At 39.8% G+C, this 144,179-nt stretch overlaps 3 protein-coding genes across 4 annotated transcripts; 1 reads left to right on the top strand and 2 right to left on the bottom strand.

Annotated features, from left to right (window-relative positions):
* Positions 1–10,658: 10,658 nt before the first annotated feature.
* Positions 10,659–15,953, top strand: LOC147339182 (uncharacterized). The gene is made up of 13 exons (XM_086297897.1): positions 10,659–11,073; positions 11,260–11,378; positions 11,460–11,766; positions 11,845–11,924; positions 12,150–12,202; positions 13,678–13,717; positions 13,826–13,893; positions 14,027–14,113; positions 14,194–14,486; positions 14,709–14,908; positions 15,064–15,236; positions 15,406–15,620; positions 15,718–15,953. The coding sequence occupies exons 1-13, from the start codon at positions 10,923–10,925 to the stop codon at positions 15,951–15,953; spliced, it is 2,022 nt and encodes a 673-aa protein (XP_086154023.1). The 5' UTR covers positions 10,659–10,922.
* A 654-nt stretch (positions 15,954–16,607) lies between these two features.
* On the bottom strand, positions 16,608–18,780 carry LOC147339181 (uncharacterized). Its single transcript, XM_086297884.1, has 3 exons — positions 18,236–18,780; positions 16,890–17,108; positions 16,608–16,815 (listed from the first exon to the last, which is right to left on the bottom strand). Exons 1-3 carry the CDS (start codon positions 18,727–18,729, stop codon positions 16,608–16,610), a joined length of 921 nt encoding a protein of 306 aa, XP_086154010.1. The 5' UTR covers positions 18,730–18,780.
* A 54,348-nt stretch (positions 18,781–73,128) lies between these two features.
* On the bottom strand, positions 73,129–140,516 carry pcdh17 (protocadherin 17). 2 transcript variants are annotated; one of them, XM_086290345.1, is made up of 5 exons: positions 139,750–140,516; positions 136,398–138,983; positions 111,018–111,076; positions 110,415–110,587; positions 73,129–78,116 (listed from the first exon to the last, which is right to left on the bottom strand). In XM_086290345.1, exons 2-5 carry the CDS (start codon positions 138,681–138,683, stop codon positions 77,419–77,421), a joined length of 3,216 nt encoding a protein of 1,071 aa, XP_086146471.1. In that variant the 5' UTR covers positions 138,684–138,983; positions 139,750–140,516; the 3' UTR covers positions 73,129–77,418. The 2 variants fall into 2 exon arrangements, with proteins under 2 accessions (XP_086146471.1, XP_086146461.1); XM_086290335.1 differs by having other exon boundaries at positions 73,130–78,116; positions 136,188–138,983.
* Between the last annotated feature and the right edge of the window lie 3,663 nt (positions 140,517–144,179).

Below are 144,179 nucleotides of genomic sequence, written 5' to 3'. Positions count from 1 at the left end.
ATTAAGGTGAGGCAATTATTTCACCAAAAACAAGCAAACAAAAGAGAAAAATACTCTCAGCAACCAGCTGGAGCAAATCTAAGGCTACGTTTGTGCATTACGCTTCAAGAATTCAAGAAGAAGAAAAATACAGAAGGAAAAGCATTTAAATCAGACACAATATTAAAGCCAGGTTAAATGAACAATAAGGACCAAAGTGTTACAATTCAATGATCTATTAGGAACCCTCAGGTCATGATTCCCAGATTTCAATTTGATTGAGAATTTGACAAGTGTTACACATGCAGGTCGAGGCCCATGTTCAGGGATGTCTTAGTGGCTTACAAGGCACCTGAAGAATATTGTATGTGGGTTTAACATTGTGGCTGATAACTTTATCAAATAATTCCATCATCACCCAGAGGTAAACCAGGGCAAGATGCCTCCCAGACAACGCGCACTTGTGTGAACAAATGTGACCCATTAATTTCCCTAAGAGCTTGTATTGGAACACAAACGTTTTCTGACCCAGTTCAAATAATATCACTCAAACAAATGTCACTGAAGGGCTAAAATGCCAGAAGACTGCATCAGTCCACCAAAGTTAAAAAAAAAAAAAGATTTATAATTTTTGTGTTCGACATACTAAGAAATCCATTTTTTTTTATTTTGCTTTCATGGTGACGTGTTAATGAATAGAGAATATATAGTTTGCATATTAGAAAAATCGAATCTTTCCTGTAGTCTCGCTGTTGTGTGCAGATTTAAAAACAATTATTTGAACACGCTCGTGTTTTTGTTAATAGCTAACGAATAATGAAAAGTGTATCTTCCTCTTGTGAGAGTGAAGATACAAGAGTCTGAATGCGTGTGGAAAAAAGCTCATGAACAAATGTAGAACTCAACAGCTGAAGCCAGCGCACCAACAAGCTAATACAAGATTCTGGAAGAAAGAAAAGAAAGAAAGAAAAAATATCCAAATTGCACTTTTGGTTCTGATAAAACTAGATTGACAGTCACATTGGCAATTAATTTGCAACATAAATTTGAGTTGCAGTATTTTGCATTTTTACCCCCCAAGTTAGTGTAGGATCTTTAAAGCACCTTGAGGCAACTGTTGTTGTGATTTGGTGCTATGTAAATAAAACTGAATGGAAATAAAGAATCCCATCAGTCTTGAGAAATATCTACATGTCTTTGGCTTTTAAAACTAATGCTGGTAAAGTAGTATAAAGCCATTCATTAACCATCTCAAGGCAGGCGTTGCCGATTTGCAACAGTTAAAAACTAACAACCTGATTACCCCACATACATATTTTATGAGTTTGTTTTTTTTTTAACTCAGAAGTACCACTGCAGGACTTGGTTGTGCATTAACAACGAAAAGTTTAATTTGAGCCTGAGAGGGTTAATGCTGGAAGTGGCAATGACTAGGGACTGTAGTGATTAATAGGGCAGGCTTGTAATGAAAAACATAGTCTGGAAAATAAATAGCATGCAGCTACAGGTAAGTTATTCCATGCTCACAGATTAAGATGAAATAAACAAAACACAACAGAATGACTTTGACCTCAGTCACACAGGCCTAAGGAACAGCTCGTGACCCCCTCTGGAAAACACTTGTGAAAAGTGTGGTACAGACCATAAATGCAAAACATATCAACTATGTGAAATGTTTGAACCTAGATAATTTATCATTTTAAGAAAAATATTAGCTTACTCTGAATTTGATGGTAGCAACTTTGCTCAAAAAATGTTGGGACTGGGGTCAACAAAAGGCTGGAAAAGTAAGTAGTATCAAAAAGAAACAACTGTTGGAAGACTTTGTAACAAATTAATTTAACTGGCAACAGGTCAATGGGTGGGTGTAAAAAGAGCATCTGAGAGTTTCTCAGAGGTGAAGACTGGCAGAGGTTCACTGATCTGCAAAAACTGCATCTATAAATTGTTGAACAATGTCAGAATAAACGTAAAAGTGCGAATGCTATAATTAATCATAATCTAGAGTTCATAATACCTTCAACAGATTCAGAGAATCTGGAGAAATCTCTGTGCACAAGGTTGAACATCGGTATTGGATGCCAAGATTTTACTGCAAACTGGTGTGTTTCTGCCATGGAAATCACTACATGGGCTCAGGAACACTTCCACAAATACTTTTCTTTGAACACAATTTCCCATCTCATTCAAAAATACAGGTTAACGCTTTATCAGGCAAAGAAGAGGGCAGCTTCTCTGGGGCACATTTCACTAGAAATGGCCCGAGGAAAAGTGGAAAACTATTTTGTGATCTGACAAATTGAAATTTGAAATTCTTTTTGGAAAATGCAGCATCCTTCAAACTAAAGAGAAGACAGAAAATCTGGTGTGTCAGTACTTACTTCAAAAGCCTGTAACTCTGATGGTATGGGGGTACATTGGTTCCTATTGGCAGTGTGTACATGAGGAAGAGCACCATGAATCTTGAAAGGTATTGATGGTGACTTTCCACTGTTTTAGAAAAACACGTGCTCCCATCCAAATGACTTCTCTCCGAAGGTCTTGTGAACACCTTGCATGTTTTAGCACAACAATGCTAAACCCTCTACTGCAGCGGTCCCCAACCCCTGGGCCTCGGACCGGTACCGGTCCGTGAGTCGTTTGGTACCGTTGAGTTGGTAGAGTTGAGGCTCAGGTGTGAAATGTATGGTTTTCAGGGTTTTTATCGGTTTTCAGCATTCTTTTGTTATTGTTTTTATCGTTAACACGGTTTTCCTGGGTCTTTTCACGTGTTTTATGAATAAATAAATTCTAATACTAGTTTTATTTTGTTGTATTTATCCGCGACACCTTAAAGGTCGGTCCGTGAAAATATTGTCTGGAATAAACTGGTCCGTGGCGCAAAAAAGGTTGGGGACCACTGCTCTACTGCATGGCTTTGTAGTAGAGGACTCTGGGTGCTGAACTGACCAACTGAAAACATTTAGAGGATTATTAAATTGAAAATACAAGAAGACTCAGAACTGCTAAACAGGACTGTTGAGCAGACTGAAGACCAGTCCAGCAAATGCTCTTTTGTTCCCAGAAATATATGGACTGTTGTTAAAAGAAGTAGGGAAGAAGTGGTAAACATGATGCTATTCCAACGTTTTTCTTTTTTTTATGTGTTGTTACCATCAATTTCTAAAGTTTTAACTTTAGAATACACTTTTAATTCTTATCATTGTAAATTTTCTGTGTCCAAACACATGTTTTACTATGGTGTAATGTGAATAAAAAATGGATTTCTGAGATCCATCTTTTGACGGAAGTTGGTCCCCCAAACGTGTTACATTTTTGTTTTAGTGTTCTAGATGAATTTGAACACACTTTTCTCATTGAGCAGATGGTCATGTTAATTACTGAAAAGTGAGGTGAAACTGAAGTAACAATAAGCAAAGGACGATTCTGAGGGAGTATTTCAAATGCAAGCTATCAGATTTATTTCTGTATATATATGCAAGTATGTACATTTTTATTTTATATTTAATTGTATTTACATGTATTATTTAATTGTGACTTTTTTGTAATTTGAGGTTAAAAAACGTTAAAATAAAAACAAAACAAAAAAATGTAGCTCTCCATTAATAGCAACATAGTGGTATTGCTCAGCAGCAGCATATTTTATACTTTTATGGTCTAGTTAAAACAGCCACATACTGTGTGCGAATAAATTCTGCTGGCTGTGGGTTTTTAAACCAAAACATTTCCAAAGGTCTTGACATTGTTTAGACACCGTTGGAACCACATGCTGTCTACCAATCAAAGGCACAAAGACAGATGGGAGGTGGAAGGAAACCCCAGGGGAAAGGCCTTATGTCTCAGTTTCACTGCAACAATGGGGCACGTGCTCTCACTATTGTTGGAATTGTTCACTCACACAGTGTGCATCAGCTGACCGGAGAACTATATCACATCCTGTCTCAGAGCTATTGATCTTGAGTTACAGGGCCTCACGGTATTTTAACGGATGAAGAGATTTTCTTGGCAATACTCTGCTGTGAGTGGGACCCCAGCAACCCTGGCATCTGGCGGCTGCATCATTCAAACAGGACCAAAAATCTGATTCCTGCATTTCAACCAATCACATCATGACGTTTCATAGTGTTTAGCTGTTTTGACCAATGAAATATCCCTGTATGAATTTACATTTTCTATATGATATACAACCACTTTCTATCACTCTCCCAAGATGATAAAGGACATTTAAAAATAAAGATATTGTGGAAAATTATTTAAAATGCTCTTATATTGGAGAAGAATGAGTACTATGCAGAAATCGCGTATATATACCATCTGATTATACAGTATTTACAAGTGATTTTAAGCACAAAAATAAATACTGCGTAATGACTTAAACAGAAGTCAGACACTTATAACAATGTGCCAAAATAAAGGAGGATGTGTTTTTCAGATCACTGTATGATCACATTATATACTGATAAACACAAAAACATATAAAGATGTATGTGCATTAGATTAGTAGATATCTTGTAGCATTCACGAGCGTACGTTCAAAATCTCTTCTAACAAAAAATCCAGAACTCTGTGAGTATGCCGGCAAAGACTGCTTGTCTTTATTTAGTCAAAAATAATAATAATAATGTATTTTTGATACATTACTTGCTCTTTTTATTGTGTCAAAGCCGTTCAAGGCCATAATTTTTGAGTTACACAACTGAATTTGTATGGACAGTTTTGAAAGGCAGGCAGCTGGGTTAAAGAGCAATAAAAGAAGCTTGGGTATTGAGAAAGCTAATGAAGTATATCTTTCTGAATGGGAGGGGCTGGACTGCTGGCGTGTGCTTCACACAAACACAGGCACCGGCCAGAGGGTAGTGTCAATAGACTTCTTGGGGGATGGGCACTTTCTACCGTTAAATTTTCAACGGCATTTATTTCCTTAAGGGTTGTCACGTGGCCCATTTCAAGGAGGAGGTTGGGCTGTCTGGAATAAGTCAAAGTAAAACTGCAGCTGGTTTTCATGGCTTTATACTTTATACACACTTTGTTGACTGAATATATGCATGTGATAGTGAGTATATATGTGTAGATGTGTTTATGTATAAGCAGTACAACAATAACCAAGTTTGTTAGCACCTAAAAAACCTGTTCGACAAGTCCTTTGCTTTCAGTAGCTGAAAACACAACATTCTAATTAATATTTGAGAAAATAATTAACAGTTACTTGGCAACACAACCACCAGGCCCACAAAAATAACAGCAATTTTATTTCAAAAAATGCTAAATCCTTATTGGTGTTCAGCAGTGACATCAGCTTTTCTAGCTGAGGACCACCTACATCAAATGAATGACACAGCACAAAGGTCTGCCAGCAACACTCTCTGAAATGGGGCCTGTTGAACATCACACAATAGATTGCTGTTTGTATGCTTCCCAGGGATCCTGAGAAGCATGAACAGTATGGAAGTTTACTTCTCCTTGTCTATGAGTCACATATAATGTACTTAGAAGTGCATTTCATGTCTGCACTGGTAACTCAGGTACCGGGTTACACGTGTCTGTTTTCCTTCAGCATGAGTATCCAAAAAGGCATATATTTCTCAGTAGCCATGTGATGAATTGGCTCCGTGAGTTTTCTTGAGAATAAAAATAAAATAAAGTTCTTATTATATTTGAGGAAGTACTCTAATTGAGTGGTATTCACGGAGAGAACTCTCTTCTCTGTGAGGAAATCAGATCATTCAGCTTCGTTAATGCAACAACGAGTGCCTGCCACTGTCTGCCGACTGTGGTGAGAGTCAACATCACAATGTAAAACTGAAAGTTAGCTGGAGAAGATAGACTGATCTGCTAATAGTGTAATATTTTGAAGCCAAAATAAACAGTGATTTTAGCAGTTTTAGATATTATAAATGAAAAATGTTCAGTATAACCGTCTTTAGCCATAACTTGGCACGTCACTCTTTGGTTAGGCATAGTGCATGATTTGGGTCAAAATACACCCTTTAATAATGTTAACCACATGTTAGACAAACTTCTCTTCCAATTCATTTGCTATTAAGTAGACAAGTGATTGATAGCACAAGCACAGAATATTTGGCTATTTCAGACCTTTAGAAACTTCAGTTAAAACATACTGAACTACCACTAGACCTAAAACCGCATCTTAAAAATGAAGCTAATGGGATACTTGTTCAAGAGGAGAGGGGGTTTTGCGTTACTCCCACACCCCTTTAGTGAAAATGGGCTATGGGAATATCACAGAGGTAAAATAAGCCCTCTATAGTAGTTAATAAAATGACTTCAGTGTCTTATTTCACCTGCAAGGGAGCTGGATTTTGACTTGATTTGGCTTTGCTTCAACATTTACTTTTGCTCTTTTTCAGTCTGGCTTTGACAAAAGTATGATAGGGTACACTTGCAATTGGTTGAAGGTAGCCTGTGATAGACAGATGGCTCATCCAAACACCTGCCAAATATGTTTTGAAAATGCCCACCCCATTCCAGTTTTCAAGGTTAAATTCTCAGATGGTTTTGTGTAATAAACCATCTGTCATGTCAGGTTAAGCTTCATCATAAATTTAATCCAACAGAACTAGCAGTAGTTGTGCTTGTGAAGGTGTTGTAGGATTGTGTCCTTGTCACTGCAATCATGACTTAGTGGTTGCTCTGGGTGCTTTCATTGAACTCAGGGAATTGGATGAACATCTGTGTGGGGTGAGGGGTCTTTCTGGCTGGGGAGAATACAGCATTTAGCACCACAGTGCATATCTGACAATTTACATCCCTGTGTAAAGCAGGTGGAGTACAGAAGAACTGTTTTGTTTTTTTCAAAGTTGGTAAAAATGAGCAGATAACCTTAAAATGTCTGGATGTCTTAAATTATGGAAACAACCCCCACTGTTCTATTTACTCGATTCATACTTCATTACTCTTACTTATTCATACTTTATTCATTTCAGTTCAGTTTAATGTCATTTATAGAATGACAAACCAAACCAAGAGTCACCTCAAGACACTTTATATTGTAAAGTAAAGAACATGCAATAATACATAGAAATCCTACCAACCAAACAGCCCCCTACAATGAAGCACTTAGCGACAGTGAGAAAGAAAGACTCAACAGGAAGAAACCATCTGCTGCAGTATCTGTATATAATGTATAGAAATGATAGCTGTGCTGGACACTGAGTTATACAGTCAATGCTCCTTCTTGAAACATTTTTAACTATTGGTAAAGTAGAATAAAATTTAAATCAGAATATGAAGTCATCTTGGCTTTTTTAGACTTTTGTCAAAAACAGGTGGCATGAACAACAACATAAAGCTGACAAACAGAAGGAGACAGCACACTTAAAGAATCCGACATACAAATAGATCCCATGAACAATTCATTTATTTTCATTGTATTTCAATTCTGGGTGAACTACACGATGAGGTAGGCACAGCCATATTGCTGTCCTGCTCTCAGGTGATAAGAGATTGTAACTTTAGCTCACACGAGGCCAGAAAAAAACTGCAGCTGCACAGCTCTCTGTAGAGGTTTTCAAGCATATTTCACTTATAACCACACCCAAATCAGTTATGTGTGGGCGATAAAAAGCTGACTAAAAACACCTGCATGCACTATCAGCCATTATGTCGCTATGCTTGCGTACTAAATGGGTTGCATCTGAAGCTCTTTCAATACCTGTTATTATACAAATTTCTCTGGAAAATTCAGATGGCCAAGTAAACCAGGAGCAGCCCAGTAGATTTCAATGCCATTAGCCGCCCTGCTCAATAATCAGCTTCATTTGCTAAGAAAACAAACTGGGGCCAGATGGCGAGGCTGATGAGTGTTCATCGATCTGGGGTCCCTCTTGCATACTTGCTTAATTTTGGAAATAGAGGGGATGGACCTCTGAAGGTTGAGAAGGGAAACACTGGGGCAGATGTGACTTCCCTCCTCAATGCTGAGTACAACACTCAAAATGTGAATAGTATATGAGCTTTGGAGCAGCCCTTGAAGTATAAAGCAGCCCCACTAGTGAACCTATGTTCACTTTAGTTATTTTTATACCTGCTGCCAGTGAGATGGTAAAGCCTGGGTGAAAATGAACTGCTGTGGTATGAATATTTTAAGAATAACCTTCAATTTAGTGCACTTTGATCTATTAAAACATGCAAATAATGTTTTATTAGTCTCAAAGATGTATTTGATAAGTCACATCTGCTAATTAAAGTAGTGTTTGATGAGCTTTATTGGGAAGAGGAGATTGATCCTTCATCTAATGCTATTATTCAACTAACATTTAACCTAGAGTCAGTGGAAATGTTACCTCTGGGACTTTTATGTTTGACTGGACCTAATCATTTTCATAAAATAAAAATTTTTTTGCAAACCATGAAAGCAAATATTTAAGTTCAACGCAAGTTTAACTTAAAGAACAGTGTGTTTCATAATGTAGTCATTACGTTGGCACTCTAATACCACAGAAAAGGTTTTAATATTTAATTTTTTTTCCTTTTATGTTTCATTAGATAAGATTTTGGAATTAAAAGTGAGCAGCAATTTCATCTGGATTTGACCTGAGTGACCCTGCTACTTAGGCTGAGATATTAGTCTCACTTCCTGAGAGAGAGGCAGCTTATTAAAAACAACCATTCATTACCATAAGACATAGCAAAGCAGTTGGCTTCCTAATCTTTGGAAGCTCCAGATGAATATCTTTCCATGACCTAAAAGCTATTATGTGCAGTGCAGCAGAATGCAGCATTTCCCTGACAGAAAAAAAAAAAGAAGAAGCTGGCAGTTGCGGCTGATTTTTAGCTGATGTTTGGGCCAAATAACTATTGTCTCTGTGAAATCTTGTTTAGTCACGCTGTGACTGTCCTGTACTTGCAGGAAAATAGCTGTTGCATATTGTTGGCTGTGAGGGGGGAAAAAGGCAAAGCAGAGAAAAGGCAAACAGATGGTGTCAGGATCAGAGCTGCACGCATTAAGTCAACGTTAACCCAAACAACAGAACAGAAATGATTTGGAGGTAATATTAACCTTCAAGAACGAAAACTGATTTTAAAAAAATCTGATTATGACCAGATGAACTGGTCCAAGGGAAAACTTAAATCCATGCCAGGATTTCACAAATATGGAAAAGCAATGAGAGACACTCGCTCAATAACAATTGATCTACTTACAGAGTGATGGCGATTGCCACCTAGAAAAGCTGGCATACATGGCTTCAACTCCACTGTTCACAAAGGACCATGAAACAGACTGAGCTGATTATGCTGCTGATTAGTTAGCAGGAAGAGAGACAAGCATCTTCATTTCGAAGATGCCTTCTTAATGAACAACTGACTTAGTGTCTGACCTAGCAATTTGGTCAAAGTTTAATTATGAATGACACCTAAGTACCTCCCAAATTAAGGGAAAAAAACCACACTGCACTCTTAGAAAAAGACGGTGTAGAAGGTATTGTTGAAAGACATCGGCCCATTTTTGCCAAACGTGAGCATGTTGACTCCTTGCTTTTAACATTTTTGAACACAGGCAAACAGATGGTGTCATGATCAGAGCTGCACGCCTTAAGCCAGTTAGTTAGCCCACCAAAATATGAATAAACAAAGCCCTTTCTCATAGACAAGGCATGTTTGATGGAAATGTATAATAGTTGAATAAACATAGGCTTTGCGCAATGAATAGAATAACTGTCTGCAAACACAAAAATGTCTGCAAAATAACAGCTTTGGTGCCACAGCCCCTGTCCTGCAGCTGTAACCTCTCGATCTTTGTGAGTTAAAGTATCACAGACACCAAAAGAGGCCAAAAAAACCAAAACAGCAACAAAAATCACCCTTGGTAAAGTGTTTACATATCTTGAGTGTCTTAAATAATTTCGAGAAAATTGGACAAGTTGGTCTTTTTATTTGTTTAATTGTTTGTTTTACATTGTTCTGATAGAAAATGTTTTGCTTAGATTAATAATTTGGAGGAAATAGATGGTTGTGGCTCCCTAAAAAAATCATCTCCCTAAAACAGATCAGTATCTTGACTGACATGAATCTGCAGTGAAACATGAGGTAGATGAGGTAGTTATGCTTTTTTTTCTTTGAATATGGCATTGAGGAAGCTAAGCTAAACTGAACAGATTTGGTGAGTCTGCATATTATTATATTTTCAGGCACCCTACCAGCTATACTTATCTCAACACTGACATTACAAATTTGCAGTAGATTTAGATAACTATCAAATCTGTTAAATCCTTTTTTGTTTTTAATCCCAGAATACAGCCCACCCATGAGTGACTTTTTAAAATGTAAAACACTTAAATTTTCTTTGTTTTTCTTTCAAAGGAGCTACAGAGAACTGAAAATGGGGTTATCTTATCAAGGCTTCCTTGTAAATGATCTCGAAAAATATAACCTCATGAAATTGTTTTCTGGTAATTCTTTTTAGAATAAAAGATGAAAGCACACACTATAAAGAGATTGTGTATTGTGTTCCTTGAAATCTTCAACAATGTCAACCTGAAGATAACTGGAGCATAGTAAGAGCTAGTGTAAACATGCCTCTATTTGTAGTTCCAGCTTAATCTGTGAGCTTCAAGAAACTGATAGATACGGTGGCTGGGAAGTGCAAATCGCAACAAATTAAAAAACCCCACAACAAAATACAAAAAGCCCACAACAAATTACAAAACCCCCACAACAAATTACAAAAACCCCACAACAAAATACAAAAAGCCCACAACAAATTACAAAAACCCACAACAAATTAAAATAAACCCGCAACAAATTAAAAATCCTTGACGGAAAGGGATTGTCTGAAATACCGGAAGTGACACAACGATTAGGCTTACTCCATATTTGTAGCTCAGAAAAGTGATTCGGGATGTAAACAAACGTCGAGAAACGCACTCCTCACAGCGCTTCCTCATTACCCTGACCGTGCTCGCTGCATTAAAAATAGATGGAAAATGTTTTGTCCGTTTTGTGGCGTTAGCTTCTGCCTCTTCACCCCTTTTTGTGCTTCCTGTGGACGGTCTCTGGAGCTTTTGCGGGACGCAGACCAGGCCGAAGGATCAGACTCCCCGGGGACATCAAAACATACAAAAAATTCTGAACAAAGTAATTTTGATATATTACTCACTTTTTTTCTCTTCAGTCTATACTATTTCAGTTAAATAGCACGTTTATTTACCATTTTGGCTTTTGTTTCTTTTTATGTTTCCTTATACTGTATTCTCGTCTACGTTTAGTAATGGAGAGTGCTTATAACCCCGTTTTGATGTTAAACGTTTTTCATTCAACCAGAACAAACATGTCCGTCATACAAGCAGTTCATGGAGTACAAAAAATCAAAATCCAAAGAGCGTCAAGCCTTCAACTGTGGAGCAAAATTAAAACTCAAGCAACAGAGTAAACCTGTCAAGGTAAGCCATCACAGGTAAATTTATAAACGAGGATTTGGCAATTATTCTTAAAGTGATCTTGCTTTTATTATTTGTTTCTAGATCAATATAGGAATAATGGCGAAACAACAAACGGACTTAAAACCGCTAAGAGGGAAAACACTGCCCTTATTTATTAGCCCCGAAATTACAGCCCCTGACCTCCTGAAGCAGGCTGTAGAAAAAATGATAACATTCAACAAGGACTTGGTGGAGGGACCATATGTCCTTTTGTATCCCGACTGCACAGAGGTGATAAATGTGCCTGGGACAGAAAGGCCATTCCGACTGGCAGACTACAAAGATGAAATAGGAAAGAACTACAACAGGATTTCTCTTTTCATTTGCCCAGAGAGCCACTTCAAACAAGGTTTGTTAATTTTATATTTTGATGTATTTACATATACAACAACTAATAATGTGTTTATTTTCTCAGCTCTGATTGCAGAGGATGGTACCTCAGACTCAGACCCTGAGATTGTGATTACATCAAGAAGCACAGCTGAGTTCAACCAGGCAGACACATTGGTGTGTACCTTTTTCCCCCTCCACCATGCCAGAGGCCTGTGAGTGGCCCAGGCTGAGTGCTCTATTTTTTTCTCTATAATGATCATAATTCTGTAACATCCATGGGTGGATTATTTTCATTGTGTGATTGTATGTTCTTTAAAAAAATTATTATTATTATTTTGATGAACTAAATGCAATACGAAGTTGTTGAAAGCTTTGAAAAGTGCATATTTTTCATCTTAGGTTTTCAAACCACAAGACCAGAGTACCCCTAATGGTAAACATGCAGAGAAGGAGTAAGTTATTTCAGAGCTTGTTCTGCTATATATTAGAGTTGGGCAATACAATATGTCACAATATTTCTTTGTTTTATTTCAGGGAATATTGATATACATCACAATATAAACAGCTAGATTTGTACATATTAAATGTGCCGTTGCTCATAAGTAAGATGTGAAATCCTCAGAAGCTTGTTTTGATTTAAATATTTATTTCCTGTCATACGTTCAGACAGACAGATGTATTACCATATTACATTCCTTTCAGATAACTAAAAAAAGGTACATGTTAAAAACTAGATAAAAAGTCAGGGATAAAGATTTCCAGTTTCAAAAGACAACAAACACCATATCACTCAATTGCTTGGTCAATTACATTTAAAAACCAAAAAGAATGATTCTAAAAATAAATCTTAGTTTACAGTAAGTTTTACAGGAGAACAGACATAAAATTGACAGTTTTTGTCAATATCATATGAATAAGCTAAGAAATTGTCACGGCTGGCGGGGTGAGCCGTGTGGTGTGGGGGAAAAGGAGGACCCAAAATGCGGCAGTGACTGATGATTCGAGTGTTTATTTACAAGTGGTGGAGTGGCAAAAACAGGCAGTGAGGCATGACAAAACAACTGCAGAAACCTAAACTGGGAGAACTAAATGACAAACCTGAGACCATGCAAAAGGGGTGCGGGGCAGAGAGACAGGAACGGAACACCATAGAACGCAGACGAGCCGACAACGAACACAGACCGACACCCACTATATACACACACACATACACAAGGTAATCGGGTAATCGCACACAGGAGGGAAGAACAGCTGATCTGAATACACATGATGACTGGAGGACACAAGCTGAACACAATAACAGACACAGACCATCAGAATAGAACAGGAAATCCAGAACACGAGCCTTCAAAGTAAAGCAGGAAACACACAGACTGATTTACAACACAACACGGGGACATGAACAGAGCACCAAGGACAGACACAGGTAGGGCTGAATATACACCAAACTTCAGGTTCAACCCTAAACTAATACAAAATCAGAATAAACACAAAACGCTGGGTCAACGACCCAGGACCATGACAGAAATAAAAGCAAATTCTCCTAATCTCTCCTTGTATATTTATTTTAATGGTTTGTTTAGATGTAAATGGTGCCCAAACATCTCCACGGGTGGTGTTGCTACTTCACTGTGCTGCAGCAATTGGTTGCTGCGCAACTTGATAAGGATTGACTATTCTTATGTCAATGAAAAAAAAGAGGGATTAGAGGAATAAGCAGCATGTAAAATGGATGGATAGCTCTATTGCAATAGTCTCATATTTCCATTGAGAAAAAAGTATAGTGCAATACATATTGTTATTTTATTGCCCCGCCCTAATACAAATATTTATTGGTTTCATAGCATTTTTATAATGTTGGTATCATAAAAAATATAAAACTGTATGAGCTTCTTATCTGGACATTTTAATTCCAATTCTGTTTCAGACATGCTCCAGGACCTTCATCTACCATACAGCCATGTCAGGTATTTGGGCAATTTATGTCAGCATGAGGTTTTTTGCTATTGTTGAAATAATACAATGCTATGTATGTTTATGTACAGTATGCAATCTTTGTTGTTCTTGTTTTTCAGATTGTAATATCTGATACAGAGGATCTTGATCACCAAAACGAAACAAATCCAGTCATGAGTCCCTATAGGTAAATAAAATTGTGTCTTATACGTAATTTTAAACCTGTAACTACAGTACACGTTTGGGTTTGTGAAATGGGTAAAGATAGTTATAGGGTCAACACAAGTTTTTCTAATGTTGGAATTATAATTTCTCAACAGTAAATATGCAGACCTGTGTGCCCCCTGCATTGAGGACGAGGATGAAGAGCTGGTTGAAGTTGCTTCACCGATGGATTCCAAAACACTGTAAAATATCAAATAATACTTCAAATAACAACGCTAAATTGTATAGTCTTGCATTCTGTCTTTCATTTTTGTGATTACAGGGAAGACGTTAACATTACTCTACCTGACATCATTGCAAACTTATCCAGTGCTATTCATCATGGAAGTGTCAGCAGATTCAACATCTCAAGAGCAAATGTCTGGGATGGAGCAGTCAGAGGTTTCAGGCGGTTGTCATACTCTGAAACCAATGACATGTTGGTTAAATTTACTGATGATTCTGGCATTCTAGAAGAAGGACTTGATGCAGGTGGCCCAAAACGAGAGTTTTTGAGTCTGCTAATGAAACACATGAAAGATCGTCCCATTTTTGATGGACCAGAAGGACATCGATTGCAATGCAAAGGGTATGCAATGATCAGATCTTTGATAAACTTAATTTAAAAACATTTTTGGGACTTGTAAATCAATTTGTTTTTAATTATTATCAGAAGCAACTCATTTTTTTTGGATTATTTCAACACAGCATTAGTATGTCTATCTGGTCGATTGATCTGACATCGATCGGCTCTGATCGATTGATAGAGAGAGGTGTGTGTGTGTGAGAGAGTTTATCATTTACTGTATTCATTCACAGCTGTAAGAGAGGATGACTACTACCTAGCAGGAAAGATGATAGCTGTGTCAGTTGTGCATGGTGGTCCAGGGCCCCATTTCCTGTCAGAAGAGCTGGTACATTATCTTGCAGGCCAGACTTCAGTAAAAGCAACAGTTGCCTCAGTCACAGATGACCACATAGGGAAAGCTTTACTAGAGGTGAGGACAGCGCAGGATTTGAATGCAGGATAGAACTATAGTTTCTTCATCTGTATGAAATTAAAATCTTCTTTCTTTGTGTAGGGAAAAAAACAGGAATGAAAATCAGACACGTAAGCTTACATTGTGTATGTCCATTTTTATGGGTTTTTCAGATCGACAGTGCTGGTTCAGTGGATGTCCTGCGTGACTGTGTCATAAAACACAGTACTATGCTACAGGTGGCTGGTTGTCTAAGGCATGTTTCCACAGTTGAGGAAAAGAAAGACATTGTGTCTGACTATCTCCGGTGGTATATAATTGCTCGAAACTCATCTGTAATTGACAGGTAAGACTATTATAGAAGAGACTATGCACAACACCGTCATAACAATAATTCTATAATTTCCAACTGAAATGTTTTACATTCTCCAAGGTTTCCAAAGTTCAAAGTGTGTCCATAGTTTATGCATGTATTATGAACTGGTAAATGACACAAAGTTCTCCTCATTCTTTAGATTTAAAGAGGGTCTTTCAGCACTTAATTTCCTGAGTGCGCTCCAGCAACACCCTACTTTGCTTTCCCCGGTCCTGTGTCACATGGAAAAGAAACTCACAGCTCTTGAACTTGAGAGACTTTTCAAACCTGACTTCAGCCCATCTGGAAGTAACAGGAGACATCTGGAAAGTCAAACTGTGGGCTACTGGTCAGACTATCTGCTGGACTGTGAAGGTTTATACCAGTATTTCTTTTAGTACTCATTACAAGACAATGTGTTGAATTCACATATACATATATAATTTTTTTATTTTTTTTTAATTCTTTGCAGAATCACAAACTGCTGTGTCGGTGGGCGATGTTCTGATGTTTGCAACTGGGCTAACATCACTGCCACCTTCTGGATTAGATCCACTACCAAGCCTACAGTTCCTGGATGACTCTTTATTCCCGATGGCAAATACATGCTTAAACTTATTGAAACTACCCATGACAACCTCATATTCTGTGTTTAAATCCAACATGGATTTTGGAATTCAAAACTCCCCAGGATTTGGATGTTTCTAGGATGTCTGGCCTTGTATTTCAAACCTGCTGTTGATTTGTTTCTCTAGTTTTTAAGTCAAGATTTTTTTTAAATATGTTATGAATAGGAGAAGGTGGGACATACTAGTGGTACAGCACAAATCCATTTTGGTTTACCAGGTGTAATTTTATTAGATAACCCAGTCACTTACAGCTGCTTCTTCTTGGCATTACATTGTAAATTCTGTAGGTTTTTTTGATACAGGACTTATCCAGAAATCAGTTATGTATTTGAGCGTGTTTTTTTTTATTCTAAAATGTAGGTACATATGTTCAAAGGAGATTGAAAATACAATGGCTTGACTTGATTTGTTCAAAGGTTTGACAGTGCCGCTAAAAGTAAAGGCATTTAAAAGTGCACCGTGTTCTACTCTTAAAAGTTGTAATAAACCCACAATACAGTGCAAGATTTGATTTTATTATTTATCGAAATGTTCAGGACTGTATCTCAACTTCCATCAGCTAAACAAGCATCACAATTTGCAAGACATTGCAGTAAGAATGTGCTTTTACAAACACTAACTTAAACTTTTGGCATCTTCAGCCAACTCATGTAGCCTAGTCCAAAAATACAGCATATGCTATAGGTTTTGGTAAAAAACCAAAAAAAAAAGGTTGGTTTTTTTGGGGTTTTTTTTAGAAATTTGCAATTTCTAATAACTTCATGTAGAGTTCAGTGGCAGACTCCCAGCAGACTGGCTTTTGAAAATGATTTTGCTCCATTACAAAATCCAGATACTCCTGTATGTTTGAGTCCCCACATACAACTACTGACAACCTAGACTCAGGAAAAGTGTCCAGTTCAGATTGTTGAATCAGGAATCCACAGTCCCTGGAGCCGTATCTGTGGTCAATGGAAGACAATTGCATTAATATAGGTTTACACAAAGTAATTATTTGATCATTATTATCCATTACCTGTGGGGTAGGTAGTACAGTTCATTTGGCACGCCTCCTGGACATGAAGCTGTTCTTGAAGGACGAATCCGATGAGTGTTCCACAACTTCACACATTCATCAAGATCCTTCTGAACAATGTCAGTGAAGCAAAATCTCAAAAGGCACTGATGCTCATGACTTCCATTGAAGTATCCAGCGTCTCGAAGATCCGCAAACAGCTCCAACCAAAACTGAGCCCTACAGAAATTGTTAAAAAAAAATTGTTTAGAAATAGTTTAGTTAGTTTACATGGCATCGTTTCACAACATGTCATCGCATGGCACTTTACAGTTCATTTTAACTGAATCATATATAGACTCCAGTCAGTTTAAATGTTTTCTATTGAAAGGGATTGCATACAGGCAAAAATCGAAAACATTTGAGTAATGTGCAAAAGTTCATTTATTTTAGTAATTCAAATTAAATGTGAAATTACCAATATTGACTCATTACATACAAAGTGAGGCATTTCAAGTATTTGTTATAATGTTAATAATTAAGACGTAGAACTTATGAAAAACATGTTCTATTTGTTTGGGTCCTTTTTGCATAAATTACTGCCTCCATGCAGCGTGGTATGGATGCTATCAATCTGTGGATGTGTTGAGGTGTTATGGAAGACCAGGATGCTTCAGTAGCAGCCTTGCGGTCTTAGCCACTACACTATGTGACACCCCTTTCATCCACACTTACATTGGACAAAACTTTCTATTAATGTGCTTTGATAGTCTCTGGGAACAGCCAACGTCTTTTAAGGTGTTCTTTATGGAGGGTGTCAATTATGTGTTTTTTTCCCCACAGCTGTCAGGACAGCAGTCATGTCCATCCTGTGAGTCGTCCTAAATTAGAAAGACCATTTAGAGGATCAGGAACCCTTTGCAGATGATTTGAATTAATTAGCTCATAGTAGAGTGGCACTTTAAGTCTAAAATATTTAACCTTTTCACAATATTCTGGTTTTGAAGTTGGGTTTTCTTAAGTTCAAAATCATAATCATCATAATTACTAAATGGGCTAAAAATGTCTAGTTTGGCAAATAATGAGTATTTAATATCGGTTTTACTTTTTAAGTTGAATTACTGAAATAATAATAATAATAATAATAATAATAATAATAATGGATTGCATTTATATAGCACTTTTCGAGGCCCTCAAAGCACTTTACAATTCCAGTATTCATTCACTCTCACATTCATACACTGGTGGAGGCAGCTACAGTTGTAGCCACAGCTGCCCTGGGGCAGACTGACTATAAATCAACTTTTGCACAACATTCAAATTTGTTACACCTTTAAATATCAGGCAAACTTAAATGTTATATTTACCTTCCTTTTCGATATATGGACCACCAGGACTCAATTCGCTGGTTATTCGTTGATGAACCAAACATGTGACTGGACTCTCCGCTGAAGTGGTCATCATGATGGTGACGTAGTGCGCACTGAACTGCAGCCATAATGCCGTTTTCTGTCCCACAGTCAGTTCTCAGTCTCATCGGTACAACACCAAGGCTCCCAACACATGACAAGTAATAGTAAGCTATGACCACTGGATTATTATTGGTTGGTCCACATTCTAGCCACAAAACCTTGCGTGAAAATCCATCAATGCACCCTGAAATGGCCAAACCGAATGGTTTGAGCTTGTCATAACCATCAGCATGCCACATGTAGTTGGGTCCCAGCGAATGATAGGTTCTCCTAATGAATCTTCTGCGTGTTCTCATCTGGCATCCATGAGGATTAAGCTCCCGGAGTATTTTCATCACATCATCCCTCTTCACTTTAAGATGATGCTTTTGTTTAAGTACCTGCCACATTGTTCGATACCCAAACAATCGCCCAGGTCCTTGAAGCTCCGCTCTGATTGCGTTAATGATTGTTGTTCTGGAGTGAAAATGTTTTCTTCGGTAAAGTCCAGCATTATTGAGTTTACTTTTAAGACTCCTTAAACTCATCTTTACACCATGCAAAGTTAACATCATGTCCATGATAACACTATATGAGTGACCTTCGTTGAAATATTTAATGCAGCACTGTAGCTTGTCTGATCCTTCGGCCTGGTCTGTGTCCCGCAAAAGCTCCAGAGACCGTCCACAGGAAGCACAAAAAGGGGTGAAGAGGCAGAAGCTAACGCCACAAAACGGACAAAACATTTTCCATCTATTTTTAGTGCAGCGAGCACGGTCAGGGTAATGAGGAAGCGCTGTGAGACGTTTGTTTACATCCCGAATCACTTTTCTGAGCTACAAATATGGAGTAAGCCTAATCGTTGTGTCACTTCCGGTATTTCAGACAATCCCTTTCCGTCAAGGATTTTTAATTTGTTGCGGGTTTATTTTAATTTGTTGTGGGTTTTTGTAATTTGTTGTGGGCTTTTTGTATTTTGTTGTGGGCTTTTTGTATTTTGTTGTGGGCTTTTTGTAATTTGTTGTGGGCTTTTTGTATTTTGTTGTGGGCTTTTTGTAATTTGTTGTGGGCTTTTTGTATTTTGTTGTGGGGTTTTTGTATTTTGTTGTGGGCTTTTTGTAATTTGTTGTGGGCTTTTTGTATTTTGTTGTGGGGTTTTTGTAATTTGTTGTGGGCTTTTTGTATTTTGTTGTGGGCTTTTTGTAATTTGTTGTGGGCTTTTTGTATTTTGTTGTGGGGTTTTTGTATTTTGTTGTGGGCTTTTTGTAATTTGTTGTGGGCTTTTTGTATTTTGTTGTGGGCTTTTTGTATTTTGTTGTGGGGTTTTTGTATTTTGTTGTGGGGTTTTTGTAATTTGTTGTGGGGTTTTTGTATTTTGTTGTGGGCTTTTTGTATTTTGTTGTGGGGTTTTTGTAATTTGTTGTGGGCTTTTTGTATTTTGTTGTGGGGTTTTTGTAATTTGTTGTGGGCTTTTTGTAATTTGTTGTGGGGTTTTTGTAATTTGTTGTGGGCTTTTTGTAATTTGTTGTGGGGTTTTTGTAATTTGTTGCGGTTTTTTAATTTGTTGCGATTTGCACTTCCCAGCCACCGTAGATAGATATGCAGAAGACTGCATAAACAAGGGTTCCATGTATGGTCTTACAACTGAAACAAAGCAGGAGCAATACCTCCCATTTTTAAGGTGTATTTATATGTTTTCACTGTCTTGTTTTGCAGGACACTGTATGTAAGTTGGGCACAATGTGAGTTCTGAACTGCTTTTAATCCATTTCTTTTAGGTGTGCTGGTGTGGCTTGCTGCTGAATCAGAGGTGGGCAATAGAAAGGCTAAGGCTTCAACAGAGAACACAGGGTTTTTCCTGTTCTTCTTCTCCCAGCATTAATGGCTAGAGCATTCCTATTACCTGCTCCGAGCCCTGAAGATGAGATTCCTGTGGTGCAGGCCGGGAGCTGCTCTGCTGCACTGCATTGTGATGAGTTCTCCACTGATGTTTTCCTGCTTTTGCTCCTCTCAACTCTGCCAGTTCTACTTTTCTCTCCTGCCTGTCTTCAAGCGTGGTGTAGTTTCTCAATACGTCTGCTACTTTGTGCCCCTTTATTCTAGCCTATTGCTGAATTCATGTGCATGTTATTTGCACTCATTTCATTACTATTTTGCAGTAAATAAATATATCAAGATTCAAAGATGTCACTGACTATTCTAGTGAAGTCATAATACTATTGTATGCACTTTACCTTGGTTTTTGCAACTTTTTCATGTTGAGGATAACATCTCATTTTAAGTAGGGTATGATTTTACGCTTTTTAGAGCACGCGCTTTTTATTTTTAAAACTGTATCTATCTACTCAGCAATCTTAATTCTACAGTTTAAACAGGTTTTTTTTTATATTGACACATTTGATAGTGGATTCAGAATACCAAAACATTTGTTATATTTATTTCAACTATCATTAACTTCACCAAACTGTGATCCACAGATTTTTAAATAAAGATTTTTTCAGTTATTACTGTGCATATATGTATATACTCCAAAAGCTGATGCAAAACATTCTCATCACAGCTTTCATGGTTCTGCATTTAATTCAGCTTGTTAACAATCTCAACTGCTGCATTGACGTCCATCACAGCTAATGAAGTAAGGCTTTTCATTTCAGCAGGATCTATTTTGGGGTTGTTTTGTTTTCAGACTCGAAAGTTAGACTATGAACTTATACTTGTAGAATTCTTACATCCTGTCTCTAGCTTCAAACAGATAAACTGTAACGTCAAAGATAGATAAAATGAGATCGTTTCTCAAATAAAATGAGGTGTTTTGTAATCACTGACTATGCTGCATATCAGGAGAAAGTTATAATCAGTGTCATTGTGAAGCTAAAAATAGTAAAAACCAACAAAAAACAGCATTATATTAGTCACATGTGCTCAGAATGATATTTTTTAATCATCTCTGCCCAATACTGTCATTTTTTTTTTCTCTTTTCTAAGTTCTGTACTCGTTCCCATTCTGCTCTTTCTACTAATTCTTCTCTATGTTGTCACTCCACGTCCTGCTCTCAGACACCATCATTCTCTCATCTGTTCACACTCTCTTGGGAACCCTGTTTGTCTCCTTATTCCCTCTACATACTCCTCTCCAATTCTCCCCTCCTACTTTCTCTTTCTTCCTCAGGAGTCTCTTGTCACTTCCCAAGTTCCCAGCGGTACATCTTGGAACAAACAATCCAGAGATGGAAATGAAATATGGACAGAGTTAAAAAGAATATAGACACTGGAGGATCAAGAATATTGCACTGACAATGAAATGTTTCAGTAACATGTACTGGGATGTAACACCATCTAATTAAAATACAGTGAAGTACCCATTGAACAATGTGAATATGTACACTTGTGTGGCTTTGGATGTGTGTGTTTCACAGGTGGACTTGATAAAGTGAAGACGAAGTCCATATCCATATTCCCCAGACAGCCCCTTAGCATTTCTCCAGGCTCCCGCCCCTCCTAGTTTCACACCCATTTTTTTTTCAGGGCAGTTCAGACGTGGGGCCCCTCTTTTGCTCTGGGTTTGACAGAAACCAGTATCTTCCCCATCTGAGCCTGCATGAAGTCTGGGTCTCTCATCACAGAGCTGGTTGCCTGACAGCTCATCCATTCAGCCCAACCCCAGAAGGCTTTGCCCCAGTGCTCACTGCTTTAACTAGGTCTCCATAACAAACCTCTTTGCAGTGTTGACTGTGGAAAGCTGAAGCTGAAACTGGCCAACCTGTATGGTGGTTGGGAGGGGGATGGAATCGAAGGGGTGAACAAGGAAGGACTCTGGGAGTAAGACATGGAAAATGAAGTAAGAGAGATGCTAAAGTCAATAAGTAACCTAATAGAGCAGGGTGGGCATACCAGACATTCCTCTTTGCAGTCCCTTGTGGGTAGCGCAAGGAGCAATTTTTCAAGTTAAAAGAAGGATCTGGGTTAGATGTGAGGCCCATGAGAGTCAATGTGGCATTTGCACTATGCATTGGGTACCAGCTGAAAAAAAGACAAGAAATACTGTAGAGGAAATAATAATTTGTCAGTGTTACTGACAGTACAAGGGGGAAAAAGCAAACAAACAAAAAGGAGCCATCCTCAATAAAAGAAAATAGTTTTCAAAGTTTTGTTGGAGACTTTGAGAGAAGTGACGATTTAAAAACACCTTCATTGAGAAGAATATTGGCGGAAGCCTCTGTTTTAATCACTTAGACCTAGATACAGAGGAGCTAAACTAAAATAGCTCTGTGTTCCGCCCCGCTTATTCCCTCACGTCTGAGTGGGTGCACGATTGCTGAATAACCTCCTCCACACTCCGATGGTGGCCAGCTTCTACTACAGATGGAGGGAAATTGGATGGATAGAAAAAGAAATAGAAATAGGACAACCTTGGCCTGAAGCAAATAAAACAGAAGTGAGAATCAATTTTATCATCCAATTATCATTTTGGCCTGACCCCCGTGCACTCAATATTAGTAGTTTTAGTAATAGATTTAAAAGTACTTTCTCTAAATCCCAATTAGAGCTAGTACACACACATACAGTAGACATGGGGATCTTATTAAATATCTGTTGTGTGTGCTTGGTATATACGTAGACTTTTGTATAGTGAAAGTTGGACACCCCCGTATCCTTATATTCATGTTAGTTAACACTAAATTAACCCTAATATCATTTTAAACTGAACAGAAGGAACATATTTTATTTCCTCAAAATGAAGCCCACCATGGAATCGGCATGATTAATCATGCTGCGAAATTGCTCCTTGGCTGCTGCCTCTACATGCAGATCTTCACAGAGCTATCTGTATAATTTGCTAGTTTAACATCACTGAGCATCACCATCTGAATCTCTTAGTTTTATTCATTTTGATCTGGAGAACTGACGAGTGAGAGGGCATTCATCAAACTTTCCAAGGGTGACAAAAAAAAAGAAAACTGAAGAAATTATTTGTGCAGATGTTTCACTAATGAAAGTTGTCTGAAATTATTTAAAATTTTGTGTTTTACATGAAATCAGTGAACTGCCTAGCTCTCATTGTTACTGTGTATGGGTGCATACATGAAAAACTCAAAAACTATGATGGATCCTCTAGAACTTATCCTCTGAGCTACTCACAGTGGTACTATAAAGCATCACAAATATCTTCTCTTTGTAGTTAAAGCTTGGCTAGCTGACCTTGAGAAAAAAATGAAGTATTATGCACCACAGATGAAATGCTGCCTGCATTTCCCATTACAGTCAATAAGAGCTGGGTTATCTATCAGTTCGTATCTAAAATGTCAAACTTCAGTTGTGTTCATTGATGGGATTGTGTGAGAAAAGGGTGTTGTGGCTACATTTTAATGCATATTATGGGCTTATTGACATATAGCTGCAGGATTCTGAGACGTTTTCTTCAGTTTCCAGCAGCAAACTGTAAACTGGTTTCTATAAATGGCACACTAGTGAAATCTCCACAAAGCTCTAAAATTCTTTTACTTTTCACCTCTACACAAACACATGGCATCGAAGGGCCCAAGTTCTGTGAATTCTGAGGCTGTAGCTGCGCATATGTCAAAGCAGTAGGCTTTTAAAGCTGACTAGGTATGAAGAAATCTGACTGCACTCCCACGGGATCCCCTTCATTTTTATAATGTATAAAAATCTCAGTATGAAAATCTGCCCCTATAAATTTCAGCGCTAAAATTCACACATCTCCTAAACGAGCTCAACATTTTAGAAACTATGCTCCTTACTGCAAGCTCAAAGTGAATGATGTCAGTGTGACATGTAGATAAATACAGATTTTCTAAAGAATAATTAACAAGCTGACAAACCAGACAATTCCCACCACAAAGGGGAAACAGATTCAGATGCTGAAAGTGCAGAAAACATGCATATACAATATGTAATAGCATTTCTGTCCCATGCAAAAGGCTGTGCAGTCACCAGGCATGGTTGCTCAATAGCAGAGGTCATTGACCCTTAGCCCACATTAACTATTTGTGCACCTTAAAGGCCTCTTTATGTTCCCTGTATTTGCGCCTGTCACTCCTGGACTCTGCAGCTGCTTCCAACAATAACCTCTGCCAGCATGCCACAGACCTGAGCTGTTCTTGGAATAACAGAAAATGTATTCAAAGAGCTGAACAAATAGAATGAACACTTAGAACACACTTTGTGCCCTTCAGCTGTGATAAAGGCATGATTCTAGTCCCACACAGAGACAGATTGATTTTGCATGTTGAATTCTGTAAGTCTCATACATTGTTCGAATTGGAAAATTGAACCTTGATTCAATAAATAGTGGGACCTTTTGTGCATTACAGGATGAACACAATCCTGCCAAGACATAATCCTTCTAACCTCAGACTTTGGGGACGTGCAAGCAAAGCAAAATCACAGTGCAGTTACAACGACAGTGAAACATCACAACACACATTTCCATTTGAGGCCCTGAAAACTAATTAATCTCATATGGGACCGAACAATAATGTAGTGGTTACTGTTGCCTGACAGCTAAAAGTTTTCTCTTGTTGGCTTGAGCCTTCCTGTGCACAGTCTGCATGTTCTCCACGTGTGGTTTTCCTTCAGGTTCTCTGATTTCGTCCCACAGTCCAAAGACATGTTTGTTTGAATAAAGTCTTTTAAGCAAAGCACTTGAGCAAAACCACATCCATTTGAGGGCACTTAACGTGTGTAAGGTGGGTTCTTTTTGACACTTGATATTTTCAGTCACGCAAGCTGCAAAGATTCAGTCATCACCTGGTAAAACTCTACAGCTCTGATAATGTGTCTGTTTATTCAAAGCAGTACTTTATGCCAGATGCTCACAGTGAGAACATTAACACAAAAATCTTTAGACTGTTACAGTGTTTGCCATTGTTATTACTTCATGTTAGTATGTAGAAATGTGAATGAAAAAGTTTTACCTAATTATTGGGGTATGTGAAAAGGCAGGGCACGAGAACATTTCCATCACTTTCATGCAAATTCATTCACTGTTTGAATTATTTGAACTGATTTGCATTATTAGAGCTACTCACATGCCAAAAAATACTATAGATTATCGTCAAGTATTAAAAGAAAAAAAAAAGTTTTTTGGCCTTAATGGCATGGGATGGGTTACATCTGCTGGGTAGGTTGGATATATAATTCTACCACTGAACTTGATGTAATTGCCGTAAGTGTGCCAGAGGGACAATGTGCAAAGATGCAGTCCAATATGAGGTGGCTGAGGTTAGTAATAAAACTTAAAGTTATTGTAACAGTTTCCGTGGAGACTGATAGTAATCCATATGGGAACCTTGCAGAGACTGAAGCTTTTAACCTGAAGGCCAGAAAAGTTTAATTTCGCTAGATAAATGGCACCAGAAAGGAAGCTAAAAGTGATGACTGAACTCTTACTCTTCTGCTTGTCTCTTCTGCATGGCACGTCTGATTTTGTCTTTTTGTGCACAGAAACGTTTCATTTACATTTTGCTATGAATACAGCATTTTAAAAATTTCTTTAAATCTTTGCAAATTATTTTTTAAAATGGAAACAAATAGAGGATATTAATTTTAATTCCTGTGGTCAAACAATATTGTAAATGTGGTCAGCAAGTCCATTTCTCTGGAGCAATCACTGATTAAGTGGGCATTCTGTGTTCTTGAGCGTCTTTTTTTAGCTATTCAATTAAATTCAATTCAATTTTATTTATATAGCGCCAAATCACAACATAAGTCGCCTCAAGGCGCTTCATAGATACAGAGAAAAACCCAACAATCATATGACCCCCTATGAGCAAGCACTTTGGCGACAGTGGGAAGGAAAAACTCCCTTTTAACAGGAAGAAACCTCCGGCAGAACCAGGCTCAGGGAGGGGCGGCCATCTGCTGCGACCGGTTGGGGTGAGAGAAGGAAGACAGGATAAAAGACATGCTGTGGAAGAGAGACAGAGGTTAATAACAGATATGATTCAATGCAGAGAGGTCTGTTAATACATAGTGAGTGAGAAAGGTGACTGGAAAGGAAAAACTCAATGCATCATGGGAATCCCCCGGCAGCCTACGTCTATTACAGCATAACTAAGGGAGGATTCAGGATCACCTGGTCCAGCCCCAACTATATGCTTTAGCAAAAAGGAAAGTTTTAAGCCTAATCTTGAAAGTAGAGATAGTGTCTGTCTCCCGAATCCAAACTGGAAGCTGGTTCCACAGAAGAGGGGCCTGAAAACTGAAGGCTCTGCCTCCAATTCTACTTTTAAATACTCTAGGAACAACAAGTAGGCCTGCAGAGCGAGAGCGAAGTGCTCTAATAGGGTGATATGGTACTACAAGGTCATTAAGATAAGATGGGGCCTGAAAGTGATTGTATGGTGGAGTGTGCTAACACTACCATGAAGCACGGACTGTTTCATAAAGGTGAAATGCAGGTTCAGACATGTCTCTCTACATTTATATAAATGTTCAAATGTACTAGTGGCTTTAAGTTTCCAAATCACAATTAATTTTTTGCTTTACTATAACATTTTTGTCATGCAGGTTATACACACAGGAGCTCATTAAAAATAAGAAAGCAATACAAGGACAAAAGGCCTGAAACTTCCAATAGAGAAGTCCTTGTTTCCACAGTGTCATTTTTAACATCACCATTTCTGCCACATGAGAACGTGCACGCCATTTGATACAAGACCTTTTCATAAGATACACAATAATATGATTGTTCTTGGAGTCTCCTCTTGCTTTAGTCCTCAGCTGATAATGATTGTGAAAGATTGACAGTATGACTTTTTAAATGTAAAATTCTAAATACATTTCCTTTAAAGTATTTGGTGTCACAATTCACATAAAGATAAACAGTTTCTAGCAGTCTGACTGAGTGGGGGGAGTCCAGTGACAGCCAAAGACCTATAAGAAGGTGTCCATGTGACTTACATTTCATTGTTTTTCTTCTACTGGTAGGGTAAAGTAGGCAGCAAAAGTGTTACAACACTGCTTCCAGTTCACACTCTGATTAAGAGGTTTTTAGTTCCCACATTTAGAAAAGCTAAAGAAAAAACAGGTTTTTATCCACTTGTTGTGCTGATGAAATGATGACTGTGTTTCCACACCCGAGCATCTCCTGCACTCCTGCACTTGCTTTGTGTTTTATTTAATAGAAACAAGCCATTAAATTAAAAAAAGAAAAGATATGTGGTCATTGATGGCCTCTCTAGCTTAGCACTGTTCATGTGCAGCACGTCTTAAAGCTAAATGTTTAATAACTCAGTGTCCCAGACACCAAATATTTAAACACTTCAGAAAATAATTACTCTCAGGCGGACTAAGATTTCAGTTTGAACAATAAACTCAGAATCCAAACTTTTTCATAGTGAATAATCGTATTCATAGTGAGTAATTTATTAGTTGACGTTTGGTCCATTTTCACTGTTTTCTTTCTGCCACATGATCTCTGTCCTCTGGGGACCCTCAACATGAACTTTAATTGAAAACAATTTAACCCTCATCTTACCTGTGCTAATATATACATATTATCCTAGTCATAGCTCTTTAGTTACTTAGTTGTCTATCTCCATTTCCATCCAAATGTATGATATTTTTTTTTGTTTGTTTTTAGAAATCTTTCAGTCAGAACTTGGTATATTATCTTTATTTGGTTGAAATCCTGAATGATTAAGTCCTGTAAGCTATTTTGATGACAACTCTTAAGAAGGTTTATTGTGTAAAACTCAACTTTGTTGCTTAATTCTTGCTCAGCAAGTTGAAATTTTGTTTTTTTACATTTTTTCAAGCCATTTTATTTAGTGCATGTCATACTGTACACACACTTGTATCTCCCAGAGAAGGTATCTTTGGCCAGTTCATAGATTTCTTCTAAACCTCTGCATGAAGGAAAAAAACACAAGAATTTAAAATAAATGTGTAAAATATGTGTATTTACAAGGATCTATCTAAAAAAGGAACAAGAATGCAATAATTGATGTTACCAGATATTTTCAAGGAGAAGCGATGAGCAGATGAATGCTCGAGCTTAGAAAGAAACATGAGCAAAGTGCCATAAACTCATGAGGCAATAAAAAAAAGAAAGTTATAGATTTGAATCTCATGTTGCAAATGAATAAAATAAAGAGCCATTGAAGTTAATCACATTTTTCTGAGACTGAATTCAGAGTAATTTAAAGCAATTTCAATATATATATTTTTATTATTATTTTCAGATGATTATTTTCAGTGTACCAGTGACATTACTTTTACCACAAGGCAGATGAAGTTAAACTGGTTTGCCTACTGCTGAAATCACAAGCTGGCTTGGGAGATAAACACATCCTTCTGTGCTGAAGATGACCGACAATGACACGAACGTCTTCTCCTAATTCAGCTCTGGAGGCCTTCATTCATAGTTGCCTTTCAGACACTCTGACAGTCTGGCCAGAGTAGATGGAGCAGGTTCAGCCAGGGCACAGCCACTTGATTTTGACTTGTCAAGGAAAAAGTGGTTGGCAGGAAGAAGCTGTTAGTCCTTGATTCCTTGATTGTGATTTAATCTCTGTGTTTTTACATTCCTTATCTATATGGGGCAATAGAATCTGTGGCATGGTTTTTGGCTTTAACTTATTAAAAAATAAAGAAAAACATCCACATGGAGAGCGCACATCAAAATTAATTTCTGCAAAACAAATACTGAAAAATCTTTGAAAGATAAGAAAAAATGAAATTAAAGAGACCAACATGGGGACAAGTGAAAAAAGCAAGGCAAAAACGCGAGAGCATTAAAGGTAAGAGGTCAAGAGCTACGAGGGCGAAGAAGCTACACACTAAAAAAGGAAGAGTCTAAGAGGGCTGAGGAAGCCATGAGGTGCACACTACAAAGTGAGATTAAAGAGTTAGAGAGCTACGTTGAGCTTAAAGCCAGAGTTTCAGTGTCACGACAGTGGCTTTTTTTCTACGTCACTATGGGAACAGGTTATGCTCGAGTTTTGGTTTAGAATCAGCTACAAGTGCAAATTCTTTTATTTACTGCATGGGTTCAGTGGTTCTCTGCTTGGCAAATATGATTTATATGTGCAACTTATGCTGGGCCTCACTAAAACAACCAAATGAACCCCAGCTGTAAAGTTACAGCATCACAAACTGTGCATTACCTTTTCACTGGAATTCGTATGCATTCAGTTGGTAATGCAAAAAAAATGAATAAATATTTTCGTAGTTCAATCTAATCTGCTGTTACATCTGTTTTACATTCCTGGAATTGCAGATACTATCACGCAGATTAGAAGATTGAAACCGTTTATCACCAAGAATAAATAAAATTAATTTCAAACTAATGTAATTTCCACATCCTCTTTATTAGGCTATGCGGAATTGTCAGACTCTGAAAGTGCCGCCATTACATTGGAAAAAAATATCAACATAAATTGAAAATATAAAATAAATATATTCAGTGCTTAACAGTCCTTTTAGTTATTTACAGTCCCAGATTCAGTTCTTTCCTCCAGGTCCTGGTGTGCCACAGAAATAGGGGAGGCATGATTAGATGATAGCTGCTGGCCTCGCCGGTCAAGATCCCTTGAACCTACTGCACCACCCTGACCTACAGCCAAGCCACAGATCACACCTCTCTATTATTCTTTTATACTTTATTATTCTTATTTTAGCAATGCTGCATTTTACTGTTACAGTTTTTATGTTCTTTATAGGTCTTCCTAGATCATCTGACTAGAGTAGGTGGAACTCATATGGATCATTTTGTGTGGGGAAAAAGAATCATATAACACGTGACCTAAAATAGTGAGAAAACCTTTTTGTCATTCTTCATTTTCCTGTATCTGTATCTAAATAATTAATGATTAAATTTAATGATTAAAATAGTTTAATGATTAAGCTTCTTTCTATCTTAATATCTTCACAAATCTGTGCTGGTTTAATAGGAAACTACAGGTAAGTAAGTATAAGTTATTTTGATCAGGCCAGTTTCCAGAGGTCAGTTTTATGGTCAGCGCTTTAGGTTATTCTTAGGCATTATGATAAAAATGTTGTGGCTTCTGTCATATTTTGACATGCATAGAAATCATCTTTCCAGCTTGAAACAATGACAATCTTACTCCATTAGATTTACCAATTTATTTAAAAATCAGCAAGAATACCAAATTATCTGATCACGTAAGGGAAAAACATTCACGTGTAGGTTGGGGTAAGACATGTGATGACGTTTGTCTGCCTACATGTTAACCTTGCCACAGTTGTGCATTTCTAGATGTGATTTTTGATATGTACAGCTTTCATCACAAACACCATGAAAATACCATGAAATGTGGCAGAGAGATGAAAAACATGCAAAATATGACATTAGCTTTTGTGCCCCTCAAGTTTGCCATTGGTGTCAAGCAGAGCAAGTGCAGCATGCATGCAGTAGTTATAACTAACACAGATCATATAGAATTCAGTAGGTGCAGTATTTGCAATGCCCAAATGGTTTCGACAAGTATGTGGTAACTGATATAACTGTGAAACTCAATAGCTCTGCCATCAAACCCATTTTGATTAAGCCCAAGATACTGATGTCTGGCAGAAGCCTCTGCTATCCGGTCTGATGTCTTGATGACAGAAACTTCAGTTCCCTGTTTGGGACAATTACTCCCACACAAGCTCTGGAGACTTGAGACAAGGCTTCATGACTGAAAGAGAAAGTACCATATAAACTGTGACAAATATGACATGCCTGCTGACTGGTATACGACAGAGAAACAAAAGCTCAGTCCTCTGACTATCCTAAGATGTATTTTGTCATCACACCTGGGCTTGCTCAATGCTTTTCAATTTTTAAAAAGAGACTAACAAATGGGAAACATGTTTTGACAAGTATTTCTTTTAGTAAAGTTTTGAAAGGAAGGAACCGTATATCTTGAAGAACTGTTCTACAAAGGCATGACCTTAGTCTCACAACAGCTGAAATTTCACCTTCAACACAAACCTTGAAAAAAATATGTTATAATGCTCATTTTCTGTGCTTCTCTACAACAGATGTCTTTTAAAAGTAGTATTTTGTGCACGCAGTTTTTGGTGCAGACAGAGGAAATTAAAACATTGCCTTAGAGCATGAAGATGAGTAAGTCCTGTTTGAAGTTTATTTTTCAAGGAGGGAAGCATTTGTGTATTATACGGTGAGCTGAATAAATATTTAGAAAGCAATAGATTTAAAGTCCATAGCCAGAGTCTTTATCAAAAATAGAGAAAGCAATACCAGTGTGCTATTGTGTCTTCACAACTTCAAGGCTAGACAAATATGTTAGAGGTGATTATTACAAAGAATTTTAGAAAACCAAAAGGAATATTAACCTAAAGACAAAGTAAGCACTGGGTTACAGACAGCTGGCTGACACCTCTTCACATTGTGGATTTAGACTGAGTAATTTGAATTTCCCTAACAGTACAGCTCTGCTCACTGGGCCCCAGCAGGGAGAAGGTTGACTAGAGGGTCATTACAGACTGTTTTTCATTAATTGTTTTTGTCACGGTCTGACTGGGGCAGACCGTATGTGTTGCAGAGGAGGACTCAAACGCAGACCAAAATGTGGTGTGGATTAACAAAACAAGCCGTTTATTGAGGTTAGCAACGAGGGTACAAAATAATAGGGCATCGGTGAAAACTAAACAATAACCTAAACTGGGTGAACTAATAACAAAACATGAAAAACCTTAACCATAGTGAACTGACATGGGTACCTGGAGATGAGACATGGATGAGCAGACGACCTGACAATGGCATGAAGAAAACAAAAGGCTTAAATACAGACATGAGGTGATCAGGGGAAGTGGCGACACATGGGGGAAAACAGCTGACAGACATAAACCTAATGACAGGACCAGGAGAGGAAAGCTAAATACAATAAACAAAGAACACATGACATTGTCAGAATAAAACAGGAAATACTAAAACATGACAACACAACTTAACAGACCTAATATGTGATGAATAAATACAAAACCCCAAAACATAGAAAACCCAGGAACAATAACTGCCTAAACTAAAGGCAGATAGGAAATAACACAAACTAAATCACATAACAAAATGAGACAAATACAAACATGAACTCAGAGCGCTGGGTCAGAGACCCAGCCTGTGACAGTTTTGCCTTTGAGATTTGTCCTGCATTTAAATCGCTTTCATAATTGAATATTAAATATTGAAGGTTCAGCTCGACTTTTACCATGACTTCTCGATGTTACTGTTTGCACTCTTATCTTGTTTTTACTTCTTTTCCATCATAAAGCAGAGGTTCCAACTTACGTCATTTTGCAGTAATGTGCCAGTGCCAACCTGTATATAACCTGATATTTCTCAGTGAAAATGCACAGCATCATTATGGATTAGGTATTTCCGCCGCTTGTGGAAAAGAACTGCCTGTCATCACTTGAAGTCGGTGAGTATCGCTCATTTTCTATGTCTCTGGTCACCACATTGTTGCTAATTGCTTCCTGTGTGAATGGAGCTTTAGGACACCAGAAGCAGAAGGCTGGCAGAAACAGAAGAAATAAAGCTTTTTGTGAAGTTGTGAATACATTATCAGCACATTGTCAGTTGAAGAAGCTCAGTATCACATCATCTCTGTTTGTTCGTGTTAAAAGTGGGGAAAAATGTAACAGGCAAGAAAAATAGTTCATAGCTGTTTCTTGTGGGAAAAAAAGATGAATGGAACACTACATTAAAACACACATCTCCAAAATTCTATTGAGGTCCTCGTTTAAGCGAACACTCTTACCATCTATGATTTGTATATAATTAAGAACTCTGAGTTCTTTGCATTTGACAAACTTTTATATTTCAGATCATCCAACAAATTTTAATATTAGACAAAGATAATCCAAAAATAAAGTCAATTTATTTGATCATTTATTAAGGGGAAAAAAATCTATCCAAATCTACCTGGCCAGATGTGAAAAACGAATTGGCCCCATAGTTAAGAATTGTGATGAACCACATTTTTGGGAAAACTGAATTAAATGTCTTTAGCCACAGCCAGGCCTGATTACTGCCAGAGCTGTTAAATCAAGAAATCAGTTAGACAGAACATGTCTGACAAAGTAAAGTGGGCTAAAAGATCTCAAAAAGTAACACATCCTGCCACAATTTGAAGAAACAGCCGAGAAACAAAGTCAGAAATGTTTGGTTCTGCTTACATCTGGCATAAGATTCATAAAAAGAGCATCATACCAACAGACAAATGTGATGGTGGTAGTGTGACATCGGGGGCTGTGTCGCTGCTTCAGGAACTGTATGAATTGATGGAAATTTGTATGAGGGCGTAACACTTTTTCACATAGGACCAGGTAGGTTTAACCATTCAAAAGCTATATTTTGTATTTATCTTTTTCTAACATTAAACTTTGTTTGATGATCTGAAAGTGTGAAAGTGTCACAAATATGCAAAAAGTAGAAACGGTTTCCTAAAAAATTAAGAAAGCATCATATACGTTTTTATTAGCACCATAATTTCTCTAGGCAAGGATTTTATACTCAGTAACAAAGGGCTGTCTCTCTTTTCCTCTTTTATACACTTACCGTAATACCAAAGTCTGAGTATTATATCACTTTCGTCTTGGTCAATTCTAGGCAATGACGGTAGATCAATAAGACATGCTGTTCTCCTCTCATGGTGTTTGGAGATGATGTCAGAGTGGAGTGATGAATGACAGAATAACAGGCTCAGCAGTCGAGAAAAATGAGCTGGACAGGGAACAGGGGGTCAACCAGGTTAATGATGTTGGCCGTGATTATTTGCAGGTGCGAATGATCTGAGATTAATCATTTAGGGGCAAAGCTTGAATGACAGGACATGAGAAATGGCAGTGATCAAACTGGAAACGCTCATGAGCTCTGCACCACCTTCACGAACATGAAACAACAACACGAGGCAAGGGTAAATATTGCTGCACTCCACTTTGCACAGTGTTTTCCAGGATGCTCATTGATTTTCATGCACTTAGGTCTGTCATTATCACTGTGAAATAAAACTGACAATATGTCCTGAAATTTATCAGAAATAATGTCGAGTATTTTGTAGATCCTCATCAATGTTAGGTGTATTCAATCCAATTAAATTGATTTTATTTATATATGGCAACAATTCACAACAACAATTGATTCCAACTGCTAAAACTGTAAGTTAAAGACACCACAATATTAGAATGAAACCCCAATCATCAATCACATGGCCCTCTATGAGAAAGTACTAGGTGACAGTAGGAGGGAAAAACTCCCTTTTAAGCGAAAGAACACAACATTGGCTCTTTTCAAGCATCTGCGCAGAGACCATGCTAGCAGATAGCTGCCAAAGAACCCAGCCGCAAAGCTTGAAACTAGACTTTAACAGGTAACGAAGATGTCATTCTTGTAGCCTGTGCATGTTCCTACAGTAAGATCACTGCAGTGTTGTCTCTTTGGACCGGTTTTCAGTTTTGTTTTGTGTCGTCATTTTTGTTGTTACATGTAAAGACTAAAAGAAAGATCATATAAAATAGCGATTGCATCTGGAACTATTGGAGATTATGTATCGGAATTTCAGGAACGCCACGCCTCCAAACAAGCTCCTTCCGGTTGTCATCTACACTCAACAAAAATATAAACGCAACACCTTTGTTACTGCTCCCATTCCCCATGGGATGGACGTAGAGACCTAAAATTCATTCCAGATACACAATATAACCATCCCTCCCAAACAGTGGTCACAAATCAGTCCAAATGTGTGGTAGTGGGCACATCTGCTATATTGAGATAATCCATCCCACCTCACAGGTGTGCCACATCAGGATGCTGATCTGACATCATGAGTAGTGCACAGGTGTACCTCAGACTGCCCACAACAAAAGGCCACCCTGGAATGTGCAGTTTTTTGCGCTATTGGGGGTCTGGGGACCCAGAACCGGTCAGTATCTGGTGTGACCACCATTTGCCTCATGCAGTGCAACACATCGTCGCATGGAGTCTATCAGATTGTCAATTGTGGCCTGTGGAATGTTGGTCCACTCCACTTCAATGGCTGTGCGAGGTTGTTGGATATTCGTGGGAACTGGTACACGCTGTCGTATACGCCGGTCAAGCACATCCCGAACATGCTCAATGGGTGACATGTCCGGTGAGTATGCTGGCCATGCAAGAACTGGGACATTCTCAGCTGCCATCTGCCCTGAACAATGTGAACCATGATTCATCCGTGAAGCGCACACCTCTCCAACGTGCCAGACGCCATCGAATGTGAGCATTTGCCCACACAAGTCTGTTACGGCGACGAGCTGGAGTCAGGTGAAGACCCCGATGAGGACGACGGGCATGCAGTTGAGCGTCCCTGAGACGGTTTCTGACAGTTTGTGCAGAAATTGTTTGGTTGTGCAAACCAATTGTTCCAGCAGCTGTCTGGGTGGCTGGTCTCAGACGATCTTGGAGGTGAACCTGCTGGATGTGGAGGTCCTGGGCTGGTGTGGTTACACGAGGTCTGCGGTTGTGAGGCCAGTTGGATGTGCTGCCATATTCTCTGAAACGCCTGTGGAGACGGCTTATGGTTGAGAAATGAACATTCAATGCACGGGCGACAGATCTGGTTGACATTCCTGCTGTCAGCATGCCAATTGCACGCTCCCTCATTGCTTGTGGCATCTGTGGCATTTTGCTGTGAGACAAAACTGCACATTCCAGGGTGGCCTTTTGTTGTGGGCAGTCTGAGGTACACCTGTGCACTACTCATGATGTCAGATCAGCATCCTGATGTGGCACACCTGTGAGGTGGGATGGATTATCTCAATATAGCAGATGTGCCCACTACCACACATTTGGACTGATTTGTGACCACTGTTTGGGAGGGATGGTTATATTGTGTATCTGGAATGAATTTTAGGTCTCTACGTCCATCCCATGGGGAATGGGAGCAGTAACAAAGGTGTTGCGTTTATATTTTTGTTGAGTGTATATAGGTTCTGCAAGCTGTTCATTCTCGTTTACGTGCCCCACCCTCCCACCTTGTTCTCGATTCTTTAACTTCTTTACTCCTATTTAGTACATGGGGATCTGCCAGGCCTGGGAGCCGTCGCCAGGCCCCTTCGAGGCCTTCCCCAAACCGCAGCTCAGTTCATTCACCTTTACCTACTAAAATGCTGTCAAACCTAAAATGAGGACGTGGGCCCAGCTAGTGAAACAGCTTATTTCAGATCATGTGGCTGAGTAATGCAAAAGCAGTGTAACAAATGACTTTATTTGAGAAATAATTAAGCACAGTATAAGATGTACAGTATTACTTTTAACAAAAGGGACGAGTAATGTGCAATACATTACTTTTTCAGTAATCAACCCAAAAGTGTTTGGTGTCTAAGAGTAGATAGACAGATAGACACGCAATGAAATGTGTAGTCTATTCTAAATAGAGTGGTCTACTCCAGCACGATAAGGTGGCGATTCAAGTGACAATCAATACTTATGCTTTCCTTTGTTTTAATGGTCAGGGCATTCTGTCAGTGATGCGATACTTTGAATGGGGGATACTCTCCCCAGAGACACAATAGAAAAATGTCTGATTAGTTGCACAGAAAGCAACAAAAACAAATCTGTGTAACACTGTGATGTCACAGATAATCAAATCAGTGACGGTTTATATTTAAATCTTAGTTCATTGATTTTTTTTTTTCATCTAGTGAATCCAGAGCTTTCACAGAATACCTTGAAGATGGTTTGCCAGAGATGTACACACGCACATACTGGGTATATTTACACACTGTCCTCTCAGGGGCATGTCAAGCATGTTGTGCTCAGTTGCCTGACCGGACCAAAGCACATTACCCAAGGCTCTGACAAGAAGACATACATACATGTTTTTAAGACACACTTGAGAGCTCCAGAAAGCAGCTGATATAGATTTATTTGCTCTGCTTAAAATGCGTCTGCACGTACGTCTACCCCAGCTGTCTGTGTGGCGCAATCAGAGGCTTAGTTCTGGGAATACCGTTGGAAAAGGAGAAAGTGTGGGTAGAGTTCCAGAAGGAAAGACTCTGATATTGCAAGCTGTACATTAATATACATATATCTATATGTGTGAGTGTGCATACACTGTCTATGACAGAAATCAAGTTGGGGCTTAAACACTCAGAATGAGGATGCATTTGAAAAGTAGTGGCTCTTGGGCTTAAATCTGTCCTCAGAAGTCAAGTCAGCTCTGTGTTGTCTGCAGCAAGGAAAGCAAAAAAGATAAATTGCCCACTCAGGTCCAGTTTGTGTTCACATTGCTTAATTACAAATGGACCAAGGACAGTACATTTAGTCATAAGAATTGATAATGCATGCTACTGGGTTTCAGTATAGAAATACAAACAACCATCTGCATATAAACAGCAATAATAGAAGGAAAGTTGCAAATCAACTGTTTACTTAGCCTGACACATGCATACACACCCACTAATATGTAGAAGAAGACATTATTTTAAATTTTCTGTAACACAAAAACCTTAAAAACATAAAATGCTGCTATTAAAAAAAATATTGCAAAATGTGATTACATCAAATATGAGATGTATAGGAACAACAAGTCTTGCAGATTCTGTTTTAACAATTTAATTCTTGTTTCTTAATGATTTTTCACCAGGGACATTTTCATAAGGCAATCATTTAATCACGATCAGAACATTTTTCTACCAGTGGCCTTTCACTGGACTAAAAGCACACAGCAGGAATCTAACTTAAATCAATTAAGTGACCTCCCACAGAGTGGTTTATGTCTTATACATCTGACATACAGTATAATGGATTGATAAAAGCGAGATTATAAAGTTGAACCAATAAGATGTTTTTTTTCAGACTCACTAGCTGTTGGTACGTGACTTCTGACTGAGGAGCGTGTTGATGAATGGCAAAGTGAGTCAGGCCGCATTCAGTGTAACTGTACAGGCGTGCAGCAACAGTAACTGTACATGTTGGTATTTTGGAAGTGCTGGAGATGATGATAAGTGAATATAACAGTGATACATGAATTTCCATCACGGATGATATTACACCTCATGTTTTATTCCCAACAATGACACTGAATTGAATGACTTGTTCAAATCTACTGATAATTCAATTTAAAAGCAGACCTGCACACAAGGATAACAAGATTTCATGTGAGATTCATGTATGCTGACAAAATTTGCTCTCAGAGCTCATGGATTTCAGAAAAACAGTGGCTTGTGGTTGCATGCATAAGTATGTTGAGACTACCTCTAACAAAGTCCAGACAAAGTCAGTATAAATGAAATAGTTTGGAATTAATAAAATGAATAATACTAAAGCATAAGAATGAATTCTTTGATTATATTTGACCTGCGTGTAATTGTGTGTATAATTGCTATTATTGCTATTATTATCAGTAATTGCCATTCAACGTGTTGTACCAAAGTTAGCTTAAGCTCATTTTTATCTGTAGTGCCTTGGCTGGTCATGTGCAGAAGATCATAACAGTATCACATGATAAGCACAACACAACACACATGACACAACCACACATCCACACATCCACACACACACCCACACACACACACACATACACACAAAACACATCAATGTCAACCAGTCTGTGAATCTTTTAGCATTTCAATTTGTTTATAAAAGTGGTGATAAAGCTGCAGTTCTTAATGATATCTTAATGAGATATACAAATATATATTTATAGGCCGTGTCTGTAGTTACAAAATTATCCTAAATGCTTTAACAAGACTAGTCGAGTCTTTATTCACAACAAGAGAGTCTTTCTAGTTTTCAAATCTGAAGGTCTGAAAGCCTGGACACCAAAAGCTGACATCTACTCCCACACATGCAAGGCTTTAGGTTGAAAAAAAAATCAAGATAACAGGTAGTCTCATTAATTTTAGTGTAGGATGCAAGTGCTTTGGAACAGTGCATCTTTCAAAGGATCAGAAACATTTCAGAACTGCACTCAGACAAGGTCAAAAAGGGACTTTGTGAAATGAAGAACTGGCTTGTTTGAAAAGGCACCTGTACTGAAAATTCAACATCAGGGCTTTGTTACTCTGAGTGGGATGTGCAAAAATAAAAACAAGTATGTGCACTGTTCCACAACCAGTTCCACAGCCAGAGAGGGAGTTTGACACTGGCTGAGATTAGTGGGAATACATTAGAGGTGGGCATGACAGGGATTGACACCAGCCTTGACCCGTTAATTCACCTGTTTTCATTAACAATAAAAGCAGTACGCTCAGCCGAGTGGTTCCATTACCGATATTTTCTCAATAAATATAGACATGCCTCGAGTGAATATACTGCAACTAAATAATGAGTTTGGTCATGTGAAAAGTTTGGTTCCCTATAGATTGCTTTGAAGTGATATTATCATCATCATTGGCACTAGCTCACTCATTTCTCCCATCAAACATACAGTGAATGAGAATAGGGACTGTAAGCAACAAAGGCACAGGAACGTGTACTAGTGTTATTTACTTCACTGGTCAGTGGTTTTAATGTTGTAACTAATGTGGTGCATTATGCAACATACATGCACTTAATTCTATTTCTTGTAATATGATATTAACTAAATTGAATGAAGTAGTTCATGATGATGTTATGAATGGACTATGGCCTGCAATTAACACTCCACCTCTAATTGGTCGTGATGGTTTCTGCTCCAGCATTTCCCTGTCTTTTTTAGGGCCATGTTCACCTGTTCATTTAGATTGCAGAGTAAGTATTAAATAAATAATTCATGTTGCACGACTGGCTGTTAAATATTATATGCCTCACAGGCTAAAACGTGAAAAGGATCTGATTAGTAGTCAAGAAGAAAATTAACAAATGTACATTCTTTTTTAATTTTTCATATTCACACTTAAAGATGATTACCCTTTTTAAAAACTGTCTTAATTGCTTTGTGCTCAGCTTAGTTAAGGAAAACAGTTACATCTGCAGCAGTGCTCCAGTACTGACAATCGCTCCAGTATGAGAATTCCCAATCTTCCAAGTGGCCTATCCTGAACTTCTAAATAGTAGCATCACTTTCTGAGGGAACTGCCATAACTTACATGCTTATATATAGTCTATAGTTCTTCTATGTAATAAAATGTAAAACTGATAGTTACACAACCCAATAGCTTGCAAATTTTATTACTCTTGCAGGCTATACATCTCCTTGACAGGAAGCTTCTGAGAAAGTACCCTTAAACTCTTTCATTTGGAGTGGGTCTCTTGGACTAAAACCACAGAGAGTTGGGGGGGTTTTTTTACAGGTTTTTTGCGCAGGTCTTTAACAAATCATGATAAAGAGAGTATTTGCCATAATATGTCCGTCTTTAAATGTTGAGTGCCTGTCCTGTGCGGTCCTACAGATAAATACAGCTAAACAATTTCCCAAAGTGTTTTTTTTAAAGGCTTATAAATGCAGAAGAAAAATGGACAGCAAGCGGCCTCAAAGTTGCAGTTTTAAGAAAAGACAAGTCAGAAGGACATTTTCCAAAGGACAGCAAATGAATGTTCCTCAGTAATGTTCTGTATGAATAACAATGAGGTGGACTGATGGACGTTTAAAGAGTCAGCCTAAAAACCTTCGTTAGCTGTCCATGAAAATCTAGAGGTCAAGCAAGCTCTGAAATAAAATATTACCTTAAAACACAACACAATATGAAACATACTAATTCATTCCAGTGGGAGTGCCAGGGTTACGGGCAGACACACACACACACTCCTCCCCCTCCTCCTCCCTACTCTAACTAATGAGAAGCTGTAAATGAGGAGGTTTGGATAGTGTTTATCTATGTGACTCTGAGGGGGCCAAGGTGCCCTCATACACAGCAGTGTGTAGAGAGAGCGACTGCTGGGCATAATACTTCACACATCAGCTGCCTCTCACATATGGCTGTCCTCGGCTGGCCCTGGCTCTTGCCCCATCTGCCTTCCCACCTCAGTTACCATAGTTTGTTTTTCCAACCACTGATTGGCTGCCTCTGAGTGCTTATTGTGGTGCCACATCGGCCCCAAAGCTAGTCGTTATATTTTTCAGTGCCCTCTTCTTGACTGCCATGTGCACATAACCATTTTGCCCTTCTCCACTCAGTACAGGCCCCATCACTATCCTACCTCCATAACCTTCCCTCCAACCCTCCCCTCGAATCAACGCCCTAATCCTGCCAAGCTTGGCGCAGGGTCACATCTGGAATGGAGAATTACTGCTGCCCCGTCCCAGCCCTCCCTGCTATCTATTCACAGATGGCCTGTTGATTTTAAGTTCTCGACTGTACAGTGAGTGCAGGGTGTTGGCATGTGAGAGAATGGTTAATATTGGGGGAAGCCTGTTGAGGGCAGTGATGTTGAAACTGTTTTTTGGAAAACAGATGCAAGGATTAGTGCTAAACATTTCACACTTATAATTTAAACCAAAGTAATGATCTGCTTAGATGACCATGGGAACTGGGCTGTGGCTCAGTAAGGCCAAATAGTAACACACTGAGATATTAGATAACTGAGAAAACCATGATTTCAGTAATGATTTCTATTACTTTTGCAGTATTGTTAAGATATCCTAGTGCTTTATTACAGCCCATTATGTGCACAGGAATCTATAAAGAGCAGCTGAAGGCATTCAGCTGAGGAAGGTGATGGCATTTACACTCATGTGGTATTTGATCAGACAACAAAAGCTTCAGGTACATTACTGTGGAAAACTCTTGAGCCACGTGTTTCCACATTTCCTTATTTCCCCACCCAAGGATCCAGACTTGTAATTGTCTGCACTGATCTTGAGCAATAGCTCTTTAGGGTTTCTGAAGGTGGTTGTCTTTGGATAATAGTCGCTTTTTCACTCATTTTCAGTCCAGTCTTGAGTGTCTGTCTTTGTTTGTTAAGACACTTAACACTGACCACTGATCTTGTCAATATTAATGGAAGTAACATAGAAAAATAAGCATACAGAATTGCCATCAGAGTTTAAGCCTCCTGCCATCCTTTAAAAAACTCACACCCATCACCCTAGGGACCATTCTCAGCCACGCCATAAAAAGACCATATATCCATATTTTATTCCACTTTAAATTAGCCAACCTTGTAAAACTACTTCTCCCTGAAATATTCATGTAAAGTTTTAATTATATTTTCATTGTTTTAACCCTTCAAATCCCAGTGTTATTACATGAGCGCCCTGTGTTATAAGCCCCAAAAACCAAAAAACGAAACTAAATATTTCCACAAAAAACCAGTTGAAGTAATATGTGATTGTCATTATAAGTAGGCCTTTAGATGGACCAAAGATTGGCACCAACATACATTTTGACCTGCCATTATTTTTTTTGCATTTTTTTTGCAATTTAAAAATTACAACTTCAAGGCCCTGAGTCTTCATTGACATCCAAGAAAAGAAGAAAAAATAAAATCATATGATGATAATTTGGGGTTGAAAAATAGCATTTATAATGGAAGTCAATGGGCAGAAAATGGTCCCCAGGGTGATGGGTGTGGGGATTTCTGCTGCTCAGCCATTTTAGGCTGATTTAAGGAATTCACACTGGAATATTAACATTGACAGGTAAAAACTATCCTGTGGCAAGTTTGGTTATATTCCACTGAACACAGTGGAAATGGCAGCCATTTAACACATAGCAGTGGCACAAAAAGGTCCCAAGAAGGCAGGAAGGTTAAGCCATGATGCAATACCATCTGGAAAGCATTTGATTGGCAGAGGCTTCATTTTACAGCATGCCAATGATACACACCATCAGTTATGAATTGGCCTCCCCAGAGCTTGACCTCAACATTACTGAAGCAGTGTGGGATCATCTTGACAGAGATCAGAACAAAGTGCAGCCATCATCCAGAGAAGAGCTTTGAAAGTCTTTCAAAAAGACTGGAGAACTACTCCTGAAGACTACTGAAAGAAAATGCAAGAAAGCTTGCTAAGAGAGCTCAGAATGTATTGAAAAGTAAAAGTTGTCATAAAAAATACTGACTTTCATTTTTGTTTTCAATCACATAACCTGGAATTCCAATGACTAATTACAACAATCTGAGCTCACAGAAATACTAGATATATTAAACAATTGGTTGTAAAGTAAGAGTTGGAAAAAACCAACATCTCTGTTGTTGAACATTCTGAAACCTTTTGGAAGCAAAATGTTTCAATAGTAACTCCCGAAGGGCAGATAAGACAGGAAAGGGCAATCTGGGTTAGGCTGGAGGAGAACTGGAATATCCTGCCCACCAGAAAGGAAACCCTCTAATGTATATTTGATGGGTATGTTGTTGGTCTGATGCATGAGCAGAGGAAAAACTTCCCAAACCTCCCAAACCAATCAGCGCACAAAATACACGATTAGCAAACATTGTCAATTTCAAAATTTTCGTCTTTAATTCACTGAGCTGGTCGTGAAAATCGATAAAATACCAGATAAGATAATAAATTATGAAGTGATTAAAATAACCAAACGACATGCTAGAAAGAAGTGGAATGTGCAGCAGTGGCAGCACTTAAATCTATGCCCAAGGCAGGCTTCAAATGCACCAATGCACAGATTAGAACATGAAGGAAAGCAGACGCAAGGCAATCAAAGAGGCAAAAACCAAACAACTGTCCGGAAGTTCAATAATAATGAATAATATATTATACAGGGAGTGCAGAATTATTAGGCAAATGAGTATTTTGTCCACATCATCCCCTTCATATATGTTGTCTTACTCCAAGCGGTATAGGCTCGAAAGCCTACTACCAATTAAGCATATTAGGTGATGTGCATCTCTGTCATGAGAAGGGGTGTGGTCTAATGACATCAACACCCTATATCAGGTGTGCATAATTATTAGGCAACTTCCTTTCCTTTGGCAAAATGGGTCAAAAGAAGGACTTGACAGGCTCAGAAAAGTCAAAAATAGTGAGATATCTTGCAGAGGGATGCAGCAGTCTCAAAATTGCAAAGCTTCTGAAGCGTGATCCTCGACCAATCAAGCTTTTCGTTCAAAATAGTCAACAGGGTCGCAAGAAGCGTGTTGAAAAACCAAGGCACCAAATAACTGCCCATGAACTGAGAAAAGTCAAGCGTGCAGCTGCCAAGATGCCACTTGCCACCAGTTTGGCCATATTTCAGAGCTGCAACATCACTGGAGTGCCCAAAAGCACAAGGTGTGCAGTACTCAGAGACATGGCCAAGGTAAGAAAGGCTGAAAGACGACCACCACTGAACAAGACACACAAGCTGAAACGTCAAGACTGGGCCAAGAAATATCTCAAGACTGGTTTTTCTAAGGTTTTATGGACTGATGAAATGAGAGTGAGTCTTGATGGGCCAGATGGATGGGCCCGTGGCTGGATTGGTAAAGGGCAGAGAGCTCCAGTCCGACTCAGACGCCAGCAAGGTGGAGGTGGAGTACTGGTTTGGGCTGGTATCATCAAAGATGAGCTTGTGGGGCCTTTTCGGGTTGAGGATGGAGTCAAGCTCAACTCCCAGTCCTACTGCCAGTTTCTGGAAGACACCTTCTTCAAGCAGTGGTACAGGAAGAAGTCTGCATCCTTCAAGAAAAACATGATTTTCATGCAGGACAATGCTCCATCACACGCGTCCAAGTACTCCACAGCGTGGCTGGCAAGAAAGGGTATAAAAGAAGAAAAACTAATGACATGGCCTCCTTGTTCACCTGATCTGGACCCCATTGAGAACCTGTGGTCCATCATCAAATATGAGATTTACAAGGAGGGAAAACAGTACACCTCTCTGAACAGTGTCTGGGAGGCTGTGGTTGCTGCTGCACGTAATGTTGATGGTGAACAGATCAAAACACTGACAGAATCCATGGATGGCAGGCTTTTGAGTGTCCTTGCAAAGAAAGGTGGCTATATTGGTCGCTGATTTGTTTTTGTTTTGTTTTTGAATGTCAGAAATGTATATTTGTGAATGTGGAGATGTTATATTGGTTTCACTGGTAAAAATAAATGATTGAAATGGGTATATATTTGTTTTTTGTTAAGTTGCCTAATAATTATGCACAGTAATAGTCACCTGCACACACAGATATCCCCCTAAAATAGCTAAAACTAAAAACAAACTAAAAACTACTTCCAAAAACATTCAGCTTTGATATTAATGAGTTTTTTTGGGTTCATTGAGAACATGGTTGTTGTTCAATAATAAAATTATTCCTCAAAAATACAACTTGCCTAATAATTCTGCACTCCCTGTACACATGATTTATTCCCAGGACTTTGTCTGCAGATGTGGTTTGGTTAATTTTACACACCAAAACTACTTGCTTAGGTTAATTGAAAGATCTTGTTTACAGGCATGTGAATAAGTGCATATGCAATCAAGGACATTAGAAACATTTAGAAATCCATCAATTTGTTTTCCTATTTGTTTTTCTGTTTATTTAACATTGCATAAAGTTAACCAATATGCACAACAGCTTCTGATGATCAGGATTAATTAAGTGCACACGTAAAGTGCATGTGAAACACAGTATTCTTCCTATCTCTTCTTATTTAATAAATCCAATCTGAAGTGATAGCACAATGAATAAAAATAAACACTTTGCTTTTGTGACAATCTGCTGTTTTGTTATCCGCTCTTTGTAAGTCAAAGCATAAATCTGCTTTGGGATTTTGACAGCCATAATTTGGCATTGTCTCGCTGTAGCATTTGTCCATAAATATGAGAGGAATTCATTTGAAAATGTACCTTCACCATATGTCCCTTTACGCTTCTAAAGCCAAAAACCTATTACTTTGAAACTGCTTACAGCTGTTCTTGCTCAGGAGTTTGGCAAATGCATCCCGTCAACATCAACACACCGTCTAAAGCCAGAGCAAAGAGCGAAGCCAAAGAATGACTTTCCAAATTTGAGCATCATAGTAAGGACACAGGCAATAAAGGGAGATCTCTTTATATGAGAGAACTCCAAGGTGATCATCATTGCATATCCAAATAACAAAATAAGACCAAAATTAATAATAGGAGACACAGGCTTTTGTGTTGGATTTCGGTCTGGATTCCTCTTTTCATTCCTGTCTTTACCAATGCTGAGCTTTGTGGTATTATTTGAGTTCTGATGGGGCTTTTTATGACATTTTGAGATCCTTTTTGGATCACTTTAATGGTTTTATATTTAATTTTTATGAATTTCCGATTTTATTGAGGGTGTTCCTGTTGTCGAGGAGGGAAATTATTTTACGGCTATTGTTAAATAATTGTCATTGCATTAATAATATAATCTGCAGCATGGATATTGCATTCCAAGGTTTAAACAGTGTCTCTTTCAGAAAGACTGAGTTGCAGGCTGACAGGAAGTTGTATGCAGAAGTGAAACCAGGAAGTTATTTTGAGCCGCAGGCTAAGACGAGGCTTTAACAATGTAACAGATAGCTTTAAGAAGGCCTTAAGATCAGATCATTTTATATTAAGGTTTTAGTAGAGGTTCTTGATTAAAACATTTATTTAGTAGAAGACATACACATAGTCTCAGTGAGCTTCTGGTCTGGTAAAAGGTCAGAAGTGCAACAGGTGAATTGAGAAAGAGCATTTGAGGACGAGACACAGACAGTAGGTGAAGAGGTGACACAAAGAGCATGTGAGGTCGTGACACACACACATAGAGTTAAATTTATTTAGAGGAACCGTCCTTGTTGTCTCGGCAAGAAAGAGGAACAATTCATTTTAAGATAAGAACGGAAAGTACCACGCCATGAAAATAGAAGATGATTTTCTAGGTGAAAAGTCATGATGATGTTGATCTGATCTATGTATAAAATGTCCCGGTGACGCATGAAGGGGCGTCAGTAAATAAACCCTGATGCTATAAAATATCTGTTCATGCTTTGATTAAGTCGAAGACTACTTCCTGTCTGCGTACAGAGTTGTCTTCCCACACGTGTGTTCATTAAAATCATCGTTTGACTTCACCCGGCCGGATCGGTGTGGTTATTCTTCGATCACCTCTTGTACCCTTCCTCAATAATGAATCTTAACATTTGGGGGCTTCGTCCGGTTATTGAGGAGGGAGAGTTGGAGGTTTAGACGGAGAAATCCGGGGTCTTAGGTGGTCTGACGGGCAGACATGAATTCCAGTGGTCTAAGTGAGTGGGCATAAGCCGGCTTATCCAAAAGGTAAGGCACTACCTGTTGAATTATTTCCAAAGTGTGCCAAATTGGACATGATAAAATTTAAGTCTACTCACTGAAGTTACTGGTGGATGTCTGTTTTGATTTTGATGAAAATCTCATGAGTTGAAGCAGTTAGAGTTCTGCTAAGAAGAAATGAAAGTAGTTAAGAGTCTGATAAGAAAAGTTTAAATATTGGGTTGAAGTCCCAAAGAAATTGAGTTAGAGTCTCAAGTAGTTTGGTAGGGAATTGGTTATTGTGTTGGTTAGAGTCCAAATTTGGTCATAAGAGTGGACCTGAGCGGTCATTTTGTGAGTTGGAGTCTCCATTTGACCACTAGGTTGCACCTGCTTCAGTTATACACTTGTTTCGGGTGTTGATTGTTGTTTCAAAGTATTATAAATTATTCTAGAACGGCAGTTCGAGTCTGCTAGGAAGCGCAGAGCCCGGAGGTTACGCTCCCTCCTTGTCGTGGACGCGCGACATTGACCTCTCGGCGAAGAGGGTTAGTTCAGTGTGGTTTAGCTGTGGGGTACAGGGCATCCCGGAATTAAGCTAGGAGTTAGAGTCTCCTTACCGTTTGCAACGGTACCTGCGCTTTTTTGGACAGGAGAAGTTGGTCTTCGGGCGTGTAACTTTAACTTAACACTTCGGGGTAAGCCTTGGCTGTGAAATGCCAAAAATAGAGCTTCAGGCAAAGTTTGGGTTGGTTGACGCTTTTAAATTGAGTTAGGGATTTTAGAAATGAGGCCAGAAACAGTTAAAGTCTTGATACTGGTTAATTGGTGGGCGGTTATTTTAAATTTGTCGAAATTGGTTAGGCGCTAAAGCTGACAGATCTGACAGTAGTTGTAAATATAAGACGTCGTTGTAATATAGAATAATAAAATTTGGTGTGAGAGATCTCTGTGTGTCGAGTCAGTAATGCACTGACTGCCTGCTGCTATTTTTGGAGGTGTGTGTGAGTGAAAATGCAAATGAGTAAGCAGTGAACTGTTTAAGCCACAGTTGGTTTTACAAATACTGCTGCAAACATTGTTGAGTGTGTGTTTCAAATGCCATTTATGTTTATTAGAGGACTATAAATAAAGTTTTGAGTTGCCGTAGGGGATGCATAGTAACTGACTGAGTTTGGATGTAGATATATAAATAGATTGAGTGCACTGTATATACTTAAGACTAACACATCACTTTCAGTAGTAACTTTTCTCCAGCATTAGTTGCTGGTGGGTTTTATTTTGTCAATTTCTTGTGTGTGCGGTGAGAATTAATGGAGGTTTCAATTTTTTGTTTGTTTGTTTTTTACTTGCTCTTTTTGATTATGACAAGCATGTCTAAAATACTCTTAGGAAAATGTGTTTTGAGTTATATTCCTCAACTCTAGTCACAGTTTAAGTGTGAATGCGGTGACTAGAAGGTTTTGAATGATGAATAAAGGTGTGAGAGGTATTTCTTTGGTGATCTAAAGTAGGATGTTTTAAAGTTTGAAAGTGTTTTTAATTTAAGAGATGCATGAGTGATGTTATAAGAGTTTAGTTTATTTAAAAGGTGTGTGTGAGAGGATTATGAAATCATTGTGTGAATGATGCTACATTTTAGATCAAAAGTTAGTAGAATTACAGAGGGTTTGTAGATTGTAAATACAAAATAAGTTTGATTAGCCTGGAGAAACAGCAGAGCAACTGCGTGCTGTGTGTGTGTAACAGGAAATGGTGTGGGTGACAGGAAGTTTGCATGCCCATATAAGGTGATGAGTGAGCACCCAGAGAGAGAAACAGATGAGTTAAACTCTAGGCAGATAAAGTGAATGGAGGTTTTGAGAAAAGAAATGAAAAGGATATTAATTGTATGTTTTAGTGTGTCAACACAGATTACAGATAAATGAAGGTGGACTTCTCTCAACCTGGAATTTTGAGTACGGCGCCAAAACTACTAGAGTAGCATAATTGGGAGAAAACAGGCCAGATTTTGGCTTAAAATTTTACAGCTTGACCTCGCACTTGTCCCCATCCTGAGAAGAAGCTCAAAGGACAGTTAATCTCCTGATGAAGACCGACAGAACATCGTGGACTTGAGAAGAATTAATAGCAGGCAAAAGACAGTGCAACGGAAACCACACTGACGACACCAGCAGCAGCATGTAAGGAACCACGAGGTGGAAACATGTACTGTAAATTACAGGCTGGGCAGTTGAACAGTGGGACAATGAGCTGTGGAAAGCACTGGACATTGATTGTCAGATTTGCCATGCTTGGAGTAATCTTGAAAGAGATGACTGAGAGGATCAACAGAAAAGAAGAAACCACGTGATGAACCATGCACGGTGGACAGCAGGCTGGTAAGAACGATGTGACATGACTGTTTAAAGGCACTGAATGTGGTATTTTGCCAGGCTGGGACTTGATCCAAAAGGAAAATACTGAAGAGAAACAGAGAAGAAACAGACTGTGTTTGCTGGAATTCAAGACAACAAAAGGACACTGAGAGAAGAGGACAGTGACCGGTGAGAGGCGAAGCTGGACGAGTTCGACTGTGAGAATACAGGGTGTAATTGGACTGAAAGTGAAGCTTGAACTCATGATGGTTTAGAGATGTCCACCGTCACAAAGAAAAAGGGGTAAACAAGAATAGAAAACACACATAGACAAAGTGTTACATGTGAAATTATTTCTGGAAAGGATCAGAAGTGAGATAATTTTGAATTAAGAAATTAGGGAAAAGATGCATGAATTAAACCTGACTATAACATATAGAGGCAATGAAGAAAGCAGCTTACACTCACGGAACATTAACAAAATACATAGGAAAAGCAATGAAGACCTGCTTACACGTATATACATGACATAAGTTGGGATTTCTGACCCGAGAAAGGGAAACGGGTAGTTTAAGTACATATGATAATAATGAAAATGTCTCAGTTGTGTTTCTATAGGGGCGAAACAGATCTGGATCAATTTTCCACGTGCAGCGGTTGGAAGAAACCTGTAGGTTAACTTGACTGGACATGCCAAGGCAAGTTTCTGGTTGAATTGTTCACAGCGCCATGTCTCCACAAACCTGACAAGTGGGCCCTAATTTCTGGCTGAGGAGCATGAAAGCTGTTAATACGGTGGGAATTTAAAATTTGGATTAGCAAATTTGGGAAAGAGAACTGACGGCTTAAGTGGAGAATTGTGCAGGAGTCTGAAACACTGCAAAAGCAACATATGCAAATTCACATGCACAAACAGAAAATGCATTAACCTTATGAAGACAAGACAAGCTCATGGAGATTAATGCATAGACACTGATTAAACCTAGCTAAGAACACAAACATAGGCAATGAAGAACAGCTTGCTATTTTGTATGAATGATACAAGGGTGTGAATGTTTAATAAAATACATTTGAGTTTGTAATTGAGGAATAGAATAAGCCATATGACGAAGGGAGTTATGAAAACGAAAAAGGGATTAAAGGAGTTTTAAAAAAAAAAAAAGAGTGACTTAGGAGTGCTCTCGTACTGAGTGATCAACACTAGTGATCACTGTTGGAAGAAATAAAATGATTTAATGAGTTGGGAATGTTTAAACATATGTTTCTGTTGTTACAGCTTCTTGAGAGATGACTCAGTATGCAAATTAGCTGGAGTGTGTGTGACTGTGACTTTCAGGAAGAGGAAGCATAGCAGAGACGAGAAGTGCAGATTGGGGTAGGGAATTTATAGTTTAGTGTTTATATGATGTCGTAAGGGGTCTTATGCTGAATTTAAGAGTATAAGGGGGTGATTTCTGTTTGCAAATTGTGTGGTTTTAATGAGACTTTTGGTGTATTGAGGAGGTGAAATTATGTGGTGGCAAGATTTGTGTGTTTAAGGTTGTTGTGGTGATGGGTTGATTCTGTCAGGTAGGTTGGTGTTGGTGTTTTTGTTTTAAATAGAGGGAGTTTTAGGAAACAAGGACATGTCTAAAATTGGGCCCATTATTTTGTAACAGTGCACTTAAAGAAAACCTGTCAGGTGATTTTGTTTTGTGTTTATGAGCTAACAATCAGCTCTATTGTTTCCATTTTTGTTTTAAGCAGGCCTGCAACAGCGCTGAAAATTCTCGGGAAGAGCAAATATAAGGCGGCTTTCCAGATTACAATTGGCTGAGGAGAGCTACCTGGGGACAATTCAGGTCGTAAGTCCCTGTAAAAAGGATTTTATGCGAGTCAATCCAGTCCAAAAGCATAAAGAAATATTTTCCTATGGAAAATAAAAAATGACTGAGCTCATTTTGCTGAGGGTGGAGTCCCTGATCGTGCGGGAAGCTCAACTATCAGCAAATACATGGTGTGACTGCATGTGAGTGAATGTGTGACTGGATGAAGGTGAGGATGAATTAATGTGGATAAACAATTTGTTTTTACCAGAGAAAATTTCTGTTTTGTTTTATTAGGTGGGGTTAGATTATGAGATTATAGTATATTGTTGGGAGAAGGCCAAATGCTAAAGGGGAAATATTTTTTGATGTAACTCAGTTATCATTAATTGAAGAAACACATGACTGATAACTGTTCTGTTTTAAGTTTACTTTTATGACATAGATTGGATCATGAGTGGGGAAAACTGAGCATTTTTAAGTTTTGTATAGTATCTTGACACATGAAATGTATCAAGATAAAGGGGGGTTTAGGGTTTAATAATTTAATTGTTTAATAATTTAGGATCATTTCAGGACCTTTTGGGTGTTTGATCATTTGGATATGGTAAAACTGAAACTGTTATTTTTAAGTTAAGGTTAAAAGATTAAAAGTGAACTTGTCACGGTTTGCGAGGCAAGCCGTGTGGAGTTGTAGAAAAGGACCCAAAAGGCGGCAGCTCTGGTGCAGGTGAATATTTATTTACAACGGTGGGCACAAAACAGCACTGGTGGAAAAACAACCTAAACTGGGTAAGCTAATAACACAAACCAGAAACGAGGATGCAGGGAGACCGAGGGGAAACAACACAGACAAACCAGCAACTACCATAACAGAAGACACAACTTAAATACACCCAGAGCACGGGGAGAACACAGACATAACAGGCTGGGGGAAACATGGAATAAACACAAAGAGAGACGAGAGCTCATAAATACACAGAGGGGCACAAGGGGGTAAGAGTCACAAAGGGAAAAAACACTTAGGGAACACCACAACAGGACACCTCAGAAAACCTGGCCTAAATAAGGAGCGAAAATACAAGGAACCAAGAATACTGGGCCAACATGGCCCAGGACCAAGACAGAACTGAATCCTGTTTAGAAGATACAATGCCGGTTTTTCAAAGCTGTGAATAAATCTTAGAGGGAAAATTAGTGAGGGTTGAAGGAGTAGAACAGCTTTGATTTCTTTTGATTTCTAGAAGTAGTGGTTATAATGTAGGCGTACACATACAGATATTACATAGGTTTATCTTTAGGATAAAGGGGGAGCTTATAAATAGAAATGATTTTTATACATATTGCATTTTGTGCTTTTAAAGGAGTTGTGGCTCAAATTTGTCTCTGGAGGGTCACGAGCCTTTGGCTAGCGCTATGATTAGCCAATCTACTGTGAGGATAATATGAGTTCATGAAGGATTGCACACGCTTACAGACACAGAGTTAAGAAACACACATGACAGTATTGATTCCAGGCAAAAGGCCGTAAATTCATTTAGCTTTTAACTGAACTTAAAGAAGGACCAAAAGAGGAAGGAAAGCATATATTTTGGTTAAGTCTGATAAATTAGAATTAGAAGGTATTGTTACATTAAAGGGAGCAAATGAAATAAAAAGGCTATACCAAAAACAGGTGATAACATAGGAAATGTGAGGTTTTAAAATGAAGTTAGTGTTAACACATAGGAGTTGTTTCAAGGCAGCATTTAGCTATGATGAAATGTATACAGGAGTAATTGCTTATATGCTTAAACTTAATTGATTAAAGTGGTTGTTTTCTTTTAGAGTAGAGGAACTTGTAGCAGCGACAATTTGTGCACAGGATGTTGATGATCAGATAAGGGAAAGTAGAGCGAGCAACTGGACGTGAAAGCAGGGCTTAAAGAGTTTAAAGTGATGAGGAACGTTGAAGAATATACATAAATACAAGTCAATAAGTTAAGAGCATAATTAGGATCATGCTTTTGATTAAAGAGTCCCAGATAGGATAAGTTAGGGAGATGCAAGAAAAGGTGTTTTGTTTCCTTTGCAGAAGATCTCGGCGACCACAGGAGGGGCGAGGATCCTGGAGATCTCGAGGTTCGAGACCACCAGAGAAGGGTCTGCGTGAGGACACAATGTATTGTGACCTCTGGTGTTCCAGAGGTCAAAAGGGGGAGTGTCGAGGAGGGAAATTATTTTACGGCTATTGTTAAATAATTGTCATTGCATTAATAATATAATCTGCAGCATGGATATTGCATTCCAAGGTTTAAACAGTGTCTCTTTCAGAAAGACTGAGTTGCAGGCTGACAGGAAGTTGTATGCAGAAGTGAAACCAGGAAGTTATTTTGAGCCGCAGGCTAAGACGAGGCTTTAACAATGTAACAGATAGCTTTAAGAAGGCCTTAAGATCAGATCATTTTATATTAAGGTTTTAGTAGAGGTTCTTGATTAAAACATTTATTTAGTAGAAGACATACACATAGTCTCAGTGAGCTTCTGGTCTGGTAAAAGGTCAGAAGTGCAACAGGTGAATTGAGAAAGAGCATTTGAGGACGAGACACAGACAGTAGGTGAAGAGGTGACACAAAGAGCATGTGAGGTCGTGACACACACACATAGAGTTAAATTTATTTAGAGGAACCGTCCTTGTTGTCTCGGCAAGAAAGAGGAACAATTCATTTTAAGATAAGAACGGAAAGTACCACGCCATGAAAATAGAAGATGATTTTCTAGGTGAAAAGTCATGATGATGTTGATCTGATCTATGTATAAAATGTCCCGGTGACGCATGAAGGGGCGTCAGTAAATAAACCCTGATGCTATAAAATATCTGTTCATGCTTTGATTAAGTCGAAGACTACTTCCTGTCTGCGTACAGAGTTGTCTTCCCACACGTGTGTTCATTAAAATCATCGTTTGACTTCACCCGGCCGGATCGGTGTGGTTATTCTTCGATCACCTCTTGTACCCTTCCTCAATAATGAATCTTAACACTGTGCAGACTTTATTTTTCCTTCTCATGTGTGTAGTTTCCTTAGCATTTCCTGTCTGTTTTCCTTCTGTTTCATCTGTGGACTTGTAACCTCTGATTTCATATTTATTGTCTATAATGTTAGTTGTCTATTCTTTTATTTCTTGTTTTTTTTTTCTTTGAAGGTTAGTTTTCTTTCATGTTCTGCTTAAGTTTTACTTCCATCATAGTGAATTTCTGCAGGATAGGATTTGCTTTGCTCCGAAGCAAAGAAGAGCCATGTATGTATCAGCAGTAATTTAACACAATGCCTGCTTTTTTTCTTGTTTTTTGCCAAAACTGCTGCCATTTTGAATTATGAAATCGGAACTTTCCGAGTTGGAAATCTGTTGTTGTTAGCAAAAAAATTCCCCTGAGCTGACGTTAACTGGGCAACTGAGTTTGAAGGAGTTTTTGTTTGTAGTAACTGCTGGTCTGGAAGTTGAATCCGGATAAGATAATCTTAGTACAATGTTTTGTAACATCATACATAAATTTCTTCCTCCCAGCATGAGAGGTATATTATAGTGTCCGCATCTGTGAGATTGTTAGGCTCCACTTAGGCCCGGGTGATGCCAATTTTGTCTTCAGACAGAGCGCTTGAGCAGATGTCGCCGTCCCAATTTTCTGTGAGTGTGCAGAATTATCCGTTTAGACTTTACATTACAATGCACCAACTGCGCATGCACTCATCAGGCAGACTTCAAGCTGACGTCAAAGCAATATAACAGGAATGACTCCTCATCTGTGATGTCTCCAACTGTCTGTGTCTGCAAACTTAATGAAGTTGTCTTCTATTTCAGCACATTTTAAATATGTTTTTACTTTAATAGATGTGAGCACTGTCCTCCTCTTACTATTTGAACATAATGTCACTATCAGAGCTGTGCAGTAACTTTTTTTTCAAAGTACACTGGGAATAAGCTTCAACAACAAAGGGCAAATATTTAGAGGTGAAATTTGTCATTGCTTCACATCCATTTCTGTTAATAAAGAATTAAATTGCTGAAAAAGCTCTGATTTGCCATCATGTAGCCTCTCTAAGCTGGGTGTACATTAACTGCAATGCAGACATTTTCAAAATCTGCATCCTCTTCAGTAATTTTTCAATACAGCTGTCCACGGATGACATGGTCTGTTTGTTTCGCTTTCCTTATTTCATGCATGGAGAACAGGAGACAATCCATTCATTCTATTATTCTGTTACCATCCAAACAGAAGCAATGTAGCACACATGATTTACAGTACATTAATAATAGATTTAAAAACACAAGATGTCAAATGAAGAAAAATACTGCAAAGCGGAGGCCAGCTCGGTGCTTCCACTTAACCGTTCCAGCTTGATTCATCTGCAGCAGCCCTTTGTGCACTTTAAACCCAAATAGTTGGCTTAGTGTATTTCTGTCTGAAATCACTTTTGGCAAGCTTCCCTTAAACACCTCTTTCCCCTGATAGCTCTCTGCTGGTTGAAACTGGCAGCACAGGGTTATCTATATTTAGCATCAGTGATTATCTGAGTACTACTGGCAGATGTTTTATGATGCAACATGTGTAATATATTCAAAAGATACAAATATAGAAGATAATCTTTTTACACTGAGGTTTGCCCTCAAAATGGCCTTAGTTAACTGCAGTGCAGATGGCGAATGGTATGAAAACACACACACACAGGCTCATGGTGACTCCTATATTTACAGTGGTGTTAAATTGACTAAATACGATGTGAAGACTGGAAGTGCATTTAATCTTCATTTAATATTGACCCAGTTTTTTTGGTCACATTTCACTAACAACAGTAGAAAAGGGAAATTATTCTGCTGATGAGCCCATACAGTCTGTGACGCTGCACAAGCTTAAAGACAGTCTTTGTGTGGCCTCCAGTCACAGGGTACTGAAACCAGGCACTCCAGTTGAAGGGTGGTCTCCCTACTTAAATCAGCCTGCTGCTTATGCGATTGCATCTACTGACAGGGAAGGCAGCAGTGTGCTGAGTTTGTCATGTTTGTGTACCCATTTCTGGCCAGACTTAGCCTTGTGGTATGTGACATTATCATGCAATAAAAATGAGAGATGGCTTCATTACTGCAGTTAAAGGATGCACCTACATGGCAGTGATTGCAGTAGATTGTGTGCGGTTATTTCGGTGAGCCATGGCTCATCATTAGCTTGGAAACATAGGATCACTTGGAGATTTCCATGCTTTTCCTTTATAAAAAACATACAAATAAAAATATAGGAAATCAGATGAGATTTTTTTTTCCCAGTAAAATGTATTTAGAATTAAATAAAAGTTGAGTAATTTAGCTGTCAAATTTCAAAGTATAATCAAATCAAAAAGTCTTAAAGTATAATCAAAAGCTTGGTTACAATTTTACATATTCCTTTTTTCACTGTGTATTACAAAAAATGCCAAATACTGTAAGATGTTTTGCGCGATGACTCCATTTCCTGTTATCTACTCTGGGTATGTTTGTTTTTTAGGAGAAAATTGATTTGAACATGTTTGGATGGAAGACAAGCAATAAACCCAGAGTGCACATCGACAAAATTTGAAAGTACTGTAAGAAAATCGTAAAAGATAACTCTCTGGACATTTCTCTCTCTGTTGATAAGTGTTAAAAAATGGATTTACTATTTCAACCGCCCAACAAAAATCAAAAACTACACCTTATTTAAATTGGTATGAATCCCCTCTTGGTTTTTGATAGCAGGTCAAAAAGGTGATGAGACACTGCAGTACAGCAATAGCAATGGATTCATGATTGCTACTACTGGCTGCCTGGAAGTCTACTGCCTTTCTAGTATATGCTTAAACCTGTTGATAGGTGATTTTTGTTTAGATCAAAGTTCAGTGATTTAAACAGGATAGGATAATTGTAAAGTAAGTTGCAGTATGGTATTAAAAAGTACAATTTACAAACCCGTGTTAGACAGGTTTTCTACACTAGTAACTCGTGACCTAATCTGCCATTATTATTCCAGCTTCTTGAATCAGCATTAAGATAGACATTTTCAAAACAGGTTTTCCATCCATCCACCCATCCATCCATCCATCCATCCATCCATCCATCCATCCATCCATCCACCCATCCACCCATCCATTCTCTAAACTAATCATTAAAAGAAAAGAAAACAATAAAACAGATAGTCGTTGAAGTTTAATACATCATCATCAGTTTTCAGTTCTAAGACTTTTTAATATTTGGCAGATAGCAACCTAAAATAAAAAAAACAAAAACATGCACAGTTTGTTTCACCTTACCTTACCTTAGTTAATCGGTTATTGCTTTGGTTATTTCATAATTATTTGTTGTAAAAAAAATTGTCCTATTAAAATAATATTATTATTATTTTTTCAGCTTTCTGACTTCCTGACTAAACAAAGATAAACATCCTCCAACCAGAGTTTCTAGCACTGCACACACTTAACTTTTTTTTAGAGGTTTGAAGGTTAGAGAAACAGCAGTCTGACTGAAAATTTGCCAGATCTGAGCTGATTACAAAAGCTGAGTGAATACCACTCTTACCCTCAATAGCAGCCATCAAAATGCAGTTGAGCAAGGCACTGAAGCATCAGTTGTTCTGGGGGTATTACATAGTTGCCAACATAGAAAAACCTGTAATGGTACTGGCCAAGTGTGAGAGCAAAACCCTGAGTGGGTGTCAGGCTCGCAAGCTTTTGGCTGCCTGCTGTGACTCTTACCTTGCCTCGTTTTGTTAAGTCGACATTAGAAAATCAGGTTGTTTTTTGTTTTTTAAGAGCTGTCTTAAGATACTATACTGTAACCATCAAAGTACATTTTATAATTCATAACATCACCTTGCCTAATTTCTTTTTTTGTATCATTGTGAAAGTGGCAGAAGATGTGAGCAGACTACTGATATGCCTTCATTTTGCATTTGAAAGTTGCAGCGATTTGTGTTATTACGGCTCTGTCAAGCTGATGGAGGCAGAATTGATGGGGCCGCTGAGCTGTTGCCGAATGCTCGTATGAGAATACAGGTTACAGTCTTTTTCTCATCAGCACCTATGACACTGTGATGAGTGGAGGCTTGTAGCTTTGACTGACACCTAAATATGGAGGCCTGCCACATACTTATATTTGGATAAGAGGCAGCATGGGACTCTAATTTCAGGGAAACACTTCAATTCATGAAGCATAGCAAGACATCGTTATAGAGTTGTATGACAAGGAGAGATATAATGGAAGAGAGGAGGGTGGCAGGGTGGGTGGGGGATGAGAGTGAAAAGTTGGCAAAAAGACTTTAAAGCCAAGAGAAGCAGAAACAAAAAAAAATATCATGAAATAACAGGGAGGAAAGAAACTCAAATGAGATTGCAGCATCAGCAGTGTGATGCATAACACCAGCTAACTAGTGTATAGCCTGCTTTATTTTGTGCTAGAATAAGCAGAGGTCTAGACATAGGCAAGGGCAGAAACTGCTCATGGAAGTCTATCAAACGATCCCACCAGGGTTTGGATACGCAACTGATATAAAAGAAGAGGTGAAACAAGCTAGTGTTGTGCCATACTGCAAATTTAGGTTTTAATCTGATACCAAGTAAACGCAGGGTCATTATTATACCAGTACTCATACTGATACTGATACTTTTACAATATAAAGCTTATACAGGGAAAAGCAGTGAGTTATCATTTATGAAATGAATCCTCATTAATTTACAAAATGTGAACATATTTTAATGACTACTAAATCAGTGTAATTTACTATGATTACTGTGATTACTTGCTACATTAATTAGTTAATACAACAAAACAAAACGTTTAGCTTTTAATTCATTTTGAAATCTTTTTTTTCGTGTAGACCTGAAATGTAAACCTTCCTGTCTCTAAAGCACTTGGAGTCAGCTTCTGTTTAAATGTGCTACAGCATATAAATAAAACTGATTTGTTTGAGGTATATTTCCAAAAATAAATACATAATTATTTAACACATTTCAGTGGGCTGCTGTGTACTGAACTTAGTACTTAAAGTATCAATCCTATTGTGCTATTATCGATCTGATACCAATACCAGTGTAGGTATCAATACTATCAGTATTTCTATCCGCTAAACCAAATCCAGGTGCAGGCAATGGATTCGTTTGAAAGGTATCAAAAGTGATGACTGGCAACCAAAATTTTTGGTTTAAAGGTAAACCTGAGTTAGTCAAGGTAGAAATCCAGTTGTAATGATAATAATAATCATTATTACAATATTAATAATAATAACAAAGTTAGCCTGGTCAGCCAAATGTTACTGCAAATTTTACAGCGGGGCTAAGATGGCTTGACCTTTTCAGTGTCATGGTGTTCATCTGTTCTAGCATCTGTTCTTGGAAAAAACAGCCAAGACAGAAACAAGAATCAGGACATGTGAGTGGAGACTGTTTGATGATCTGCCCTCTCTTCTCCATTTTGTTTACATGCAGCGTTTACAGTGACCTCTACGATTCTGGCACAGAACCTCACGAGCGCCTCAGTCAAAAAGTGAAGTTAGAAGATGCACCAGATGACAAACAGATATTATAGTCAACACGCTCCTTTCCACGCACATGCCGCTTCTTTAATCTTTTTGTCTATCTCTCAGTCGAGTTCAGTCTGCTAGTGTGAGTGGCTGTATCACAGAGCCCGCTGCCTTCTAAAGCAGACATCAGTGGGTAGTTTATCTAACTCCACAGCCCTCCCTCATCACAACAGACTTCCAGCTGCTGTAGTAGACATCTTTCCAGCCACCACACTGAGGAGAGAAGAGGTTGAGTCCAGCAGAGATGCTCTCCCACACATCAAGCCCTCCTAGGACGTAGGAAGCAGGAGCAAAGGGAGCTTTTCCTCTTTCCTGTGGCTCTCAGTGTGCAAAGATAGTTATTATCAGTAGGAGAAGGTGAGGGAGCACCTTATAAGGCAATGAGGCACTGAATGATTGCACCTTTTTCTTACTTTTCTTTCTTCCTTTCACCCCCTCTTGTGTACCTTCCCCTACAGTGCTTCTCTCTCACCTTTCCTCTCCCCATACCTCCTGTGCTGCTCCTTCTCCACACAGCTGACACCAACACAGGTAATTCTGACTAATGTGACAAATAAAGTCTTCTAATCTCAACAAAGCGGCTGTTGCTTTCTTCTGCGCATTCATCTGTGTTAAATCAAAGGTTTTATGCAAATGAATGTTTTTATGGGGTACTTTCCATCCAAATAAGCAGCTGTATCACGTTGTAAGCTGAACAGTTTTGAATTTACTGCGTAAACAAGTGTCAGGCTTCGTGCTGAAAAGCAAACCTCGCCAACATTCGCCTGTCAAAAGCAGACTTTTTTTTTTCTCCCACCTCTCTAAATTACACCTTTTCTAACGAAGAAACATCTCCTGCAGGCAGAGAGCTTTAAGTTTTTAATCAGGTGTGTCTGCTGTGTGATTCACCTTCTTTGCTATTTGAAACTGCTGTGACCTTAAAGAGCTTAGCACAACATCTCTGCTTCCGCCACGGAGCTGTACTCTGCATGTAAAGCTTTATGCTGTCACCTGTGCAAACTAGATAAATAATGCCGGCGAAATGCTGCAATTCCACAAGTAAAGATGTCAGATTTGTGGGTCTGTGCAGTCTCATCAGTCATATTCAAACTCTCATCTCCAAGGGCTTCACACACCCTATTTTTTCCATTTCTACATCTCATGCTTGTGGGGAAGTACATTACCATGTTTTTGTATTGGCGTGACAGTAAAAGCGTTTAAACTTTAACAACTATACAACTGAATATATGGTGGCTGTCAGGCTGTATGCTGTGTTTGGCTGGGAAGAACATTGCCAAAGCACAGCTGTCTTGTAAGTGAGGGTAGGTTTAGTGCAGCAGCAAGACAAAGCGTCACGCTGCAGTATTTATGAACAGTTTTTAGGGGGAGGTAATGAGTGCTCTCTCACTCTGTGTACTCTCCAGTCTACATATCCTGGCCTACATAACCTATATGTGACAACAAGCAGTCGTCTGTTGAGTGCTGTCTGCTATCCAAGGGAAAGTTTTGTGTTCCATACACACTGGCAGCTCATGCAATTTAATGTGCAAAATACCTATTCATTGAGCTATAGGTACACAGTGAAATGCCACTTCACAGCGATCATAATATTTAGCTTCTCTAAGGAAGATCTACGCAGACAGTTTTGGGTGTAAAATGCCAAGGTTTTGAAAGTGTGATGATAAGAGTTACTTTTAATTGAGGTCAGTGGAATGTAATTGTGCATTTAAAGTTAGAATGACCAGAAATGTGAAATTGGTAGTTATTCAATTCAGTTTTATGCACATCGCACCAAATCACAAAAGCAGTGGCTTCAAGGCGCTTTATATTGTAAGGTAAAGACCCTACAAAAATACAATAAAGATTTCAAGTACCATAGTGTGTTGTTAATGCAAGTATATCGTGTTAAAAGGCTGATTGATTTAAAAAAAAAAAAAAAAATCCAATTATGCCAGCATAACCAAAAAGGGCTGTGCTAATTAAAGAAGCAATTTGCCTTAGGACTTTTGATTTTTGGTAATGTAATTTAATATTTACCAATTTACAGGCGTGATTTATGAAAGGCTACCACAAGTATTTCCAGGTAAGAAGTTGCAGTATTATTCAGATTAAGACTTTATAATGTAAAAAAAATAAAAGAATAAAATATAAATTCAATTAAAAAAAATCACTGTAATATGTCATCATGATACCATTTTGGAATCCAAATTTTGTACAAATAAAGCATTTTAATTATTAGAAACATCCCCACAATGTTATTAACTTCTTGTAATACTATTGGTATTGATTTTACCTCGCTTTCTATTATTATCCAGATATTTCCATTGGCTATTATAACCTTTTTACCTTGCCTTAGTTAATTGTATCTGGTTATTACTTTCACTATTACAAGGTATTATGAAATTATTTGTTTTTAATCAATATGATCATCCCAGTATGAATATAGCTTAAAACAAAGCTACACACATACACTACCAAAAAGTTTGTCAAAAAAAGTCAAAAGTTTGGACACACACTTTCTTTTGATGGTTCTTCTTTATTTTCATGACTATTTACATTGTAGATTCTCACTGAAGGCATCAAAACTATGGATGAAAACACAGGAATTATGTAGTAAACAAAAACGTGTGAAATAACTCAAAACATTTTTTATATTTTAGATTCTTCAAAATAGCCTTTTTTTTTTTTTTTTGCTTTGATTACTGCTGTGCACACTCTTGACATTCTCTCCATGAGCTTCAGTCACCTGAAATGGTTTTCCAACAGTCTTGAAGGATTTCCCAGAGATGTGCATGATGAGCATTTGTTGGCCCTTTTGCCTTCACTCTGCGGTCCGTCTCATCCCAAACCATCTTGACTGGATTTAGGAAACTGTAGGTTATCTGGTGCACAACTCCATCACTCTCCTTCTTGGTCAAATAGCCCTTACACAGCCTGGAGGTGTGTTTGGGGTCATTGTCATATCAAAAAATAAATGATGGTCCAAATAAATGCAAACCTAATGGGATGGCATTTCACTGAAGGATGCTGTGGTAGCCATGGTGGTTCTGTGTCACCAGCAAAACACCCCCAAACCATCACTCCTTCACCTCCATGCTTCACGGTGTGGAACGACGCATGTAGAGACCATCCGTTCACCTTTTCTGTATCGCACAAAGATATGGCGGATGGAACCAAAGATCTCAAATTTGGAATCATTAGACCAAAGCACAGTTTTTCACTGGTCTAATGTCAATTCCTTGTTTTTTGGCCCAAACAAATCTCTTGTGTTTGCTGGTTTTCCTTAGTAGTGGTTTCGTAGCAGTTATTTGACCATAAAGGCCTGATTCATGCAGTCTCCTCTGAACAGTTCATGTAGAGATGTCTCTACTACTACTGTGTCTACTACTGGAACTCTGTGTAGCATTTATTTGGGCTCTAATCTGACGTGCTGTTAACTTGCCATTTCTGAGGCTGGTGACTCGTCAGCAGCAGAGGTGACTCTCAGTCTTCCTTTCCTGGGGTGGTCATCATGTACTTAGCTGACTGGACTGGTTCTTGCCATAATATGAATTCTAACATTTGTCAAATAGGGCTGTCAGCTGCCAACCTGGCTTCTGCACAACATAACTGACGGTCCCAACCCAATTAAGAAGGCAAGAAATTCAGGCACCTGTCAACACAAAGGTGTTGACAGCAAAGAGCTGTCAACACCTTTGTTGACAGCAAAGAGCGGCTACTTTGAGTAATTTGAGGAAAATATAAGACATAGTTATTTATCAATTTTTCCTTTGCTATATAAGTCCATATATCTTGCTAAAAATAAAGAAAAGCCATTAAAGAAGGTAGTCTAAACTTTGGACTGGTAGTGTTACATACATTATTCCTACAAATACATGCATACAACGCTACAAACTACCACCTCATGTAAACTTTATGTCACAGCTGCCCTAAATTAACAGTGCTGGTAATTACCAAAATTATATTTATTGTTTCTATAATCATTAATCTACCAGCATGTTCAAACTCTTTGATAAAAATGATTTTTATAATGCTAAAATCTAATTATTGTTGTTGTTATCCATTAATTTTCATATTAACTGTTTCACCCAAAGAAAAGCTGACAAAATAGTAAAACACATGATTATTCTTTTAATTAATATGCTAAATTGGTTGTTTACTTGCATTTCAGAACAAAAAAAATATTTTTAGTGGTTGAATGTTATGCTTGATTAATTTATGACTTTTTTTTTAAAGAAGTCCATTATGCCGGCGCAAATTTGGGTGTAAAGTTTTGAATTTGATTAGTTATTTTCTTTAAAAAGCAAACAAAACAAAAAACCTACAATTTATAGTTTCAAAGAAGTTTTTGATAGATTTCTAAAATATTTGTATTTTGTTTTTATGACAGATAAGCACTGGACATATATACAACCATACATACATATGTACATACATCACAGGCATGCAGGCATTGGGAAATGCTTTAAATGACCCTGTTAGTCATCACTGGGCATCAGTCTGTACCCCTGTGGTTGGTGCCATCAGGAATGGATGTGGTCTAGATACCACACAGGCCTCTCACTACCATGCCAGATGCAGCTTTGCCACTCGTGGCACCATCTCAACCTTTGAAAATTTAACGGTTCATGTACATCAGGTCTGAACCATCTGGCCCTCTAAAGAGTGTTTGCATGTCAAAATGACCTTGGAGGTGATGAATGGACAACATGATCAGCGCAAAATTCCCCTTTTTTATTTTATAATTTATGCTTCTTGATCACATAGTTCAGTTTGTCACACTAAAATTAAAAAGGGTGTTGTCGTTTAAATGTTTGCCACACTTTTATTTTTAAATATAATTATATGTCATATCTGTCCTTCTGTGCTTCACGAAATCTGAATCCCTGTCACTGGACATGTTACACAGAGCCAACTTGTCACCTTTTAAGGCTGTTTGCTTTTCCAAGTTCATCTTAACATATTTTTACAATTTTTTATTTCTTTCATCTCTAAAACATCATATTTGAGTTTCAGTTCACATATGTATAAATCAAATAAGATTTGCTGTCAGTTCAATAACCCAGTGATCCTCTATTGCACCTTTGTTTCCTCTCTCTGAAGTAGTTCTTGCTTCTCCGCTCGCCCTCTCCCTGTCTCTTTCTGCAGGTATCTCTGCCTCCAGAACTGCATGTTTCTGATATGTGGTTACTGGCTCCACCACCCTGCCAAGTGTTCATTGTTTGTTGTTTCTCAAGTTTTCATCTTTTCTCACTCTGCGTCTCTCTCACCCCAACCGGTGAAGGCAGATGGTTACCCTCCCTGTGGCTGGTTCTGCTGGGGATTGCTTCCTGTTAAAAGGATATTTTCCTCCCCACTGTTTCCAAGTGCATGCTCAAAGGGGAATAATCGTATTTCTCCTATAATATTGTCTCGTACTGTATTGTTGACCTTTGTAGGTAAACTGCACTGAAATGACTTATGATTATGATTAGTTGTCGTATGAATACAAATGAAGTGGTCATTTTGTGTGGTCTAATCTGCCACCTCTATGATTAAGATATAAAGCTACTTCGTTATGGTAATTACTGACAAGTAAGATTGATCACTCTATGGTTAGAAGAAACACATGTTATATGCATTTACATAATACAGTATATGCATATAAGACTTGCTATACAAAGTGTAGAGGCAGAAAAACAAGGTCATGATAATGTTTTCCAATGCTTCTTTGCTTCTAGTTTCTCCTTTAGAAGGATTTTATTTCCTTTTCTGTAGAAATATGTTTATGTGCAAAACACTGGTATATTGATGTGTCTCATTAGCAAATATGGGCTAGGCAGCTTGGGTATGTGAATCTAGTGTGAAAACAATCAATAGTTTTATCAATAGTGCCATCTGTTGAGCAGTCATCTGGTCAATAAATTGATACATTAATCAACTTAGAACTACACATGAGTTCTAGACTCAAAATGAGCCATTTGGCTTGATTAATTTATCCCCGTTCGCAGGCTTTGACGCACAGTGTGTCACCTTATTGTAAACGGGTGTCAGGCACATTGTGTCACACAGGCAGAGGATCTGAGACAGCACTGTCACTATCCCCCTGCCACTCAACTGACACTCGAAAACAGGGTGTTCAGATGTGCACTGGGCTGTGATCTGAGCTGTAACACTAGCCCAGATGCACAACACACGCACAGTTACACACTCACGTAACTCGTTCGCTGGGTGGTCTGGAGGAGGAGGGAGGCAAAGAGAGGCAGGAAAAGAGCAGTATATCTGAAGGGTGAAACATTAGAAGGGCATCTCTAATGTTTTCCATTAAGGTAACGGAGATGTGATGGCAAGGATGTTTGACCAGATAAGCACAGAAAGAGACATAAATGGAGATGCACCAATGTTTTTTTCACAGATAACCTAAGGGTAACATGACTTAACTGTGACTCCTAATGCACAGCTTGCAGCAGTGCTTCAGTGTTAAATTGCGCTTTCATATAAAGTTGAATTACTACCCCGCCCAAATACAGGCAAAATACTGTATGTGCAGTGCATTACCCATTATGTGCAAGATATTTTAATCCAATATATGCAGTGCAGACATTTGTGCAGTGGAACCTCAAACACAGACAGGCAAATGGTAAAATGATTTTACTATTGTTGAGCCAAACTGAGAATCTTTTAAGATAATTTCCGTGCAACTGGTTAAGTAAATGTCAGATAGCAGTCAAACAAATCAAACACCCAAACCAGGGAGCCTTTGTGCTATGTGGCACACATCTCTGGGGAGTGCCTGTTATTTACACCCTCTCATCCTGTCGAGGTTGGTGCTGTGCGGATTCATCACATTCTCACTTTGTTGGAGATCAGCTTTAGACTGCTTTAACTGTCAGCCGCAGCCCTTTAAATCCCACAAGGCCCATTCTATTTGCAATAGCCATTAGCCGAGGAAAAGGCCTCTGTCTGTCGCGCTGCTTATTTAGCAACTCTTTGTTTGTTTTTCCCTTGCTGATTCTTATTTGATCGTTCAGTTTCTCACTCCTAGATGTGGACTGCGTATTCATTGTGTTTCATTGTATAAGTTTGGGGAATAGTTGACGGTGGAGTTGGGGGGGTTCAAAGCTCTAAAGGATGGTCTAATCATATGCAGGCATGCTGTCAGAGGCTTTAATCGCCTTTGTCAGCCATGCCTCTGAGTTCAGAGAGGGGCCGACATCCCTGCATGATACCCACTGCTGTGCTCATACTGGATATACATAAACTTTGAAAACAATGGTGCAAGGCAGAAGAATAGGGGTTTCATCCGACTAAAAGTTGCCCGTTGCCATTGTTGTATACGCTATAGCATACCAAAGCCAGTAGTTTCACTGAAATAGAACAATTGAAAATGTGCCAACAGACAAATGTCTCACAGATTTTCAGCGGACAGTTGGGTTTCAAGGCCAAAGCCTTAAGCCAACACAGTGAAGAATTTTCCTGGTAAAACCATTCATCATGCAGTTCATGCAGACTTTCAATGAGCTGCCATAAATTCTCCACTCTATAGATGACAGGAAATGTGTAACATTTTGTTTAAAACTGCAAAGCATATTTTCACTGGATCAGTGGATCTCTGTTTAATGGTTTGCCATGTATTTCTCTGCCACACCCTCTACCAACTACCCTGCGTAGGCCACTTCAGGATAGCGGCAGTGCCGGCAAGGAAAAAGCCCACAGACCAGACAGAACTCGTAGCACTGATTTGTATAATTGCTTGGAAATGTCATTCATGTTCTTACTTTTAACAAAGAGAGTCAATATGGCAGATAAAGAGCACAAGCTAGTTAAAATTAATTATCTGCCCCACTAATTTATTTTCCTTATCATGAGATTTATTGTGCAACAAAACATAATTGGAGTTTGTATGGAATCACTTCAGTATGCGTGTGTGTGTTTGCTTTTCTGCCTGCATACATATTTGAGTGAAATTTAACTCAGCGTCGTGCACGGTTTGTTTTTTGTGTTGCGCTGACCTCAGATTGGATGATGCTTGTTCTTTTTAAAGTTTTCTAACCTTGTCTTTAGTCCTACCCGGGAACTTATTTCACAAAGATGACTCTTGGACAAAGAAAGTTTAAATATAGAGTTCACTGAGTGGGTAGCTCAGGATATATTCCAAGGAACATTGTCAAAATGACATTGTGGTAAGGCTCAGTTAATGATGGCATGGCTAATTGATATTAGAGCATAGGATCAATGGTGCAGCTGTGCCAAAGGAGAAAAGCTTCAGTAGTAAGAAGAATATCCCGAAGGTCATATTCTGTTACTGTAATATTGACCTTCCTGTTCCCTCCTGACATTCTGTCCAAATCACATCCTGTTGTTATCGTCCAGCCATTTAGGTATCTGTCTTCTCTTTCATCCAATACATCCTTTCTGTGATGGCCTCTGTGGCAAGCTATCAACAAAGCCGCAAAGCCTAACAACCAAATCGCTTGCTTGTTCACTGTTAAAATAACGGTGCGAGCATAATGCAATAAGGAAGTGAAAGGAAATTGTCATCATGTCCACAGATTTACAGATTACAGGCAGCAGTGTACTGCAGATGTTTAGTGGAACGCACCACTTTCTATCTGCTATAAATGTGAACAAACATGAAAGACCACATGTTCAAACATCCATATGTACAGTAGTAGGTAGTGAAACTGCAAGAAATTCAGAGACTCCAACAACTTCAGAGTTCTCAAACTTGAGCTGAAACATCAAAAAGTAAAATAAATAAATAAATGAGATAAAATGAAGTAATCATAATACCCATAATGGGAAACAAAATAGGTGAACAGCATTGCTTTAAAAGTCTAGGTGGCATTTAGTGAAAGGTCCTCTTAACACTTGAGTGTCTTACACATGAGACATTGGATATTTATGAATTGATTCAGCAGTGTCAGTCAGTCCTGCACTTTGCCAGGGGCGCTAATCCATGTGATGGAATTCATATGTCTACTTCATATTAAGTTTCCCGTGTTGCTTATTGACCTTTTCATCTAGCATTTTCCCTCACTGATGTGAGCTGGCCCCTTCACGGAAGCTGTCTAGAGCCATTATTTTGCTGCTTTCGATTCTGCTCCGGGTAAGAAACACGTGGACACTTACACACTTGAAAGGAGGGTTTTCATGTGTAGAGAACCGACAGTCTAAGGTACTGGGTGCAGTAATAAGTACAGTCAGGTCCATAAGTATTTACACAATGATCCAGTCTTTGTAATTTTGTCTCTGGACGCCACCGCGGTGGATTTTAAATCAAACAATCAAGCTCTGATTGAAGTGCAGACTGTTACCTTTAATTGCAGGGGTTTTGCAAAATGTGAACGGATTACAGTTATTTTCATGCATATTCCCATTTTCAGAGGCTCAAAAGTAATTGTTCATTTGACTGACAGCAGTCTCACAGCCAGTTGAGGCCTGTTCCCTCATTATTTCATGACAAACTAAGCAGATAAAAGACTCCAGTTGGTGAACTTGCATTTTGGGAGCTGTTCATTGGAATGAGGTCCAAAGAGATGTTGAAGAAAATTAAGGAGGCCACCACAAGGCTACACCCCCCCCCCCCCCCGCAAAACGAACAGACAAACAAACAATCAAACAAACAAATAACCATATAACCATATACATCTTAAAAAGAAGGAATGCATTCACAAGTTCAGCAAGCCTGAGAGGCCTTTAAGACCAAGGAAAACAATAAAAGCAGAGAATCACAGAAATCTTTCTTTGGTTAAGGAAAGAGCATTTTCAAGGAGGTAGGTGTATCATTCTCCAATCAGAATACTTCACCATGAATGCTGATAAAGAGGGTTTACCAACTGGTTATACTCAAGATTAGGAAGGCCATATTAGACTTTGCCAGAAAGGATCAATAAGAGGCTGCTCAGTTCTGGAAAAACATTTGGAAATAATCAACTTGATATAATTTGTACCAGAATGATTGGGACTGATAAGAAGGAGAGATTCTGCTCATGATGTGAACCATACCACATTACCGTCAAACATGGTGGAGGCAGCATTATGGTATAGGCATGTATGGTTGCCAGGGAAACCGGCTCACTAATGTTTATTGATAACAAAAGTAACAGGTTGACTCCTAAAGTGTACAAAAGTGGAATAGCACTTAAATGGATAATGAGCCAAAGCATACTGCAAAAACCAACCCAAAAATTTCTCAAGGCAAAGACATGGAATATTCTTCAGTGACCCAGGCAACCAACTAATCTCAACCCAATAGAGCATGCTTTTCAGTTACTGAAGACAAAAACGAAGGCAGCGAGACACACAAGCAGGCAGCAATTGGAGAAAAAGCAGATTTTGGTGATACCTGTGGATTCTAGACGTCAGGCAGTCATTGGATTTTTATCCAAGTGGTAAAAACAAACGTTCACATTTAAAATGATGTTAGTTTGTCCAATTATTTTTCAGCCTCTGAAAGTGGAACAAAATAAATTAAAATGTAAATGCAATACTTCTGTTAAACCCCTTGAATTCAAACTGAAAGTCTGCACTTCATTTAAAAGTTGAGTTTTAACAATTGGCAAGTTTTAATTTTTCTCATCTGCCAAACTTTTAACATTAACTGAGGGTGAAAAACGGTCACAACAGACGGCAGAGAGACGGGAATCTTTCCGGACATTTGCATGCTATGGTCAAAGAATCGTGAGCAGTTCCAAAAGTATTCAAATGAAGTCATGTTTAAATCATGTTTAGTAGTAATTTGGTGGCAATGAAGCTATTAAGGCTAATGATTTATAGGTGCATTGATGCTTCCGAATAACAGAAAAGAAATGTATAACAATCAGCGTAAATAGCTAACGATGATATACACGTACAGAATGGGGCCATTGCCACTCCTTCTTTTCTCCTGAGTTATACTTTCCTACTGCATTTCTAACGTTTCCAAATTGTTAGTAAATAAACATTTTCTTTTTCTCAGCTGTAACTGAGTTTAATGCATGCCGGGCAGAAACAGCCCGTAGCGCTGGTTTTCGCTAGGTTATATAATGGAAATAAGGAAAGTTAGAAAAAGGTCATCTGGTTTTAAAAAATAAATAAATCCACAATTACTGTTATTTAAGGCGTAAAGGTGTTGCACTTTGTAAACCTGCCATCCAACACAACCTTCTCTGGCTGACTCCAGTAAAGCTGAAGCTGGGAAAGCACAAGAAAGGAAAGCAGTTTAACTGTATAGGAACATCATTTTTAGGTGACAGGGTTGTGTTGTGAGGCATACATTTATATTACCAGGGTCCCTCACGTCTCTTTTATGAAACCACACACACAGTTACAGCCATACACATAACGCACATATTTTCAATTTGCAGTACCTTCCTGACCACAAATGAAAGGAGGATCCTTGTCCTTTAACAATACAATATGATGAATACTTTCTTGTCTTCATGTTGAAAAGATCTTCTCTCCATTTGCCCTTTTAGCCAGCTCAATACAGAACAGCACTTGATTAAATCCCATCAGCACAGTTATTTGGATCAAGGACCTTGATTAAAATGCTGAAATATGAGTTTGCTATCTTGTGTTAGGCTTAAATCACAAACTCATTTTAGTGACTGCGGTCAATATATATAACAAAACGAGCAAACAATCAAACAAATAGAAACACCATGTTCCTGTTCTTATTACTGAAGCTATAAATAGAATTTATGATTCTGTCCTCTCTTTGACATCAGTTTGTTTTTTTACTCATGCATGCTGTGAAATACAGTGTACACAATGTACTAACAGACACTGAGAGGTGTCTTTTACCTCAGTTACAGTCACATTGCGCACTTGTGGCTTCTACTTATCGCGTATTACATCACGTCATTACTGTTTCGCACTTTACTGCAGTTTCAATAACAACTTGTGTGAGTTCAGAGAAATTCTGATTAGAAACGATTGGCACATATAATATAGGTAGGAAGGTACAATTTAGGTTGAAAGGAAACTCTTATCACTGGGCCAAATGAGACAACCATGCGATGCGTGTACAGCCACTGCAGTCCTACAAGCTGTGTGTGAGCGCCTCGACTATCTTTTTAATTAATATCTGCCTCGAGGCAACTAGTTAGATGAAAAACATAGAAAAAGCTTTGGTGCATACCAATGGTCTGTAAATCCAGGCTGGAGTGAAACACTCTCTCTGTGGCCAAAATAAAAAGAGTTTGTTTGAGTCCAATTCAAAAAAGTTTTTTTTGTTCTTTTTGTTATTGAAATGTTGCACAGATCGATATTACTGATACAATTCATTTTAGCGTATTTAGAATAAAAAACGCAAGTATGTGGGGAAAAAAAATCGTGATATTTTATCACATCAGCATTGAGAAATGATCCACTTTCAGGTTGTAGGACATCTCCGTGTGAATGCTTAGAAGGACCGCAGTCTGGAAAATTACTGACTCGAATCCTTAGACAGCAGTACGCTGATGGATCCGTGGAGTCGCAAACACAAAGAGCCATATGTACTTCTGCAATTAAACAGTAATGATGGAATAGGTTCCTTAGATAAATGTAATGGTGTATCATTAGCTCCCATGGTCTGTCATTTTGTATTGGGAAACACTGAAATAAGACATTAAAAACCCATTTCAAAGCAATAATACTTTAAGCACCAGTCAGCAGTTCAAAAGAAAGAAAAAAGTTTGTCTACACTAAACACTAAAAAGAAGGTCAAACCTGCCACTCGGAGCATCTCTAACGTAACACACAAACAAATTAGGAATTAAGCAAACCAGATTTGGGAGCAATGTGGTATATCTAACCAGACCAGCATTGAAAAGGCATCAAATTGGCCGCAGAATGAAAATCTAGCTGAAGGGTAGAATACAAAATCTTATTTGAGAAGCAGTAGTAGACATAATTTCAACCGCCAATTTGTTTGCCTCTAAGCAATTCAAAAAAAAAAAAGAGGCATGAGCAGTAATCTTTATGTGGTGAAAATGTGAACTAATGTAATGAATCGAGGATCATTTGCCCACAGCAAGTTTCTATGTGTGTGTACTTTGGTAGGATTTGCTCTGCGCATGTGAATTTAACATTGAAGAACACAATTGGAAATATTTCTGAAGTCTTTTATCTGTTCCAAACTAATCTGGCACTCGCTGAGTAAACAATGCATTTCTATTTGACAAGAAAAAGATTGGCTCCGTGGACGCACATGCGAGGTTATCGCTCGGGAGACGAAGGGGAAATCAAAACAAAGCTGCGACTAACCAATCCTCAACCGGCTCATAAAAGGACAAGAGCAAACGTTATTAGTAATTGCTTTTTTTATTTGAACTTTTCATCTTTTTTTTTCTTTTTTTTTTCAGATAGATCACAATGAACACAGCCTTTAGACAATAGCAGTTGAAATAATCCATACAAATGAATGTCTCTGGTCTTTTCACCAGCTGCCCATTGTAGCGTGGAGTCCTATGCTATCAGTGCGGGCCTGGAGGGTGAGGGGACAACACTGACAAACATTGGGTGCTTGCTGTAACTACCAAAAAAAAAAAAGGCATGTTGTCTGTGTGTGTGAAGCAGTGGCTGTCTGAGTCCATGTGCACCTGCGTCGGTGTGAGTCAGAGACCAGAGGTGGTTAGCCACATTCAACAAGGCCCTGTCCTAATCACTTGATAAAACCAACAGTCTCAAGTGGGCAAAAATAACCCACTCTAGAGTTCAGTAATGCACTGCTAACAGTGTATGATGCCAACAGTGTGTAATTAGACAACAATGAAAGGCCTTACATTGTGCTCCACCTCCCACTATGTGTTGACCTCAGCAGCAGCCTCTGCTTTATTAAACAGCAAAAAGCCTGAGAGAGGGGCCATGGCTTTAAAGAATACCTTCTGTCCACTGAACCCAGCTCATTTCCCCATTTGCCCTCACGTTTGGGAGCGTACAGACAGTGGCTGGGCCTGTGGAACGCCATTAGAGGGGACAGCACTTTCAGCAGCAGGGCTCAAGAATCCTGGGATGACCTCTGACCTTTGTTGTTCAGTGAATGTCAAAGTAAAAAAAAAGAAAAAGAAAAAAAGAAAGAGACAGTGCAACAAAAGCGGTTTAATTTAAGGGCGAATTAAACCTCTCGAAAAGAAGGAACAGAAATCAAGGAGTGTTTAGTCAAAATATGAAGGCATGAAAGTGAATTCTGCACGCGCACACACACGCACAGAAAGCTTGTTCGAGCATGAAGACTGAGCACAAAGAGATAAAAAGAAAAATAAAGCATGAAGAAAAGTGTGGAAGTGTCACATTTGTCTGGGTAGTGTTTTGCCCTCTCTTTGAGCCTTTACCTCCAAGGGGCTAGCATTTAAATAAAAGGCAGTGTGTAGCTGAAGTGCCTTGGTGTTATTTTTGTGTATGTGTGTGTGACAAGACTTTTTTTATGGATCACAGTTGTAGCGTGCTCGTAGAACAGCACATTTTAACTGTTTGTATGTTGTGAATGTCAGGTTTGCTTGATTTATCCAGATATTTGAAAGAGATAACAACAAGGAGAGAGGAAAAAAACTCATTTAAAAAGAGCCATAAATATTTTCTTCCTCTGTCAAAATCCTCCAAGTCCTCTCTAAAAACAGCCTCTGCCATCTCCCAGGAAAAAGAGCAAAGCTAAGACGAAACCAAATACTCTGCAGATGAAAGAGAGGAGAAAAAGGCAACGCATACTTTGCTCCACAGAGGCAAGAAAGCCAGTGGCTTAGGAGGAGAAAAGTAAGCAAATGAAGGGTAGAATGCACAAAATGTAAAAAAACATGGCAAGTAGGTACAACAAAATGGCAGACTGACAAGAGTATGTCCAAACATGCATCTCAATTAAGAAAAAGGAAGCAAAAGAACTCGGATGTGATGTGTTCACAGGACTGAGGGTGTTATATCTGCTGTTGAGATTCCCATTCAGCTCTTCCCGGTGTTAAACGTACCAGGAGTCGTATGGATCTGAAGTCACTGTTCCCTCTCATGGCTGCATCTCCACATACATTTGGTGATTGTGGTCACATTTTTCCAAAACACATCTAATCTAGTAGCCTACTGTTCTGCGTATTTTACCACCAGAGAATATTAGAAAAAGCACCTCCCGCTATTATTTCAGAGAGTGGCCGAAATGTGCCAAAATTGTTTCAAAAATAAATGTCTGTATCTTTTTTATTCCTCTTAAGAAAGCCTGAATGCGAAGTCACATGGCTCTATAAAACCATGTACCTAAACAGCAAAGACATCAAAAAAAAGGAAAAAAAAGAGAACTTCAGATAGAATTTTAGATGTCAAGTTTCTCTGCAAACTATGATAATTCTAACAGGTATTGAGTACATACATAAACAACACAGACTGCTGAAAAAAGAACCTCGTTTGGTCCTTTATAGAAAATGCACATTCTGGTGGACCAGGGCTTTATAAGCAGTCACAAGCTCCACAGATACAACAAGCTCTCTGCAGAGACAGTAAGGCAGTTTTATGATCACCAAGGAAACCACTCCACTTTCCATATGGCAGGTTTCTTTTTTTGGAGATAAAGTAAAAACATAATGAACAGAAAATACGTATACTAGTTAAAGAAAATAGCTGCCCTGTAAAAATCTGCTCAGCAAAAATATTTGAACTGTTTTTTTTCTTGTGGTTGTTGCTTTTTGTCGTTGGTTCGAACCGTATTCTAGATCAGCTGGCTCATGAAGCTTTCAACAGTTATTGTATCTGATCCAGCTGGATCTCAGGGTAAAAAGAGGCGACATCTCAAAAGCACTGAAGCCAGCCTGCAAAGATGCAGAATAGAGATGGAAAAAAACGAAACAAAAGAGAAAACACCAACATAAAACCCAAACTAAAGCAAACTCACAGAGTTCGACAACTACTAAGGCAACTTTTGCCAAATACAATATAAGCCCAAGTATATTGCAACACAACTATATATTAATTTAATAAAATACACAATATAGCTTTTGTACACATAACAATTTGGCTCAAATGCACAGAAATTGCAGTAAAATCAATAAAAAATATGTCAATTTTTTTGATGTAAACACATCTAAATTGGATACATTTACACATATAATGATATTATGTATAGTGAGAATGTGAAGGGACATTTTCTTCTTCGCTTATATTTTTGGATATTTGTCTTCGAAACAATGGCAGTGTCCTCTGTAGTTCTTTCAGTTAATACGCCGGTCTCGACCTTAACGCCAGGACACATTTCGTTTAGTTTCCTCATTTCGTCTTCTTTTTTTTTTCGTTTTCTTACAAAATGTATAAATATTTTTGTTAATATTTGGACACTATACATGGATTCATACATACAGTCATCTATATAATCATATAGATATCATCTTTTCACAGTTGAGGAAAAATGTCCCTTTTTTTTTTTTACAACTTGCCTTAAGGCAGAGCCACACACATGATAATTCACCGTACACAAGGGACTGAAAGCTGATGACGTACATGTATAGGACAATTCCACAGATGGACAGTTGTGTTTAAGCATTTGTGTCTATGTGTGCGTGTGTGTGTTTGTTTGAGTGTGGTGAGGCATCAGTGCGTGTGTCAGCGTATGTTTGCGCAAAGTGTAGTGCACGTGTGTAAACTTGTGTGCGTGCAGCTACACCGGTCAGCAACGTGAACATTTAAATAGAGGTGTGAGACAGACACAGCTTACACATGTAGCTACAGATGACAGAAGAAGCATGGTTACACTGGTAATAATTCACCTTCAGCGGGACACTGAAGCCACTCCGACCCCCCAGTTCATAACAAACCCCTGCGAACACACCCCTGATTAACCAATCTTTTCAGACACAGGATCCAAACACTTAGATTAAATTCAAAAAGGATAAGGTCGGCTTGTGGATTTCGGTCTTTTGACTGCCCCAAAACGATTAGAATTTGTTTCTGCGTCGGCGTCGATTGTCGCATCTGACCATAAATAGTCCTTTTTCGATCGTTTTTCATGTCCATCACACATAACAGAAATCCACCTACACACTTAAATATGTAGGATTTCACGAGACCATGAACAACACACTTATGAGCTGGTGGGCACTTAGATAATAAGCTTGCGAGGTGCCTGAGGCGAGAACCTCTGCAATTTGCTTAGGAATCCAAAACATAAGAGTTTATAAATTCAGAAGAATTCAGATGTTTGTTACCAAGTTCCTTTCTGTTGGTAGGGATCTCAGCACCGAAACTGGTGCTGAATGACTGATATATTAAATGTTCAGTGTTTTCTTACGACAAATACAGTGAAAAGAGCTCCTGTCATAAGAGCCATTTAAGCTTTTTTCAGTTTGTTTTGGTGAGAGTTTTGGTATGAGAGTTTGTGGAATAGCACCCTACTCCTCTCTCTACCGTCTTGACTTCTTTTTGCTGCAGTTCTTTGTGTCACTTCCTGAGTGTGCCAGTGGCTTCACTTCCCCTGCAGTCCTGCAATAGTTTGTCGATGTCTCTCACCACCTGGTCAGCGTCCATTCCGTCACGGCTTGCATCTGGCTCCACCTGCTCCAGGACACACTCCATTTCACCTGCTGCCTCTTGGCTGATCCTAGAGCGAGCCTCTGCGAGCACCTTGGCCACTGGGTCTGAAGGAGGCAAGGAAGGGTAGACCCCCTGTTCTCTGGTTTGTTTGGTGGGTGACAGGTACTGACCATCAGGAGGACCATAGTGACCAGAGCAGGTGGCCGGAGGTGGTTTGCCTTCGGCCCCGTCGGCGGGGCTTTTGACTGAGGAGCAAGGAGACATGGTGAAGCAGCCCTTGGTAGGACTGCTGGAGGCTGAGGGTACCTCTTGGAGCAGTGGGCTGAGAGCACGTTTCGCCTTCAAGTAGGGCTTGACGTTGGCAACCAGGACGGTGTGGTCACGTCTCTCCTTGCCAAAAGTACAGAATGTTTTCTTGCCATTGGGGTTGACAGTCTCGTAGGTCTCTGTCTCTGGCACAGTCTCCATCCCTGCTGGCACAAACATATTGTTGCGGTAGTCGATACCCTCTGCCTGGTTTCCTCCAGTGGGGAACTGGGGCATCCAGCAGCGGTCAGAATGACCGAGTACCCGGCACTCCTCTGTACAGTTCAGACAATCCTCATCTGCAGAGAGAAAAAAAGGGAGAAGGAGTGAGTGGACGGAGAAGAAAGTGATCTTTATGTCAGTAGTGAGCACAGAATTGAGTACAACCACACAGGGAGAGGGTAGAAGATTCATAGAAGTATCATGGAACTGAGCTGCACAGGAAGTTGGAGCCTTAAGTCTTAGAACTAGAGCCAGTCCTAATGAAATGATGCAAAAAAGGAAGTGCCCGATCAGGCTCCCCCTATCAAAACACGCATGCACACACACTTATATTCATGAACACATGCACATATAGTACGTGCACATAGCTTTTCAAGGGGACTGGGGGACACCTGCTAGCAATTTCCAAAGCCCTGATCAAGGGGATGGCAAAGCATACAGAAAGGATGGGGAGGGAGCAAGAGGAAAAACAACAACAGTTGAGGTTTGGCAAAGGCATAGTGCCGTTATCATAAATTCATGTCAGTGGGCTTTGAAGCCCTCCCTAGACAGAGAGGCTGTGCCAAATGGCTTGTGCTTCTTCCCTGTGTGTTTGTGCCTGTTTATTTGTGTGCTCTTGTTGCTGGCGTGTGCACGCATGTGTGTATAAGTGTGTGTGTGTGTTCCCCGCTTTCATCTCTATGCAGAAGGATGCACACTCTGGCTGATTATGGGAGTGTTCATGCCTGTGTCAAACGGATCCAGAACTTGGTTTTAAAAAGAATAATAATAAAAGAAGAAGCACTTTTTTCCCCTCCTTTTGGGCATAAGTGAAAAAAAAATGTGAAAAATGAAACAAAACAAACAACCAAAAAAAAGCATCTGTTGTCCCATACTAAATGGAATTTCTACATTGGCTGGGTGGGACGAAATCAAGAGGACACACAGAAAGACAATATCTGAACAGTTCCAAGAGCACAAATAAAATGAACACAAATAGGTCCTTGTTTCCCATCATCATGAGATGTGACCGTGAAATATACTGTAAATGTGACAGAAAAACATTATCACGCCATTAGTTAAAGACGCATAAACTTAAAAAGGGACAGGTTGGGGCAATCTCACAAATGTTATAACACACAGGAAAATTTAACAGCCATCTCCGGTATAATAGAAAAGGTTATTTGCACAGACGTCTAAAGAGCTCAAGCTAATTGCATATTACTTTTGAGATACGCCATGCGCCTCTTTCTGTTTGTGGAACCATATATGGTAAACACCATATTTCCAATTTCTTGCAGAAATGCAACACTAAGGCAGCTGTCTCCAGGGAGAGAAGCAAGGCAGTTCTAGTCACAGGATTTTCATATCTGTTTATGTAGCCCAGTAAAAGTGAGAGCAGAACAGGTGGCAGACAGAAATAATTGAACATAGCCATCTCTCTTGCTCATTTTCATTACAGCTTGTCACCTCTTTCACCTCTCTGGCTGACTGTTAATGATTTAAACCTTGATTTCTTCATTGTTGCACACTATTGTTTCCAACTAAATGTGAAAAGACAACATTGCTGTTAAGAGCTGCGACGCTACCCCCATCAATTCCATTATGCAATGCATGAACCTCTGCAGCACGGTGAGAGTGCTGCTTTAGAGACCACAAACTTGGGACTAATACAATCTTTGGTTGATGCGAATGAGCAGGCAGAGTGGATGTGCTTGAGTGCACTTGGCTAGGCTGTCTTTGCTGTGTTGCGGGTCAGCAGTCTAGATTCCTAAGAGACTGCCCTCCTAAGCTGTAGAGATGAGCTTAACACTTCACAAATGTTTGAAGAAGCCAAACAGTGCTGGCAAAGAGAGCTTGACATTTCCCATGCTGAAGCAGTCATCTGAAGAAGAAATAAGGTGAGCTGGAAAGCAGAGGCCAGACCAGTACGAGACGGACTACATTTAAATAGTGTGGGGGTGAGTGCATGCGTCTGCACGCACTGAGAAATGGGAGAGTGTGTGCCTGTGTTTTGTGCAAAAAGTGATTTGGGTAAGAAAGTATAAACAACATGTCAAAGCGATTCGGTCCAAAGCTTGTGCATGAAAAACAAAAAAACAAACCTGAATGCACTTTCTAATGACAACGCGCTGTTATTGTGATCCATCACCAAGCTACAGCGTACAGGGAATACATGTAACCACGCTTGGTTAACAAACCAGTGTGTGAATTCCAGACACAAACAATTCATCTGGCCTCAGCAATGTCTCGTGTTTGTCCATTCAACACGTGTAAATTAAATTATAAATAATCCATTTTGACATATTTCCCTCTGTTTAGTTGGAGGAATCCTCTGATAGATTATTCATGTCTCAGCTGCACGTTCAACCTTGAGGCGTTCTCCTCATATCTATGACTACCAATATGACATATGAGAGCAGAGGTGACATTCATCTCGCACTCTCCCTCCTTCTCTCACTTTCTTCACCTAGGCTTCACCAGCTCTCTGGGATGGGCAGTAGATGTCTGGATCAAGGACACATTTGCCTGTGTTGATATGGCCACCAGGGGCATGCTCAGCAGGTTCTCTCTTGCGATTATGTGGTCCAATATAAGCTACACCGATTGACTGAAAATCTGCTCATCTGAACTGATACGGCAGTATAAATATTTCCTATTTATATTAGCCAATCATCAAGGAAGCACATTACCTGCATTATATCTCCACCGCTTTATACCTGCACTCGTTTGGCATCTTCAATTTGAAGTCGGTATTCTAGATATTTGTTGTAAAATCAAAACCTTGAGATGAAAATGAAGATATTAATATATACTTCCACCATGCACAGAGATTTTTTTTTATCTTTCTTTGTTCACTCATTTACAAAACTGGCCTAAACACCAGGCACTGACATTATAAAGAGATATATATATTTTTTTAGACTTCATCTTACATTCAAGTCTCAAAAAGGCCAGTACAGTGTCTGTGAAATAAATGGGAATCCATGAAAGGCAGGAGGGTGATCCACTCATATTTAGCAAAAAATGTGCGATTGATGACTAGAACATCTTATCGTTAGAAAGAAGAGGTAAGATTCAGCTGCAGCTTCAAGGGAAAGTGGGACTGTAACACTTATCAAAATTCCAAGTCAAAGTCAGGCAGGGTTGATTTTTGTATCTTTGTAGCCATATCGTAGACTCTTGACCTGAATCCTTTATTGAAATCAGATATGTATTATACCTCTATTGCCAGCAAAAAGGTTTAATTCCACACACACCTTTTTTTTTAAACTTCTGAATACTTTCTTAAAGAGAAACAGAGCTGCTACGTTTAGCAGGGTTAATTGCCTTACTTACGGGCAAAATTTCAAGAATGCGCGACAGTGACTTTGATAGGACATCTCTGTAGCTGCCAGTTATCTTCAATGCTAAAAGCACATTAAAATGGATATAAAAGTCAGAAAGCTGCTCTAAGAAATATTTCAGCAATAGCAAAAGGACACAATGTTTCAAAAGAAAGCAAATAAGTACATGATTCGTGTTCACTGTTTTATTTGTCAACATCAGTTTTGTGAGATGAGCCAGAATAAGATAATACGTTTGGTGAAAAGAAAAAAAAAAAACGCTGAATGAAGGAACTTTATTGTCTTTAAAATGACCTAATGATCAGTAGTAACACCATGTAACCCACAACATCATTAAGGCTACGTTCACACTGCAGGCGAAAGTGCATCAAATCCGATTTTTTTGACCCTATGCGACCCATATCCGATCATGCTATGACAGTGTGAACGGCACAAATCCGATATTTTCAAATCCGATCTGGGTCACTTTCGTATGTGGTACTGAATCCGATACATATCCGATGTTTTAGAAAGCGACTGCTGTTTGAACGGTCAAGTCGCATTAAATCCGTCTTTTACGTCACTGACACAAGACAGACGGCAATTATCAGCGCCAGAGAAGCACCCGACAAGACATCGCGAACGCTTCCTGGCCATCCGGTGAAACTGCTGGGAAGACAACGTTGGAGAAACGTGAACATTTTATTTGTACTGCATAACCTGCAGATTCTGACAGAAATCTGCAACTATCCTTTGAAGCACAGCTCCTCTAAAACAGCAATAAGGATCATTATTAGGTTATCTACATTATTATGTAAATAACAAAATAACAAAGCAAAAATTGGGAAACATGAAGTCCAAAGTCTTTATATTAAGGGCCATCAGTCAAACAATATTGTTTGCTCTTGGTCTAAACAGAGCGCGTTGTGTGTGATGTCTTCTTTTGCGCATGCGGGCCGCTTTGAGCGTTCACACTAGAGCGTGTTTGCTGTCGCATTTTATTTGTAGTGTGAACGAGCAGACAAAAAAAATCGGATTTGATCAAAAAATCGGAATTGAGCATTAAGGCTACGTTCATACTGCAGGTCTTATTGCTCAATTCTGATTTTTTGATCAAATCCGATTTTTTTTGTCTGCTCGTTCACACTACAAATAAAATGCGACAGCAAACACACTCTAGTGTGAACGCTCAAAGCGGTCCGCATGCGCAAAAGAAGACGTCACACACAACGCGCTCTGTTTAGACCAAGAGCAAACAATATTGTTTGACAGATGGCCGTTGATATAAAGACTTTGGACTTTCCGTTTCCCAATTTTTGCTTTAAGTTATTTTGTTATTTACATAATAATGTAGATAACCTAATAATGATCCTTATTGCTGTTTTAGAGAGGAGCGGTGCTTCAAAGGATAGTTGCAGATTTCTGTCAGAATCTGCAGATTATACAGTACAAATAAAATGTTCACGTTTCTCCAACGATTTCTTCCCAGCAGTTTCACTGTCAGTTTCGATGTCTTCTCCGGAGCTGATAATTGGCGTCTGTCTTGTGTCGGTGACATCGAAGACGGATTTAATGCGACATGACCGTTCAAACAGCAGTCGCTTTCTAAAACATCGGATATGTATCGGATTCAGTACCACATACGAAAGTGACCCAGATCGGATTTGAAAATATCGGATTTGTGCCGTTCACACTGTCATAGCATGATCGGATATGGGTCGCATAGGGTCAAAAAAATCGGATTTGATGCGCTTTCGCCTGCAGTGTGAACGTAGCCTAAATCTCTCTGAGAGCTAGCTAAACTGAAAGCTAGCCATTACCCTTTTTTGTTATGCTACATTTGATCAAATTTAGAACAGAACATTTTGTATATGATTAATACTTATTAACACCAATTTGAATTCCTCTGTGATGTTGTCCTTGGCCTTGTTTTCCAAGGAAATCCATGTACTGTAAATAAGTTTTAAGAATTTAAGAATTATCGCAAAAAACACGTCTTTTGAGGAAGATTTAAAGCTGATTTATTAGTAATGGTTGAATTAGAGTCTTTACATAGTCCAAAAGTTTGGTTTACATTTTTTTCTGCTTTCAGTCAGTTCAATAGGTCGATCTTAAGGATCTACCGGGCTGAAGCTGTGTTTCACAGAAGTGTAGGATCTATAATCGGGAACCTTTCATAAACCTACTACATGAATAACAATCGAGTTTCCAGAGTGAAAAGCCAAGAAAGAATGAAGATGATGTTACCAAAAAAAAAAGAGGCTGAAAAGTTACACAACCAGTAGATTAAAGAACTGTGTCGTGCTATCGTTTAGTAAGTGATCACATGCATTCACACTCTTTTACTGTTTCACATTTTCAGCTTAACAGAAATTTCCATTCACCTCAGCAGCACAGCAGCAGTTAAGGTGTTATTCTTTAATGAGCCGCAAACACCTATTGAGTCTTTCTAAATTGCAAAAAAACCAAAAACCTCCCTCTCATTTGCTGACAAAAAGAAAGTCTTTCTAAATTAACACTTCATTAACAAGGACCGGACCACATGACATGACACAAGCAGGCAAAGCAGTGACTAATAGAGAGGTAATGGTCACATCTCTCTAAATAATGAGTTGTTTTTTTTCTCTCCTCTTCAACTAATTTTTCAAAGTTTTAGGCTGGATGCTTTCAATATGATGTGCACAGGGTGTGCAACGAAACCTGTGAGTGTAAAAGTGTGCCTGTGTATCAGTGTGTGTCATAAAGCATGGTGTGATTTCCCTAAACAGCCTTTTCTCCCTCCAGACGCCTGCCCCCCTGGCCCTACATGCCCATCCCTCCTCGCTTTATTACCCAGCCCTGTGATTAATGTCCCACTGTCACACACTGTGGTTCCTGAGAAGGGAGGGGTGAACCAAGAGGGAGGTGTACTCAAAGGCTGCGGCTAGCAAAAACATAACACTGGGAAAATCCATAGCATGTTAGAGTGCTCCCTAAGTTCAAGAACTTGTTAAAAAGTTACAAATCATAAATTTCATCAGTCGTTTTCCTCACAGTCACACCTGGGGAGTCTTTAGACAGCTCTATAAGCTACAGAAGTAGCCTATGAGGCTAAAAAAAAAAAATAAATCAGTCAGTGCATTTGTGTATATTTGAGGTTGTGTTGTGGTGAATTTCTCCCATACCACCCAAGGTGGACAGGAGGAATGGCAGCTGACGAATCGCGCAGAGCATCTGTGACAGACCATGACTGCACCTGTTCACCTGGGGGAGCTCGCAGTGTGGGTTTAGGTGTGCATGTGTGTGTGTCATTTTCCTTTTAATCTCCTCACCTAGTTCTATCTAGCCCAGCTGATCCATCCGTATACACCCACCCACCCCACACGCACACACATTCCCACATTCTCAGCCAATCAGGGTAACTAAATATTTGGACTGCACAGATGAGAGAGTCTCCACTCTGACTGAGCCTAATGTTTGCTAAATATCTGACTTCTCAGGTCGCCGGTCGACCAAAAACAGTACTTAAATAGAGTATTTCAGACTTTGGGCCTTAGTGAGCCGACTGTGCTACATTATCTTGTCAAGAATTCAGTTGTCAAGGTAGACTGGAGGGGCTACACAAGAAAATAAATTATATATAAAAGAAAGCAGTATTAATTAATGATTATTAATGAAATAGATTTTAATGTAAATGCATTTAAAATCTATGGAAGTGGTTTTATGCTGCCTCTGTCATTTAAGTTGTTGACAGACCTGTTATGCTTTAGTTTCTTCCAGATTAAAGTCAGTCTATATTTCTTTTTAGCAGCACAGTTTTGCTGTGTTGAAAATGAGGACATTACTCAAGTGAATTACTGCATCCGATACTGTTATGAATCTAAAACAAAGCTGTGCTGGGAACGTTGGCTGTTCTCTACAGTTGGCCAGTATATTTTGCCAACTTAATTTCAAGAGGCTGGAAAACAATAGTATTTCCATGAAACTGCTGCTTTGGTGTACTCATCACAGTTTGCTAGGGGACCAGCATTTTACGCCGGTCTACTGCTCCGCTTGAAACCAAAAACAACACTAAATTTTGCCTGTGATGTGATATAAATTGGTAATTTGGAGCAAGCTGAATGTTTAAATAGACTTTTTTGCTCCTCTTTAACTTATGTTCCTGCTAAATTGTGGAGTCGATGTAAAGCATACCTTAGAGATGTTGAGTGAGTAGATTTTATTTTTCATGTGCAGTGGGTGACTTTGCACAATGAGAAGGGTAGTCCTCTCCAGCGTGATAGATTTTATCTCAGTTGGAGGCATAAGAATGCCGACTTATAGGCAGAAATGCTTGGCAGCGGCGGTGGGGAGCACTGGGTGGCTGGCACAGAAGAGACAGAATCAAGGGCAGATATCTTAGGATCAAACACGTCCTCTCTTCAGGCGTTCCCTCATGAGCTACAAGTCCCTCCGTCAGCTAATGCCTGGCTAAGTTGTTCAAAGAACACCTTGGGGAAAGAGTCTTTGTGCATAGGAGAGAGAGGGATAAAAACTCAAGAGGAAGAGGAAGAGGAGCATAAGCTCATATTCAAACAAAAACAAACACACAAAGTCCAATCAATGATGAGCAAGCACTGCTGTGTGCAGTGGGTGGCAAGAAGGGTCTGTGGGTTGTGTAGATGAGGGCAGGCGGATGCTCCTTAGCTTAAATGACACGGTGTGCTCAAACAGCACTTTTCCTTTAACACAAAGCAGAAATGAGGGCAGTAAAATGTGGGATGCAGTCCTTATAAATACAAATGTGTTTGCAAATGATTTACGTGGTTTTATAACCGCTGCTGCTTGTGAGCGCACATGTGTGTGCCTGTTGACGTCCTTGCGGAGTGACCACTTACAGTTTTCCCGTGCCAGTGTGCAGGCAACTTGAGGACATATCGATTGGTTTTTAATGAACCTCGATTAATATACCCAGTTCGAATATGAATAGACTTCCCTGAATTTAGTGCATTTTGAGAACATGTTTTAGACTTGCAATTCACACACAATCCATGAGCTCCCTGACAAAAATATCAATTACAGAAGATTTCCACCCGCTTAATTGTTAGCAAAGGTCAGCCTACGCACAAGTGCGATAAAAAAGAGGTGAATGTCAGCATTTCTCTGTTTGTTGACAGGCAAATCTCAGACTAGAAGAACAGGTTCCACAGTAATAAACGGCCACGGGAACCTATTCAAAGCCAAAAAAGAGCTGAGGACAGACAAACTGTTGTTTATCTGTAACCACATCTTCGACATGTGACAAAGTTCCCACTGTTGTGTTTGAGAAACCCGCTCAGCCAAGTTCTGCGTGTTCTTCAATAAGAGATTTTCAATGCTGGAGACACAGAAACAAAGGAAAAGAAGGCTAACCGCAGAATAAACAAAGAAAAAATATATATTATCGAGCATGCAGCAGCTCTGAGTATTCTGTGTTCACGGCAGTCAGAGACGCTCACTAAATATTGTATGGTCAGTCAAGACAGATTCTTTCCACGGACAATCCTCCCAACCCCCCGAAAAAAAAGTCTTCCTTTCCAACCTGTGACTTAAGACCTTGTATAATTCACATTTCCTCTGGCAATAGATCGCTCCTCTTTCTTTCACCCTGTAAGTGTTTTAATGGTGGAGCAATTTCAGGAGAGTAGCCACAGGGAAGCTATTAGATATAGATGTCTGAGAGGAACAGCCCTCAGACATCTATCCTACTGTCATTAAGCTATTTATACCTAGCAAACAATAAATCTGAAAAATCTATAGCATTGAAGAACATTAGCCATTGTTTATACAAGCTAACTCTACAACAACTCTGCACTAATCAGCTCCAATGCAATGTGTTTATCATAAGTTAATTTAACAAAATCTTAATGTTGCCAGAGTCCAGAGGACTTTAAAGACAATTCCTCACAAACATCCTGCAATGGGTTATCAATATGCATTTGGCATAAGCCATATAAAGTCATATAAATACAGGATTACAAAAAATATTTTAAATATCTGTAAAAATAAATATAGAAATTGTACTATAAATAATCTTTAAATGTTTTTTCTTATATTGAAAGCATGTAGAACTACATAAATGTTCAAAAACAGATCCACAGGTGAGTAATATTTTCAAACACCTCTTTAAGACTCTTTATGGCGACGTGTTTGAAAGTAAAACATGCTCATGCTCTCTGAGCCTGGCATGCCAACAAGATGTAACAAAGAAAGAGAGAAAGCCGCAAGTCAATAGTATCTTGCTACCTTTACCTGGAGAGAAAGACATGGAGGGTGGCACAAAGGGTGGCAAGGAGACAAGAAAGGAACTTATTAGAAGATGAGGCGAGAAGTGTGGTGAATCAGTGGCTAATCCTCCGTTTCCTCTAAGCCTGTGTAATTAGGACATGGGGGATTGCACCGTGACAGGGGATGCTTCTGGACCGCCTTGCTTCTCTCCCCCCCTCTCTCTTTTGTTTATTTCTTCCCCCTTTAGCCTGGGTTTATGGCAGTTTGTCATCTAAATATAGCGTACTTGTGTGTGCCTTGTCTTTAGAGTGTGCGCATCACAGCATGTTCACTCATAAGCAACACAAATAGACACAGCAGGCCTGCACAATGCTTTATTTCTACTCACTACTACTTACTGTTTGCAGATGTGAAGACAGTGCACTCTATTTTTTCTCTTCTTTTGTCTTCGTCTCTGCATGACACTTTTAAATCGTTTTGGGGTATATTTGTGCGAATCAAATGGGCTTTTCAGTTAAACAGCACTTCTTCCACCACATGCCAGTTCAAAACAAACGCAATGTGTTCAAAGGGAGCCTATAGCCCAGGATCCTCAGGAGGAGGAGAGCACAGTATGGACCGAGCATTAGAGCAGAGACCAGAAAGGCTGATCAGCATCCTTCTGCCTGTTAACAGCCTTAATCTACTTCCTTCCCCCAGTAGACGGCAAAGAAAGTTGCCTTGGCCCATTTAGAGAGACAGTGAGCACAAGAAATAAAGTGAGAGCGAGAAAGAGAAAAAAAAGAGGGAGGAGGCAGGGAATTAAAAAAAAAAATTAAGCCGAGAGAATCAGTGACTCACCAGCTCATTACAGAAATCCTGTTTCTATCCAAGGAGAAAACAGGTTTAAAACACCCTATTAAAGAAAGAATGAAAGGAAACCTTTTGTTTCTAATTCACATAGGGTCGTCTTTTGAAGTGCTTCCCTCCGACAAATTTTTACATTTTAGCCATGCTGCGTTAATGATCCACTTCCATTGCTCTAGAATTGGGGGATCTTTTCTTAAACTGACTCGATTTGTTGCCTAAAAATAAAGCGCCGCGGCCCTGTCCTGATAGCCGACCCAAAACAACACGAAGAACTGTGGAGGCTTCATTCGGGCAACCCATACAACAAGAAGATCAACTAGACATAAAATGATGTCACATTTACTGAATTAAATCACTTTCTTTTATTGTCTCCCGCTCTCTGTCTGCCCCTCTGTTTGTCGCTCTCTTTTGAACAAAAGGATTTGAACAACTCAGAGTGTCATGGCTTTGTGCAAGTAATCATTCCCATGTGTGCTGCTTTAGCAGGATTAGGGAAAGTGCTTCTGACGCTGTGTCTCCACAGAACCATCACTGTAATACAACACTTACACACACAGCATAAAGCAGAATAGTACTAACCTTACTATTGCATTAGGACATGGTTCTCCCTCATATCAAATGATAGCACTATTCTGCTTTGCAACCGAAGTCTGAGATAAAATGCATTATCATACAAAAGAAGGGCAAATGGAAAATTCTGCAAGCCTTGTGGATATTCGACAGGTTGTTGCTACTAGCAATACTGTTTCCTTAGCAAGTAAAACAGCAGAGCCTGATCAATAATATCAGCAATACATATTATATATTAGCTGAACCGCATTGTTATGTTGTCATAGCAAGAACTCATAAATAATTATACTTGATAAATATTTTGGAAATTTGTTTAATGTGTGTGAAAGAAGAAAATCTTGTGCAATCTATCAGATTTTTCAATTACCAAGTATCAGTATCGGTGTTGCAAATCACAATTTTTTTAATCGTAATTTTTGCAAGAAGCCTTAAATATTACTAGATGACGATGGAGGACAAACCCTTGTGATTTGCTATGACATTCGTTTTTCTCAGACTAAATTCTACAGAATTGAAAAACCAACCAACCAGAGCATTTCGCATTTCTTAGTGACACTTTTAAAAATGTGTATTTCTCTTACATTACTTCGGCTGAACTAAAAGCATCCCCTGGGTGAAAATCCCCCCACAAAAAAAAAAAAAAAAAATAATTGTGAATTTAATCACGTACCTGACATGACACCACTCAGATGTTTTCAAACAGACTAATCTGACAGACCAAGCCTGCTTGTTAGAGTGTGCATAATATTTTCATTTTTCTTCCACTTTGACTCACTGGAGCACAGAAAGTCAGTCTGTCTACATTAATCAAGTGTAATCACAATTCCTTTAATCAGAATCGGCTTTACTGGCAAAGTACGCGCACACATACAGGGAACTTGCCTCCGGATATGGACAGTATCAGCGTGACATATGCTCTACATATTGTTATTGTCTATTTATATGCGCAAAGGTCCAGAGTGCAAAAATGTTGGAGTAAATGATGAAATAAATAAGGGATGGATCAGCTGTTACATCATACGGAGTATCTGATATCGCCGTGTTGTCGTTGTTGTTCCTGCATCATCATAATAATGTTGGTTCAGGACCAACATTAGTCATGTTGTTCTGATGTCATAGAGAAAAAGGCCCTCATTTATATAAGAAATCTTTTAGAAGAAATGATGCACACTTTAAGCTTTTGCTTTATTCATTAATAAAATGCAGTAAATGCTGGGTTTGCTTTTGATAACTTCCTGGTTAACAACATCATTGGTCATTTGCGATGTTGATGCTTAACTAACATTACTATGATGGCGTAGGAAGAACAGCAACACGAGAATATGAGATCATGCACAATATATATGCACTATATATATATATATGCACTACATATACATATATATATATATATATATATATATATATATATATATATATATATATATATATATATACATATATATACATATATATATATATGTAATTTCTTTACAGGAATGTACACCATTTACATGTATTTTTAAATATTATGGCACAAGTTAATACTAGCTACACAATAAATGGCATATATTCAAGTTAAAATGACTTCTTCTGTGTGCATGATCTGTCATATAAAAAATAGTATGATGACTTACTGTCATAAAATGGGATCACCCACACCCCGACTGCCTGCTGAACACTGGAGCGAAGCTGCCAAAGGAGGGAAGTAAGTGTGAAAGCACACCAACTGTAAAGCTACCTGCCACGCTGCATACCACCTACCTTCTCTAAATTCAGCACTTCAGGACGTGTACTCATGAGACTAATATGTATAATAGGAAAACTGTACACTTTAGCACCGAGTCATCTGATCAGTCGTGCCAATGAGCAGCACTGGAAAAACCCCCACACCCCCAACCATCCCACCCCACCCACCCCCTCCAAGGATATTGGCGGGTGTTGAACAGAGGCTAAGTGGAAAGGTGAAGTGCGGTAGGTTGAGTCGATGGTGTTGGCTTTCTCAGCTCCGGGGCCTAACACATTTAGAGAGCTAACTGACACACTTTGGATGTATTAGCAACAGCGAGCTCTGCCAGCCTCTCTATTTCTGCTGCGCCACCTCCTCCTCCTCCTATCGCTCTCTGTCTGTCACTGCAATCTCCTCTCCATGCAGAAGAACATGCCTAGTGTTTCAGCAGCATTGCTTTAGCATTGATGTTCCTCCATGCGCCAGCCAAATTGGTGTTTGCCGTCTAGACACTGGTTGCTTATGTCTCTGTATGGATGAATATACGCAAACACTAACACTCTCACTCATCTGTTTATAAGCATGATTAGATTAAAAGAAACTGACGGAAATGCAATAACAGTCTATTAGTATAGCCGTCGGGGAGGATAATCATTTCAAATAGAAATGTGTTTTCCATCTCACTATCTAATTTATACTTTCTTTGCCTCTCCATCTGTTTCACTCCTGAGACTAGAGGGTTATAAGCGCGAGGCTTTAAAATAGGCTGGGTTCAAGTCCCGGCCACTGCAATAAAACACAAATAAATAGAAATATATAACAATAAATACCTTTCAGACTCAACTCATAAGACAGAAAACCCCAAGGCTGGAGGACCCCAGCTCTCGCTGACAAATGTATGCATTGAATTTGAAGGTGAGAAAAACAACTCTTGTCAATCTGCACTGCCCCATTCTATGTGACGCTTTAAGATTAGGGTCAAAGATTAGAAGGCTTACACAAGATAAGAATGGGATTAAAGGAGCTCAGAGATGTAAAATTACAGATCACAGAACCACTAAAAACACACCTGAATTGTAAACAAACTCATAACACAGCAGCCACCTGTCCTGCCGGACAATATCAGCGTCGTGGGGGGAAAAACAAAACAATGTATTCCTGACAAGAGAGAGGGAAGTGGGTATTATGGAAGCAGCATCCAATATTCCAGAGAGGGATTCAGCACACATCAAAGGCTGCCTCTGCAGTAAGTCTGTTAGATTTGGGATTAATGGACTCCAGAGGGGCCTGGACACACACACGCAGGCACACAAACTCACAAACAAACACACACACACACACACACACACACACACACACACACACACACACACACACACACACACACACACTCCACTACCACAACTCTGCCTGATAAGATTCACAACCCAGGCTAGCAAAGCACTGCAGTGCAGACTGAGCATCTATCCTAGTAACTCTCCTCAGTAGGCTCTCAGCTGCAGTGTGATACAGTGTAACAACATGTGATAAGTCAGCGAGGGGCGGTGAATGTAATTTCTTAACATTCCAGTAAATGTTGGAAAATAAACGCTTTGTATTTCCAGGTGATTTGGGGCCAAGAACCCAGGGAATGCGGCGCAGCTTCTTTCGGCCACGTTTATTAGATTGTTTGGACTAGTTCTTTATTTTGCTTGTCAAAGTACAAAGCACATGCCAGGAACGCACGCATGCCTGCACATGTGCACACACAACCGTAAGTTGCCTCTGAGCTCCAATGAGTTCATGCAAATTGCGAAAATGCAAATACGGGTGGGTAGTAAGGCTTAGCTGGCCTCTGATCCATTTTGAGGAAAACATAACAAAAAGAGGGAAACTCAGAATGAATCTATTACGTTTAATCTCGACAGACAGAAAGACAGTCTAATCCGAAATCTGACTTCCTTTCCACGCCAGTGCCCAGCCTCTTCCTTTTTTGCCCCCCACCCCCTTCATGCATCCCATGCCCTCTGGGCCGAAACCACAGGTGCAGGCAAATGCAAACCACTGGGTGGAAAATGCTCGTTGACAGCATTCTGGTGTGTTTGCGATTGGTCAGTGAACAATGAGGGAGTTTCCTGAACCACTTGTCGTGCTGATGGAACAGCTGGACGCCAACACCAGACACAGATCAGGGTGGGAGGAGACCATGCAGAACAACAGGGAAGTTAAGACCTAAATGAGATTCAGCAGAGCTTAAGCTTACTGTCATTTTGCAAACTGTAAGTCGCAAAGAAATGCAAAAAAACCAAACAAACTCATAAACAAAGTCCCAGTTTGTTGCTGTTTCACACTGCAAATGTTGGGGGTTTTTTCTACCAAAAGAGGTGCACTGGATGAACATAACATCTCATAAACTGTTGAATTTTTCAACAGACTTGAACAACCAAACACTGCAACTTTTTTAAAACAATGGCAAGAAATAACAGTGATGCTCCTGAGCAAATGGCACCATCTTCATTATTTAAATAAATTGTTAAAAATTAATTGATATAAATTTTGGATCCCTTTAAAGCCATAAAGATTACAATTATGTGTTTCATATTAGGGCAACTAATAAATAGCTCCTTAGGATCTGACAGATACAGCCTCGGTGCTTTAAATCTCTTTTGGTTTAAAGCATGTGGTGCCATCGTGGCAGAAGAAGAAGAGCTCTCTGTTTTAGTGATTTTCCTGCCAACTTATTTCCTAAGAAAGGAAAAGAAAAAAAAATCGAATGTAAAACTGAGAAAACACTCCGAAAACTCAAAATAAAATTGAGCACAATTTAAAGCTTCACACAACAACAGATTGGTTTGCAAAGTGAGTGTTTGCTAGCACTAGCAGCTTTCCATCATTTCAAATTAAAATCTATGTTTTTTGCTAAATCGGTTTAAATACTGAACTTGCTGCAGTCGTAACTAGAATAGCCAGAGAACCTGATGACGATTCAGTCATCCAGTCTAATCCCAAACACTTCAAATAATCACTAAGATCTTCAAAAGTTTGTGATCCTTAAGATTTCAAATATCTGCCAATCTGATCCGGTATTGGTCCCCTCTCCAAATTCAACAAGACCAACAAACCAACCAACCAGCCAAAGCACAGCTAAGACTTTGTTATTCAGCTCTACTGGAGAGACGCTGAAACTCCAAGACCATGTGACGATCCAAGAAGCTCATAAGAATCCCTCAAAATTCAAAGGATTGGATCTGCTGCTAACTCTTTTAGTCGATGATGTCAAGGCACACAAGTCTAAAGTCAGAACAAAATTTGGCAAATCTGATGTATTTGGGACATGTGCCACAAAAATGGCCTTTGTTGGCCAAAAAAACCCATTAGAGCTAAATTACAGATTGGAATAATGCAAACCAGGCGTTTTTACAATAATGTGTTCTGGACAGATGAATCAAAGATAGTTGCAGGGGGCAATGAGTGCTTGGCAGGTGTTAAACTCGATATAACGTGAACCTTTTTTTTTTCATTCGTGCACTTCAGTTAAGTTAAAAGTTAGGAGGAAATGAAGCACATGAAAATGCATACTTTAAAGTTTAGTAACCCCATATTGCTTGTTAGGTAAATGAATAATCATGTGAAAAAATCAAGATGAAGATACTGATCACAATAGTTTTTTGTCAAAATTGAGCCGCTTTAAACCAACTCTGAATCTTTGCACAGGCAGTGTCACAGACTTTTAAAACTTGCAGTCATTTGATTCAACTAGAAATTATGTTATGAGTGCTAAATTTAACCCGGGGTCATCCTTTGTTGAATCGTAAGCTGGCTATGAATGGCCAAGTTATCAATTCTAATTAAATGCTTTTGAAGAGGCAGCACCTGCTAACATCTCACAAGTGAAGCACAGTCAATGTCAGAGACTTGTAGAGACTTGTGAAAAATGTTTTAAAGGGGTAATTTCTTCGAAAAGGATCTATTAATTGTATCCAAATAGTAACACATCATCTATTGAAACTTTGTGGAATAAATGAAAAAATGATAACCGTCCTTGTCCTTCAGGCATATCACCTTCATCTGTAGGTGCTGTATCAAAGAGCAGTACCCAAAAAAAAAAAATGACAAAGGATGAACTGAAGCTCTGCCATCACGTAATGTCGCATACTGCTGTTTCTGATGTCATTTAAAAAAAAAAAAAAAAAAAAAAAAAAAAAAGAGCAGTACCCACGTATGTCTGCCTGTCTAAATATGTCAAACTGCAATTTGTTTGTAAACAGCTGCATTGTTGCAAACCATCAATTAATATCTGATCACAATTAATCCGCCTAAAATTAAAAAGGAAGATGGTGGCGATCACCTGTTGTTTGATATGTCTTGAATTCTGATGTGGTTGCCTAGATACAGCAACATCCTATTTTCCATCAGGCTATGTGTACTATTCCAGTGGCTCACTCTGCTATTGTCTGCCTCTTCTCTTTTAAGCACCAACACATTGGCGCACAAGTACATGCAAGCATAAAACCCACAGGCACGAGCACGCCCCAACCGCTCTGATCCACACGATCATCCCGAGCAGCATTATCACAATCTAGGGAACTAGATTATCCCTGGGCTCAAAACTTCATCCTCTTTGATCCCCACTTGGGAGGGGATGAGAGTCAGCACAAGGGACCATTACCGAGATTTCCCACTTGTTAATCAAGGCAGATTTTGATCACCTCTAGGGGCAGATGGACAACTGTTTTCAAAACATCGCCACTGAATGGGCGCTACGCTATCAAGGAAATGTCCTCCAGCAACACTAACCCCACAACGCCGCTAAAGAGCCTACACTAATCTCAGCGGTGCTGATTTTCTAAAAACGGCATCAGATTAAAACATTTCAATTAACGTCATTCATTGTGTGTCCGCAAATTGCTGCCACTTCCCTTTAAAATGAGTAACATTGAGTGTTTATGCGTGATAGGACACTCTGGTAAATACTTTTAGCTTCCTAAAGTAAAAGCAAAACTTGAATGGATCTGGGGGATATGTGCTTTGATCAAATGCTTTCTTTAAACCTGTTACAGAAAAACCTACACATCAGCAAAACATCAATCCGTCTACCTCACTGTGGCTCTGAATTTCAATGAAGCACATGTATGCAAACACCCATAAGCACTGTAGGAAGATCCATCGCACTTAGTTGTTTACACTGCAAGCCTTCCAAATCTCCATAATAGATCTTTGTTGTGGTTTGAGGTGGGAAGGTGAGGTCAGCTTGTTAATTGGCTGCTGGTGATTCCAGATGCATCTTAAGCTTGCTGACATTGTCCACCGGGCTTTGGAGACCCTTGCAGCTAATGCACTTAGGAGACGCCTGCAATGTACAGAAGAATTACACAAATCTCACTCGCGCATACTCAAGCAGCAATTAAAATCTGTCCCGTTAAGTCTAACCTAGCGTTAACCCTGTAAAGCAGGAAGCTATGGGAACAGCATTTACAGTAGCACATTAGTAATCAGATCAACCTTTCGTTGGCTCCACCCCTCTTTATTAAAATGTTCATGTCTGTCATTCGTGAGTCTTTTGCCAGTAGCCATGAGGGTGTTTCTCCCCATCTGTGGGGCTGCTTCGCGAAAAAGAGAGGCAACGCGGGGACATTTGCAGCCACCCAATTAAATCTGTGTTGGCCTGGCAATTCCTCAAGGTATTGCCATGTGACAGTTTAATTAACCAAGCCCCTTATCTTAATTTAGCAGGATCAAAAAGTAACAAACTGAGGTTATCGGAGAAAAACACTCCCAGTCGCCATCCTCACATGCTCGCAAAGAGACACATATACACATGCTCTCGATCTCCTTCGGTAAGGGAAAGCTATAGTGCGCCATCAAGCATGTGAAAAAGATGTTTGATGAAATTCTTGCGGCTACTAGGGCAAACAGCACAAAGTTACATTTATGTTACAAATGGTTCATCCCACATTTATCAGGGCTCTTTCTTTTTATGCTGCTGCAGTGACACCAAAGAACTTCCTGATTTTGTGTGCATGTGATTGGGTTTAGGCGTGTGTTAGAAGGGCATGTGTTTGCTTTGACAGGTTTTCTTTCTTTTGAATTTGAACTTGAGGCTCAGTGACTGCAGGGGAGCCAGGCACCATGCTACTTAAGCCAATCTCCCATGGAGCCTGCCTGCTGTCCCGCCCCTCTTCATCCATCTTTCCATCCAACCACCCATGAGATTTTCTCATCCTCTGATTATTTACAACTGCCTGAGATATTCTTCCTTCCTTTTCGGCAACTGTTTCTTAGATTTCCTATATTTTAATCCATTTATATTTGTCTATATATATATTTCATGCATTCAAACCCCACTGCTATTTCTCTATATTATATCACATTTGCTTCTCCTCTGACATTTTTGATTATCCCATCCACTGCCATCACATAAACCACATCTCGTCTCTTTGTTTTAGCATTTCCTCTTCTTCAAATACTCCATTATCTATAGCACTGCAGGCAGAGGATGAAAGGACATTACTAGTTATGGTTGAGCAGAGAAGAAGTCCCGATGCCTTGGACAGGCCAAGCCCATTTATCTCCCTGGTTCCTGATGCTGTGTAACATGGGGAAACAATGCCCCAGGGCACCACAGATATTCATTTACATCAGCCAAGAAAATAGCCCAGACAGAGGGGCACTCGCACTCGCATCTCAGTGATTCAGAGGAAGATGTGCAGAATTCACTGCAGGAATTTTCACATAATCAAAGCGGAGTAATTCGCCCACTTTGTAGCCGACTGCACAGAATTGATCAAACAATCTGTCGTTTGTTGTTTTTATAATTTATATTGGTACTTCACTCAATATTGTATAACTGAGCACAATACAAGTCCAACTATACAGCATTGTGGCATCCAAATCTCACAAAACATTTTAGTCAACTGATTGTGACCACCCAATTAAATCGCACACGCACAAAACCACTGGTATTATAACATCATGTTGAGATGCCCTCTTTAAGCCGGGTCTGTTTTTTTAAGTTAAATACTTTCAGAAGAAAAGATATCCGGTGTAATGTTTACGTTTCAGAGGACATGAAACATGCAAAACATACACCAACTCAGACCTGGAACCTCAAATAAACTATGCACCTGTTAGAAACGAGGGATTCAGTGTTCAGACTATTATTGTCAGTAAAAGCAGATATCACTGCAGAAGAAAAAAAAATGGACCAATATCTGCAGTCTCCGAATCCAGCACCGGAGCTTCTGCCTTAAATGAGACAAGAATTCATTAAGAGATAGCAGGATGGTGAGATCAGAAACAAAGTCATGTGGAAAAAAAGAAAGATCTCTGCAACCCATAGCTTTACCTCCCACGATATTGTTAAAGCTGACAAGAGAACGGGCATCTCTACTTGTGTGAACTGTCTAGAGGTGTGAATCTGACATATGTAACACGGCCCCGCTTAAAGGTAAAAGCTGTGTCTTTCCGTCAGTCACTCTGTAACGAAGGCAGATGTTATATGTGCTTCATTTAAAGCCATAGCATAAAGTTGGGCTAAAGTAAAGCATAGAATAATCCTCAGCCCATTAAAAATACGAACTGTACCCAGAACAGGCAACTCTTGCTGTCAAAGGCACAACTTCCAATTTCTAGTATTTTACTGAAGACAAAAAAAAAAGTGCAAAAACACAGCATGTAAATACAATTATATGATCGTAAAAACTAAAACATGAACTGTCACATGTCACTTCCTGTGACCTTTGTAATGTGTCTCAAATTTTATAGCCTTTATCCTCTCGGCTCTTTAGCTTCTCGTGATTTGAAAGCGATCACGCTCGCTGGAGGTGGGAGTTTAATCAAATCAGTATTCTTTTTAAGCAGTCTGATAGGTGTTAACTTAAAGTAAAAACATAACCTTCACTTTGTCACTCACTATCATATTCTACTCACATGTACAGTGGAACCCCGACTTACAAATACCCCATTTAACAAAAAATTAAAGTTACGAAGGCACTTAACGGCAATATTTCTGCCCGTGTTACTAGGGCTGTTTGATAAAACAATATATATCGGATGACGATATAAAAACATTTATCGTTTCATTTTACGTTTAGCGTTTGTTTCGTGGTGTCGCAAAATAAACTGTTTACGGCAATATTTTTTCATCGTTCTGATGGTCACTGTAGTGGCTATATTCATTTCTTAAAGTTCTCTCTTTCTCTTATATGTAATATAACCACACTACGGACGGACAAGCGCCTGTTTTTATGCGTTGTCGTTAGCAACAGCAACGGTAACACCTTTGCGTGTCCGCTTGTTTATATTCCACGTAAACCTTTCACAATAAAGCTCAAAATCCTGTTGAGACTTTTCAAAATAAACTGAATCACGTGAAAGAGCAGATTGTTTACGGATGAGAAGTAAAAAAGCCGTCAGGTGCTAAAAAAATAAACCTTAGACTCAAACGTTAGAACAGGCTTTTCCCCGCAGCACGCCGTGTAATAAATACAAAGAAAACGGCGGCCGTTACAACTTATGTCTAAAAATGTATAGTTTCATGCATCTGTTAAAAAACTCGACTCCAGGTACACGACGCGCAGCTGGAAACACTTCACTCAAGTCGAGCTGCCCGAGATTCACAGAATTTACAGAAAATGTTCAATTTTTGTGATTTATATCGTTATCGGGACGATAGAATTCTTATATAGGGATATGAGATTTTGGTCATATCGCACAGCCCTACGTGTTACGGCAAAATGCCCGCGTAACGAAATCCGCTGGCTCTGATTGGCTGAGCCCAGAATGCCCACAATACCTTTCGAATCATGTGACTTGCGCTTCGCTGTTGTTGCAGTCAGCAATTAGCTTATAGCCTATCGTTCACTCGATGGGTGCTTTGACTTGCGAAAATTTTCGACTTACGAAAGACCCTCGGGAACAAATTACTTTTTTAAGTCGGGGTTCCACTGTACTCCGCTGAGGCCTTCAACTGTATTTTTTTATAACAGCTCTGGACATTATCATTATCTCCGTGCAAACAACTGCTTTTCATTTGGTGTTTGCGACTCACTGCCTGGCCATGCCGCAGCTGCAGAGAGCGAGTTTTTACTTTCACCTCGTGTTGTCCATAGCAAAGGAACAGCACAGTAGAAATTATATTAAGCCCTATCATTAAGTTCGTGTGCAGTGCATTTAAGAGCATAACGGCTGGCAGGTAACAGCATGTAGGGTTAATACTAGTTATACAGGATGTTCCTGAAGTCTAGGAGCTTTCTTTAATGACAGGTAAGGTCAGATTTACTTTCATAAATAACTGTTTGTTTGTTTTTTTCTTCTTTGCAGGTGCTTGCTGACTTGGAAAGAGTTAAAGGAAGCTATTGTAAGATGGCATATAAAAGATTTAACTTTGGCCTCAAAAAATAAAAAATAAATCAAATCAAATCTGGATATTTCACCGGTGTAAAAATGTTTCCAAAGTGGAAGTAGGTCATAAATTACCACAAAAACAAAAAGGCAAAAACTCCCGAGGCCAGCACTGCTCTGAGTGCCAAGATAGCAACAGATATCTGCAACAGCAGTAAACCTTCAAGGACTGTTTTTCCCCCACTAACAAACTCATCTTTTGCCTGTAAGCACTGCAAAGAATGACAACCGTCAATTAGTCAGTTAATTAATTTCCATTTGAATCTAATGTATAATGATTTGAAGAGCAGCAAAACAAGCAGCGCCTTGCTCATTAACAGTACAAGTTAGATATTTTTACTTTGTAAAACCCTAGCGTGCCTCAAAACTGGAAACCCAGAGGTGTACGAGAGAGCGCTGAGAGAGAGAGAGAGATGAGAATGGTCATGTATACGGCTGAAAAATGATAGGGGGGAAGCAGAGGCTATCAAAGCATATGTAAAAGAGCTTGGTTAATGTCTAGAATTACATCGGAAACTCTCTAACACACACACACGCACACACACACAAAAGCACAAATGCCCGGCTGTCCATGGAAAGAGGACAGATGGCCGCGGAGTGGCTCTGGTCCAGGGAGTGACGATGTTCTGTATCATTATAATCTGCTCCGTAGTATCCTCCCTACTGCTGTGCTGGACAACATGTTTCACCCACTGAGAGCAGATACTGGAACAATTCTGCTGCTGCTCTGCAGCACATACTCCAAGAGTGGCGCTGTGACAACAAACTTGCCTCGTAACTGTTCTTTTGTTTAACTTTTGGATAGTTGGGGGTGTGGAGGGAAAAAATGATCATTTTGCAGCCCACAATTCAGTGTCACACAATGATCGATGATTTTGTTTTTAATGCAGAAAAAGAAAGCCACAAGGACGGTCTGACTGTAATACACTGCCCGCTCTAAAACCCACTAAATCAGCCTTTTGCAAACCAGGGTGACAGGAGTTATTGCTGCCCTTCAGTCTGTGCATCTAACAGACACACACCACTTCCGAATAACCGTTTAAGCCTGTCGGATGTTTTTCGCTAAACGAATACTCCACGTGCCACCCAGGAGCTGAAAAAACCCCAGAACCCCGGGAATTTAGCGTGCGAGATCTTCTATCTTAAAATATCTTTGAATCAAAAGTTAGAAAAGATAATACCCTAATTGTGTTTGTTGTAATCGCAAATTTAATTTCCAGGGAGAGGTTATCGCCTGGAAAAAAAAAAGAAAAAAGAAAAGAGCTGCACAGCCATGGGGCTCAGGCACACAATGTTAATTTAATTTACAGTACAGACACTACATCTACAAGGTTGTTGTTCATGTGATTACAACGAGAACAACTAGGAGAGGAGACACGTCTGTCACGATGATGGAACTGATAAATAACTGGATTGTGTCTCTCTCTCTCGTGCACGCACGCAGGGTGAGTGATGGTGTGTAGAGCGCAAACACGTGTGGCAGTTATTTTTTTGTTACGTTTGCAGAATGAAAGCCTACGCTCCCTGGATGATGAACACGACGATGATGATATGAGCTACTAGTGTGTTTACAGCAAGCAAGACTGTGTGCGTGTATAAACTGTAAATATGAAACATGCAAACTATTCAAACCGCCCAGCCCAGCTTTCTGAGCTCTATTACGCTCAAATGAGGCAGTAAAACAAACGCATACAAATTCATCTGCCAGGTGTGGCGTCTGATACAAAACAAAGAAGATAGAAGCAGTTCTGGGTTAACAGTTGAATGTTACAGAGTGTTTTAATACTCGGTATCGTCCCTGAGGTTTTGCAGTTGGCCTGACAGTGGATGAAGCCCTAACAATATGGTTGAAGTGTGATTATGTTTAAATCTCCATGACTCTAATCCCTATACTTAGGGCACCTACATTTTTTCCATCAAGCTTCCAGTAACATTCTCACAGTGTTTAACGGCTTTGTGTGTCCTCTCGATGTATTATGAGCGGGCACACACTTGGATTAATGCCCTGTCATGTTCTCATTACACAGCGGTGCGAGGAGAGAGGGGCCGGGGCACCTGTAAGCATTCAGGTTCAGCGGGAGAAACGCATTCCCTGTGTTGTTTTTCTTTTCTTTTCTTTTTTTCCTGCAGAGTTTTTAAGATCAGAAGTCCAATCATGCTATGTCGAGAGGTTATAATGGTGCTTAGAATGAAATAAGACATATTTTTACTCACTGCTTCCATAAACATGCCGTAATTATTCATTGCGGCTACCAGGGGAAAGGGATAATGTCAGAGATTTACGGCCCGAGCGGTAAGAGTCTGAGATATTCATCAATCCTCTCCAACACTGTGGTGCCACAGTGCTTGAGAGAGGCTTCACTAGCTGAATGAGGATCAGGGGGTGATGCGCCATGCAGTCGGGCCCAGGTTTAGAGGTGGAACTCGCACTCCTGCAGCCAAGCTCATCAGCTGCAGCTCGAGAGGAAGGACACAAGAACGGACATTACCCTTCGTGAACTGCAATCATAACAGTGGAATTTAATAAAACTTTGTGTATTGAGGAAAATAGAATAATCCCTTTCAATCTCCCGTAATGAGAGAGAAGAAATCCTAAGACTGTGATATTTCCCCTCCCTTCACCCCACAAGATTTTAGGCTTTCAACAGGATTCCACTAGCTTAGCTGCAAATCGCCTCACTGCTGTGCGATACCGCCACATCCTCTAAGAACGGGGTGAACACAGGATCTGGCACATGTGTATGAGCACACAAACACTCACAAATCTTATTTGACTTTGAGTGAGAAGTCCAGATTGCTGATGGTTCTCATTTTCCCCACAAGGGAAGTGGTTGGTGATGCTGCCATGAATCAGACTATCAGCCCAGTCAGGGACAGGACACAGAAAGCTGAGAAGATGAGGAGCACGAGAAGATGAAAGACAAATCCTCGCTTCTCAATGGCTTGCACAAACAGTAAGAAGAAACACGAGCATCTGCTGTTTTCAGATGACGGTCGATTTTCTAATCTACTACCCAAGGCCATGCTACACACTTATAAATGGATTCTCTAGTGGTCTGATACTAAGACAGGACAGATACTTAATAAGGAGAAACTAAAACTCTGCTTGTTTTTTTGTTGTTGTTATTTTTTAAATTACTGATTACTCACGAAAAGAGCCAACAGGCATAAAAAAGACGCTCACGCTGCAAGAGTTCATCAGAACCATGCACATGCATGTCTCTGCTGGTGTAGACACAAAGCACTGGGTGTAAACATACCTCGATGGCCTCAATTAATCATGTTTAAAAAGACAGATGTGACGGCATCACACGAAACTATGACTCCTCCATATGCTACCTGTTTGGAGTAATGTTTGCAAACTGACTAATTACAACAGTCTCTGACGAAGCCTCTCTCTCAGCAGATGTTTGTCCATTAACCTGCAGGAAAAAAAGACTTTAACATCGTGTGAAGAATAACATATTAACAATGCCCCTTCTCTCAGGGTGCACACTAAAGTTTAGCTTTATCTATCTATCTATCTATCTATCTATCTATCTATCTATCTATCTATCTATCTATCTATCTATCTATATATATATATATATATATATATATATATATGCGTTTCCATTTTCATTTACTGAAACACATATATGTGCAAACATACATTGAAATACAGATTATGATGCAAAATCAGTCTTCAGGAGTATTCTTCATGCTTCTTAAAGCCTACAAAAGCCAAACTGTTTCTATAATGTTGGTTGTGGGGAGGCCAGTCCATCACTGATGGTGTTCAATTGTGTATTTTTCTAGTCACATATGTTTTTTACTGCACTTGCAGTGTGTTTGGGATCACTGCCATGCTTAAAAATGAAGCCGTTGCTGATCAGATGCTTTCCAGATGGTATTGCATGGTGGATCAAAATCTGATGGTACTTTTCTGCATCTGCAATTTCATCAATTTTGACAAGATCTCCAGCACCACTGGCTATAATGCAGCTCCCAACAGTCACTGCTGTATCTCTCCTGACCTCCATCGTACAAACATATGATGATTTGAATCAAAGGCTTCTAATTTAGATTCATCACTTTAGTCCAGTTCTTGTGTAACTTGTCACACCTCAGCCTTTTCTCTCTGTTTTCCTAAGAATGGTTTGTTGACTACCAAACTTGTACTGAGACAATCTGATGAGGCTTCACTAAACAGTACTAAATGGATCGAGTGAAAGGCCATTTGCATCTCTGAGGTCCTATGTCAGGTCCTTGGTGACTTTTTTCCCTGTTTCTTCTGGTTTTTAGGTACTGATCGAATGTGGAAGATATTTTTTAGGCCTTCCACTACTTTTTTTTTCATCCTCCACTGGTCCAGTTTTCTCAATTTCTTATGACACACTGGACACCACGCTGAGATATGCCAAGTTTCCAGCTAATAGCTCTTTGGGAATCACCTTGTTGGTTCACAAATGCTATTTTGTGCCTGTCAAACTGGCATTTTTCATTCAGCTAAAGACATGGGAGGAAAATATGTGCTTTTGTGACATGCTGATGGTAACAATGTGCCTAAAGATACAATTTAAAATTGGTTCCATCTAAGTTGTCTATTTTATATAGACACAACACTAGTTCATTCATTGAATTAGGTGCTTTTTTTATTCAAAATGATTTATAGCTCGGTGGTAATTGCTTTAAAGAAAGGTCAGATACAAGAACTGGACGGAAAATGAGTTAAAAGGCAGAAAAAATGAAACATACATGAAAGGCTCAGTAGTAGCAGTACTGTGCAGAAAGTTCAGTGCTTCTGCACAGTACTGAAACTATTATGCTGCATTTGTCATAGCTGATTATGTACAAATGTTCTAACTGCACGTTAAGATTTATAAGAGGTATGAAGATGAATCTGCAGAAAAATTTGATGCACATTAAGCTGTGATATTAAGAGCAGATTTGAAAACCAGCGAGTTCTAAAGCTCAAACCCTTCACACCTAAGCAGCCCACTATTTGACAGGCCAGAAGGATTGCAGCTGCCCTTTGTGAGTATATCCAATTGTAATATTCATTTTTGCCTTTGCCTGTTAAACCTTTTAATGAGCAGCTCATGCAGGACAAACAGAGTACTGGGCAGGGGTTAAGTTAGGTGCAGGCTACACTGTGTAGAACTATCACAGGTATGGAGGATCTAGTAATAGGAATGTGAACCATTAACCACGTTTTCTGATACTGAGTCATCATTTTTCAGCTCCTTCGTCGCTGTTGCTTTTTAGTTTCATCCGATAAATCGGAGTCACGTTCTGGCTGTGCCGTAATTTCATCAAGACTCCAATTTGGATTCAATGCCCAGCGGAAATGTTTCAAGGAGAAGGATGCATCTTCAATCAGCTTGTCTTTCAGCAGCTTGACTTTTTTTTATGACTTTTTTTTTTCTTTCTGATTGCTCCGTCTTTCACTCACTTTGACTGAAAACTTTACTTTTATTCTAAGCAACAATTCATCCCTAAAAGGAAACCCACAAAAGAATTATTATTTAAAAAAAGAGTGGCATGAACTCATCCATCAGACTGTGACAAACCGTAATTCACCATAACTATTTATAATAAAACTTTGCGCTAACAAATACAACCAAGAAAACAATGATATCTCAGTAATATGTGTGTGCAGTGTTTTTGTTCCTTGTAGAATTAGTTGGCCACAAAAAAGGCTAAATATGAATATCTTCAAATGACATAAACACTGTGATCATGATTAAGCACAATAGGCACCGTTTACTGGCCAAAATTCACTATTTGTATCAATAATGTACGTGCACATAGCGAACAGACAGTGTACTTACTGAGCTGCATTCTGAATACAATTTCAGAAGGATTCAAATTAGAGATGTAATACACATCTACCCACCCTATGAAAAACGTGTCTGCATTTATCTGTCCATGAAATATGAATGATGCTGAATGGAACGGCCTTTTCCACAAGTCAGATAAAGGTTTATTGAAGGCCAGAGTGAGAAGGATAGAGGTTGCCATGGCTACAAGTGTGAAAAGGGCATCTGATCAGACTTCTGACCAGTCAATTAATCTTGGAATTGCATTTTCTTTTATCAAAAGGTTCACTCGCGATTCAAAATTAATTGCTCCGAATAAAAAGGAAAAAAAAAGAAGGAAATTGTGGGGAATCAAGACCCTTTGAAAAAATACAGTAACGCAGGAGTCTTAAGATTAAGGCTGCCACGGGGGGAAGATGGGTGAATATTTAAGATGGATTGAAGTCTGAATAGTTAGTTTGTTTCCAGTGTGCAATGGAAGAGAAAGCTTATTATTCAACAACATAACTTTTAAAAGACTTAATTTCCTCCTGATTGTTTCGGATGTAAAAATGTAAAGTCATGCCCTCTTTTATTTTTTATCTCCAAAGTGTTGCAAGGCCATAGTGAGGACTCTATGATATCCTATACGTATAAAAGTAAGGAATTCATTATATACTTTTATACTGAAATTGCAGATATTCCCCACATTATGCACATTATGTTCACATAACATAACAGAGTATGTTTTTAGCTATTCAACTGTCTATTTGAATAGCTGTATTCCCTTGTGTTGTCTTGTTGTTGTGTGTGTAAGTCGGGGGGGGGGGGGGGGGGGGGGGGGTCCTATTCCTCTGTGGGGCAACCTGCATATGGCCAATAAAGCATTCATTCATTCATTCATTCATTTAGCCACCTACTAAGCCACTGTAGCAGCAAATACCTTGACCAAGACATAGTATGAGTACTGACAATAAAGATGAAGTCAATCTGAAGCCAATGCTGACCAACTTCAAATTTCTTGGGTTCTAATTGTAACGTTCTTGATCCCTTACCAACTTTTTAGGCAAGGAAAATGTTTAAAATCCACCAGGGAGGCAATCCAATTTCATAAAATGTACCCATTATATATATATTTATACATATAAACTGTTCGCCTCCCAGCTCCCAGGACTCACTCTCTTCTCATCACCATAAATTGCTGAACACCTACAGAGAAGACAACCATCTTGGAAACAAAGAGCTAAATACAGCATCATCATTTATTTATGTAGCAGATCTGTGCGTGCACTTACATCACTGTTTAGTCATATTTGTGCCAGGAGTTTGTGTGCGTTTCTGAGACATTCACGAGCTGTGGGATGCTGTGGGGGTGGGGATTTTTTATCACCCCTCAACAAATAACAGAGGAAAGTACATTTCATCACTTTCTACCATGCCGTCACAGAAACACGTCTCTCGCTGTCTTCCCTCACTGTACCCACACTGTCCTTGTAGTATCATATCCTCCCCCTGCCCCCCACCCCCTCCTCTTCTGTCACACTCGAGTATCTCTCTTTAAAACAAGGCAAGAGGCGTTTTGATTATCATAATCCAGTCGCAGCTAATTAGGATAGGTCAGCTGGTACAGTTAAACAGCATCCGGCCCCTTCTATTCTTTCTGCTCTTCCTCAATCATCAGCTCTCTCTCTCTCTCTTTCTCCATTTGCTCGGACAGCTATATCAGTGGGTAACATCTCCCAACACCACTGCCGCCTGTCTGTTCGTGATAGCGACTGTGGCAGTCATCTCCACAGAGGCGAGCGATGTGCTGCCAGCCACTCCGCTAGAGCCAGACAAGCCCACATTAATGTCTGCTGCAGCAGGCACGCTGGAGCATCAATTAATCGGCGTTTAAAACTGGCAAAAAAATGCATTTGATATACGCTTAATTATAAGCTCAATATAAGCTTAATTAATACATTGCTACCACTTTTGCGGAGCTAATTAATCAATTTGAGAGTGATCTGTGGTGCGAAGATGTCCAGATGATGTTGTCTAGCAGGATACTGCTGAACACTGGGCATCAGAGGAGGCGATGGATTGCACGGACGGTACGAGGTTAATGTATGTTACTCGTGGCAGTTACTGAAAAAGAGGAGAAAGGAGGAAAAAAGCCAACGAGAATGTTAAAAATAGAAATTAAAATAAAAAACAAAGACACAGTTGTAGATACGCTGTAGGCTACAACCTAGCAAGTATAGGGGCTATGACTAAAACAGGGTTGGGAATTGATTGGGACTTGAACTACATGCTTTGTGCACTTGTAGTTCTGTTTATACGGAGCCAGTGAATGAGGCCGCAGTGTTCTGGCAGGAAAGCAGAGAGAGCTACAGAGAGTAATTGGGAGGGCTACGCTTAGAGGGAAACAGAGGACTTAAGATGGGATGAACGAGGGAAGGAGAGGAGGGGGGCAGAGAGGGAGAGAGAGAGACCTATGAAGGAGATGCTAAGTGCTGAGATCTGAAGAAAATAAGCCTGCAGGAATACGACCCCAGAGACAGTGACCAATGACAATCTCCCTTTTCTTTCTCTTTCTCTTCCATGTGGAGCACGAGAGTGCGCGCGCGCACACACACACACACACACACACACACACACACACACACACACACACACACACACACACACACACACAGTTTTATTTAAATATTAGGCAGAACCTGACTGTGGCCACATCATATTCCCTTTTAATAGTTCACGTTTGAGTTTCCTCTATTGCATTTATTCTTTGATTTTTGGTTATTTTTTTAAAAGAAAGTCTCATCAATTAGGCATAAAATGATTCAGTACCAATAAAGACAACAGTAGCACTAAGAGTGACTGACCATGACTGCATCGTGTAATATTTAGGTGTGGTTTAACTCACAGCGAGGCCTTTCAGCATTCAACTGGTATTTTTGCAAGTTAATAAAGACAAGCTGGAACACCGCCAGAGCGATGTGTACCACACCTCACTTCTCACTACCACTCCAGCACCAGGGTTTGGCCTCCTGCTCCAGCCCTCCCCCACAGGCCTAGCTAAGCCTGCATGTTATTGGCAAAACACAGCCAGCTGCAGCCAGTTAACTGTCTAATCTCACATCAATCGATTTCCCCAAACAAGGAGCGGTAGAGAAGTGTAACGAAAGTCATGGAGCGGGGCTGAAAACAGAGCAGAGGGTGAGAATAAAGTGAGCGAGAACAGGCAGTTTATAGCCCTTCACTGAGCTTCCAGCACCGCTGGCCTTCGCGCGTATATGTGCGTATTGATGCGATCTTTTGTACGAGAACAAGACATTCCTGATCGAAGCAACACGCAGGAAGGGCGGAAGGACGGGTCGCAGCTGGCGCAAAGGCCGACGGGGTCAGCACGCATTCGTCCGACACCACCAGCAACAGCTTTTGCACGCCGACTAATGCCCCAAACTCTCTCGTCTCCCTTTGTCATGTGTCTTGTGTGTAGAAATGCGATCCATTTACTCCCTCTTGGACAATTAAATGAGAACATTTTCAAAATGAGAAACATATGGAGCTTTTTAATTGTCCAATTTCTCTTGCCAACATGTGTGGGCTTTTTTTCCCATTCTAAAAACCAGTGAAAAGGAAAAAAAAAAAACGCTATCCAGTGAGACATGCATATTGCAGCACAGAGTGTTGCACAAATTGTCATTGTCCTTCCGCAAGAAGGAAAAACAGCCCGTCTGTTCCCTGGATTAATAGCGTCATTATTGAGAATCCATGTTCAGGATACAGGACTGTACTGCCGCATCCTGTCAGCCAGACTTGGGAAATCTGTATCTCTGTGGGAATCTGTGTTTTTCCTAGCAGGTAATGATGCACGCCGATGTACACAACTGGCTGAAACCGCAGGGAGAATTTCACCTTCCCGCCCTATCACCTTACACCACACCCGTGTGTGATCTTGACTTCCTGCTTCCTTCCCCTGACCCTGCACGAATCATGTGAGGTCGCTGGGGTGCGAGGGACCCCAACAACTCATATCTGGGGAGTTATTGTTCTACACATGTCATGTGTAATCTGCCTGACCCGCAGCGCTTAGAATAATTATTCATATTTAATCACCGCAGTACAAAGCTACATCGCCTGCCGCTCACTAAGTCATTTTCCATGTTACATTATCAAAGTTTCAGAGATGGGTGCTCGAGGAAGGGGACTAAATGGAGAAGCTGAAGTAGTTGGGCTTATAAAAACATAATGGGCTTGTCTGCTTTGATAAACTGAGGACGTGTATAGAATGCACACTCGCTCACACCCTCCGATACAACCGCACACCCCCATGCACTTTAAATGTGAAAAGTGCAGAGAACAAAGTAGGGGAAATAAAGTAGCCAAGTATAAGTTCAGATTGGGAGCGCTCAGGCAAGTCAAAAGCTCAACCATTAATACAAATAACTTGAGCTGAGCACAGAAAACGAATTGAGTCCTTTTTTTCTTTTTCCCTTATTCAAGTGTGTTGGCCTGCACGACGCTCCTTTATTTCTCGTGTAATCACATTTTTTTCCGGTAAGGGCTCACCTTCCTCCAGGGGTGGTGGTTTCACGCCTGCAGCCTTCAGCTTGAGGGCTTCTTTTGCAGACATATCACAGCAGGAGCCTTTGTTGGTGTCCTGGTCACTGTCAGCCTGGTCGCTGTCACCATGACCGCTGTCTCTGAGGCTTGCTCGCTCAGGGTCTTTGAATGTTGAACTACTACACAAACAAACAAATAAAAAAAAGGACTGTGAGTGCTGAGTGTGGTGGAGGATTTCTTAGTGGGTGTTTTTTAACCCTCCAAGGAAGTTTAGAGACACCATTCTTGAATGCCAAGCAAGGAACATTATTATAATGATTTAAGGATTTAGGATGTAATAAAATGCTTCTAAAAATACTGCACAAGCTTTGCTGTCTGCTTTGAGTCCAATCCTGTGTGTGATAATGTTCTAGTAACACAGAATATTTTTAGTGACCGACTTTCAAGCTAATTTAATGTACACGACCGTCTTCTTCCTTTTATTACTCACTACAGTTCATTGTCAGCGCAGTTAATGTTAAAGTAGTTTGTGGGGAATAAAATAAAGCTGAAAAAAACGAACAAACAAGGGTCTGATGTCTAGTCAAGGCCACAGATCTCAACCCTTACCTTTGAACAAACTGTTGTCTGCTACCCATATAATTAGGCTCCGTGGGGAAATTGTCCGTCTGTTGAGAAGAGAGAGAGACAAAAGTATGTTGTAAGCATGAAAGAAATGAGTCCTGCTGCGAAACAAGAATTCCTAGTGACATATGATTAATTATGCATAAAAAAATAAGGCAGAGGACAGATTAGGGGTGATAAAAGCTATAAAATTAAAAAAAGGGAGCCCTACATGGCCAAGATTTGAGCATTTCATTAACCACATAAGGCAGGCTAATTAGCCATTTGAGAGTAAACCACAGAGCTGAACATCAAATCTGGCAGACATCATATAATCAATGAGCGCTAGGACAACAGTCTCGATGAAAATAGAGAACATTGCCGATACGGTTCTGGAGTCCTAGTCGGACTGTTTGTGCAGAATTTAAAATGCTATTTGCTCCTTGTTCCTTTAACAACATCTCCACGGGAATCTGCTGACACTCTAAGAATATCCTGCACTTTTTTTTGTCCTTTCTATTTTTGTGCACAAAAATAAATTGCTTGTGAGGAAGCGCATCTTGCATGTGCTGGAGCCTGTGGTGCTTTATTTCATATGGGTAACCCGATCGCACACAGGGGCCTTCTACTAACGTGAATCGATAGGAAACTAAAACACATGCACATGGATGCAAAGAAACAGAATGACGTCTGTGATAAAGCATAGCAGTATAATGAAATACTGGTAGAAGCCCTACTGCATAAACAGGATAAAGCACCGTATGACTTGAAGTTTTACAGGGTAGATCAGTGTCGTGGTTTTGATCATGTTAAAGGAAAATCTTCAGAATTTCCAGAAATAGCTAAAGTTACAAAAAATGAAAAAAACTTGCAAGATATATAGACTTCTCAGCAAAAACACAGGGAGAGGGAAAGTTATATGCTTATATTCAGGCGAAATTATTGCGAGGATATAAACCAAGTCATGCTCAGGTAGGGAGGAATGGCGGAAACAAATGTCTTTGAGAGATATAGCTTTCATAGTGTTGTAGCAGTATTCATCACAGCAACACAAATAATTACCCTGTGTTGTGCACAACTCTCTGTGTCTTGAATTCGTGGCGGTTAAATGTCATGTTTAGTGAGTAATGTCTACTTGTGCCAGAGTTTTTCACATGCACAGCTTGACTCACAGTCGATAGAGTATTTCAATGTCATCCGTGCGCAGCGGTGGCTCGGTATGAAAAAGGGTGTGTGAAGGTCAGGCGGGCCACCTCAGTTCTTTGACCTTCCATGCTTTCACCAGCACCTTTATCTCTACCTAAACACTTTATTCTGCCTCAGCCTTCAACCAATACTAAAAGAAAACACCCACAGATTATGTCAAAGACTGGAATCTGACCACGAAGTAAGGAGAAGAATGAATGAAATCGTTTGGCATTGAAATGATAACAGCCTGCGTTTTTTTTTTTTCTTTTTTTTGGAAAAGAGAGTTGGGAGTTTTTATATTGATGTGCCCCTTCTGTACTTTTATGACCAGGGTATCAACCTTGGGCATATTTTTCAATCAACTCAGCTCTGTTAGCACTGAGCAGGAGGAAAGGACATTAACAGAAAATAGTTTTCCTGCCGGTTATATGGTTTAATTTATTTTCCACACCTGTGCACACAAAACAAATAATATCCTTGTGAACAGAACTTTTACTTTTTCATTATTACAACAGACTCAAAAAGTTATTTTTTGTCATCCACATGGACCAAAAAACCTTGAAATGTCAACGGTCTGTTGTACATTAGCATTAAATTTGCTTTGATTAGCACGATGAATGGAAATGCACATCCCCATTGCACGGTAAATACGATGGTATTTTGTTTGGTTTGTTATCAAAAAGGGAAAAGAGACATTTCACACCTAAATTACATGCTCCACCCTGCACGAGCCAATAAAAAGCACATTAAGCCACTTCATAGGACCCTGTTTCCTGCCAACTATTCCAGGCTGATCTTAAGGCTCCATCTCTTCCTGCCTGTCTGTACTGCCCAACCCTTTCACTACAATGGGCCCCTTTCCAATTAATGGGTCGATAATAGCCGGCACGAGATGCTTTGTACTGAGCCGGTCAGCGCCCGCAATGAATACAGGATAATCTGAGGGAAGGTGATAAAAAGTGGATCATGTCTGTTATCTTACTGTTATGATTTCTAGTAGTATTATTAAACGCTGTATCAAAGAGTTAATTAATTAGTTTAACATTACAAGTGCAGCTGACTGTTTCATACTGCGTGTTTCCCAAATGTGAAACCTCATGAAAGTGATCTGAATAAAAAGAAAAAAAAATCTAAGTAAATTGAGTGGAACTAAACTGACCAAAACTGCAGTATCTGTATATTTGGCCTATGATGGTTAAAAATCTGACTCATTTACTGGCCTAAAATATGAGTTTTAGACCTTAAAGGCTCAGAGAAGCACTGAACCCATTTAACGCGAGATGAATTCAGTAGTTCTGGGTCGATCTACTTTGTGCAGATATGATCAGAGGTTAGGTTGTTTGGTAGCGTGGATGAAAATTGCAAAAGCATGTTGTCGATTTGAAGTGAATGATGCGTTGTATCTGCTCCATGTAGCAAGGCCACAGAGGTCAGAAAGATACTGAGTACAGTGAGGCTGAGTAAGTGTAAAAAGCTGCACTCTATTCTGTATTCCCATTCAGGTCCCAAGACTGACCGCTCAGACAGCCGGCCGATTGAGACAAATGGGACGAGCATATTGGAGTGCTATTCTATTCTCAGGGCATGCTGGTGCATTTTGGGGCACTCTTCATTTCTATGGGGCTATATTTGTGCATATCAGCCTATGTGTGTGTTTGCGTGTGTATTTGATATCTTAGGTAGGAATGGTGAACGAGGACAAATTGCAGATTCTCTTTCACACATCAATGGATTGCTCTCTTTTATTCACAGGAACAAGAGTACACCCCCTCCCTCCACCTACCCTGTTAGGTATGATACATGCATTTGTCCTTTACTGTCTGCCAGGAAAACACACACGCACACACAAACACACATTATTCTCATTCAGTGTATGCTTGTGAGCACATGCGTTTCTTCACATCAGGCAGTGCGAGTGGCTCCTACTCAACCCCTTCTCTGTAAGCTAAAAGATAAACCCTCTGTTATTATGCGTCGCTATGTATCTGAGTGACATCATTCCTACTGGAAAACTTAGAGCGGATTAGCTAAAGCTATACAGAAAAAAAAAAACATGTAAAACAGAGAAAATTAAAGGAACCGATCATTTTTGTGCAGTGGAAGCTGGAAATACATGAAAACAAAACACACACAAAAAAAAAAAACAGAACGTCAGTAACATAGTAGCTCTTTCTGTTCATGACTCATCACAATTTAGAGGTTATTGTAATGTGCAAAGTGCAAACACAGAGTTACAGGTTTTGTTGTCTTTTGGCTCTATTGCGCCCACCAATAAGAACTAAAATCCAGCGAGAAGTCAAGGAGGCTGGCAAACAGCAATGTCCACAACAAACTTATCTCGTTTCACTAAAATCTGACCAATCCTGTAGGGGAGCAGTGATTCCTGTGAAGCAACAAATGCAACCTTGATTAATAAAGGCTAATTAGTTGATCATTGTGTGCAAGTTTCACCAACATCTTAACTTTACCCAGGAGGTAAAGTGACAGGAACAGGCAGACGGTGGACGCCTCGCCCATAAAAACTGAAAACGAAAGGCATAAAAGCAAAGGGAAAAACATCTTAAGAAAGGGGTGGAGACAATAATTACACTGCAATGATAATCAACTGGCTCAGATGCACAAGGGATCAGATCAACTTAACATCCAAATATCTTCCTAGAGACAATCAACCAATCAATCAATCAATCAATCAGTCGTCAGTTAAGTAAGGCTCTTACTTAACTTCTAAATAACCTAAAAGGGGTCCAGTCCAAACAAGTAAACCAATGACAACTCAACAACCACAGTTAGCCCGTGTGAGTCTAGATACTACTTTAACATTGTTTCAGCAACAAACTGGTGATTTGTGCAAATGGATGTTTAGTGTAAAGAAAGGCCTCTTTTTGCTATGTGATACAAAAAAAACCCCCACTGGACTGTTACTTTCTGTGACTAATCTCAAAGAGAAGGTCGTCCGATATAACACTGCAAATTTAAAGGTTTTTTGATACATTTTTTTTATTTGTTTTTTAACTACCAAGCACACAGGTAATGGTGAGTGACCTGCAGGCTCTGTGTGTACATAGTCTAATGAACAAGGAACAAGAGAGAATAAAAACAATCATAATACACCAACGATGGCAGAGCCTTTCACCATATCAGACTCAGGTTATTTTACACTAGAGTTCAGGTTTCAGGTTTCTCCACCACAGACAGAAGAAGCAGCGCTCGCAGCATCAGAGAGGGGTGCGTATCTGCAGCATCCCCCTTCCACGAGCACGTTGTGCGAGTGCTACGCATTACAACTCTGCCACAAAGCTTCCACCTTTTTCGACAGCATTCCACGTGCCGCTCTTCCCTCGACACCACAGAGACTGGCAGTGGAGGAGGAAATAGCTTCACTCCTGAATAAGGAAGCAATAATGACAGTCCCTCAGCCAGAGGCACAGAGGGGCTTTGTCTCCAGAGTTTGGTGCTTTAAAGTCATTTACAGCATTATGTCTGAAGAAATGAGGCACTGCATTCAAAAAAAATTTCAGTAAAAAATTACAATTTCAGATGAAACGAGATGCATTTTGTATGCAGATACAGTCATCTACAAAACCGCCCTCATTAATATAGTCAGAACGATTAAATCTTTACTAATAGCACTCCTTCAGTTATACAGAGAAGCTTCTTATAGTTTTACACATTACTACGCAAAATGCCATACCCTCCCTCCCCCCTGGTAATGGGCTGCTCTAATGTATAAACATCATCATAAAATAGTCTTTGAAAGAAGAATTTTTCACATTAAGACAATTTTGGATTTCAAGGTGACATGGCATTCTTTAGACATATGTGGCGCAGGCACGATACGCAGGCTGAAAATATGCCTTTCGATAGGACTATGAAGGCTTTCTCTAAGGGAAAACATCTTTTTGCAACGTTTTATGGTATGTTGCACACGGACCTATCTGACTCCACTCTTCAACTCTATATCTTTTTTTAAATGTAAGTGCTTTTAGTTTGGCTTTGATTTAGCCCTGTAAAGCCTCAACCATGAAATAATTGCTAGAAAGTTCACATTTTGGGGGGAAACCTGAGATTTTATTGAACCTTCTGACCTAAAAAACGTAACTGTAATAATGTAATTATTAATTAAATTGTATCAAATTAAAAATATGTGCCATTGATTTAGTTCTTTTGTGGGGGGGAAATCACACTTATATGGAGGTCTCAAATCATCTCATGTATGCAGGGACAAAAGAAAAATCCTTTGCAATTATTTTGAAGTCGCTCTACTCAGAATGACAAGCAAAAAGGAAAAAACTCTGTAAATTTCTCCGCTGGTTGCATTTCTACCACACGTCAGCGGCACTCAAACACTTAAATACAACCTCTAGCATAATTCTAAGGTGCCCGGGTGAGCCGTGCTGTTGACAGAAGTTCAAAGCAGTAGTTAAACTGGTGTCTCCCATGTGTGAGCGAGTGCAGCTGTATAAATGACACGAGGCACAGCTAAAATCAAGCATGCGTGCTCAGCAGCCCTCTGTATAAAGCAGAGAAAAGGCTAAAAAAAGGTTTCTTTATGCAGTGCTGTGAATCATCAGGAAGGGGCATTCACACCTGGCCTGTTGTTGTTTATTTTGCCACACCTCTAGTACAGCAACCTTTGAATTCAGCTACTTTAATTTTACAGATATGCTGATTATGTGTACACATGAAAAGAAACCCTGTGGTTGTCTTTACTTATGAAAACAAAAACACATCGATTATAAGAACATATTGGGAAGCAGGTTTGATATTTTGCTTCCAATGAGCCAAAATTTTAAAGACTTTCTGAAGGTCTTTTCAAAGTTATTTCTTTTGACACTGGCTGCTTTTTCACTAACTTCAGCTCAGTCCTTGTAACTGACCGTTTTGTTTGAGCCACAACACTGACCTATGAATCATTCAAGTACAAAAAAGGGCACCTAAGTGGAGAAAAGAATCAGTGTTTTGTCTACATAAAGCAGACACATTAGCAAAAAAACAGTTTTAAATGTATCTTTAGCCACTTTGTTACCAGTAGAAATGTTGCGAAAAGGCAATTTGTTTAGTTGACTTGATAAAAATCTATTTTAAAAAAAGCCAAAGATAACACAGTGTCACAGACATAAAAGACTATTTCTGCTCCAACAAGGTAATTCTCAAAAAGCTATTAGCTAAAAACCATATGCACATCATAATGTCTCATTATGGTGTGCATTTGAGAAAAGTGGAGCAGTGAAAGACAAAAGAAGAAGTGGTGACCCTGAAAACTACGCACAGCAGATGAATAGTATCTGAAAATCGCAGCCTGACTAGACCTGACTAGGGCTGTGCGATATGACGAAATATATCGGATGACAAAATGAAAATATCTATCGTTTCGTATTATACACTATTGTTTGTTTCATGGTAGGGCTGGGCGATATATCGAGTTTTTTAAAAATATCGATACATTTTCATACGAGATATAAGATGTGACAATATCGTTTATATCGATATAGTCTATGTTACGTTATAATTATACTTGTGGAGCCGCAGGTTTGCCTCTCTTTCGTCCACTTTTGTCTCTACGCAACGTTACTCGGCCTCGCCTCTCCTTCACTGAACACAACTCCCCCTCCCCCATAGCTTCACCTGCAGGCAATGACAAGATGAAAGCGGAAAATCTCCGTTAGCGAGTTACCGTGTGTGGGGCTGGACGGCGTCAACGTGTTAGCGAGCTAACCGCGCTAACGACATGCAGCCCGGAAGGGCTGCACGGCCTAAAATCCTTTCATTTTCTCAAAAATCGACAGTGCGCAATATGTATGAATTCTGGTTGTGCTTACTGACCGCGAACCGATTTTATGTGGAACACAGCGCTCAGCAATCTGTCAAAAAATGTTTTAATATGACTTTGCTAAGCTACGGAGCTGCACCGCTTGATGGATTGTCGGAGGATTACGGCTACCGGAGAGGAGCCTCGCGGAGTGATACGTACTGTGCTTCAACATAATATTACCGTACTGTGTGTGTATAAGGACCACAAATGGCACCTGTTCAGAGACGTGGTGCAGCTGTGAAATCTGTCTTTGTTATTATGCTCAGCGTCTTCTAGTTTACATTTTGACTGCACAATTGTGAGCTTTTTGTTATGCACAAAAACAACATTGTTTTCTTTTATTTATGGACCATGATTATTTAATAAATGCTGATAATTTATTTTTGAGTAATTTCTTCATGTACATCTACGCTGTATGTAAATAAAAGTGCCCGTGTGACATCTGGGACACAGTGTGACTAAGAACTCTCTTTTTGTTCTTAACTTATGGCTTTAAAAAAAAAAATCGAGATATATATCTTATATCGCCATGCAGCTAAAAAATATCGAGATATGAATTTTGGGTCATATCGCACAGCCCTATTTCATGGTATCGCAATATTTTTTCATCGTTTAGATGGTCACCACGTGGATGCAGGCACAGAGAAAACCAGCATGGACAGTGAAGATGAGGCAGAACCAGGTAGCTCCAAACAGAAGGACCAGTCACAAAAAATCGAGGACCTTATTCCTACATGAGCGGCTACCTCTGCAGCATGGACATGGTTTGGTTTTGAAAAGTCTGACATGGACAGAAAACTGTACTATGCAAATTATGCCACAAACTGATCCCCACCACAAGTTCAAACACGACAAACCTCTTCAACCACCTAAACAAGAATCACGTGAAAGCGTATGGAGAGAGTTTACAGATGAGAAGGAACAAAAATGCACTATTTTGAGATGTATCGTTATCGGGATGAGAAACGTCTTATATTGGGATATGAGATTTTAGTCATATCGCACAGCCCTAGACCTGACTCGGGACCTGAGAAATGCATCTGGCCCTTCAGTTTATCCACCTACTCTTTCAAAAAAGTCTCATCAGAAATTGTCTCATTGGGAGGGGAGTGTCAAGAAGCAACTGATAGAAGGCTGAGGTACACAAATTACACAAGAACTGGTCTGAGAATCAGTGGCAACAAGTCTTATGGAGGCCGAATCCAAATTTAAAGTTTTCAGTTTAAACAATATGCACAGAAGAGATCAACAGTAAGCATCTACGGGTATCTGTAAAACATGGTGGAGACTGGTTTGGGGCTGCATTTCAACCAGTGGTGTTGGACCACTGGATGGCTGGATTGACAAATATGAATGCAAAAAAGTACTACTACTACTAACTATTCCTGAAGACTACTTATAGAAATTACAAGAAAGCATACCTAAGAGAGTTCAGGCTGTGTTGAAGAATAAATGTGGTCACACCAAATATTGACTGTCAAGCTCGTTACAATTGTACAAGCTCTGTTTTTGTCTTATATGCTGTATTAACATCTATGTTTGCGTGTATTTCAATAAATCACAGCAGCTATTTCCCATTTTTCTATCAAATCATAAGGAAATGAAGGTTGACTGAAGAATTTTGAACATTACTATATGTATTTCCTGCATTCACAATGCTGCATCCTTTTGTCCATGCATTATGAAAGAGGGTTCATTTTATTTGATTTGTTTTTTCAGAAATTCTAAAGGAAGAGAAGAAAGCAGAGTACATCTTGTGAAATCAGTGGCAGCACAACAAAAACATATCAGTGGGGCTTATCTCAGAATATATTGATTATTTGTCCCACTTGTAGTGATTTGTCATTTAAAGCATCTTTACCGACAGCCTTCCAATCTCTTGTACTGAACTCCACTTCGGTACCATGAATCTAATAAACTCGGGCTGAATAAACTTGGCCACTGTGTTAAAGGTGCCACTGCCTTGAAATACTGTGTTTTATTAAAACTACTACAGGGCTTTTTGTAAAATTGCTGGTTTATTATGTAGCTGGTGACTCAGACAGCTCTAATCCAACTCAATAGTCTCATCTTGTTAATCATGGTTTGCCGCAATTCATTATTCATAACAAATGCATTTCTTTTTATTCTTATCATTTATAATTTTTTATATTTATTGTTCATATTCATTTAGTGGGGGCTTTTCTTCATTAGATAGGGCTAAGTAGCACTTTAGAGGCTTTTATGTATAGTCGCATAAACAGCGTGACCTCTCCATTGCATATTCATTCCTCGCCAGCAAACACACAATATTCATAATTTGTATGCAACCACTCTGATTGATTGTCTATTATTTTTGGTTGACCATACAGCAGCATTAGAGAAACTATTAGGGGCCCAGCAGAGTGCATGGAGTCGCCCAACTGGCACAAGGGCTTTTTTAAAATTATTATTCTTAGTCTTTATTTAAGAAACGCTGCACTGAAAAGAAATCAGAAAACAGAAAAGAAAGAGATGAATTGTTATTCAAACCACACCATAGTATAAAAGACTAAAATCAACGATAGGTGAGAAGAAAAATAGAAAGACAGCCTGTGTGATTACTGATGATATATCATTCCATTTGAAGAAGAGCCTCAGCAAGTGCATAATATATATAATTTTCTCTTCTGTCTACAAATGACTACTTTGGTAGCATTTCTAAGGTAGGATCTTTATGTGCAACTGGGATTGCTGCATCTGCCTTTAAGAGTAACAGCTATGAAAGAGTCTATCAGTTCTAAGAGCTGCTTTTGTAAAGCACATTCATCTATTTGTAATAATGTTTGTCGTTTAATTTTCCAGACTAAATTACTTGGAGAGCATGAAAAGAACACTCTGGGGGATAAACGCAGCCTGAGTCTAAGAGATGGTCAACAAAGCATTGTTAAAATCTTATTCTTAAGCCTGTCATTATCATCTTGAGAATCAACTCACGCACAATAAGAAAATGCAAACCTCTGGAGAGAGTGCATATCCTTGAACTTGTTTCCCTGGCTTGCACTTACACACAAACTTCACACACACACTCTCACAGGTACAGGAGATCTGACAACCTAGCCTGTTTTATAATGCATGAAAAATCAAACGATGGGGTAAACTACATCCTGCATAAACAAAACGCCACAGACGGCTTGTGTCTTAATACGCAGTGATAGAGAACAATCTGTTTACCGCAAAATTATAATACATATATATAAATATAATTACCAGTTTTTAACTCCTTTGCAAGTAATTGTTTTATTAATTGGCTGATTAAGCCCGTACTGAGCGAATCATCCTTATCTAACTAAAACGAACAACATTTCATAAACAACAATAATGCTGACCAACATCCCCTTGGGGAAAGATTACAATTATCTGCCACACTGGCAACACACAACACATGCTATGTACTATGGCAAACTGTCAGTGTCTCTTTTTTTTTTTCATTCCTTTTCCTAAATGAAAGTAAACAAAATGAATGTGACCCACTTTATGATGCATCTGTGGTATGAAAATGCTCCATTCATAAAGAAGATTGATCTGATCAGACCATCAATGAGGGAAATGCAAATGACTCTTAATAAATATTTAATGTTAATAAAAGCATCCTCTTCCTATACATGTTAGAAATCTTGAAATCCAGACACTGGAGGTTTTGTGTATACAGGTGCATACCTTAAAAGCCAGTAGTGCGATACTAGTAGTACTATAATACCATGTGGGGTAGTTACTCCATTAGGCATTAGCGAATACTGCCAATCAGAGGTATGACAGTTTTGTCATTTTTTTAATCTTTTTTTTTTTCGTTTACCTATAACATCCCCCAAAAATAGAATCATTCTAGACATATTTTTCAAACATAAGAAACAAAAAAGAAACCCTAAGAATGCAATATTGTAAAATTGCACTGCCTGCTCACCAGCTGCTGTACATTTGTCTTTAGGCAAACCAAATGTGGGATTGCTGAAATGCCATGCAAGTGGGATATTCAAGCAGTAAAATTAATTCCAGTTTCATAAGGGTGGCATTGGCACAATTCACATCCTAACAAGCTGCAAACTAAATTCAAATTGAGTGAATTCCTATGACTGACCGTGGGGTTTTGGAATTGAGTGAGAAGTCTGCCATAATCCTCTTCTACCAGACCGGGGAATTGGTCTCTACATGTGTCAGGGTATCAGTGTATGTGTTCATCTGTGCATGTGTGTGTCATTGTATTATCCATGTTGTGAGGAAATAACACTGTTTACACAGCCACATTATGAGTACCTACAGATCTTTTGGGGACAAAAGCAGGTTAGCATAAACTTAACTTAAATGAATTCATGTTTAAAGGGCAAAACTCAGTTTAAGGCTATACTTTACAAGTTCTAGGGCACCTAAGTAACAAATTCAATAGCATAGTCCATGAAAACTGCATATATTTAACTCAAGTTGAGAAACTCAGACCTATATAGGTAGATCATTGTATTATAAACTATATAATAAATCCAAGCTGTTACTAGCCAATAGACTGTGTTTGCTTGATATGCCCACATGGACTGAAACTTGGATTTTCCTGCCAGTGTTTTGATATAAACACAAACTCATGACTGAAGGATTTCATATCAGCCTTTACTCCATTTTTGCTATTGTTTTAAATGGCCCTGAAGTATTGGACACCATGAACAGAGGTCAAAGTTCAAGCAATGTGAGCTTTGACCATTGTGAGTCCACAAACTCATGACAGCGCTTACTGCAGGTGTGCTTTGGTCAACACAGCAACAAACTGTTGAGGTGTCGCTTAAGCCATTTAAAATTATTGGTTTCAGAGCTCAGTGGTGTTGCTGGCACACTGTGTCTCAAAGGGCCACAGAAGTTATGATTAGGCGAGTAGGGTAGGTCTGCCAAAAAAGAATCTAAGTCAGTATAAATGTCCCACCGTGGGAAAATGTGTGCGTGTGTGTGTGTGTGTGTGTGTGTGGATCCAGTGAAGGAATATATTTATTAGCCAGTAAGTGTGCCTTTAGTGATGTCATTCCAAAACCAAACTCACCAATTTTCAACATGTTTATTTAATTGCTTTATCATATCATATCATAAACAGTTAGGAATTAGGCACATCTTGCTCATACTGGGATAAACCCAATTTTTTCTTCTGAACTGCCACGATTCCTCCTGATTTAGTTGCCGTCATTGCCTGATGTGAGCCCATAAGAAGATGGGTGCACAGAGTGATTAAGCTGACACCAAATTCTAAAACGTGCCATCCAAATGAAGAAAACTGCAGAAACTGAGACTCAGCACCGACAATAGTTCATTCATCTGATCAGATAAATAATGTGTCATTTCAAAAGCTCTTTCAAAAGATCAGATACACCATTAGAGGATCTGTTGGGAAATTCTATGCTATGCTACCTAGCAACCCTTCATATCTTTTATTAAAAGTATGGCAGCTTATTAACACATAACCCCAAAGTTATTAGTGTACTCGATGTGTTAGATAAAATGACTGCTTATTTTTATATATTACTGAGAAAACATATCAGTCATTTCTAAGTATGTTTATATCCTTGTTCTGGTGTTCTAAGGGTAGGCGGGAGGAGGTTTGAGATTAAATTGTTTTCTCATCTCAGTTTTTATAGTCTTTACTGTATTTTGCCGTGGAAAAGATAAAATAATAGGACGTTTTTGGCGAGCCACTATGACCTGTAGCCTCAGTTTTCCCGGCCTTAGCTGACATGAGTGGCACTAAGTGCGGTCTTCTGTATCGAGATGCTCTTCTGCACACCGTGGTTGTATTGAGTGGTTATTTGAGTTAATGCTGCATTTGTATCAGCTCTGTAATATTTTATCGTTTTTTAGACCATCCTCTGTAAAACCTAGAGATGGCTGTGCAGGAAAATCCCAGTAGATCAGCAGTTTGTGAAATACTCAGACCAGCACACCTGTTAATACCAGGCAGGTTCAGAGTCTCTTAAATCACCTTTCTTCCCCATTCTGATGCTCAGTGGCTATAATGTGATTGGCTGATTAGATATTTGCATTAACGAGGAGCTCAACAGGTTCCCCTAATAAAGTGTGCAGTGAACGTATGTGAATGAAGTGGTGACTGAGACGAGTATATATTCATATACTGTTCTGGAGCCAGAATAATGAAGTGCAGTCGCAGTTATGTGCAGAGCAGTATAATGAGGCAGCCTGTTCGGTAGTTGGCACTCAAATACCAAGCCAAAAAAAATTATATAGGACCTGCAAATTAAATAAAATTGCCCTAAATTACAGCCTCCTAAAAAAAAAAGAGGCAGACTGGAACATGTTGTGACCATATCTCTATTTTCCAAAAAGTACGCCTTGTTCTAATCTTACTCAAAAATTAAAGGCCTTGTTAAATTTGCAGTCATCTTCTGCAGTATTACTGTATGGATGGAGTTCCTACCAGCACTGCCGTTTAGAGCAGGGCGATATGACAAAAATATTCATCACGATATAGATTTGAAAATTTGCAATAACGATATAACTGACGATAATTGACACTAGACAAAATACTTTGCAACTCCACAATTTTATTAGTGCAAAAAAACCCATCAATGTATTTTCACTTAAACAAGCAGCTGTTTTTTGCATTAAATTTATATAAAAATGTAACACTACAAATGCAAATTCCTTCTTGCTGACAGTTTAACCAAAAGGCATTTCCAGTGGAAATTGGCCGACATATCCTCAGCATACCCAAGTATAATATCCACAAAACTTAAAAAGAGTTTATACACACAATACGGTAATATTATGTTGAAGCACCGTACGTATCACTCCGCGAGGCTCCTGCCTACGATAGCCGTAATGCTCCGTCAATCCATCAAGCGGCGCGGGTTCGTAGCTAAGCAAAGTCGTACTAAAACATTTGACAGATTTTTGAGCGCCGTGTACGACATAAAATCATTTTGAGGTCAGTAAACACAACCAGAATTCATGCATAAGGCACACGGGACTATAAGGGGCACTGTCGATTTTCAGAAAAATCAAATGATTGATTTTAAGTGTGCCGTATTTTCCAAAAAACACGGTAATAACGACGGCCCGCTGGCATGCTCTACCAAAAATAGTGCTCTGTTGTGTATCTGATGGACGAAAGCTAAACCAGTTTCACACCACTGAAGTTGCAGCATTTTTACAAACCAATTCTGGTTCATCCGTTTCATTCAAAGATCCGCTTTCGCCCTTGTCATTCTCCGTCGCCACCGTGCCTTTTTCGCCATGTGCGTATGAAAACAAAGACACTGCGCATGTGTGTTTTACCCATATTCTATCGCGATATTTCATGTTCTTATCGTTGCCCAACATTATACCAGTATTACCGTGAACGGTATGATACGGCCCAGTCTTAGCTGCCATCTCTGCAGCCAGCTCGCAGAAAACTTTTCTGAAGAGGAGGGGCATCACAACACGGCATGTTTGTTCTTCTATCAACACAATCCACATCTGTGGCAGTTTAGCCTCAGGAGTAAATGATAAATGTGGCTTTTGGCATACATATTTATTCCAACACACAAAAACCCTTAACGCAGCAGTTTGCCAGCTTTCTAAAATAGCAGTGTTGTTTTCCCTCAATGCTTGAGACATTTTATGTAGACTAACCAGCTGGTCTGGGAAGCTTACAGCTGGGACCAGTCTTAGTATTATTGATAAAAGAAAATATGTGAACTTGGGGTAAAAGAAAAGTGAATGAGGATTGGGAGATAGAGGACTTTAGCTAAAGCTACATTATTTATACACCTTTGAAACTGAGGGGAAAGCATGAAAAAAAGAAAAGGTGTGTAGTGTATGATGATCTTGATGCACTAGATACTAATCATTCAGTACTTGCTCATCAATAGTTACAAAAGCTCTGCAGTTAACTGAAGTCATGAGTCAGCTTTGACCTTCCTTAACTCATTATTCCAATGCCAAGTCAGCCCGAAAATCTAAAGCAGAGCTAACACACTGTTCATATCTAAGTGTAGGAAGGAGCAGGAATATAGTATTTGAGCACTAAGCACTTTTCAATTTGAAGTAAAAAGTCTGACAGCTTGATAAATATGCTTGTTTGTTTTGGTTCAGAAGACTGACAGCCCCCTAATGTCTGTTCACTAAATATGAACTTTATGGTGACAACAAGACTTGAATGTTCAGCTATCGAATCAACCAATCACGGCAATTCAGTGCATTTAGGCCTGCACTCTGGTCTTGAGCATCAGAATGGGGAAGAAAGGTGATTTAAGCAATTCTGGATATGGCTGGTCTGAGTATCTGAGAAACTGCTGATCTACTGAGACTTTCTCCACACCACCATCTCTTGGCTTTGAAGAAAAAGGTAGTGAAAAGAGAAAATATCCTGTGAGCAACTGTTCTCTGGGTGAAAACGCCTTGTTGATGCCAGAGATCAGAGGAGAATAGCCAGGCTGCTTGGAGGTGATAGGAAGGCAACATTAACTCCAAAATCCACTTGATATAACCAAGATGTGCAGAAAAGCATCTCTGAAAACACAACATGTTAAAACTTGAAGCAAATGAGTCTCGGCAGCAAAAGACCACACCAGCTCACCAGAATTAGACAACAGACGGGTGGATTTGGTGTAAAGAGCATGAAAGCATGGATCTAACCTGCAGCCGTTCAGATTGGTGTTGGTTGTGCAATGTTTGCAGGGATTGTTTTGGTTTTGGTTTTTTTGCTACACTTTGGGTCCCTTAGTACCAAATGAGCATTGTTGGTGGTTTAGTCCATCCCACTATAACCACAGTGGACCAGTCTTCAGATGGATGCTTCAAACAGCATAACACAAAATATCACAAAGCTCAAATCATCTCAAACTGGTTTCCTGAACATGACAATGAGTTCACTGCACTCAAATTGCCTCCATAGTCATCAGATCCCAATCCAATAGAGCGCCTTTGGGATGTGGTGGAACAGGAGATTGATATCATGGATGTGCAGCTGACAAATCTGCAGCACGTCAATACGAACAGAAATCTCTCTGAGGTGTGCTTCTAGCACTTTTTTGAATCTGTGCCATAACGAATTTAAGGCAGGCCTGAAGGCAAAATTGTCCCCAACCCGGTACTACCAAAGTGTGCCTAAAAAGTTTGCTGGTGAGTGTATGATTACTGATAATAACTATTAAAGGGGTGATAACATTGAAAGGGATGCACAGAGCCAGTCCAGCCAAGCACAGTTGTTAAGCTAAGTTAAGCAAACAGCCTGTTTGCTATAGCAAGAAATAGTTAGCAAATAGCAACAGCCAGAGACAAAGGCTATGTAAGTTACCATCTCCATGTGTTTATGTTTAAAGTGACTACATTGAAACTGTAAACTGCCCCAGGATAGCCCCACCCTCACCTGCATGTTTCATACGACAATGACAAAAGCAGTTTCTTTTAGGCATATCACCTACACCTAGTTAAAATACTTGTATATGGCACACAGTCAAAATGAGGCTCAAGCTAATATTTTGGTAATATTGTCAGGAACTGCTGCAATTATTATGCAAAGTTCATTCTAAATGGGGAAGAAAATAATTCTTCTTTAATATCTAATTAAATAATGGGGATTTACACAAGTAACTAGAAATATCTGCAGAGTAGGGCAAACACTCAAGAATACATAAAAGACATTCATAAAATAAACTCACCAAGTCTGTATCCTTCAGCTTTTGGAGTCATTTGTAATAAGCTAGTATTTGACTTCAGCTTATGTTCACATTTTCCAACTAATTATTAAACCCTCTCATCGTGTACTTATCCAACATGTATTCTATTTTTATTTAGGAAAAAAAAGAAAGAAAGAAAAAGCTTTTTTTGTAATTTAGTGCTAAAACAAGCCATCACAAATTGTGGTCTTGTTTGTGGGTTAACAAGACAGAAGCTGAGCGCTTGTGAACAAAATCATTAAAGAGCAAATTATTCCGTTTGAATTGATGGAGGAAAAGCCATTCTGTGGATGAAAGGATTTTAGATATTTCCCCAAAGCACCAAACCAAGGCCAGACGCAGATACATAAATACACACACACAGAAAAAAAGGCACAGAATGCGTGCATATGTCTAATATCAATACATGCACAAGTGCACATACACACACCTGGGTTCTCCCCGTCTGCTGCAGATGGACTATGTTTCACTTCAAGGTGACCTATCTACTGTACATGTATCGGGTCAGCGGGGGTGAGGCAGCTTAGCCAAGGAAGGAATGGAAGACAGAAAGGATACTGTCCGTGCACCTGGGTAAAGGCTGACAGGAAAGGCTTTAGGATAATGCTCCGTTGTCAAAGTTCCGGACGCTGGTTTCTCTCGCTCTCTTTTAAGTGTGTCTATGGTGCATTAAGAATCTGTCAGAGCAGCTTTAGTATTAATCAACGAGCCCACAGAAGAAACAATCGCACATAATCTCGCGCTCTAAACCCCGGTGACCTTCTCTTCAAATGCATAGATGAACTCCCCTTCAAACCACAGTCATTTAAAGACACACGCAGAGGCAAGCGCACACACACACGCACACACACGCACACACACTCTCACAGGCCCTGGCACCAGCGCTGGTAATTTGTTTCCTCCCCACTCTCACCCTCCCTTGCAGACTACCTGATTGGTTTCTCCCACGGCTGCACCCATGTCTCTCCACCTGGGAGTACATCGACTCAGCATGTCAACGTGACCTCAGAAGAGGACGCATTTTTAGACAGTGTGTATGTGCATGTGTGTGTGTGTGTGTGTGTGAAGAGAGACATTTTACCCCATCAATCCAGGGAGTAGAGACGAGGGGAGAGGGAGAAGAGAGGAAACAGGAGAAAAGGAGACAAAGTTCCATTCATCATCTCAGCAGCGTTGAGAGTGTATAAAAAGCAAGACGCATTCAGAGTCATCACTGAGCCAACGCTTCCATCGTGGTACTTCATTTATTAGGACAGTGCGCAGATCAATACGCCAGACATATACACCCTGTACTGTTGACAAGATAATCTCATCATTATGAATTTGGCTTGGGTCGTCAGTAACATGAGCAATCGCGACGCTTATCAGAGATGACAAGAGCAGAAAGAAAGGGAACCCTAAAATGGGGAGAGAAAGAAAGCACGGGAAAGCCAGGGAAGAGCGAGCGAGCGCGAGTTCTTCTTTTACTAAACAATGCTCAGAGCGATAGATAATGAAAAACAGTATTTCAGTACCAAACAGAGCAAAAATCAATAAGAAATGGAGCAAACCAGCAATTGATCTGTATGCTAAAGGCCCCAAAAAGATTTCTTTCTAAGACATAAACCCAGAGAGGGGGGCCAATTGAGTACATCTGTGTAGTACAATAGAAAAAGATGAGACCGGCCAAATATCCCATTTTCAATACACCATTAGCACTCTGCATCGCCGTCGCTACCCCGAAGAGCAGGCAGAGGCGACGTCTGACAACAAATCTTGTGTGCCCACCACTTAAAGGGCCTTTTGTTTAGACAATAACATCTGAGAGCGCCGACTCATTCGCCTCTGTTGCCACAAACACATAACAGCCACTGCAAAACACAGCGGCTGTCAATTCCCTTCAGACGCGCGCAGGGCTTTAGACATGGGAGTCAGATTTCAAACTGCGCTACAGATAAGCTGGAACAGAAGAGACAGTGGGATCTCTGGATCGCTCTTATTAGAGCGTCAGACGTTCGCAGAGACATTCACAGCACGTGCACGCAAAAAATAGAGACTGGCAGAGTGAGGAAACAAAAAAACAAAAAAAAAGATGCTCCTCATATTGCAGCAAATTGTAATTTCCTGATTGGGAAGAGTGTAAGGAGAGAGTGTACTCTCCCAATCGGTAGTGATTGCGTAAAGGGAAAGAAGTTGTTCGGAAACAGACTGTTTTTGACACGCAGTTAGGTGAATTTAGAGGACATAAAACGGTACTCATTGTGTATCCCTCCAATCAATTAATCTCATTACTAATGTAGCTGTGGAAGTGCTGAACTGTAAAAGGCAAGGACATGGGGAGAGAGAAGGAGAGAGGCGAGCGGGATAAATCACTCCTCTAATACTAATGAGATAGAAGGTGAGAACAGATTCGCATAACTCATTCTTTCGGCTGCGTGTTGTTTCTGCAGCACATGCCTAGGGGGCACGGTGAAGGAAGATGTGGCAGAAATAAAAGCTCTCTCCGGTTGGACCGGCGCCAAGACACAGCGGAGCGAGCGAGTTCTACTTTGTTTGACTTTGAAAGTGTTTGATTTACAGCAAGGAGACCCAGCTGCTGGCAGCTCAAAGAATGCATTGCCACGCCGTGTGCAGCACGCAGCCGTCGGTGTGCTTGTGTATGTTAGCGCGCATTACTGTGTGGTCACTTTTATCTATACCCATCTATTGCTGCGGCTGCGACTCCCCGCTGCCTAAAACGTTAAGTCTAAAGACCCCAGGAGGGATCTAAGAGTCTTCAGGGGGCAGGCGGCCACTACAGGGAAGCCCATTCCAATCTGAGGGAACCAGCAAGACCGGTGCTTCAGAGCACAGCTGGTGGTAGCTCTGAGGGTATGTGTGTGCACGCACACAAACCCCCCACAAACACAGGTAGACACATGGTAGCTGAATGCTAGATTCCTCCACTGTGAAGGTTATGCTTTATGTTGTGTTCTCGTTTGTTTGGGAGCTCTGTTAATGCCTGGTTGGCTCCTTGTGCCTGACTTGTTTGAGCACAATGCCAGCAGCAACAACGTAACTAGGGACATGCACAAATGTTTATTTATCGCAATCATCCGTCTTCCTTTTTTTTCTCCTCCTCCTTTTATGAAATATGACACGTCGGAGGGTATTCTCTATAAAAAAGAACACCTTACAGTAGAATGGTTGTAAAGTGACAGCATCGACCGTGTAGGCGTGCACCTGCCAGTGTCAGCGTGGTCAGGAAAATAAGACACAACGGCAGCCAACATCAGCTCATGGTCTCAGCAGCCTTGTAATTACAGAACAGCAGAGTAATTAATAAGTCGCAAAGGAGTCGCCAGCCCGCATATGAAAAGTAAACCAAGCTAATCAACGGCACTTGCTGCTCAATGGAATGACATGATAAGATGAAGCTCTGGTGTCAGGGAATTAGGCAGAAGAGTGCTGCTCATCCACTCCACCTCTATTACACACAAACACGCATAGAGGCACACACAAACACACAATAACTAAGGAGTGGATGTCTACTGACAGGCCACAGTCTTATTATCATGCCCATGTCATCTCCAATAGGCTGCTTCCTACTGAACCAAGCAAATTGGTTTAATGTGTCCGGCCAATTTGGCTATCACAGAGCTCAACTTGTGTTTTCATATCCTGTTTCTTTCTCTACCCTCGCAAAAAAAAAAAAGAGAATACAATTCTTCCATTGCCTTGCACTGTCACCCCGGTGGGTTTGTTAAAAATAATGAAATTACGCAGCGCACAGGCACGGCAGCTCGCTAAAAGGACATCTAAATAACACCAAAACGTGGCACTCTATACATACAGCACGTTGTTTTTGTCTCTTCTATATCCGTTTCAGTTTGATCCACAGTTTGATTTGACTTGAGTTTAAGTTACAGAGAAGGAGTGCGAGTGTGTAGCGGTGAGCATATAGTCAGGGGCCAACATTTCAATTATTCAGCAGGGTTACTTGGATTTTTGAAAACTTGCAATAAATAAAACATTGACTTCTACAGCTGCAGTGAAATCTCAAGCAAATTCACCGGATACTCGTAGCATCTGTATTTGCAATGAACTGTTAATTGCACGAATGGAAGTTTTATGCCTGTGAGCCTGTGTGATGTTTTCTGTGTCTAAAGAAAACATTAACAGTGAGCGAGGAAGACAAAGACAACAGATGTGTGCGTTACTACCACACCGGACTTTTCTAAAGTCTTTCAGGTAACTTTTCTAAAAATCTAAAAGCGTCACAGCCCCACAAGCAGAGGGGAAAACGAAACGCACCCTAAGGACAGGAACGAAGCGAACGAACGCTCAAATTCTGCTTCTGTCAGAGAGTCTGCGTCTTCTGTTTCCATCTTGGCCGGCGTTCTTGCCCACCGTCTTCCGCCCATTTCCACAAATACGTAGCCAGAGACCATCGATGCTTATCGTGACATCTTCCGCTTTCCTCTGATTTGTTAAATGATTTATTAATGAAAGAGGATGCAAACATAGCTGCTGTTCTGTGCATTACAAGAGCTGCTACAGCAACGCTGTTGAAGTGCGCACCTTTGCGAGCACCACAGATGAAAATGCCAATAATGGCAACTAATAAACAACAGCGTTTCTGTGTTTTGGCTTAAGAGAGATGTCCTAATTTACAGCACTTCCCTCAGGCAACGCTCTACTGGTATCTATCATATGAGCTTTGGGGAGATAAAGAAAAAAATAAAAGCGCTTATTAATAATTCAGATTTTTAGTGTGTAGCGTTATGTACAGTAGCAGCAGGTTTATTTGAGGAAATATATAGATATACCCTGAGGTAAGCTGATATTTTTTAAGGACTGGCAAGCTCAAATAAAATTAATCTTGCCCAGTGACTCAGAGCCTCAACTGGGGGACAAATGCACACAAATTCCAAAAAGGTTTTTTTTGTTGTTTTTTTTTTAACTGTCTCCCATTCCTGAAATGACTGCCTGCGCATCCAGTTGCTATGCTGTCGATCAAGGTTTCAGTGCGTACAGGTTTACCAAACTTGTTCCAACAGAAAGCTCTGGAGGAAAGTAGTTATCTAAAGATGAAGGGAGAGAAATGAAATAAAGAGTGCTTTTCTATTCACTGCCTCAGTGGCCACTGAGGTGTGGGAGCAATTTCAATACAATGCACAGCGGAGGCTTTGATAAGACTTTTCAGCGGAATCCTCAAAAACAGTCTTCACACGTGCATCTGTGTGTTTGGGTGCACGAGCGCGCGCGTTTCTTGGAGGAAGGGCGTTTCAACGTTCGGACAAATACAAGATTGTCACGCTCATAAAAGAGTAGGGGCTCTGTCACGGAGCCTGCCAGCTAAAGGCTTAAATCACACGCCTGGAATACACAATGACGTTAAACCTACACACATCCACACACACTCACACAATCTCCCTAAATTATGCAGAGTAAGACCATTCCTCGAAGCATCAATTTTCAAGATCTGCTCCGGCTACATTGCTGGCAGGTATGTGCTCAGTCTAAACAGTGATTTTTTATTTTGTTTGTTTCTTCTTCTTAGTAAGTACGCTTTTCAAATGATCACAGTCACCACACTTGACGTTTGTTTTTATTCCAGGAATATTTAATTCACCGAATAGGATTTTGGATCTTTTTATTGTGTGTGAACTCAATCCCAAAATTCCATAAATTCAGATATTGTCACTCAAAGAAGTGCGGCTGCTCGCCTGGCAAATCCACAAGAAAAAGAAAATGCTATATTTCATGTGTATGAATGTCTGGCATTTCTCATTAGAGCAGCAGGGAGTCTTCTTTGCAAATGACAAGTGACAGTGTCAAGTCAGCAGAGACTGGAGCCCCGTTCCTCCCCGTCACCCCACACAAGGCAGAATGCCGCCACCTAAAGGCAGCTCTTATAGCCTTCCTCACACCCCCTTTTCATTTCTTTTTTTTTGCCTTTGTATTACTTGCACCTTATTAACGCGAACGGTCTCCCACTAAGACGAGAATCTGCTTAATTAGAGTTTTGTGGTGAATCTAATTAGAAACAAAACGAATCAATATGATAAAATATGGGCCGTTTGAACGCCATGACACAAGGTGTCTCTAACTGTTTGGTTACAGTGATGATGTCAGCTGTTCACAAAAGTAAAAGAAATGGAAAAAAAGAGGAAGGTGCATACTAGGTGCACATGGCTGCCTAAAGCATGCTCGTGACAGATTGGACTTAAGTGTGAAGTGATGAAAAGTAATTCCTTCTTCCCGAACACTGAGACAATTTGCTGCAGACTGGTCTTAACCTTGATTCTACGCTAAGTAATTCCCTTCAACGCCTTAAGCAAAATTAGGCATCATTACTTATCATCCATCTTCTTATTCCAGGAATTCTCTCTACAAATGAATCTGGCACTGTGGTGACAATGATAAGGGCAGCAGAGCTCTGCTGATGTGTTCGTATTATTCCCTTCTCCCAGCTAGAAACCAACCCTAGCCTTTCTGCCAGCTCACTGCTATAAAACATCATTAGAGGCCGGAGTATGGAGAAAGACTGGAAGTTGAAGACAACTACAGCGGCTCTACTTGGAACAAGTTTGGTAAACCTGTATGTACAGATGAAGACAGCGGCACTGAGGTGCCCTTGTGAAAGTGATTGACCATGCGATATGCTCACCAAGTTTATCCATCTCCTTATTTATTTTTTTCCCATATAGCCTCTCCTTTGTGACAACTGTAGTGACAGATGGGCTGAGAGGCCTTGGGATCGATAGAAGGGGAATTCTGTCTTTGTTTCCTGACATTTTTCCCATAGCCACGCTAGCCGACTCAGGTTACTTACTGTCCACGCGCAGGGAGAAGCGAGGATGGAGTAGGGAGGAGGGAGGAATGAGATACGCTTCTGTAAAGCCTCTGAAGAAACTTAATGCCTCAGGCCATCTCCCTCTACACAGGTTTCTGTTGAATAATACAACAGAGCACCCTGAACGCCTGATGCGTCGAAGGGGACCGTCTGTAAACAAGACACCAAGGAATGTGTTGTTGCCTTTCCTGCTAGTTTCCCCTTTGACATTCTGAATAAAGAGCGAAAAGGAAGCTCTCAAACTGTATGTGTGTGTGTGTGTCTGTGTGTGAGACAGCCTTGTGTTGTCCAATTCATCATCACTACATTAACAGAGAAACAGCCTGCAGAAAGGCCCAGCAATTATTCTCTCTCTCTGATTAGGAAGCCTTAACGATCTTTTTGCTGACCCTTGCCCTGTGCAGCTGGTTCATAATAGAAGCAGGGATGAGGCTGAGAGTGAGAACAACAGACAGTGGTCTTCCTCCCTGGTGGGAATATGTCACATCTGATCACCGTCACGATCAAGTCCTCATCCACTGAAAGCAGTGGGGAAGCAAAAAATGTAAAACAGAAAAAAGAAAAAAAGAAAAAAGCTAAAAATTAATAAAGTGCAACTGGCAAAAATGTCATGCCCTAACAGTGTCAAGCAGTATAAGACTATGATATAAAATTCAGTGCCAAATCATAGCATATGTTCTCTCAAGGTATATGTTCTCTCATAGCATTGTCAGATGAAAAACCAACAAGCACTTGGAGAGAGTGGGGAAGAAGATGGAGGTTCTTTTAGCAGGAAGAAACTTACAGAACCAGAATCAGGGTGGGCGGCCGCTTTGGCCAGAATAACGGGTAAATATCGTAATAAGGGTAAACTGTGCCACGACTGCCCATTATCCCCAGCATTACATACCAATGTCTTAAGCAGGCTCTAATCCTTGTCTGACACGACAGACTTTTAATGGGCTTAAGGCCAAAGACACAGAGAAGTTATCACATTAGAGGCTTATACACCCAGTACTCCGCTCAAAGACTTATGAAGTAGCTGTGAAAATAGGTACAATCTCCTAATCTCTAGGAATTAAAACCCACTAGAATAAACCTCATATAGCTATAGAATTTCATGTCTCACCAAAAGAAAAGGGAGAAAAGAAAAAAAGAAAAAGCATCAGTCATTACTTGGAGGAGCTTCACTATCACTAAGACATCTGTTGCTGTCACTCTGTATATGTTTAAATTTAGAAAATATTCAGGTAAAAATCATTTAAACAAAACTGATCTAGATGTAATTTTTTGGATTAAAGCAAGAACATTTCTTTGGAATTATGACAATGGTCCAAAATAGGATATATACCTGCTTATAACACACGCTAAGCTCTTGACTCCACAGCAATGAGATGACAGCGACCGAAAACTGATTTCAAAAGCCTGCCGTGACATATTCCAAGCACAACCGATTTGTGTTGATGTCACTGGCTCTGTTCTATGAGAGCACCAGAATGACTGTTTAATCCTTCTAATGCTCACCCCCCCACCCCCCTCCTTTCTTGTCTTTGTCTCAGTGCTTCTGGGCCTCTCTGCCTGTCCTTGTCCTTTTTTTTTTTCTTTCATTTTATAAAACAAGGGGTGGGGGGCCGATACAGGAAGTGGGACCTTTGTGAGTCCTGTGACGTAAAAATGGTGGCACAACAGTGAAGGAGTGCAATTTCTCTTACCTGTATGATGGACATGCGGTTAGTAGGTGTGTCTGTGGTGCTGGTGACTGGGCCTGTGAAGCTGGTGTGGCATCCCACGTGGCCTTGGGGCACGCTGAGGTTATTGGCAGTGGGTTTGAGGTACATGACCTCTGACCTTGGTGAGCTGAGTGGCAGACGTGTCTGGTAGTCAAAGTACATGGGAGAGGTGGCCAAGGAAGGGCTGCTTACCACATTCATCACATTCATGGCATCCCGCTCCTCCACCTCGCTCTGCACCAGCATGATGTCGTTCTTGTTAATCTTCTTCTTCTTCCCTTTCCCCAGCTGCGGGTGCGAGTACTCTGCAATGCGACAATTGTAAGTGCGAATCTCCTTGTTTTCCCGCTTGCACTTGATAGCTATGGTCACCATGGCAGCCAAAAGCATGATAGATATGATGCTAAGAGTTACAATAAGAGGCAAAGACATGTCCCAGTTCTGATTGTCCTTCATGTGCGGCAGTCCATCAGGAGGTCGTCCATTGGAGGCCTTGATGATGAGCCTGGCGGCAGCGGTCAGAGTCGGCTTGCCGTGGTCCGATACTCGAATGATCAGCTCAACAATGGGGCTCACGTCGTCCCAGAATGGGTGAGCCGTTCGTACCTCGCCGGTCACTGGATCAATCTCAAAGAGATGTTCCTCATTGCCATCTGATATCTCATAGGTAAGCCGCCCACTTTCACCGTAGTCATTGTCTACCGCCCTCACTGTGGTGACAATGTAGCCAACGCCAACATTACGTGGCACGTGGATTTCAGCGGTATCATTCTGAAGAAGCGGCAAAACTATGACAGGGATGTTGTCATTGACATCCAGAACACTGATGCGCACTGTAGCATTGCTCTCCAAGTGCGGAGATCCTGCATCCTTAGCCAGAACCTTGAAGTCAAAATATTTTATTTGCTCATAGTTAAAAGATCGAACAGCATAGATGGCTCCATTAGCAGCATTTACATTAACATAGGTGTTGACATCACCCCCACTAACATTGGAGTTAATTATGCTGTAGTACACGGTGCCATTTTGCCCAAGGTCTGGGTCATGTGCCAGAACTGACCCCAGGTATTCCCCAGGTATATTGTTCTCAGGAATCTGAAGAAGGTAGACTGACTTGGTAAAGCGAGGGGTATTGTCATTCTCATCCAGGATCTTTACTGTGAAGGATTTTGTGGAGTTCAGAGGAGGTATGCCGTTGTCTTTGGCCACAATGGTGACATTGTACTCGTCCTGCATCTCCCTATCCAAGGGCCTGTCTGTCACCACTGTGTAAAAGTTGTCATAGTTCTCTTCGAGTTTAAAAGGTACATTACCTAGGACTCTGCATTGAAGCTGCCCATTCCTGCCTGAGTCCTTGTCTGTGACACGGACAAGAGCAATGACAGTGCCTGGAGGAGCTGCCTCACTGATGGCCCCCTGTCTCACAGACACAAAGCCTATAGATGGCCAGTTATCATTCCTGTCAAGCACTTTAACGGTCACTTTACAATGGCCTGGGATTGGATTGGGACCTAGATCCTTTGCCTGGACGTCAATCTCAATAACTGGGCTTTCTTCATAGTCAATTTCACCCTGAATCTTTATGACTCCTGTTCTTGAATCTATGGAGAAAAGCTCTCGGATTCTCTCTGGAGCATAGCCACTAAAGGAATAGACTACTTGTCCATTGTTCCCCTCATCAGGATCGGTGGCATTTAGATCAATCAAGACTTTTCCAGGAGGTGAATTTTCAGGAATTTCCACAACATACGAGGGCTGATCAAACACAGGGCTGTTATCATTGGAATCAATAACTTTAACATTTATCTGCATGGTGCCTGACCTAGGATATTCGCCCCCATCAGTGGCTGACAATATAAGGGTGTGATGGCTTCTTTCTTCCCGGTCCAGTGGTCGTTGAATAACTAATTCTGGGAATTTAGTCCCGTCACCACGGGATTTTACCTCCAAAGAAAAGAGATTGTAGTCATCGCGTGTTATTTGATAGGTTTTCAGGCCGTTTTCCCCTGCATCTGGGTCATGTGCGCTGGTCAGGGGAAAGCGTGTCCCTGGGCCTGCATTTTCAGAAATGTCAATATCAATCTGATCCGAAGGAAACATAGGTGAGTTGTCATTGATGTCCTGAATATCTATCTTGATCATGCATATCTCCTTGTCGTTGGCAAACACTTCCATTGAGAGCTGGCACTTGGGGTTTCTCTTACACAATGTTTCCCTGTCGATGCGCTGTTTCGTATACAGCAATCCGCTTTGTGGGTCCACGTCGATGAGATGCGGGGCTGAGTTCTCCAGCACTCTGAAGTTGGCTTTCTTACCCTGTCCTCCCTGCCCAGTCTGTTCAATTCCAAGTCTGGCATCTTTGGCAATGTTCCCAATCACTGTACCCGGACCCTGCTCCTCTGGGACAGAGTAATTCAAGTTTTTCAATGTCAGGGCTTGAGCCCACAAGAGCAGGAAAAAGAAAATAGAAAGATACATCTCCACTCAGTTAAAAGCTGCTATGATCTGTGTTGAGATTAGCCCCTCCTTTTAACTGTTGATATTTTGCTCAAATGTGGTATTTCTGTTATCCAGGACAAAATAAAGAGTTCTGTTCATCATGCGAGGCCTTGACATTTGTCTTTGTGGATTGTTTTTGCTCTGTCGCTCTCTTCCTCTGCGAGCAATCGGTGGCGCTGAGCACCTAATTTATATTCAGCTGAGCATCCAGACTCATCTGAGCAATAATCGGGATCCAGTCTCCAAACAGAATAGTCACTGCAAAGTGTTCAAAACCACCTAAGAAGGAAAACAGAAACAAGATATAGATGTTATAATATACATGAATCAATTAGCCACTCAAATGAAAAGACACTGAGCCGCACTGGCCATTCTGCCAGTAAGAAATCAGATCCACCTCTGAGCCAAAAATGAAACAAAGCTCATGTGTAATTCATCTCCACATTTACGGAGGAAGCTTGTCAATTAGTTAACCTTGGGAAGACACTCCACGCAGCATAAAATATATGGGCAAATAATGATTCTCCTTGTAGCTTATTTACTCCATAAATACCACATCCTCAGTGCATGTTTTTTCAATCTATCTCTAATGTACAATGGACTACCTGACCCGAGCGCGATAATGGCCCATTCACACATTAGGAGAACTCAAACTGGAATAGGACAACTTCAATAATGTGGTATCACTGCAGGCGTACAACTGAACACGGCCTATTGTGGCGGCTATTTGAATAAGTGTGTATAAAATGAGCCTCTTACACGCATTAACAAATCCGCATAATCCGGATATTTAAAATGAGCCTTATAAAAATTCAGAAATGAGCTGCCAACATCTCAGCACAGCCGTGTAATTCTCTCCACTCGTGCTCTCTGCCTCTCTTTCTCCCTCTTTCTGTGAGAGAGATTCATCGCTCCTTGGAAGAAGACGAAGAAGCTGTTGCATCCGCATGCATGGGGATGGTTGCGAGATAAGGTTTGGAAACGAGCAACAGACAGCGGAAAAATAAGAGAAGAGATGTCAAATGATTACAAATATATAACTTACCAAAAGAAACTGCGCAAATAGTCCAAGGATAGAACTGTACAAAAAAAGAAAAAAAGATAATAACAACAAAAGGAGAAAGACAAAAATTAAAAACAGTCAGTTCCAGCAGGGTTTAGGGAGAGTTTCGTCTCCTTAGCCCACTTCGGTAGGTGCCACCCGTATCCTCCTTCTCCTCTTTGTGAAGAGGGAGAGAGGGGGGAAAGCCACAAGCCTCCAATGCACACGCAGGCTACAGTGCAGCGCAGTGGAAATAAAAAAAAAGTGCTCCAGAAAAGTATGACTGTAATGTCAATGAGCTGAAGTCCTCTCCGCTGTCTGATTAGGATGCAGCGGCTCGCCTTCTGCCTGCAGTGAGTCACCGTTCTTCAGGAAGGAAAACTGAGAAATACTCTACGAAGAAGAAGAAAGGAGGGGAAAAATCCAGATGTGTGGTAAGGTAGATCCAAAGTGAATATTTGAAAGGCAGTCAGTGTTTTTTCCGCCGTTCGAGACAGCACAGAGTTACTGATTCCCGTAGTGGCATTTTTGTCCTTGCCCGTCGTCCCCGTCAAAGTCCACGCACACACACATGCACACACACACACATATATTTATATATATACACACAGATACACAGAGAGACAGCTGCTGAGGTGGTCAACAACAACGCCGCATTCCGGCACAAGTCTCCCCTATATCTGTCAGGAAATGTGTGATTTCCTTCAGCACGCACGCACAGTCGTTATTTACTATTTCGCACACGCAGCACAGCCCTAAGCCCACGGAGCGCTTCCTCTCACTGACTGAACTCCGGACACCGCATGGTGCATTAAACATTGTCGCTACTCCTCTGGCAGCCAATGAATTTGAAGAGGTGGGAAGAGAAGGAGGGGATTCAAAAGCCGCTGTGGGTACTGACTACAAATGATTGGTGGCTTGCAGTTCACCGGTGGCGGATGAGTTTTTTTTCAAACCGCACTTCATTGTTGTTTACAATAAAGGAAACGGTGCGTTGGGGAGGGGGGGCAGGCTCGCCGACATATGCACTGGGGCCAGGATGAAGTGGTTGGAAGTGTCCGTTAGAGCATCAAAAAATAACAAGACGACAGATTTGAATCCAGTGGAAGTAAATTTCTCTGGTACAGAGAGCAGAGACCTCCCTGATCCCGACGTAAAAGCGCCAGTTTAGTTCTTTGGTGCACAACTGTCTTAGTTTTCTTAAGAGGGATTGTGAGTGTTTGGGAAGTGCACGTTTTAGGAGCTACTTATTACACTTCGCAATTACCGGTCTCCTTTCGCGGTTTTTATTTAAAGTTCTAGCTAGAGGCTTTATTTGCCGTGCCACCTGAGAAGCAGCAGAGATTGCGTTAATCATTTCCTATGTAATTAAAGCTGCTAAATGTCTAGGCAACTGTATGATGGGAATTTATGATACATTTTGAATTAAGGACTGCAGCAGGTAGCCTATTCGATAGTGACAGTGAACTGTCATGGCTGTTTCAAACGAGAACAATTAGCAGTAAATGTCCCCTAAGCAGTGGAACAAGGGCTAAGCTGTTCAGTCATAAGTAAGAGTATGTTGACTATCTGTGCTTTTAAATGTGTGCTAGACAAAATAAGGAATTTAAATAAAGCATTTCAGACTTTAGGAAAATGTGATGTGCATTATTATTATTTTTTAAAGCCTTTCTCCCTAGCAGCATCGCAGACAACTAACTCAGGCAATATTCAGATTCAACAATATTAATAATACAATTAGCTTTTAACTGCAAGCTAACTCAGAGACACTTCCACCTTAGCTGGGTCAGGACATGCATTCAGAAAAACTGATTAGAAAAAAGTAATAAAAAGTTTTCCAATCAACCCACTGTGTCACACTGTTGCTCGTCATCATCCGTCCCACGGTTAGTAACTGGTGTGTATCTGCAAAAACGGCAGATTACAGGTCAAGAATTTTCAGTGGTACTTTTGGCTCAACTATCGCTTCATCATCACTTCAGCGCCAGCAGAGCTTCTGCTTCGCCAGGGCTTTACTAAACCTTTCATTTGGTGTTGCTATTTCAACACGTCAGCTTTGCTCAATATAATCATGTATATACATGGGTCTCAACCTCTTTGACTTTCCCGCTGACCTTTCTCCCTGACAGGGGGAATGACAAAAGTGTCAGATACGTTCAGTCAGATGGCGACCAAAGCTCATTATTAAACAGCAGGTTTGATGTACTAATGTCAAGATGTTGATAACTGATGAAGGGAAATGTCACATCATTGTCTCTATCTGTGCGCTGTGTGTGTTTGTGTGGATCTGTGGTGCATATTTCCACTCCCTCACTGTGGCCTTCTTTAAACTTTCTCATGTGGGTGTTCACAGAATTAAGAGTTGACGTGGTGGACTTGTACCAAGCCAGTTTTTTTCTTCTTCTTCTTTAAAGTCGATTGATTAGCAGCATTCTCTGAAATAATTTCTACATAATTCAGCCTGCTCTTGAACTGAAGTCGAATTAGTTGTTTTCCTCAAGACCGCATTGTCTTCACCGTTGGGTTTTTCATAATTTTCCTAAATAAAATGATTGCTTTATTTTGCTTTTCAGCTATGAAATGCTACGTAGTGAGCTCGAACAATGTCTGGAAAATCACCTGCCTTGATGAAATGTCGCCAGTGCTGCCAGAGATAAACCCAGCCATTAGCAGCTTTCTTCATTAGCCCAATTAAATGGCCCTCAGGAAATGCACTGACAGAAACCGTATTTGGAATGGGCTGCTGGTGAACAGCTGCATTAAAACCCTATTTTGTAAATTAAATTTCAATCTAATGGCAATAGCCTTTCTTCAGGTGATAATAAGAGGAAGAAGGCCTCTTCCTGCCACACTGTTTAACACATTTTTTTTAATTCCCTTTTCCTCCTTTTCCTATAGTCTGATTCCCCCCCCAACAATGAAAAGTTTAACACTCCTGCCACTACAAAGAAATTTAAACCATACGAAGCCAGAGTTTGTTCTTTTTCTCTGCTACCTCTGTCAGAAGAAGAATGGAGAAAAAAAATTTTACACATGGAGAGTTTTTTCCAGCAGCAAACTGTCACCTCTGTCACCACTACTTTTTACTCGGCTGTTGTTTGTCTCCCACATAAATTCTTGCCATGTTGCCATCTGTATCTATGTCTCTCTTCTTCTTTTTCTTCTTTACGCTGTTCATCTGGTTTGCCACATATAAGGAGAGGGGGTGTTTACATGACTTTGCTGGGGTTCAGCAGGAGAGAAAAGCTGGTTTCCTGTGTATCTATCAGCCCACTGTATGGCCATATTGGGTGAACGATGTATCAGTAAGGCTTTGTTTTTACTCACATGACGGTATGAAAGCTTAGAGCTTCACACTGATGATGTTTTTTAAGGAAATGTGTCTCCTTTGTTTTTCAAAGAGATAAGCCTTCGGCACTGTACATTAGCTACAGCACCCACCCAGTCTTGCTGCTCTATAAATATTAATCTCTTTCCAACAGGTCGCTTGCATGAGATCCGCTTTACTGAAAGTTAGTTCAACCTGCATTTGACCCCAAATACTGTATATTTTACAAGTTAATCCCTGAGTGTCTAAAAGAGGCTGTTGAAGCGGTAGCTCTCTGCACTTTAACGGCACAACATATCCTCAAATTGAACAGCAAAAAAACTATAAAAAAAATGCGCAACATAAAATAATACCCTTTCAGCTTCATTTGTTTTTGTCTTTTTATTCTCTGTTTACTTGCAGTTCTTTCTCAATACCTTAGTATCTAAAGGTAAAGTGTGTGTATGCTTCAAATGAAACACGTTGTTATTTTTAAGGTAAATTGTGGCCGTATTGAAAAGCAGGGTGAAAAAGTCAAAGAAAAGGACACCATGAATTTTGAAAAGGAGATAACATTTTTAAATTCATAGTGAGTCACTGAGTCTTAATAAATGTAATTTAAAACACAGCCCTGATGTAAGAAGTTCATTTTAGATATCAAAGCTGTAGAACCCAAGTTCTACAACCGTGTCATGAGCAGAGCGGGACGGCAGTGTCAGATACCATTGATCCATTCAGCAAGATGGACAATGTGGGCTTAACTCACTTCTGTAATGCTTGGGCCACAGGAAACACTGTTTCTGTGTGTTCACCTTGCAAGAGCAGCTCCCCGACCTGGAGTATCATCAAACCTGAAGCAAAGCAGTGATTTATGCAAACGAGATCATAGACAAAAATAGTGAATTTCTAATTACTGATTTCTAATTCATCAGTAAATGGGCCGTGTGTAACAAACGCTTCTTTTACTGTGGTTGAGCACAATCTGAATCTGTTTGTGTGCCTGTTTTCTCTTTGGTTTAATGTGTTTGTCGACCAAATGTTCAGTGTTTGTACGGGTCGAGAAATATTTCCTGATCAATGCTCGTAAATGATTCTGCCTTATCAGTGAAGAAGCTTTTTTGTTTGT

Source organism: Aulonocara sp. 'chitande type north' Nkhata Bay, linkage group LG1 (assembly GCF_057382095.1).
Source record: "Aulonocara sp. 'chitande type north' Nkhata Bay isolate Kocher_YH1m ecotype deep benthic linkage group LG1, A_spYH_male_GT1.1, whole genome shotgun sequence".
Lineage (NCBI taxonomy): Eukaryota > Metazoa > Chordata > Actinopteri > Cichliformes > Cichlidae > Aulonocara > Aulonocara sp. 'chitande type north' Nkhata Bay.
The sequence above is the reverse complement of the archived record's forward strand: the minus strand, read 5'-3'. Positions and strand labels throughout refer to the sequence as shown.

Coding starts and splice junctions, on each gene's coding strand:
- LOC147339182 (XM_086297897.1), top strand. CDS start 10,923: ATGTTTTGTCCGTTTTGTGGCGTTAGCTTCTGCCTCTTCACCCCTTTT. Junction 11,379..11,459: donor AACAGAGTAAACCTGTCAAG/GTAAGCCATCAC, acceptor ATTTGTTTCTAG/ATCAATATAGGAATAATGGC. Junction 11,925..12,149: donor TCAACCAGGCAGACACATTG/GTGTGTACCTTT, acceptor TTTTCATCTTAG/GTTTTCAAACCACAAGACCA.
- LOC147339181 (XM_086297884.1), bottom strand. CDS start 18,729: ATGTGGCAGGTACTTAAACAAAAGCATCATCTTAAAGTGAAGAGGGAT. Junction 17,109..18,235: donor TCCATATATCGAAAAGGAAG/GTAAATATAACA, acceptor CAATTTCTGTAG/GGCTCAGTTTTGGTTGGAGC. Junction 16,816..16,889: donor CTGTACTACCTACCCCACAG/GTAATGGATAAT, acceptor CATTGACCACAG/ATACGGCTCCAGGGACTGTG.
- pcdh17 (XM_086290335.1), bottom strand. CDS start 138,683: ATGTATCTTTCTATTTTCTTTTTCCTGCTCTTGTGGGCTCAAGCCCTG. Junction 110,588..111,017: donor AGACAACAGTTTGTTCAAAG/GTAAGGGTTGAG, acceptor TTGTTTGTGTAG/TAGTTCAACATTCAAAGACC. Junction 78,117..110,414: donor ACCACCACCCCTGGAGGAAG/GTGAGCCCTTAC, acceptor TTCTCTCTGCAG/ATGAGGATTGTCTGAACTGT.